Here is a 144,179-nt window from a genome sequence, read left to right as displayed (position 1 = left end):
TGGGAGTTCTCACAAATGGGAGTAGACCCCAGCAATGTATATTATATGTCATGAATAAGTGATAATTATGTTTTAATTATGTTTGATTTTTTGGTTGCATGTGACCTTTAACCTTAACTCACATTCTTTAACATTGCACTAAGGTTACCTTAGTGCTTTGTGAAAGGAGGCCCAGGTGTGTGTCACCAGTTTGAAGCTGCAAATCGGTTACCTCAGCAAAGGCATGTTCTTGTTTTAAAAAGTCCACCACCTTGTACAGGGGCTGGTTCTTGCAATCTGTAGACTCGGCTTCCTAGACAGCCTTCCACGTGGTTTGTGGTGTGAGGTCCAACGGAGGGCGCACTGACCACCAACTGAGCTGAAACTGATCACTATAACCGGCCTGATTATATCTCATTACCTGACCGGATAGGTGGGACTACCCCGATACGGGTACAGACTGGCGGCTTGTCACAATGCCATAACACGTTGTCCCCTAATTCTTTTACGAACTGCCGGAGCGGAACGAATGCCTTTGACGAGCCAGTATACACCTACGCTTTGGTGCATTGATGATCTCATGGTCAGTGTCAGTACACCTTATGGGAACCTACCGTGGCTTGAGGATCACAACAAACAAAATTCGCAAAACACCCATAAGGTAAGGCTACTTGCTTTACATAAACGTCAAACAAACATTTCATGTTAATTAATATCTAAGGTGTACTGAAGTGGATTTCGCTTTCGGATTGACTTCAACACTGACTGACTAAGCCGGACCATGGTGTCAAGTTGTGCAGTGCTTTTCTGAATGATTGTTTACAGGCGTTGGTCGTTTGTCAGGCAGGTCAGTGGTTTGACAATTATTTACAGGGTGTCAGGATAAAGTATTGTTTGGGTCTTTAAACAGCATATCTAGTTTTGTTGCATTAATCACTATGGCTACTGGCGAAACTGACCAATCAGAAATCAGGGATAGTATTTGGCCCGGCCCGCCAGCGTCTCTAACAGCATTTACTGATGTGTGTTCAAGAAGACTTTGTGAATATATGGCGAGGCAAAAGGTAAGTAAATTCGATAATATGCCGGCGTTGCTATCAGCGATTCATTGATAAGGACTCTGGAACTCCCAGTTCTCTGGGAACTACTGATGTATTTCCATTTGCTATTTCACCTTCTCCTAATATATAGAAGTTAAGTTCACCAGTTCAATAAGGTCAGTACATTTTGTCACAGAAGTGTTGTTGTTTGGTGAACGAAATATGTCCCTATAAATGTACTCGCGAGTGAGGTGAAATGGGGTTTTTAACGTCGCACTTAAGATTATCGCCTATATAACGTGTGTATGTACGTGTGGCTGCTTGTACTAGCCCAGACGTAAGCTGGTTTCATAGTGCTAGCTCACTGAGATACCATGCCGCAGTTAAGCATCAATACCCCCCGCCCAGACACAGTATACTGACTCCGAGCCGACCAGTCCTTGTTTGTATTAACGAGTGAGTGAGTGAGTAAGTATGGTTTTACGCCGCTTTTAGCAATATTCCAGCAATATCACGGCGGGGGACACCAGAGATGGGCTTCACACATTATGCCCCTGTGGGGACTCGAACCCAGGTCTTCGTCGTGACGAGCGAACACTTTAACCACTAAGCTACTCCACCGCCCCTTGTACCCATTAATGCCGAGCGCCAGGCATGGACCAACAAGTACCATATTTTAACGTCTTTTGGCATTACTCGCAAGCGGAAATTAGGACGAACTACAAGATGAAAGAATGCTACAAACATATATGCAAGATCGATTTCCAAGCCTCTGATTGGCTACACCATGGTGATGACCTAGGGTCAGGTTATAACGGACAACTTTCCTGATTAAAATTCAATGATAAGTTACTCGAGCTTCAATCGAACAGAAACCTTTTCCTCGTGCCAAACACCTTTACACCTTTACTTTGCACAATCATTGATACCTGTGCAAACACTTATGTGAATTTCGCCTTTAGAGATACAGGCCCGGGATTCAAAACGTACAACATTGATACTTTTATTTCTTATTTGTTTGTGTCAATAGATATATATAAAAAATAAAATGTTTCTGTCATTTAACAAAACCTCAAATTCTATCATTTTTATCATTAACTAAGCCATTTCCGAGTATGGCCGTTCAGGAAAAATCATGGCGAAAAGTTTGTGTCTCATTCTGCCGAAGATTGAATGTTGGTTTTTAAAGATAAGCTAAATAAAGAGATCTCAATGGAGATATATTCGTCACACGGTGTTTGAAAGGGTGTACGGGACAGTAAGACCCTTGTAAATGCCATATTTCCCGAGGAGCAGAATTTACAAGGGTCTTACAGTCCCGTACACAATTCAAAACACCGTGTAACTAATATTATGCCTATATTGTATAAAGCATACTCAATACTGTATGCTAGTGCTGTATGCTCTTCATTGATGAAGTTAACGTGTGTAACTTACAGCACAAGACACATACAGTTTGGTATGAGAGTAAGTGAGTTTAGTTTTAAACCGCTTGTAGTAATATTCCAGCATTATCACGACTGGGGACACCATAAATGAGCTTCACACATCCCCCCCCCCGTGGGGAATCAAACCCGGGTCTTCGTCGTCACAAGCCAACACTTTAACCACAAGGCTACCCACCCCACCGCCCCTGTAATGAGAAGGCCACAGAGGTACAGATAAGCTCATATCTGCGTAAATTACGCAAATATTTCTGTCATAAGTCCATTGCGTACAAGTACGCTTGAAGTTTTGTAAATACTCAATAAATGTGATCTTACTTGCGTACAACAAAAATGTCAATCGTAGCTTGCGTAGCGGTGGATAGATAAAATGACTGAAGTATATTGAGAAGTTCTATTTTAGGACATGAACTTGACACCTTGCACTCTTTCTTATCGTTTCTTATTAGAGATCAAATGTAAATGACAAACCCTAGCATTTCAACTTTATTATACTTTTAAAATTAATGGAAAATGGCAAAATACCTTGAGTGAGATGAGTACAATATATACTAAGCAGCAAAAGAAACGTCAGTTTGGACTTTTCCTTCGCAGAAACGGATAACTGTAAACTCATTTAATGTTTTGATTGTATATTTTTGACAACATCTCCAACTCTACCAGAGCAAAGACATTCTTCTCAAACTGGAATGAAAATCCAGGAAATGGTCTCAAAAACGCAACCTGATCTCGGAGATGGTACGGTGTTCTCCATGTTTTTCATGCAACTCATGCCGCACGTGCTGTTCACAAGAACCAGTCCCGTAAAATGCGCCCCCAAACCTGGTTGAAACATTCACATTACAACGTCAGCAGGATGCCGCGACTCACGACAGCTCAGAGGAACCAGGTGCTAGGAATGACTTGAAGCTGGCCACACTGCACAAATCGTTGCCAATCACTTCCAGGTCAACGTTCGGACCATCTACAGGCTGCAGCAAAGTTTCCTGGCCACCAACACTACAAATTATCGCCCCCGTACTGGCAGACCAAGGGTGACCACAAGACGACAAGACCGCCATGTTGTGCGACATCATGTACAGAAGCCCTTCATGCAGGCACCCGAAACAGCACACCAGACAGTAGGAACACACGGAAGACCAATCAGTACTGATACAGTACGCCGTCGTCTTAACAGCGGGAACCTCCATTGCCGTAGACCTTACCTTGGACCTATCCTCACCCCTCGTCATCGACGTGAACGTCTACAGTTTGCCCTGAACACCCAAAACTGGCGATACAGGCAATGGAGAACTGTTCTGTTCACAGCTGAGAATTGGTACTGCGTATCAACTGCAGATGGCAGAACAAGAATATGGCGACGACGTGGCCAGCATTACTCAGACCAATGTGTTATGGAAAGAGACTCATGGGGAGGTGCACGCATCATGGTATGGGGTGGAATAGGCCTGAACCAGAGAGTGGGTCCTCTGGTGTTCCAGAACCTTGGTCCAGGGAGAGGAGCCGGCATCACATCGGTGCGCTACATCGACCAAGCTCTCAGACCCTACGTCATACCACATTTCGCACGTCACATTTTCTAGCATGATAACGCCCGGGCCCATACTGCCAGCGCTACACGGGACTTCCTATTGCGCCATGTCTTTCTCAGAGCGTGGTTGGGTCCAGATGCCAATGACCTTCATCAATCGATTGGTGCACTCCATGAATAGACACTGTACTGCAGTTATTGCCGCTCGTGGTGGTCACACTAGATACTGAAGTCAAGGGTCTGAAACCAAATATTCACGATGTGTCAGGATATTGTACACAAAACATGTTTTTGATCCGCTTATTATGTCCATTTCTGTTATGATTTGATTACAGTGCCTATCTAATTCTGAATTCGTACTCACGGTTTTTTTGCTGCTGAGTATATTTGGTTACTCAAAGGAAACTTAGAATGCCCAATTGAGATGAAGACAGGCGAGTTCATAACTCAATGACCCATAACATTACCTGTATCTCTGGAAGGCGATGTTGTATTAAAAGTAACAACGACAAATACATCATATGTCTATAGAAAAGAGAGAAGTGACAAGTTTAATAGAGGAACATATGCTCTCGTGAAAGAATAGTGTACATATGTAGCCATGTTGCGTTGCACACTTCGAGGTTCATACCGTTTGATCTTCACTTTGTGTACTGGGTACAATGTGTGTCCCCCGCCATGATATTGCTGGAATATTGCTAAAAGAGATGGAAAATTAAACTCACTCACTCACACTATACAAGGAGTACATGTGTAGTGGATTATCAATACAAGGGGCACCGGTGTAGTGCATTATCAATACAAGGGGTACCAGTGTAGTGTATTATCAATACAAGGAGTACTTGTGTAGTGTATTATCAATACAAGGGGTACCAGTGTAGTGTATTATCAATACAAGGAGTACTTGTGTAGTGTATTATCAATACAAGGAGCGCCAGTGTAGTGCATTATCAATACAAGGAGTACATGTGTAGTGTACTATCAATACAAGTACCTGTGTAGTGTCTTATCAATACAAGGAACGCCTGTGTAGTGCATTATCAATACAATGAGCGCCAGTGTAGTGCATTATAAATACAAGGAGCGCTAGTGTAGTGCATTATCAATACAGGCAGCGAGTGTAGTGCATTATCAATACAAGGAGCACCGACCAGTGTAGTGCATTATAAATACAAAGAGCACCGGCCAGTGTAGTGCATTATCAATACAAGGAGCACCTGTGTAGTTCATTATCAGTACAAAGAGCACCCGTGTAGTGTACTATCAATACAAGGAGGACCTGAGTAATGTATTATCAATACAAAGATTATATTAGTATTCTGACAACATTTCCTTATCAAGAATTGCTGGGGTCGTGTTTTCAATCAAACACACCCTTTTCTAAATACATTTCACATTTCCAGAATTTAAAAAACAAATTAGCCTATGTTTTAAGAAACAAAGATAAACGTTTGCCTCACCTGCTGTGTTATAATAAGCATTCTTGTCCATCACCTGTCGTACCTTAAACATACAACGTTGACAAACGGTATTTCTTTTTAATCCCGGTTTAGGACCATTCACCTGAATGTGGTGTGCATGCGGCAACTCAGAAATTTGCACAAATACCCTACGTTCTCATCAACACTCTAGCGGCGTCCCTGCATTCCAGATGCCTTACGTGCTTGCTGTACAATTTTAGGAATTTGTTTTTGTTAAAAATTTCGCCTGTCATATCTGCAGCGTCGTGTTGTTACACACAAGCCCACTCTTAGGATTTGAGCTGGACGGGAGTTTTCAGGCACGCTTACGTAGAATGAATAACAGTTATTGTAATAATAATAAAATAGTTTATTTTGGTGTCATGTATACAGATAGATAAAATACATATATATATTTATCTTTAACACCCCTGGCCATCACTGGCCCAGAAGACACCTAGGCGTAAGATTACAAACATTTACAAACATTCTTTTAAAAGAGCACATTCATAAAACTTAACTCATACAAACATCTCCACACACACCCCACACAGCATCAGAACACAGACAAACTCTGACACCCGACCTAACCACGCTTCCATACCTTCACATCACCATTATCCTCCTCCCCCCAACACCCTCCACCAGAGTACAATCCCAGACATCCCACCTGATACGCTTAACCACCCCTCTCCCCACACCACACCCACCCACTCACCAACTCCCTCATGCACTCGCAGTCGCACTCTCACTCTCTCTCTCTCTCTCACTCTGTCTCACTCTCTCTCTCACTCCCTCCTCTCTCACACACACACACACATACACTTGCACGCTCTGACACACTTTGCACTTCAGCTCGTCACCTTACACACCAGCTGCTACTGAGCCACTCTCTGCATTGATTCTCAAACGACATTTTTCCAGTCAAGGCCGTCTGTACCTATTGAGTTTCCCAAATCAATCAAACTCATACTCGCAAACATACACATATCTAATCCAGTCAATCCCACCCACTCACTCAGCCTACATCCAGTCATTCTTTCTTTACACCTACACAGCAGTTCCATACACAGGCTTCACACACTCTAGTCTGTCATAATCTCATCATCCTCTCACTATCACACTTACTTTCCATAACATATATCACCAATCATTGTCAAACACTTAACTTTAGCAAACTGTAAAACGACTGAGTGAACGAGTGGAGTTTTACGCCGCATTCAGCAATATTACAGCTATATGGCGGCGGTCTGTAAATACTCGAGTCTGGACCAGACAATCCAGTGATCAACAGCATGAGCATCAATCTGCGCAACTGGAAACCGATGACGTGTCAACCATGTCAGCACCCGATCCCGTTAGTCGCCTCTTACGACAAGAATGGGTCACTGAAGATCAATATTCTAACCCGGACCTTCACGGGTACTTTAGGGAAAGATTAAAGAAGATAGTTAGTATGGGTGTGAAGGTATTAGCCGTTATTTTCAGAATTTTGTTACCGATTCCATCTGGACCAGTAGCTTTAGAACTATCAACCGATTCAAGGATGTCCTCAACTTCCCCCTGGTTTAGGAATATATCTCACAGTGAGTCCCTTTGAACTCGTTGTTCAATGTCGGGTGGACTAATATTAGGATTAGGCACTGTTACACGTTCGGTGAAATATTCGTTAAAAGCCTCAGTTATTTCAGTCGTGTCATCAGTAATTTGGTTTTTGTATGACACAGATGGGAAAGTAGAGATTTTAAGTGTTTCAGTCCTCATATAGTTTTTGACTAGGCTCCACCATATCTTGGTGCCTAGACTAAGGCTTAGTCTCTGAATATATATAATTTGGATAGTAACAAACAAGCCCATTTATATTGAAAAGGAGCCCTAGGGAGACCAGAGATTCAGAACCAGAGGAAATCTAGACTTGCTTTATTTAGGGCTTTAGCACTGCAAAGAGGGCTTGGCAGTTGGGAAATTAATGTGGTTCAGGGACTGTGAGACAGACTACTTGGTGCCACGAGAGCTATTTATTCTTTCCTCTATATTAAGGGCACGTTTCTTATTTGCAGATCTAACAGCTGCTATTACTTGATTTCTAATTGATCTGAATTTCTCCCAATTACTCACTAAATTTCTCCTTTTCGCAAGTTCATGTTGTCCTTTACGCTTCCTTATTAATGATCTTACATTATCATTCAACCACAGAGCATTCGAGGGACGAATTGTGGCTATTTTGTTTGAATAAATGTACTACATATGTTCCAAAGATGTAGCTAAAATGAAATAAGTTAGTACAAATGGGGACAAGAACCGCCAATCATGTATTGCGTTTGTTTCAGTGGTGTAAAACACGGTTTTGGGGCCGTGAACACAGTGATGCAAAACATTATTTCTTATATTTATAAATCAATGCTTCGAGACTCCTTCCACTGAGAGTGCAAAACATTGATGCTCCATATACAGATTTCGCAATGTTTTTGTACTCCTTATATTGAAAATGCAATAGACTGATTCTCTTAATGTTGATAATGTACCATGGAATGTAATACGTTTTATAATGATTATGTAATACTTTTAAACCATGGGTCGATAATATGATACACTGTTCCGCCATGTTGCCGTAATATACATTTATAGTTCAAGCTAGATGAATTACACAGAACCCTCCCTTTCGAATTCTGCTTTCATTTTGAAAACATATGTTTAATAGACGGGGCTCGTAACGCAATTTCAATGTGGCGCAGATTACTGCACAATGGACCCATTTAAGTTGTGTGCGTGGCATGTTCCGAACCGGAAGTATATCTACGCTGAAATGACTCAGTCTTGAAACATTTCCGGTTTGGGCAGATGTTACGCAACCAGCCTGAGACCTCTCGAGGTGCATGTGGTGGATAAGGAAGTCCTTACCATAGAAACACTGTCGGTTCAGGCAAATGTACGCAACTCAAAATTCGGGGTCATCTCAAAAGTTTACAGCGATGTTTAAAGAGTCTTATTACATGAAGCGAGTTATTTCAACTCAAGGGCTGAGGTTATCATATATGTTTACATGTTCGTAAAGCAGGTCCGCCTTGTGGGTTTTTTGGGGGGGTCGATCAGGGCAGAATTTCTATTCCGTGTTTGTTGGTTGACTAGTGTGTGCTAAACTTAGCGTTATTTCAGCTTTACGGCGGCCTGTAAATAATCACGTATGGCCAAGCAAATCCAGTGATCGATAGTGAGAGCAACTTGATACGTCGTCGGGATCGAGGACTTGGTTCAATGCCTGTCCTCGAACCTGTCCACCCCAACAATTAGTGTTCCCTTATGAGTTCGTATTTAGCAATATTGCAGCAATATCACGGTGGTGGACACCACAAAAGGGGTCCACACACTGTTCCCATGTGGAGAATCGAACCCGGGTTTTCGGCGCCGCGAACGAACGGTTTAACTACTAGGCTACCTCACCACCCGGTCCCTTATAACCAACATAGGTCAGATAGGACCTATTCTAATTAGGGATTCCCAAATCACGTGACCTGGGTGACTGTTTATCACTGATACCACCACCCTTCTGAATTGGAGCGGTTAGTTGTTCAAGCTGTGAAACACTGGTTTACGGAATCCAATTCTACCAGTTTCATATCACGGTGAACATGGTGACGAAAACATTAGCCCGAACGCAACCGATAAACGCGATGGAACGCCTCAATTGTTGAGGCTAAGTATTTACCTGTGATTTGTAGGGATATTTGTGGTTGTTCCGTCATGCCGCACACAACCCAGAGCAAACAGATCGATTCTCTTTCACTAGCTTGGGAGGTTTATTTATTTCAAACGTTTCCTCCAAGGCCAAAGGGCTGCAGCAAACGTGACACACTTTAATGCCCCAACATGTGACATGGGTCGTATGTGTCAAAGGACGTTCTTACATGGAGAGAGTCCTATCTACGGCCACGGTCTCGGTAAGTATTTAAATGCATGGGCCCCAAAACTGTTGCCGTTGGAATGAGCGAGTGTTTCATTGATACTATTGATACAGACAGTTGAGTGAATCAGTTTTTGAAAAACAATTATATGTTTCGTTAAATTAAAAATCTAAGTTTTCCATACTGGTTGAAGTATTATAGTTTTCATGCGATGCTTTCTTTTTAGATGTTTAATATTTGGTTGTTCAAATGTGTAATATTTATAGTAATTAATAGTAATAATAAATAGTTGCGAGTCTACAATGCCAGAGGAGTAGGGGGGGTGTGTGTGTGTGTGTGTGTGTGTGTGTGTGTGTGTGTGTGTGTGTGTGTGTGTGTGTGTGTGTGTGTGTGTGTGTGTGTGTGTGTGTGTGCGTGTGCACACCCCCTTATGTGCTGAAAGTTTGTTAATGACCATTGAAACTCAGGTGAAAATGGAATGTGCACCCCTCCTTTTCTCAATAGTGTGCACCCCCCCTTTCTCAAAAAGCTGTATCCGCCCCTGCGTAGTTACCTCTATGTTAGCATTGGAGTAATTGAACACTGTCGTACCACATGTTATAAATAGCATAGTAAACACAAATTGGTTTCGTTGCTTCACCGGTCGAGTCAGGTCATGCAAGTGTTGTCAATGATTTTATTGTGTTGCATTATAATAACGCTTCAGGCGCACATCTGGCATGAATAGGACAAAGACACTCTATCACCACGTATCTTATCAGGATACTGTATTTTCGTTCAATAATGCTAAATGGGAATATCTGCCTGATACCACACATTTGTACTACACGCAGGTTGACATATCCCTACACTGTATTAGGTAGCGACTTCAGGGAAACAGCCTATTGTTTTGTGGCTATATTCAGTGACAATACAGCGTTTGGTTGTATTGTTACTTGGGGATTGTTCGAGATCATATGACATGCATCTTGAAATAGGTAGAGCCTTTATTTAACATACACGGGACAGGCGTCGACCAACCGTGTGACTCTTCCACTCCGGCCAACTTCTCTTTCCTGACTACAAGTACAAGCATTCAGTTTTTTATTACTCACCCGTTGAAGATCTATAGAATACTAAACGATGTCCCGTGTAATACCATATTTATGAAACAAGTGAATGGTTTGGTATCTAACGAGGGAAAGCACTGAAAAGAGTCTGCGATCTGATGGGACATATTATATTGATAGCCAATGACCCCGTCAGTGATTGTACATATCGTGGTGGCAGTTTTTAGCGTTACAAGCCCCTGTGCACAATGTATTTTTGCCACTGCGCCATTCTAATCTGCCTCCCTCGTAAGGCTCGCTGACTTGGTTGATACGTGTCATCGTATCCCAACTGCGTAGATCGATGCTCATACTATTGATCACTGGATTGTCTGGTCCAGACTCTATTATTTACAGACCGCCGCCATATAGCTGGAATATTGCTGAGTTCGGCATTAAACAACAATCCGACCAACCAACCAACCAACCAGCCAAGTGTAGTTGTGCAGGTACAGTGCAGGTACAGTCCGTCTCCAACCAACCAACCAACCACAGACCGCCGCCATATAGCTGGAATATTGCCGAGTTCGGCATTAAACAACAATCCAACCAACCAACCAACCAGCCAAGTGTAGTTGTGCAGGTACAGTCCGTCTTACAGACCGCCGCCATATAGCTGGAATATTGCCGAGTTCGGCATTAAACAACAATCCGACCAACCAACCAACCAACCAGCCAAGTGTAGTTGTGCAGGTACAGTCCGTCTTACAGACCGCCGCCATATAGCTGGAATATTGCCGAGTTCGGCATTAAACAACAATCCAACCAACCAACCAACCAAGTGTAGTTGTGCAGGTACAGTCCGTCTTACAGACCGCCGCCATATAGCTGGAATATTGCCGAGTTCGGCATTAAACAACAATCCGACCAACCAACCAACCAACCAAGTGTAGTTGTGCAGGTACAGTCCGTCTCACAGTCCCTGCCATATAGCTGGAATATTGCCGAGTTCGGCATTAAACAACAATCCAACCAACCAACCAACCAACCAAGCCAAGTGTAGTTGTGCAGGTACAGTCCGTCTTACAGTCCCTGCCATATAGCTGGAATATTGCCGAGTTCGGCATTAAACAACAATCCAACCAACCAACCAACCAAGTGTAGTTGTGCCGGTACAGTCCGTCTCACAGTCCCTGCCATATAGCTGGAATATTGCCGAGTTCGGCATTAAATATTGCCGAGTTCGGCATTAAACAACAATCCAACCAACCAACCAACCAAGTGTAGTTGTGCAGGTACAGTCCGCCTTACAGCCCCTGGTGCATGCCCAGCCCTCAATGGAGCAAGTTTGGATTTTACTCGGGTTCTGAATCTCCCAATGTCCGCGGCTCCTTTCCAATATAAACAGAGTTATGTGTTTCTGCCAACATCTAATTTGTCAGAGACTTGGCGTAAGTCTACATGAAACCAAGAACAAACATATATCTGTACAATCGCTGCTTTGTCTGTATGGGGTATGTCATATACCATAGTTGTATTGTTCAAGGTGTAATTTCACCCACTGAAGTAGGTTTAGGTCTTGAGTGAACTGTCATATTTATCACAGCCACTTCATGGAGGTCATGTTTGGTTACAGTAACGCACATACATGTATATGTCAACAAGTGGAGTTAGGCAAAGGTTAATTGCACCGATAACACGAATACGATAGAGGCTGTTATCGTGTGTTGCTGTGTGACAGAGGTTGAAGGTGAGGTGAGGTGAGGTGAGTTGAGGTGAAATGCTTGAGAATATTTCGCTCATATGACGACGTGCATGCGTGTGTATGTGTATGTGCGGCTGCTTGTACTAGCCCAGACTTAAGCTGGTTTTATAGTGCTAGCCCACTGAGATACCATGCCGCAGTGAAGCATGAATACCCCACTCGGACACATTATACTGACTCCGAGCCGACCAGTCCTTAATGTACCCATTAATGCCGAGCGCCAGGCAGGGACCAACAAGTACCATATTTTAACGTCTTTTGGTATGACGCGGTCGGGGATCGAACCCGCGACCTTCCGCTCTCCGGGTGGAGAATGTTAGTGCTGCTGGGTCAAGATGGATGTGATGTGATTGTATGGCGTCGACTGTGAGTATATGTGTCTCAGTGTTTGTATCTTCTTGTTTCTTCACATATCTGTGTTCATGTTAGAGGCTTGCATTTTCTTTTTGTATTCACGTGTCTCTGTGGCCATCTAAAAATGTAAATGTGTCGATCTAACAGGAGTGTAAATGTGTGCAGCTAAGAGTGTAAATGTGTGCAGCTAAGAGTGTAAATGTGTACACCTGAGTGTAAATGTGACCAGCTAAGAATGTAAATGTGACCAGATAAGAGCGTAAATGTGACCAGCTAAGAGTGTAAATGTGACCAGCTAAGAGTGTAAATGTGTGCAGCTAAGTAGAGTGTAAAATGTAAATGTGTGCAGCTAAGAAAGTAAGTAAATGTGACCAGCTAAGAGTGTAAATGTGTACCAGTGTAAGAAAGAGTGTAAATGTGTACACCTAAGAGTGTAAATGTGACCAGCTAAGAGTGTAAATATGTACACCTGAGTGTAAATGTGTACACCTAATAGGTGTAAATGTGACCACCTAAGAGTGTAAATGTGACCAGCTAAGAGTGTAAATGTGTACACCTCAGAGTGTAAATGTGTACACCTGAGTGTAAATGTGTACACCTAAGAGTGTAAATGTGACCAGCTAAGAGTGTAAAAGTGTGCAGCTAAGAGTGTAAATGTGTGCACCTAAGCTAAGAGTGTAAATGTGTACACCTGAGAGTGTAAATGTGTACACCTGAGGTGTAAATGTGACTAGCTAAGAGTGTAAATGTGTACACCTAAGAGTGTAAATGTGACCAGCTAAGAGTGTAAATGTGTGCACCTAAGAGTGTAAATGTGTACACCAGCTAAGAGTGTAAATGTGACCAGCTAAGAGTGTAAATGTGTGCAGCTAAGAGTGTAAATGTGTGCAGCTAAGAGTGTAAATGTGACCAGCTAAGAGTGTAAATGTGACCAGCTAAGAGTGTAAATGTGTACACCTAAGAGTGTAAATGTGACCAGCTAAGAGTGTAAATGTGTACACCTAAGAGTGTAAATGTGTACACCTGAGTGTAAATGTGTACACCTGAGTGTAAATGTGACCAGCTAAGAGTGTAAATGTGCCTAGTTTCAGGAGTTTAAATGTGTCTTGTGTAAACGTGTAAATGTGTCTGAAATCTGTAAATATGTCCCATATCTAAATGTGTCGTTCTGAGCATATGAATGTGTCCATATTGCATTACAACCGTGTAAATGTGTTCGTCTCAGCGTGTAAATATTTCTAACCGTGAGTCCTTAACATGTGTGTCCGTCTGAGCATAACATGTGTCCAATAGACAGTTTTATTAAAACATTATTCACAAGCATATATGTTATTTCATTTCTGTTGATGAAGCTGAAATGTAGATTAGTTTCACTTTCAAGACAAGATGGCCGTTATTTTTCTTGTGTTTATTTTAAGTAACTGTTTCTAACATTAAACCCAAATTTATTCCCAAATCATTTATGTAGAATTACATATTACCTGTGAAACACGAGGAACACCTTGGTTTGGCTGGTTTTGTATTTGTTAACTGTCCTGAACTGATCACTGGAAAACCGTAACATTCTCTTGTTACGTTTTCTTTGAGAGGCATTTTAGAAGTTGTAAAGTTTAAGGAAAACCAAGTTCTATGGATAGTCAATTTCTTTATTGCAATGAGTGAGACGTTTCGCTGTAGGTTCTAACGTCGTGTAGATGATAACGGTGTTAGTACCTTGTGTCAAGATCACAATTAGTGTAATATGTTTTATTCTATGTCTGAGGTGTGAGAAATTGGGAGTGAAAAGAGGCTAGCTGGAGCAGTGATGTAAGCGGTGAGCGAGTGTTGGGGTGTGCAGCATGAGAGCCATTGCATGTATCTGGGTAGTAAGCTTGGGGTCAATCAAGTAGCTTGGAGGGTATATAAGGACTGATTTGAACGTTGTGAGGGATGTCTCTAAGTAAGTATACTGGCGTAATGCTGATATTCATTCAGCAGGTCACGTGTAATGTATAGTGGTAGTGTTGTGTATCAAGTGACTGTAAAACAGCCCTGTAAACATATCCCGTGTATGTGATCTCTATATATGCCTATATATAGAAATATAGATAGTGTACATGTAAAGTCACCATGTACATGGTGTGCTTTTGTATCCAGTGTCCGGGTTAGCGTTACACCCCGTAAGGCTGTCCCGCCGATCGTTAGGGATCGACCTTGACATGCCCCCAGTGGATGTGAAGTAATATCTGTGTATCTGGGAAGAGTGACGTGCCCCGTCAGTAAGGCTGTACCAACTGATCAACAGGAATCATATGGACATGCCCCCAAAGTGTGTAGAGATTTACATGCAGGGGAAGGACCCTTAACCTACCACCAAAGACCGGAACTGTCTGGAAACCCCACATGTGGTGACAATAACATCGTCAGTGATTTATACAGCATGCACCTGATTTGTGCTTTTAATGAATTGTTTACTTATTCCATCTTCCATGTACATGGCATAATCATATGAATTGTTGTGTGTTTCTTTAAAAAGACACTTGTGGTTGTTACGACGTAAATTGTAATAAAAACGCAAATTGTAATACTTGCAATTTACGTCGTTACAGTGGTGTTGTGATATTTTGAGTATTGATGTGAGTGTATGTGAGTATATGTGAATGGTGAGGTATGATGTTCTTGTTTGGGTGTGTAGGAGAAAGAGTGTGAGGGTGTTTGGTAATGCGAGAATGAAGTTGTGATGCAAGCCTATATTAACTATTGTAAATAGGGCAAATTAAATAAATAAATTATATTAGCTTTTAATTTGGGACTTGTGTTTACTCTAGTATGTGACACCTAGTACTAGTGTTGAGAATTGGTTGAAATCTAATAATTGATGATTGGTCCATTACAACCGATCATTCATCGAAAATAATTGGTTAGCGTCATTTATTAAATGTCCCTGTTATTTATGTTAATGCACACACAAAAATAAAGAAAAAACATGTAGTAATTTGGTTTTTTTTTGCAAATTGCTTAAAGTCCATTTGCAAATTTTGCATATTTAAATGATGATTAGTATGTTAGGAACACATATTTCCTGGATTCTTTAAGATAAATTTAATCATGACTTGGAACGAGCTTGTAGTGCTTATGAAATGTAAATTTAATGACACAGACAAAACCAGCCTTGTGAAAAATAAATGATAAATGCAAACAAGTGTTCCAAGATTGGTCGTGTTCTATTACGAGAAAACATGTTCGATTGCTTGGTCGCTTAGTCACTGCGACCAATTATTTCAATTAATCGGACCACCACTAGTACCTACACCGAAACGTCGCACTCATTGCAATAAAGAAGTTGACTATCCATAGAACTTGGTTTTCCTTCACAATATAAGTTGTAGCATTATTATGAGGGGTATAGTGGGTTTTATGGGTCCTGCGGATCGGTGAATGAAACGCACAGGACGCATAAAATCCCGCATACTCCAAATCGTCATGCTACAACGAATTTATCTTACCGAATGTTAAATCTCTCATTATGTAAATCTAACATTAAAACACTGAAATTCAAACATATATTTGACTAGCATGATACTGATCAGTCGATCCGAACCACTGTGGATGCATGCTGTTTCCATGGGGCGGGGTATAAATTATGTATTCTCCCTCGTACGGCCCAATCAGGCATGCATGGTAATTTGTTCATGGTCACGTGAACCAATCAGAGATGAATCTTACATGAGATAGGATAATGATTATTGTTAGGTTAGGTATGAGAAACGCAGTCGTGATAGAATACAGTAGACCGAATGGATATGAGAAATCTTTGCAGAAAGTACCGCCAAGGTAGGTAGTGTATAGCAGTGTCGTTTCACTTCACACCGTGTGCTTGTATCAATCGATGATGCGAGACGATATGCGTCGTGTATATTCGTTTAGACAGGGAATGCTCTCTTCGGCACTTTTCAGCTATAGAAAGTAGCAGCCTGGCCGTGTAAGGGATAACTTTGGTTAATACACAGTAATTCCATTTATTAGCTAAACATCAAAGTTTTGTGAAGATCGGTGCATGGCCTCTGCATACAATGTGGGTCTTGCATAAGAAAGGGGCACTGGTTTATGGAGTCGGGCCGGGGCGCGCCGGGGCGGGTCGGGCCGCAGAGTAGCCTACTGCTAAACATGGATTGCAGAATAACCTTAACTAAGATGTCAACTGGATATCTTCCAAGTTCCCCAAAGATATAAAAACTTGGTGCCCATTGCTTTACGTTTAAGATATATTTACAGACTTTCAAATAATCCCGTCCCAGCTTCACAGTATTTTCATATCCACAAATTTCTGACCAACTGAGTACTATTCCTTGCATTAGCTAATCACATATTTTGGATTCATAGTCAATAGGTATATCTAATTGTCTGATAATTTTAAATACAGAAAGCATTGCTCTATTAGCTTGATCTGCACTTCTCTTAATTGCTTTACAAAAAGTTAAATATCATAAATACTTGTTAATCAGCTTACAATGCAAACTTAATACAATTTTAACCATAGTTAAATGAAGTGAATATGATTTTGGTGTGTGACATTTCACCAATAACGAAAGCAATTTGTAGGATAACGGGATACCTTTTTCATTTTGCTCATTAAAATTGGAAACCATTATTTCTGCGGAACAGCAGTCTCTAATAGATGCCACTCCTTAGAAATAAGGATGTTGAATTTATACAGAACAAACATAAAATATGTTATAATTCCATATAACGCTGCCACACAACAATGATAGAATATGAGTAAACGCGAATATTTTAAAATCTATCTGGAGCACTTTCCTCCCATTCTTTCACTGACATATGTCTAAAGAACAGGCAAACAATTATTGAGGTGAGTGAGTGAGTGAGTTGGGTTTTACGCCGCTTTTAGCAATAATCCAGCAATACCATGGCGGGGGACACCAGTAATGGGCCTTCGGCGTGACGAACGAACGCATTACCCACCAGGCTACCCCACCGCTCCGACTGAACTAGTGACCTATTGGAAAGGTGTCACCTACCATAGCACTGTTTTATACTACGTAGGACTATAAAAATGCTAGAATTCAAGGCGTCCCTATAAATATGTTCATAAATTTAACATCTCACGTTAAACCATTCGATAAAACATACAGTGAACAAATAACATATATTTCCTACGTTCAAACATATTCTTTTCTAAAGACTAGTCGTTTCACAGAATTATTCACTGGATTATTTTAGAGGATATATTATGTAGTCGCAACGCTGTATCGCTGTGAGGAGCTAAGGTTGGTAAAAGGGAGGTTACTCTCATTTTCAACCTAAAATTGAACGTTGCGTGCACAGCGTTTGATTATGGGGGTTTGCAATCACGTTCACTCTTGTGGAGTAAGAAAGCACTGTATTTTGAACAATATCTACTAGCAGGTTCTGCAGCTCAAATTGTACCGGCATCAGCTGACTCACAGCCGTAAGTCACCTGAACAAATTATGCTCGCTTTTAGGTGCACTTTTAGATTGCATCCTGCCGGTCGAGTTTTGCCAACATAGAACAAAATTCGTTTCTCTGCCTCCATCCAAAAGGGAACTATAGACTACGATAAACAAATATTGGTTTATGATACCAAAATTAAAGTTTATGAAATCTAAATATGTTGGTACAATGAACTTTTCAAAAAAGAAATATAATATGTTCATGGAATATAACATTGAATAGATGCGATTCTGATCATTTGCATTTTGTTACGTTTTTTCCCCTGTTAAACCTTGAAAATTGCATTAATTGCTTAAAAAGCGAGGTATCAAATGTTCAATGTGATCCATTTGCCTTATTTGATTTCCCACGTACATGGGTACAAAGTGTAAGCCCATTTCTGGTGTCCCCCGCCGTGATGTTGCTGGAATATTGCTAAAAGCGGCGTAAAACCATATTCACCCACAACTGTAATCTCAGTAGTGTACTTTATTCAGAATGCGGGGCGCTGGAGTAGCCTAGTGCTTAAAGCGTTAACCCGTCACACTGAAGGCCTAGTGGTTAAAGCATTAACCCGTCACACTGAAGGCCTAGTGGTTAAAGCGTTAACCCGTCACACTGAAGGCCTAGTGGTTAAAGCGTTAACCCGTCACACTGAAGGCCTAGTTCTAAAGCGTTAACCCGTCACACTGAAGGCCTAGTGCTTAAAGCGTTAACCCGTCACACTGAAGGCCTAGTGGTTCAAACGTTAACCCGTCACACTGAAGGCCTAGTGGTTAAAGCGTTAACCCGTCACACTGAAGGCCTAGTGGTTAAAGCGTTAACCCGTCACACTGAAGGCCTAGTTCTTAAAGCGTTAACCCGTCACACTGAAGGCCTAGTGGTTAAAGCGTTAACCCATCACACTGAAGGCCTAGTGGTTAAAACGTTAACCCGTCACACTGAAGGCCTAGTGGTTAAAGCGTTAACCCGTCACACTGAAGGCCTAGTTCTTAAAGCGTTAACCCGTCACACTGAAGGCCTAGTGGTTAAAACGTTGGCTTGTCACGTCGAAGACCCGGGTTCGATTACCCACGTGGGTACAATTTGTGAAGCCCATTTCTGGTGAAATTACAGGAATATTGCTGAAAGCGGCGCAAAACCATACTCAACCACTATTCAGAATGCATGTTGTCCCTTTAATTACGTAGAGTTAATGAAGTGCGGTCATTCTGGCATCCTCGATTTCTCGCGCATTATACATCAAAACTGCTATATGACCGGTAGCAAGGACGTATACGTCTTTGCCCGTAGCTTCTTTTCGGAAACGGCGCAATCACCTTCATAGATCCTATCACGTAGATCTATTTTCTAGTGCTCAAGGATCCCTTCCACTCAGCCACCATCATGCTGAGCCAATCGTAACTCATACTTCAATAGAGGCTTACAATCATCTTAGCGGTAAGGTGGCTCAGTGGAACGGGTACAAGGCCAATGGGGAACATTTCTCAGCTATCTCCCTCTACCACTTCTTTTGGCATTATTTTTCGGCCAGACAAGCTTGTTCTTGGTGCTTTGAGCACAGTTTTCAGTCAGGGCAACTTTAGATTCCTTTATTCGTGATGTAAGACTTATTGGGAATAAAATAGGTTTAATGTCGATTTAAGTGTAGGCTTGGCCAATAGGCCCGTATTACAGTATCAGCCTGTGACCTAATGTTGGTCAGTAGTTCAGTCAGAGGGTGAGGTAGCCAAGTGGTTAAAGCGTTCGTTCGTCACGCTGAAGGACCGGGTTCGATTCCCCACATGGGTGCAACGTGTGAAGCCCATTCCTGGTGTTCCCGGCAGTGACATTGCTGGAATATTGCTAAAAGCGGCGTAAAACCTCACTCACTCATTCTGTCACCTCCATAATTGTTTGCCTGTTCTTTAGACATATGTCAATAGAAGAATGGGATGAGAGTGCTCCAGATAGCTATAAGATATTGTGCGTTTACTCATACTCAATCATTTTTGTGTGGCAGCGTTATTCATTGTGGATCAGGGTTGTGTTTGCATTATTCTGACATTCAGTTTCTACGATTCCTTGCTTCCTGGGTGGGATTTTTTGTTTTGAAGATTCGAGGATGTGTTTGTGTTTAAACCGTAACACCAGAAATTCACGACAGAATAGTTACCAGGCAGGCCACGAGGGGGCACAAAGAATTGCTGGCCCAAAATGTTTATTACAGCAAGCTCCAGGACCACAAGTTCGTTTGTGTTGCTGCGCATTACTCTTCTTGAACACGTGGCTGTCAGGCGTACTGCCTGGCCATCTCTCCACTAAGTTTGTACACAACGAGGCAAAACGGTTAATTTTAGTACAATAACATGGCGTTGTGGTGTCATGTGGTGTCAGGATAATGAGTCGGTTAATCGTTTCAGATGTGTGAGTTTTTTCTTCCATTATTTATATTGAAAGGAAGTCCTTACCATATATTGAGTTGCCCCATTCTTAACCAAGAGCTGGCTGCCATTTGCAACAGCTGCATGATTATTTTTCGACACAAATGCAATCATAACGGCATGTTTTCCTCACATATGGCGTCATATACATTGTATTTGGTATATTGTTGGATGCTTTCACATCGTGCCTTTGACAATCAGAATTTGAGAAAATTGACATTCTCGCTGGCATTGAAACACTTTTGATTGGGGCAATGTTGGGAATGTAGAGGGAAGAGGGTTTCACTTTAACAGACCAGTTATCTTTACATGTGACATTTTGTAACAATACAAAGTGATATTTAGGTAGATGTTATGCCATTCTATAGATATGAATAATTGTGAGGTTTAAGGTGCTTTTGAGAGCCCTGGCCAAGCCGGACATGTGGTATAGTATCATGTTGAGAATACAGAAAAGAGGGCTTCACTTTCAGCAACGTGTTTGCATCAAAATACTACGCAATAAGACTCTATGACGTGGTAGATATAATACCATTTTGTCTTTCATGCGTAACTCTAGAAAATTAACAAAGTTGTAAGAGCTTTAACCTATTTTTGTCACAGTTGGTTTGTTTGAAATTATTGTATTCAGTGTTGAAATGGATTGGGCACAAGTTAGGTAACTTATTACCGCCCGCTCCCATCAGAAACATGAACAATAATGAACAGTAATGATTGGACGTAATGGATGGACATAATAATACTGAGACATATTATTGATTAATTGAAGCGCTTACTTCGTACAATGTATTTATGCACATGTCTAAAGATATTTTCATTGATAGTATTTGGCAGAGAAGGGTTGCCGTAAAGAATGGTATCAATGTCTAACTGAACTTTTGATAGTTCAAAGTCTTTCTTCAGATCAAAACGGCAACTGACAAATTTTGGACATTTTAAGAAGAAATGGTTAGCATCTTCCACCGGAACACCACAATTGCAAGCTCTACTCTCTGATAGATTAACACGAAACAGATCTGCTTGTAATGAACTACACGAATGTCTTAACTTCGTGTGTAGTATATTTGTCTTTATTTCACCAAATAGAAAAAATTTTGGAACCTTGTCATTATTTCCAGATAACTTTGATTTAAACGATGATAATGAATTTGTACATTTTGTTGTAGAGGAGAGAGCATTCCATAAACTTGCAGAATCATAAATAAATGACCTTTAGAGAATTGAGGTGCGAAATTTAGGAACAGCCAAATCTGATTTGTTACGCAAGTTGTCCGGAAATGGTTTCACTAAAAGGTGGAAGTAAATCTATCAGGTAATCAGGAGCTTGCATGTTGACAATTTTGTAGAATGTACAGAGTTTCCTTTGTGTTCGTCTAACTTTCAATGGTAACCAACCAGTTTCACTGTATAAACTATATCTTGAAGCGAATTTAGGCGATCCGGTTACAATTCTTGCTGCTTCAAGTTGTAACATTTCAAGTTTATCACAAATATAGCTAGGGCAATTATCCCAGACCTCAGATGCATATTCTAAAATAGGCCTAATATACATTTCGTACATACTAGAAAGGATATTTCTAGATAATACGTACTTTAGCGTCCGTAATGAGGAAACAATTTTTGAGGCCTTTTCTATTACAGCAGATACATGATGAGACCATTTTGTATTATCTGAAAAGATGACACCGAGGTGTTTATGTTGATGTATACGTTCCAAATGTTCATTATTGAAAATCAAGTCAGGAACTTGTGGACAATTTGCATTTTTAAAAAGCATGAATCTGGTCTTGTTCGGGTTAAACTTAACTAACCATTTGTCAGCCCATTCATTCAATTTTGCTAAATCATAGTTAAGAGTAGCTTCTATGTTTTTTACATCTTTTCCTGCAATACCAATTGAAATGTCGTCGGCAAACAGTCTTGTGACATTTGTTAGAGTTTCAGGTAAATCATTGATGTACACAAGGAACAAAAATAGACCAAGGACAGATCCTTGAGGAACTCCTGCAGTAACATTTACTTCTTTTGATAATGTACCATTGATGGAAACACTCTGTCGTCTATCAGATAAATAGTTTGTTAACCAACTAAGTAAATGCCCACGAACACCATACTTTTCTAATTTGAGCAATAGCCCTTTATGCCACACCCTGTCAAAGGCCTTTGAAATGTCACAAAAAATCATACAATAAAGGTGATGAGTATCTAGAGCTGAACATATACTGAGTCAAAAAAGAAACTTCACATTCTTTCTTCAGGGCACTATAAAAGAACAAGAGATGGTAAGATGGTTAAATTGTTATTATTTCATTGCTGATATCTGTGTGATGTACTCGATACACAGACAGTGCCATAATCAGTTCCATTAGGCTACACCGCCGTTCCAAAACATGGGTATACAGAAAGTCACAAGAATAAAAATGCGAAATTTCTCAGTTCAATATCGTGTATGGCCGCTCCGCGCATTCACCACTGCCAAACACCGTCTCCACATCGACTGCCTGATGCTTGTGAACACGTGGTTGGGGATTCTGCGCCATTGCTCTTGCAAGGCAGCGGCAAGTTCCTGCAAATTCTGAGGCTGGTTCCTAAGACCACGAAGCCTTCTCCCAAGTGCATCCCAAACGTGCTCTATTGGATTAAGGTCAATGGACCTCGATGGCCAGTCCATGACGTTGATTCCAGCGTTTTGAAGGAAATTTCGTGTCAACATCGTGGTATGCGGCCGAGCATTATCATGCTGGAACTGTAGACCTGGGCCATGAGCCGCCATGAAAGGAACGAGTTCAGGGGTGAGCACCTGGTCGCGGTAAGCAGCAGCTGTGAGGTTTCCACTGATGACCAGAAGTCGGGAACGGTTGTTCCCACAGAAAGCACCCCACACCATGCAACTTCCGCCCCCGAATCTGTCGACTTCCTGTACACATCATCGGACATACCGTTCACGACGTCGTCTCCAGACTCTATGCCTGCCGTCCGCGAATCTGGGGGTAAACCTGGATTCATCGCTAAAGACGACCCGATTCCAGTCTCTCTGGGTCCATCGGAGGTGACGTTGGGCCCACAGCAGACGTTGACGTTGATGAAACGGCGTCAATATTGGCCCACGATATGGACGCCGAGAATGGAGATTGGCAGCCCTCAACCGATTTCGAATGGTCTGTGCGGACAGTCGACCTCTAAACATCTCAGCCCTGGTTCGTGTAGCCGGCAGAAATCTGTCACGTAGGTGACGTAGGACGATTTGACGGTCTCGTGGTCGTGACGTCACACGTGGACGACCTGACCTTGGGCGATCAGAAGTGGTGCCAGTTTGTTGTAGACGACCTCGCAAGTCATACACAGTACGACGGCTGCATCCCATTGCTCTTGCGACGTCAATAACTGATCATCCCGCTTGCAACATGCCAACGGCACGTTCACGTTGCACATTTGACAATCGTGGCATTTCAAGTACCGTTAGAACTGTGGTTTAAAAGTGTTTTTTCAAGTCTTGAGGCCAATGCAAACACGTGCATATGAAGAAAACTTCGATGCGAAGATCACGTGATCGACTGCACGTGCAAAACCTGATTTGGCACTAACATCATTTGCACGACGAATGGATGGGTTTGAGTGGGTTTTGCTAACGTTTTTCTAGAGTCGAAAGATAGGGATCCCATTTCGGATACATACATTCATTATTTTTCAAATTACATTTTGTGAAGTTTCTTTTTTGACTCAGTATATATTGTGATAGATTTCAATGAGTTGAGATGTGGTAGAGTGGTTTGTAGTAAAACCTGATTGAAATTTACTTAAAATGCTATGTTTATTGAAATGGTTATGTAAATGCTTTAACATTATTTTGTCAAAGATTTTCCCGAGGATAGATAATAAACTTATGGGTCTGTAATTAGTAGGGAGGGATTTATCTCCTTTTTTGAAAATAGGGATAATATTGCCTGTTTTCCAAGCTGAAGGGAAAACACACTGACTCAGAGAAATAGAAATTGGGCTTTGTCAATGTCTGTGCTGAGGGTATTCCGGAATCATCAGTTACGAGATGGGGAATGGGTCCATATGAAGTAGAACCTTTCAACAAATAATTAAAAACCTTCCAATAATCTGCTGATTGAGTAGAGTGAGAAGATAAAAAACTACCCAAATTCGAATAAAAATTTTCCTTGGCTAATTTTTTAAGATTGTTTACAGTTGGTGATATCCCATTGTCAGACACCCCAGTTGTGAGACACTTGAGTGAGGGTGGAGATGGCTCACCCCTACTGTAATAATAGATCAGCCCGAGCAGTCCTAAGTAGCCAAAACTCTGGGCCCTCATTCTCGAAACGTACGTAGCCCTAAGAATTCTTAACTTTGATCGTAGCCAATGTGTTAAGAATGGGCTTAAGAAGTTCGTAGGTCTACGAAGGTTTCGAGAACAGCTAGCCTGGTCACTGCTCCCCTAGTTAGATAACCCCCCTGTTCTTTAGTATAGTTTATTCGTTTTTAGGCCATCGGTCCATTTACATTATTGAACATAAATATAACGATACAATGAAAGTGACAATGATTATACATTGCGGAGAGACGAGCAATATTTAACATATTTTGTTACATTTAGAATAATTCCATGATCTTCACTGCATACTCGTAAGTTAGTAACTTATCAGAATAAAAAAAGGGTTATCAGATAAAAAGTAGGGATATCAGATAAACTGCATTGGGCAGACAAACAAAAAGTGTATAACATCTTCAAAATTCTTACAGAAACACAAACATTTATCTATACCCTGCCTTCGACTAATGGTTGTTTGAATAGGTAACTCGTATAATCTAAGCAAACATAAATATCTCCTAAACTCCCTATTTCTAATATTTCATCGCCCGAAACGGGGTGATTGGTGGCAAACCGTCAATGACTAACAAACTCCAGATTCAGTAATAACAAATCAAGTTTTGTTTTGTCAATGCATCAATCACCAATCATTAACTGATAAGTGGAAAACATATATCAAATAAGTTTAAAAAAGCTTGGTTCACATTTGAAAATTCCACCGTAGACCCTTTCCCCATCAGAATAATGGCAGCAACCTCATGGCCTTGACCTTTTCTCGGAAGTCATTGTTTACATTTACGTGCGAATTTGGAAAGATGCGAGGTTTGCGAAAGGTTAACCTGATTGTATGACTGAGATAGTCTTTGATATCTAATTACTGGTACTTATGCAAAATTTAAGAGTAGAGGCGCTTTTGCTGTAACGGGAAGTCCGTGTTGTACCAAATTTAGATACTGTTGAATTTTGCGCCCTGTCAACTTGACGATTTCTGACCTCTACCAGGATGCCGTTCTGAAGTACGGCCAAGACGATTCAGCCACTCTTCCCTCCTACACGACCTGTACATACAGTCTGTCTGTCTGTCTGTCTGTCTGTCTGTACAGACACAAGAGTCATACCATTCCCAGAATTCCGCTGACACTTACCGGTGTTCAGTTGGAAGGGGATTTGGACGGAAACCCTGGACTCTGACAGATTCCTGCTGTTTGTTGATGGGGATATTTTGAAGCGATTGACCAGATAGACTAGGGTGCTGTTCCTCCAGCATGGAAGAGAGTGTATAGAGAAATAAACAACCGACTGGGCAGGTTGCAGGAACAGTTAGAGGAAGGGATGACCATTTTGCCACCCATTTTGTTATGTACATAAAAATATATAAACATTGTGGGTGCATTGATTTTGTACAAACAGTGGGGGTCACTTACTGTGTACATAAATCTTATGACACTCCATAAAAAATCTTCTTCATCATCATCATCATCATCATCATCATCATCATCATCATCATCACAAGCACACACACGACACACCTAGCCATAAATTATGAACGGTCCCTTACATGTCATAGATGTGAAGTTTTGCCAGAACGCAATAGGGCTATTGTAGTGGAATGCATTCTCTAGTGTAGCTAATTTGATTATTTACAAGAAGTATGTGACTGAATGTTTAATACATTATTCATTTTAGATCACGTTAAATATTTTCTAGAGAAATCAGTACTCATGCTCATATCACAGGTGATTCCGGAAAAAAGTACATTTGAAAGATTCTAATTTGGGACAAAAATTAAATTCCTAATAAGCAAGCCAATCTGGTTTAAACATATCTTTTTCGTAAGCGAAAAGTACTGGCAAACAAGCCTAAACGGCTTGTATACTGGAAAAAAATAGTTAGGGATATATGTAAATTTTGAAATTATGAATAATGATCTATTTATTCATTGTCACACTGATAACATATCAATCATAAAAATACCAATAACCCTAACTTATTTTGTCCAGTATATTAATGCCGCTCCATAATACATATATCGGTTTACATATATACATGATGTTGTACAAACTAATTTTAACAAGTTGTGAAAATATGAACAGGTTATCTCTGCTTGATAACAATCCTGGATAATACCAAACTACCTTAGTTTTGTTTCGTGGCCAGTTGATACAAACAGGAAAATGATAGAAACTGCAAGACTTTTATGAATCAAATCGTTTTGATGAAATAATGAATTGATGCACTGACTGTAGAATATCCATATTTCTCTGATATGATACTGAGTTATTACCATTTAGCACATCCCGGACGGAGAAACCTTCTCATATAAATATGATTCATATCGAATGCTATCATATTTAGGACACATGAAGAAGTAGCGGCAAACATCCTCATAATCATGCGAGCAGGAACAAAAAGCATTATCAGAAATGAAACGGTTATATTTATCACTGTTTAAGTCACTGCATCCCAGTCTACGACGATCGATAATGCCCAGAAGGTATTACCATTTCCTGAAACTGTGGTAATCTAGACTTACCTATATTGTGTATTGCGATATGTATGACACACTAATGCCACTATGGCGGGGCAATCATTTACACACCAGTTTTCTCACTTTGTGAATATTTACAAAATTGTAAATGTTTGTAAATCTCATCTTTACAAAGGGGCGGTGGGGTAGCCTTGTGGTTAAAGCGTTGGTTCGTCACGCCAAAGACCCGGGTTCGAATCCTCATATGGGTACAATGTGTGTCCCCTGCCGTGATGTTGCTGGAATATTGCTAAAAGCGGCGTAAAACCAAATTCAGTCAGTCAGTCATTGTTACAAAATGTAGAGGGCTTTTTTTTGCAATGTTCAATGCCATACGCAATATAGGTGAAAGACTGCTCCTGCGGCGTAAAATATCATGCCACTCAGTCTCCCACCAGCCTATTTTCAAATAACAATGTGAAAATAGACACAGGGTCGTTGATAACAGTATCTGTAAAATGCTTTTCTCTTTTGTTTCAGATACAATGAGGCGAAAGATTTACACGGTGCTCTTCTTGCTTGTGAGCAGTATTCTCGTAAGGATCTACATTTCCGGTTTACCGGGAGCCGTGGACACAACACCCCTTTATGACCATGTCAACCACCCACGTGTTAAACCCGATGACAACCACCCACGTGTTGAACTCCATGACAACCATACACGTGTTAGGAGCGATGATAACCAGCCACCTGTTCGACAAAACACATAACACTTGACTTCATGGGGCGACTCGGAAACCTTATGTTTGAGTACGCTTCTCTTTATGGTATTAGCCGAAAAAATAACCTCATACCAGTTGTGCCTCGTACATTGTCATTATTGAATTACTTTAACATCAGCGCAGAAAAGTCTGATCAGAGGTTTTCAAAACATACGTCGAAAAGAAAGGATGTACATTTGAACCGGAAGCGATGCAGCTTGGAAACGGACGTGACGTCAGACTTGTAGGATACTTCCAGAGCTGGAAATATTTCCAATTTGTGGAGAAGGAAATTCGTCAGAACTTTAGATGGAAAGAATCTATCTTTAAGCAAGCGAATGACTTGTTAGGCAATTTAGTTCAATACAGACAAGATGCCATCCGCATAGGGGTTCATGTTCGACGAGGGGATATGGTGCACAGTGCTCATATGGTAAATTATGGATATATAGCGGCCGACAAGGATTATTTAGACAAAGCATTGACTTATTTCAGATCTAAATTAAAAAACGCCAGTTTTATTATCGTTTCTGACGACATAAAATGGTGCGAAGAAAACATCAAGGGTGAAGATGTCCACATATTGAGAAAACCTAATCCTCCTGAAGTGGACATGGCCATTTTGACACTTTGTAACCATACAATTATTACTTCCGGCTCCTTTGGATGGTGGTCAGGGTGGCTGGCCGGAGGGGAGGTTGTTTACTTCAAAGGCTACCCACGTCCAGGATCACAGCTGTTTGAACTGATAACGCTTGCTGACTACCGGCCGCCATCTTGGATTGGGATGTAATGCCCTCTCGGTATTTTGTTGGAACTCAAGATCTGTTTGTGGTTAAATGTTTAGCTGTCAACATTAGTATTTATGTTTGGGTGTCTTCCACTTGACTTTCAGGAAAAGACCCGTGAAGATCCGGGTTCGAATTGATCTTCAGTAACCCATGCTTGTCGTAAGAGGCGACTAACGGGATCGGGTGGTCAGACTCAGACTTGGTTGACACATGTCATCGTATCCCAGTTGCGTAGATCGATGTTCATGCTGTTGATCACTGGATTGTCTGGTCCAGACTCGATTATTTACAGACCACCGCCATATAGCTGGAATATTGCTGAGTGCGGCGTAAAACTAAACTCACTCACTCACTACTTAATGCTGAAGGAGTCGCTGGGGGTACACGACAACCAGTTGTCAGACTTCCAGTTTTTGTGGAAGCCGCGGTGGCTGAACGGGTCAGATCGGTGACTTTGTGTGCTGCCTCAATCAGACAGTGGGGGTCGAATCCCGGATGTTACTCAACCCAGTAAAAGTATTAGAATCTGTACTTTACTAAGAACGTGTAATCCCAATGATAACACGTGTTACATATTAATGGTATAATTTGAATCTATTCATAGTAACCCAACAACGAAAGATGTTCCTTTGGAGCAAGTTGAGCATACACTCGCTACTGTAACCTCTCCTTTTGAAAAAAATAAATTTTGTTCCGCGTTGTAGTTGGTGGTTGTTACACGTGAGAAATGAATACATACTCCAATTAAGAGATGAAGTAGTGTTAGAAAGTCAGTTCTCACATGAAGGTATGTTTCGCGGTCATGTGACCGACTTCTCCATATCGTGTAAACTTAACGTCAAAAAGGATATCTAATGCCACCGGTAGCTTCGATATTAAACGTTGCAGCGAAACCTCCTCTGCTAAGTCTGCCAGTCAACGTAAACGAGTAGATAACGAAAATGGTCCACATTTCTGAGAAATCGAAAGGTCCGGTCAGTTGCTGGTCATTCTAGGCTGCTGTCTTAATACCAAGTGATGGCTGATCGAATGTCTATATGCCTTCATCCAAAGTCAAATTCAGTAGATGTATTATTGAGTGTAATACTTTCTTATCTCTATAGGACAACAGGCCCTCTTTCTTCTAGGTTGAAAATAGATGTCAAAAAGAAAATGAAAACCAAAATAATATAAACATAATGGACAAAAGGATTGTCCACACAAATGTATTGTTATTCATTGTACTTATTTATTGTTCTGTTTCCGAACAAGTTCTAAGGTTTTAGTTGGTGTACATGCGAACCGTTTGCGAAAACACACCTTACTACAACTTACTTCGCGGAAACGTTCTCGAGAAAAATAAAAAACGTGCGTTTTCGCCTTGTACGGGGATTGATGTGATTGTCAGTTCGATTCGATACGTTGATTAGGCAGCACGCCAAGAGATTAATAGGTAGTGGTACCCATTTGTCTGTTAGATTTTGTAAGATAAGCCTAGTAAAATAGAAATTTAGGAATTTAAGACATTGTAAAAGTAATCAAAGATAAATTTAAACAAATATTAGATTATGATTTAGTGGTTTCGTTTTATATCATAACTTGTACAATTCCTGCTGACCACATAACAATAGATGCAATTTATTTATTTCCATCCTAGTTCTCGTGAGACTAGAGGTGATTTTGCCTTTGTGAAAGTCCCAGTTCTCAGTTCTTGATATGTCTGATAACAAAACGTTACCTTGCACAACTCACTGCTCATGTTGGCAGTTACACCAGTCTGCAAAGCAGTTAGTGAAATGTAGTACAATAAAGCTTCTACTTGGTTTGCTCTTTCTCCTCTCTCCCTCTCTCGGATGATTTGTCTGATTTGTATTTTGGACAGCCGAATAAAACAGGTGTTTAACAAATGATCATTATTTTTGTTGTCACTTTTCGCTATTTCTTTAGGGGAGGGGGGAACAACACCCTGGTGTGGGAGTTCCACGTGTGAAGTTGAAATTCCACTGCACACGCTTGTTGATTACCTGGCTGTACTACCAGCAAGTGGTCTCCCTCGTAAGAAATAGCGGGAAGTGACAACAAAGTAATGATCGTTTGTTAAACAACTTTTTTATTAAAGTCTATTTCATCAGAGTTGGTTTGTCGATTTCATGTGACTGTGCAAAATTTGGTTTTGATGAAATTATTAGATTTTGTGGTAGTGATCAATTCATCGGTCTCAAATATAAATCAAACGGACTGTAGGATAGTTGAAGTGGCGTGTAAAGGGGTTTAACATCGCCTTCATGATTACTATACTTATATAGCGAGGTGCGTGCATGCATGTGTAAGCGTGTACTAGTGCAGACTAATGCCCGTTGTGCAGATCCCTAGACAGATCCAACCACAAGCTTTCTGCTCATCGCTCACACGTTTCACCATACATCAGAAAGATCGATGCTCATGTTGTTGATCACTGGATTGTCTGGTCCAGATTAGATTATTTACAGACCGCCGCCATATAGCTGGAATATTGCTGAGTGTGGCGTAACACTAAACTCATTCACTCATACATCAGAAAGACACAAGACATGGCAGACTGGCTGAGTTAGAAACAAGTCACCAAGCGAAACGGGGATGTTTTCCGTTGCTAACCGCTCCCATGTATATGTACTAAGATGACCAGAAGCTTATCGAACCTGACACATGCAAACCACAAAATAAGATGTATGGTCAGGAGATACAGTGTCAGTCTCAGATTCTACAGGACATAATTCGGTCTGTACACGGATGCAAACTGGGAAACTCCTCCTTGGTAAACTCCGCCGAATTCGCCTGAGTTTCCTGAAAGGTAGGTAAATACTGTCTTGGCACAGGTTCTTTATCGGAGCGATTCGGGGTTAGGAACACGAGCGGAACCTGGAAACTAAGTGTGAATGGGTTAAACGGCAGCTGAAGAAAAACAGCAGCCACTCGGATCTTTGATGTTAGAACCTTGATAAAGCCCATGGTCTAGAAGCCAGACCCCCAAAATGGTGAAAATGTGGTGCAGTTCTGGCGACAAAACGAGATGTGATTTTTCACAATCAGGAATGATTTAGCTTTGATTTAAAGCCGGTTGTCATCAGCTACCGTCTCCAACCAACAAGTCAACGCCCTTGCCAAAGGCCTCAAATTCGCTCTCACACCACCACGAATTAACTCGGACTTGTTCATCGCTAACATTGAGAAAGGCCTCCAACAACTAGCACCCGGTGGGAAGGTTGACTACCTCCGGCACCAGATCAGCAATATCCTTTACAAGGCCCAACCACAGAAGCCCAATATCACCCCATCAGAGAAACAAGCCATCAAACAATTGAAACAAGATCCGGACATCGTCATCGCCCCAGCTGACAAGGGTAAGGCCACCGTTGTTCTAGACAAAGACCATTTCAACACCATGGTAGACAACCTGCTAGATGACACCGCCACGTACAAGAAGATCAATAAGGATCCTACTACTAAGTTGAATCGTCAGCACAAGTCCACCCTAAAACTACTGCATGATAAATTTGAACTCTCTACAGATCTCTATCGCAAGCTATCAGTATCCCATCCTCAACCACCCTATGCCCGAGCAACTGTCAAGATCCATAAGAATCCTGTGAAAACCCGTCTACTAGTCTGCTCCCGTGATACAGTGTTTTACAATACTGCCCAGCACCTTACCAAAGTACTCGCTCCTTTAGGTAAATCTGCCAACTCCTTCATCAACGACTCAACAGACTTCTGCAGCAAGATCCGTGACATCTCCAATCCAGGTCCCATCATCAGCTACGATGTTGTGGACCTATTTACTAATGTACCAAGAGAAGAAGCGCTCCAAGCCTTACGCCACAGAATTGATAAACTTCAACAACCCCTCAACACCAGCCTCTCAACCGACTCCATCATCAGTCTCACCTCAACCTGCATCAACTCCACCTACTTCACCTGGGGGGACGAGATCTATGAACAAATCCATGGACTTCCCATGGGCTCCCCTTATCCCCATCCTAACCGAAATTTACATGACGGACCTGGAAGATAAAGCACTGGATACTGCACCCTTCAAACCCACATGTTGGTATCGCAAAGTGGATGACACCTTCGTCATCCTCCAACCTCAGCAAGATCCCACTCAGCTTCTCACCCATCTCAACAACCAACATCCCCGCATCAAGTTCACCATGGAAACCGAGCAGAACCAGCAACTACCTTTCCTTGACGTCCTTGTGTCCCGCACCTCCAGCAACCAACTCCAGACCACTGTATACAGAAAACCCACCCATACGGATCAGTATATCCACTACAACTCCAATCATCCACCTAAAGTTAAGACCGGCATCATCTCCACACTAACCAGAAGGGCCAAGAACATCTGCTCAACTAAACTACAAGATGAAATCGAACACCTCAAGAAAGTCTTCGTAGAACGCAACCACTTTCCATCCCAAATAGTCAACAGAACCATCGCTGCCACCCTGTCACCCCCTACCAAAAGACCCAAACAAGATTTAGCCCCCATCAAGATATCCATCCCCTACATTGGCAAACCGTCACATCAAATCAGCCGCCTCCTGAAAGATCAAGCTGGCATAGATACCACCTTCTCCGCGTCCTCCAACCTTAACAACATTCTCCATGCCAATGGAAGAAAACCCACCACCATAAAGAACAACAACCCAAAATGTGTCATCTACAAAATAAACTGTGATTGTGGGCAGAGCTACATAGGCGAAACTTCCCGACCCATCAACACCCGAGTGAAAGAACATCAGACCTCTGTTACCAATTCCGACAGCAAATCAGCCATTTCCGACCACATCAAAGCAAGCCCCAATCATCAAATAGAGTGGTCTGACATCACCATTCTCTCTAACAAACAAACAGACTTCACTAAACGCAAGCTCACCGAAGCCATCCACATCAAACGCCAAAAGCCCACCATCAACCGAGACCAAGGATACTTCATTCCATCCGCTTATGATGCACTCATCCACCAAGCCCAATCCACTGTATAAACTCACTGCTGTATAAACATGTCATTATCATTTGTACATCATTGGCTTCTACGCCTGTCCTTTGTCTACTCTCTGGCTTCATCAGCCTTCTGCCTAGCCAATTATGTTAATTATGTTGTTTTCTTTGTCACATTGTCACATCCAGTATATATACACTTCCCCCCTCTTCATGTCCCATTATGCTTGACAACGGTACAAGAATCTGTATCGAAACGTCGCACTCACGAATAAAAAGAAGTTGTTATCCATAAAGTTTGTTCTATATTGAACATATCTGTGCATGTAAACGTCAATGTACAGGAAGGTGTAGCTGCAAGAGGTTGAACCTGATGTGTACTTCGGCATGTGGATGTGGACTTGAAACATGTTCCTGTGATCTTGACAATGTTGATATTGACTAACATGTCAACTGGGAATCCACTATGACTATTAAGAACAATAAATACGAATTGATATGAAGGTAATGTTGCTTGCGTTATGATGACATGACTGTGTGTATATTTGGTAGTAAGATACCATAACGCCTTTCTGATCAGTGTGTCAAATCTTTTACAATGTATTAATGATTGCCGGTGTAAAATAAATCAAGAAAACCAAAGTCGTAATATTTCACATTGTAAACAGAACAAATGGCACACCATAATGTCACTTGCAAACCTTCCATTAGGATGTCATATTATTATCCATCAGCTTTAAGGGTTTCACGGCATGTCAGTGCAATACTGACACTTATCAAAACATATCTCCTTCTGACATCAGTTCAATTGTTGTTTCTGCCAGAATGTCAATAAACACAAATTTATATGATAGTTCAACAGTATCTTCGACATATTTAGTATTGTTGATACTTTGTAAAGCATGGAGATGAAATTCTCTTATATTTTGCTGATCTAAACCAACCTTGCTTTGTTTCCTTGTAATGTTTTTTCATGAATACAGTGCCAACCAAAGGTATATATGATCTTCTTTGACCTTACCAAATGTATTGCTATGAGCATATATGTAATATTATTGTCTACAATTTTAAATCATGATCTGAGCATTCCAAAACTACCATTATGATGAAAAATCGGTCAATCCAAACCAGAGTTATTAAATCAAACGATCCATTTATCGGTTAAAATATTGCCATAACTGACATGACATGTTGCACCTTAAAAGGGCCCCTACACGGTAGTCACGCACGGTAGCTGATGACAACCGGCTTTAAGTCAAAGCTAAATCATTCCTAATTCCTGTTGTTTCTGCCAGAATGTCAATAAACGCAAATTTATATGATAGTTCAACAGTATCTTCGACATATTTAGTATTGTTGATACTTTGTAAAGCATGGAGATGAAATTCTCTTATATTTTGCTGATCTAAACCAACCTTGCTTTGTTTCCTTGTAATGTTTTTTCATGACTACAGTGCCAACCAAAGGTATATATGATCTTCTTTGACCTTACCAAATGTATTGCTATGAGCATATATGTAATATTATTGTCTACAATTTTAAATCATGATCTGAGCATTCCAAAACTACCATTATGATGAAAAATCGGTCAATCCAAACCAGAGTTATTAAATCAAACGATCCATTTATCGGTTAAAATATTGCCATAACTGACATGACATGTTGCACCTTAAAGGGGCCCTACACGGTAGTCACGCACGGTAGCTGATGACAACCGGCTTTAAGTCAAAGCTAAATCATTCCTAATTCCTGTTGTTTCTGCCAGAATGTCAATAAACGCAAATTTATATGATAGTTCAACAGTATCTTCGACATATTTAGTATTGTTGATACTTTGTAAAGCATGGAGATGAAATTCTCTTATATTTTGCTGATCTAAACCAACCTTGCTTTGTTTCCTTGTAATGTTTTTTCATGACTACAGTGCCAACCAAAGGTATATATGATCTTCTTTGACCTTACCAAATGTATTGCTATGAGCATATATGTAATATTATTGTCCACAATTTTAAATCATGATCAGAGCATTCCAAAACTACCATTATGATGAAAAATCGGCCAATCCAAACCGGAGTTATTAAATCAAACAATCCATTTATCGGTTAAAATATTGCCATAACTGACATGTTGCACCTTAAAAGGGCCCCTACACGGTAGTCACGCACAGTTGATGATGACAACCGGCTTTAAGTCAAAGCTAAATCATTCCTGATTGTGAAATAACACATCCCGTTTGGTCGCCAGAACTGCACCACATTTTCACCATTTTGGGGGTCTGGCTTCTAGACCACCAGGAACACTGGGGTCGATGTCCCACATGGGTACCATGTGTGAAACCAGGGAGACTATATAAGAGACTATGTTGTAGAGTATCCCTGGTGAAACACATTCCTGTTGCCCTCCTCCGTCGTATTGATAGAATAATGCTAAAACCGGCGTAAAACTACAATTAATCACTTCCACAATCAGGAACACTGGCTAGGGTAGTCAGGCTCGGTGACTTGCATCAGGGAGACTATATATGTTGTAGAGTATCCCTGCTTGCATGCAGTGATCTTCGTAACATCAGTCTCTCGGCTGTCTTACCCACATTCGATTATTTAGTAGTCACCATCATTGAACCTGGAATGCTGCATTGTGCGGCGTTAAGCAACAAATGAACAAAACAAATCGTATTTTTGAATGGTAGGAGATGGTCGATAATTATTTATATTACCGACACGGGCACAAACATAGTAACCACAACGAGGAAATCAAAGTGCGTTATACCAGGGATACTCTACAACTACTACAAGAATATGATTTGTTTTGTTCATTTGTTGCTTAACGCCGCACAATGCAGCATTCCAGGTTCATGATGGCAACTAGTAAATAATCGAATGTGGGTAAGACAGTCGAGATATTCGGGGACATGCTAAAAGTATATACATAGATTATGGAATATTTACCTCAAATTTTATCTTCAGCAAAGTATATCAACTATGGCACGAAATGGTTGCACGTGATATGAATTTAGATACAGTCGATTGTGGTAGTTGCAAGGCACTACTTCTTTTCATAATCATTAGTTATACCTTTGAATCGGGAAAAAAATGCAGATCCTTCGTGGACTCTTTCCGGATTGTGTTCTGATTAGTGGTGGTCCGATTAATTGAAATAATCGAAGATTGGTAGCAATGACAAAACGACCAATCAATCGATCATGTTTTCTCATAATCGAACACAAACAATTTTGGAACACTTGTTTGCAATAACGATATTTTTCACAAGGTTGGTTTTGTCTGTTACATTTCATTAGCACTACAAGCTCTTCCAATTCCTGATTGAATTTATTTTAAAGACTCCATGAAGTTCATGTTCCTAACATACTAGTCATCCTTTAAAGATGTGAAATTTGCAAATGCTTTCCGTTGCCCCCACAAAAGAACAGCAGTGAAAACAAATCAAACGCTTTTAGTACATATACTGTCAAAATTAATCCTAAGGAGCTGTAGTCGCCTATACTCATAACAAAAGTTTAGACTCACTTACAGCACTCACTATATGGTGTGTGTGTGTGTGGTTACATTGAAGATGAATTTCTCCACTAACTTGGGGGAACCGACTGCAAACCTTATGCAGATGAATTGCACGAGGATCATGCATCAAATTGCTGAAAAGCGTCTGCAAGTATCGTGCATGTGAACAGCTGCGTTTTGGTGTGAAGTTTTGTTAAGAAATCGCCAATTTTCACTGAGTTTCATCATCTTTTTTAACTCATGACAATTATCTTTTCAACGTTACGAATTTGTTTTACAATACATACTTTATGTGTAAACAGTACCTTTAAACAGTATGGAATATTTTGCAAAATGTTGTTTAGAACAGGATGACTGAAGTAAGTGGCTTCATTAATTTTACACTAGTGAGTCTAAACTTTTGAAGGGAAGTATAGTATGGTAATGATTGTACTTTTAGTCGACGCACTGTGGCATTCCTGACCCACTCGTGTTGTCTCTTCTTGAAGGTTACACCCGCCGCCATATAGCTGGAATATTACTGAGTGCGGCGTAAAACTAAACTCACTCACGCTCTTGAAGGTTACGGAAAGGGGCGAGTGGTGACAAATGGCACTGCGGTGGAGCTTTGATCGTGTTTCCGAGTTATCTCCCTTTCCCGAGCAGACGACGATTTATGTTGCAGCTTGTGCAATCAATAGGTTGGTTTGTGACTGAGAGAAAAGTCCTTACATTCATCACTTCCTTCGCATAGGAAGTGTTTGGACGTTTTCTATGTCTTTCCCCTTTGTAAGATGTTAAATTTTGCGTATGGCAATTTGGGTCATGCGACAGGGATGTAACAGTACGCTCAACTCGAGTGAACGCAGATCTTCAGTTCAGATCGGTACATTTTCTAAGATATTGACTAGTGATTGTCATCCAGAATGGGACCCTGTCGGATCCAGAAAAAGGGGGTTGGGGGTAGGGGGCTGCGCATCCTGGATCCCCTGATTGGTAATGGATGGGTAGTATGTCTAATCACAATGTAATGTAATAATGAAAATGTCCAAGTGTCATTTTGTCCCTAGCAATTGTGCTTCTGTGTGGGGCTTAGGGGGTTTCCCCGCTTTCCCACAACAATGTTGGATACCAAGGGGATTTGCGAAGTAAAGGGCTGGGTAAACGTGTCTCCCATCTCTTCTGCTAAGACCGCTAGGGTGACTTCAAACAGGTATGGGTTAGACATTGTGTTTGTTGTGGACAGCCTGCTGTTAGCTGAAGTCACATTTGAATTTGGATTTCAGAAAAGACAAGTGATTCCTCGAAAGACCCTAAAGGTGAGCTTGAGGTGAAGGAAAATGGGCAGAGGTAATGTTTACGTGCAGTCTTTAAACATTGCAGACTCATTGTAGCTAAATCAGACATTGTTCTGTTGACAGGTGGTTGAATTCATTGAAAACATTGGCTATCTGAAAGGTAATTGGAGCTTAAATATAGAGGCAACAATGGGACAATGAAACAGTAAATTGTTATGTGAATAATTTTGAGTTTGAGTTTTTCTTTACCCTGTTGGAAATATTTACAGAACACTATTAGTGTTAGAAAATATTTGTTTGCATAATCATTGTTTGATTAGAACTGTATCCTTAAAAGAATTTTGATAATCATGTGTTTTCAAACTTACAGAGCCATACCACAGAAAATGCACAGCAAATCAATTACTGAGCCAGTGGTTCTTTTTGCAAACCCCCCTCCTCTTGAAGAGTTGTGTGCAATCACAGTGACTCTAACCAGTGGGATATCCTTCTCTCAGGTGGCCTCTACCTGGCAACCACAGATACTAAAATGCAGGTGGGAGGAAAACTAGATTGTCCTCAGAAAAAAAAATATAATGAGTTATCAGTAGTAACACAATACAGTCATTTTTAACATTCATGTTAAACATGGAAAATATGAATAAATTTACTTGTGTTAGGAATGTTTTAGAATGTTTCAGAAAGGTTCTTTTCTAAGAAAATATATCATTCATTATATTTAATTGTAATTGTAGTCTTTTGAAGGCTGTAAGCATCACAAATAGCTCCAAAGTATTGATTAATAATGGCAGACATTCCCAACACAGGGATTTAGACAGACAGACAGTAATTATTCAGTAAAGAGGCCCTCGCCCATAATACAATCAGACTGACATGGTGTTTAGTGAGTGCGCAAAACAACTTTGCAGCTCTATGTCCTGGAGTTTATCAATTTCATTACATTTTGTACATGGTATAATTACATTGTATGAAACAGCATCATTTTGGCTTTGCAAAAGATTTACGAAAGAGTAATGAATAAGTGGTTCTTTAGTGAACTTTGTTATATATTTCGTTCTAAGTATATCATAGGCATTACAAATAATTAGTACATGATATTCATATTCTATATAATGCTGGCGTCTGGTTTTACAAAAAGGGCATAGTCTTTCATTATATTCAATTCCATTATACCTGCCACATTCAACCGCTGTATTAAAATTACTGCAACTAAACCTTGATATAGCAATTCTTAAATGCATAGGGATATCACAATACAAATATCTTTCAACATTTAACAAAGTTTTGAACTTATAACTTATAAAATATTCATTTAGAAGATTCACTAATTGATGAGAACCAAGACTGTTTTAAGTTATCACCTAGCCTTAGCTTGAATAGATACACAAAATATTTCACATTTCCAATTTCTTGGCTTAGCCAAGCATAACCAAATCCATATTGAAACAGTATGTGTCTAACTTTTGTTACCCAGGTATTGTAGCCTAAGCTATCTAATGATCTTAACATTAAATAACATTGATGTTGGAGTCTATTTTGTGGTATATGTATAAGTCTACACCAATTTGATCACTCTTGACAAGTACAAATGCTGTAAAGGGAGTCCGCCACACTCCACAAGAACCATACCATTTAATGTAGTTTTTTTCACCCTTAAGTATTGTTTACAAGATTTAATTTGCACAGCCTCTATTATTTTGGAATGACATGTTCCCCGAATTTCAGAGCCATAACAAAGAATAGGCACAACCATTGAATAAGAAATATTAAGTAGATCAGTGCAAGCCATGTTACCAATTTTGTTCTGGAAACCATTTAAAGACATTATAGTGTTAGAGGCCTGAGATGCAAGACATGTCTGGGCTTTACTCCAGACAAGCTTGGGTGTGAAAATCCAAGGTACCTATAATAGAAAGAAACCGTTTCAACATTATAGAACCATTTCTCATAATGACGAAGAGGCCCCCATTTCTGAAGACAATAATTATTTACATGGAGTGTTCATGGAGTCCTGTATTTGAGAGTCCCTGGGACTCCTACTCTTAATTTTCAGGGGTCCTGGACAACAAAATGGGGGTCGCAGACACTTAAATATTATTATTAATACTGTTATTGTATTGTGTATCATGATCATCACATTGTTACAGTAATTAAATTGCAAATAATACCATAACCCAGCTAGTAGCAAACTCAGGGATAACTTATTGTCACTTGATTGGAATTTTTACAAAAAGTATTTGGACTTTTTCTGAGTCCCTGTGGATGCGCGAATAAATTTGGTTGCGTCTGTTGTCAATTTTTATGAGTATAGGATGCAGGAATTTACGTCCTGTAAACCCCTGCCAACAGAGCAAGAACCTGGCCTGGTTAATAAAATAGGTAAAAGGCAAGCTTACATCACATATGATAGTCAATGTTTTAGCCTGAAAACTGTCATTTTACGGCAGTATGCTAGTTCAACCTAGTAGAACACTGCATCTGCAGATCTTCAAGGCATTGTTTAAAATTAAGGTAGGTAAAGGGGGGGTCTTGTGATTACCAAAACATTAAAAGTTGAACGAATTGGGGGGATCCTAGGTACCAAATCCCATAATCAAAGACATTACACAGCCCAGGATCTCATTAATATCTAACATAATGACTATTGGTTTTACTGTTGGTTTAATTAGATCATGTAGTTTATGAACAAAATTGTTGCCAGGGGTTTTAATGTATAAATGCTTTAAACTTGGTGTTAGAAATTTAAAGGTCACATGCAACGAAAAACACAACTTTGCAGATTCTGATACCTTCGGTATGGACTTACCAAAACAAAGCGTCAAAATGCAAATTCAACTTATAAAGTTGAAAAATAACGCTGATGAAAAAACGCGCTAAATCGGAGTTCAAACGCTTTCACTAATTTTCCCCAGACTTTCTGGGGAATACGGTTTCAACAGCTGGGCTGCGCTTCATAGCATGTGCGCAGTGAAATAGGTTCGCGAACTTGGAAGCCGGCTGTCTGGTGAATACTCGGTGAAGGCTTTGGTCTTATTTTCATAATGTTTTGTTGATATCTCACAGGCTGAGCTTTTATATGTTATGACAGTAAATAAACTGTTTATATAATTTCATTTGTCTATTTCACCACACACGCTCTTCTTACCGAATCACTTTCTCAGTTCGATACTTAAAAGCAATGTCATTATTTAGCGCTGACAGAATTTCTAACTGTGATATAGATATGTCGCTGTCACAGACAAAACTCAATGTCTTGTTTTATTGACACCTGTGTGTCTGCCTGCCTGTCTGCTAATGACAATATTCAATACACAACTGCGATCACTGACCACATGCAATTTGAACTTAACACCAATCAGGCTATACACCATAAACAAAACGCATTGATTTATGGCCCGAAGTTCGGTCTCTGTCACATTATGTAATTACACAGACAGGCAGGTGTGATACTTGAACACATGACATGTTATGATGTCTGTTGATTGCAAAATGTTATACACAAAAATGAGCATGTATTTACAAAACCCAACATCTCTATATATACACACACAATGATCCGTGAAGGCGGCATCTGCTAATGAACCAGCTGTTACACTTGAGTGCACACCCACCCGCTCTGACTGGGTTCGGTATCCTGGCTGCTTCTGCTTCGAGGGAGGTAAACCCAAGTACAAAATATTGCACTTTTGATTTGCGCATTATACGCTTATAATTTTGTTTATTTGTTTTTTCATAATCAGCAATGCATATTATATGTCATGAAGAAGTGATAATTGTGTTTTTAATTATGTTTGATTTTTTGGTTGCATGTTAGAAATTTAAGTGATCTTAGTTTTAGATGTCTGAATCTAAGCAGGAGTAAACACCATTTCTCATAGCCAACTTGCCCAATATTTTAGGACAAGTCCCTCTAGAATTTTGCTTGTCTTAGACAAGCAGACAAGTGGCCATGTCTAATCTTGCTAGAGATTTCATAATATTCTTTCTATATTATTTCTAGATCATTTCTATATTCTGTAAAAGGTTACTTAGGGAAGGTTATGAAAGGACCCCATGACATGTTTTTGTTTTTTGTTTTAAATTTGGAACACTGATACTGACATGTAACTTAATTATTGTTGCCTGTTTCAGAGAAATTATTTTCACAGAGCCAGATATTCTAGCTACCCCTGCATTTGACGTAGAAAATTGTTTCTATGTTGTACTGCAGGTATGTAGGTTTATTCAAACTTGGAGTAACTTTAGTTTTTCTAAGATTATAGAATATTTTTATTTGTATTCTTTTTTTCAGTTGCTTGACATAAACAAACTTTGTTGCCTAAACAGTTCTTGTTAAGCCAGAAAGGCTATATAATCTCACGCTCACATGCATGATAAGCAACGAGTCATCATGCAATGTGCAGCTTGTATGTGTTTTTTCGGAAAGCAGATAAGAGTTAACGGCTCTTTGTTACAAAATAAAAAAATGATGTCTGATGCAGGTAGCTGGAAATGACAAGGGCAGGGCCTAGAAACAAAATACTTTCTTTTCTTGGTCTTTGAAGGTATTTTAAAGAATACATCTCATGCTCAAAACTGCTTCCCTGATACTCTACTTTGACGTCAAATACAAAAACTGATGTTTAACTATTTTCATGATAGATATAAATGTTTTCAGCTCCTCCTGTTTCCATATAACTTCTATTTTTCAGCAATCCTTGTTTAAAACAGGAAGATTACAAAGCAGATTTCAGAAGATAGGATTAGAGGTGATTTCTTTTTTAACAATAACTATAAACAAAGGCATATTGTTATAAATGGAACAAATATATTTGGGATTCAACTTTCATAGTAAAGTACAAAATCTAATACTTTTGGGGGCTGAGTCACAAATCAGCATTCTAACCCACTCTGTGAGCCACCGAGGCTGAAACTTTACTAAGAAACTGTAATCGCAAATAGGCATTAGTTACATTTGACCACTTTCATTGCTTAATAATGTAATAAATGGGTTATTGGATGACATACTGTGATAATTGCAATGCAGCTTTTAAGGATTCCATGGTTTTGTTTTCAAGTTGTTATGACCAAATCAATACAAAATTATGTACTTCTGTACAAAATGCATTCTAAAATCATCTAGGGTTGAATAACTTATCAAAGACTTCAAAACTTCAGTGAGAAAAAAATATATATTACCCATTAATGCATCTGCCCAAAAGTTGTTTCTGATGATAATAAGCCTAGAATTCATTCTGAAACTTTTAACTGTTAGAGAGGACTGGCTTGACAACCAGCTGAATAAGTCAGCCTTGTGGTTAGAGGTCTTGTTGGCATGTCTGATCGAAATATAGCTTCATGTCAACAATATTAGCCAATAATTGGTCATAGTTAATGAGTCAGAGGTCATATGCTGTCTGATGCTATTGCTGGCCTTTGATTTATTTGTTGATGATAACTTCAATAAACACTGATGTATTCAGAACAGATTCAGTTCAAGCAGGTACTTAGTCTTCTTTTTGTGCACAGAGAACCTGTGTCACAGAGGTGAACATTGGAATATGTTCACCTCAGCTTCAAGTATAAATTGTATGGTCTTTATCTGAAAGCATACCTGTCATGTCTGCTTTCAACATGATATTGACCTAATTTTGAAGTTCATCAAGAGATTTTTCATGAGAAAAGTATGATGCTTGATCCCTTTGATGCATACCTTCATGTTGTTTCCCTTAATCCCTGCTTGATGTGTATAAGTGTGTTTGTGTATAAGAACCTATACGGAAACATTAAATCATACTATAATAAAGAAGTTGTCATCCATAAAGCATCATACTTTTCTTATTATTCATTAACTTCTTAAATGTCAATCAAACAGATCAGGAAATTCATGGGTTAATTATGTAAAAGACACACAATTCACATTATACTGGTAATTAGCTATATTAAAGTGCAGATGTATTTGAACAATGGCCTCACACACCATGATGTATTATTGTTGTAATTGAAAAAAATCTACGTTCCTTCATTATAGACAAGCAAGCCCTACCATGTGACCCCTGCCCTTTACCAGTCCTGCCTCAGGTATACCATCATGGCCAAGATTGCCCCCAGTTGGAACAAAGCTGGAGAGTGGATGGTGCAGGGTAAGGAAATTGTATCTCACTTTTCCATATCAAAGTTAAAAAAGAAACCTCTAAATTCAAAGGGTCTTGTCAAATACCTTGGTGTTTATAGTGAAAGATTTAGGGTTACTCCCGATTCAGACTTAAAGAAGAACTTTCAGATCTCTCTCAATTTAGAACACTGCATATAATGATCCTAAGATTAGTAATCCAATGAACCATGACTTATGAGATTATAAGCTGTCTGAGAAGTCGGGTGCCTGACAAAAGGGGATACCCCAGCTATGAATCACAATGCCTTTCAGAAAGTGGTCAAATGTAACATGGAATTTTTGAGGTTACACTTTCTTGGTACAGTACAGATTGTTGTACTTAAGTTGAGACCCGCCAGGATTTGTACCCACACTTTCAGAGTGAAGTACCTAATGGAGAGCACTGCGGCTTCCACAATGGAAATCTGACAACTGGTAACCAGATCATGTACTTTGTGTACCTCACACCAGACACCAGCAAATGTTACAAGACCAGGGCCCCATTTCACCAAGCTCTTGTAAACCTAAGATCTTGCTGCATTCATACCTCCTATACTGTAACATTGGAGTTATGAATGCTACGAGAAAAGTTACGAGATCTTAGGCTTACGAGAGCTTTGTGAAACAGGGCCCAGAAGAAGATTTGCTAAATTCAGTCTTTGAACATGTGGCAAAAACTGAACCATGGATAACAATCTTGTGTTGGCACCAGAGAAACAATGACTTTAAATATTGTGTTGACACCAGAGAAACAATGACTTTAAATATTGTGTTGGCACCTTTACTGTTATGACAACATTCTGGCACACTCTTTGTTAAAAGCACACTGATATTGCTGATTACAGACGAGAATTGTGGATTTCTCTCTCCTTAATGGGGATTTGAATCTCAGAGAAAATAAAGATAAATATCATATGTTTAGTGTTATGGCTCCCACATGGGTACAATGTGTGAAGCCCATTTCTGGTGTCCCCTGCTAATATTGCTAAAAGCGGCATAAAACTATACTCACTCACTCACTGTTATTGCTCAATTATCTTACAGGTCGTGACTTTCTCACCCATACTGGATACACAAATGCAGTGAGTAAGTATACTTATGTTTACCTTCATGTTCAAGTGTTGTAAGGCACAAGCAGCCATAAATATGAAATAATAAATGACTTTGAAGTTTCTTTTAAGGACTTGGCAGACTCAGCTTCATGCATTGTATTCACTTTTCTGCAGTTGTAGAAAGACGTTTTACTGTATTCATTTTGAAGTGTTAAAACTGTTAACATCCAAAATGATTTCTCCAGCTGACCAATTTTTACAGGTGATGTTAACAGTCCTAAGAGCTTGTTTATCTTATATTCAATATTGATTTTTCCAGAAATGAATTTGACAGTAAACAGGGATGAATTATTTGTATCTCTTTTGGCCACTTCAATCAAGTTTCCACCTTTACAGGTAAATGAACAATGTGTGATTGTGTTAGGCCCATTGCTCTTGCATCTGTTCCTTTTTATCCTGATTAAATAGTCCTATATTTAACTTGGAGTCTGCCACATACTTGAGCCCAAGAAAAGCACACCCATGATTAAGTCAAACAGTGCAAGCAAACTGTTAAATGGAAGTTTCACTGTCCATTTAAATGCACAGCCAGACACAGTGTAAATCTTGTGGGACATGCAACTAGAGTAGCACTATTGTATTATGTGTATTGGTGAGATTATTGAGTGAGTGAGTTCAGTTTTACACTGCTGTTAACAATATTCGAGCAATATCACGGCAGGGGACACCAGAAATGGGCTTCACACATTGTACCAAATCAAACTCAGGTCTTCAGCATGACATAAGAACAATTTAACCACAAGGCTTTCCCACGCTCGCGATTATTGAGTTATAATTGTATTACATGTGACGTGAATGATGAACACTCATTTGATCTAAGCTTTAAGTTGTGCTATAATAACATGCTCATTTAAGGATAGCTAATTGGTCTTTGTTTCAATAGGTGATTGATCTTGATGTTGACCAGAACTTCCTGAATGCATTGCGGATGAATCAACATGACTCAGTAAAAGATATGTTTCTTTACAACTGCTGGTGTCATGTGTTGCCAAGGTAGGTCATTCATATTCACTGTTAATTACCTCATTAAATGGTTATTATTTGATTGTCTGTAACCTGTTTAATATGAAAATGAGAACGCTGTAACCCATGCTTGTCATCCATGGACTTTAAGTAACTGGATGTGTCATTTTTTTAATGGCTTGATGTATTTGCAATGTCATCCAAAGCTCAGTCAAGTCCCGACTTGATTACTTTCATGCCATCAGAACTGTCACAAGGCTAGGTTCTATAGATGATACATTTTTTTCCAAGTGATTATAAAAGTGAAGTGAAACTGTTAGTACCATATAGGGAATGGCAGTGATAAACATCAGGGATGAACGTCAAATGGTACTTGAACAAGCCTTAATCAGTGTATAAAACTGCTTGCAAGACCAATGGTCTTTATCATAACCATAGTGATAAAAATAAAACCCCAAGATTCAAATACTGCAAAAGTAAACCCCAAGTTTCCTCAAGATTTAGGAGATCCCTAATTTAAAATATCACAACAGCAAACAGGGACATATCAGGATCTACCAAGAGACTCATATTTTTGCCCCCAGGTCGGATTCAGATTCCAGTACTCTTTCTAAGTTGGAATCTACACACACATACACACACATAGTTTGAGACCGTGGCAAACATAAAGACATGATTCTCTGAGCAAGTCTCGCAGATCCTAGGAACCTCCTTATGTTTTTTCCACAACTTTCGATGACTACATTGTCTCTGAAACATTCCTAATAATACAATATATATATTTACATTGCAGCTTGAAGAGAGGGCGTATCTGTGGTGTGAGTCGAAATGTGCCAGATGACGGGCCTTTTAAGTCTTATAGAGATCTGAAGAGACATTGGAAGAATACTGTAAGTACAAAGTTTAGTGGTTGACTGAAAGCTGCTGCATGTATTCAAAATTCAGATTATTCATTACACATATTTTTATTTTCATAGGCACTTTGCCAGTTACCATCGTTTGAAGTACAATATGTAATTGATTGAGTTAGATTTAACACCACTTTGAACAGTATTTATATATCACAGAATGTCAAGAAAACCTGAAATGATTTCAGGTCATAGACGAGGAAGGGAGGTCCTATAGTCAAGCCCCAAGACCAGACCAAATTTCATTACCTGTTTGACAGATTTTTTATCCTGCAACCCTGATATGAGGAAAAAAGATATGAAAATGAAAATATATTTTTAACAAGCTAAAACAGAAACTAAATTGAGAACTACATAGTAGTATTGGCAGTTGGTTGAAATCTCACAATTGATGATTGGTTCGTTAACAACGAGCAATCATAAAAAAAATTGGTTTTCAGATTTTCCTGTTCAGGTTGTTATTGCAGATAAGTATAACATGGTATGTTGTTTTTTGGTTTATTTTGAAACTGCAAACATTTCATATACAATGTAAAATGATGCAGCTTGTTACTCTATAGTGATGACTAATATATCATGAACATAAACTTCCCAGAATCTTCAAGAAATATTCAAACATACTTTTGAGTAAGTGAAGTGAGTTTTCTAAGAATTAAGATGTTTTCAGGCCCTTTCAACTTTTGAGATATGTTCCATTGTCAAGTGTTTCAAACACTAAAACGGTAGTTACAAAATGGTTTGAGTTTGATCATGAGAAAATGTGATTGATTGCTTTGTTGTTTGGTCACTGCGACCAATCTTCGATTATTTCAACTAATTAGAACACTACTACTGCATTGTGACTATTACCATATTTTATTTGTGTATCATACACAAACACCATTTGGAGCATTCAGCTGTTTTTGGTTTCTGTGACTAAATCCTGAATTATTTATAAATGTATTTGCAAATGTCAGGATACTACTAACTCTCCCTCTGTTTTTAGTATGGATACCGACTACCAGACACAGAAGATGACATGATGTTCTATCAGATCTCATTTAGACAGAATGGAGGAAAACTTTTCACATATCCTTCTATGTATTAGTTAGATATGGTTTATGTGGTCATTCACTCACTCACTCTTCCTGAAACTTACTTCTAAAGAATAATGATGTTAAATTTCTTGGTTTAAAACAATTTCCAACCTGAGTCGAACATGCTGACCCTTAACAATTGTCACTTACCCCAGTGTATGTCTGAGAGCGGCAGATATGCAGCAAATCCCTCGCATTGACCCCAAGCCAATTCTCATCGCCTTCATTCAAGACCTGCACAGCAAACTACCATCAATCTGTGGCCATCCTCTGAAGTTCCTCCCTAAAGTCAGATACACCATTCCAGAACTCTATGACAGTAGTCAGGTATTATTCAACAATACTGAAACTGTTTTCATCCTTCATTTACTCCTTTTGTGATTCAGGGGGTTCACTTGTCCTCCCAATATTTGTCCCAATAATTGACAAACATGGAGCTGAGTTATCCTGTTGGTTCTGGGGCTTAGCTGATTGTGTGTAATCCTGCCCTGATGGATAGTTGCTCATGTTTCTGTCACTGTTTTGTCTGGTCAAGATTAATTACAGACTGCCATTTTATAGCTGGAATATTGTTGACTGGAGCTGTAAACAACAAACTGATAATTCAGTATTGATCAGTCCTGTCTGACCATAGAAAAGTTTTTCTTTCATGTACCAATCTGTAGAGAAATTATCTGAAAATTATCAAAGGAAGCTGGTATGCTTTTAAAATCTTTACACTTTGTGTGAAAACAACATATTTAAAATGAAGCGATGCATTTGAATATCATAGACAAATCATCTAATCATTAAGCATACTTTGTATATCAAACACAAAAAGACCAGCAGACAAATTCCTGTCATTGTTCTAGATGAACCACTATAGGTGATATATATCTGGCTGTTCAGGATGTAATTATTCAATAACTAAAACCAACTATCACAAAACGTACTTGGACTAGTGACATATTGAACATAACCATTTGGGGAGAAGACATTTAATCCAACTTCTCATAGAGCGACAATTAATGTTTAATCCTTCCACAATTTCACTGATCATATGCCCAGCAGACTAATAACCTTGCTGAACACTCCAAGTGACCTTGTTAATTTTTATGTTTCGTCTTGTACACATTTGGTCTATCACTAGGGCTCTGCTCAGTCCTATGACTAACATAACTCCAATATACAAACATGTACAAATAGTACAGTGGTACTATGATAGCTTGTGGAAAAAGACACTGAAATACTATCTACGGGTCACTGGCAAAATACATGATTTCTCCATGTGACATCTTGTTGCAGGTCCAAAATGGTGCTCATCCAAACCTGTCCAAGAGGAACCCTCACCTCTCATCTGTCCCTCTCCGCAGCAGTAAGGACCTATCACACATGTATGTTCACAAACCTTATGCCCCGATCACTGCACAAGCAAACATTCAGCGTTCTCCAGCCGAGGGAGCTCCATGCCCCAATACGTTCCCACAGGTCACACCAAGTGATGACACACATTCTTCATCTGTTTCAAGCGAAAGAACAACCTATGATACCAGCAAGGCTGGTAGCTCAATGGCTTCAATACTAGCAAGCCATGTTGCCACCACTCACTGCATACATGACTCCATCAGAAATCGACAACAGCCAACAGTATTTCCTGATCGGTGCCCACTAAGAGTGAACACATCAAATGCAGATTCATACATTGCAACACAGAGTTCCTCCAGCAGTTCCAATAAAATTGTTCCAGTTTTCAGACCAAAGGCTTTTAGAAGTTCATCAGTGTACAAGGAAGCTGCTACACTTAGACAAGTGCCCAGGTTCAAACCAAAACCAAAGCCAGGTTCCTCAGACTGCCAAACATCCCACAGTGATACAATACAGGTAGCTGTTGAAAAACCTGGGTCTCATAATGTCTTTTCTAAACACATCACCTCGATGACTGCTGGAGGCACTACTCCATCATTTGCAAGGAAAACATTGTCAACAGCTTATCAGACAACTGAATCCTCTCCCATCAAACCAAATGCAACCCTGCAAAGACCAAAGAAAAGTCTAAGCCAGATACAACCCCAGAAAAATCCAAGATCTGAACGTACAAACCCCAATGCTCCAGGTTGCCAGACTAAGTGTAACATCAGTGAATCAAACTAATATGAAGTCCACAAGTGTGACCAACTCTACAGACTTGGTGCAGGTCGTCACTAGTCATGGCAGTATTCAGAATGCTGAATGTCTCAAGAGGAAGGCCAGTATTGTAAGTTTCAGGGACCATTTTTGCTGTGCCCATATAAAACTAATTATGTACAGGCAGGTACAGTAATTTTTTTACATTTTTTTTTTAGGCTTAAAGGGGCACTGATCCAGAGCAGTCCCTCAGGACCGTTTCTTGTTTTTCTTATTGTTTTTCCCCTGGGTACCTGGATGATATCCCAGAATTCTTGACTGGTTTGTGACTCTCCTGCACAACTCAGCTGATAGTGGGCCAAAAAAGAGTGTCCTCTCAGTGGTCAACAAAGATGAAATACACTTTTGTCTTGGAATTAATTGGGGAATGAAGTCATATTTGTAACCCCTGATTATTTAATAAAATAAAATATGCCCATCTAGTTTATACTTACGACAATTCCAAACATGTTTGATTTCAGTTAAGTTTCATTTCATCTCCCACTGACTAAAAGTGTTAGGGTTAAAGGAAGACAAGTCTATTCAAGCAGACAGTATTCTGTTCAGAGCTACAACAAATGAATGAGAACAAAATCATAAATTTACAACCGACAAAAGTTGCGTAAAAAATATCAGGCAGTAACCTTGTTCAAGGAATGCATCTATCAATCTTCACATAAAGAAACAATATCCCATCCAGCTAACAAAGAAATGTCACTTGTCTTGTAAGAATTTCATATTGTAAAATGTATATAAAGTTTTGGATATTATAACTCATCATAGTTTCTCAACTGTTCATGTAACTTGTTTTAGGTTTTTCACAATTTTCATAAAGTCGCATTTGTCAGCTGAGATCACACACATGAATGCTTGCACGGCTGGGATACATTATTAAAATCAGAACCACCTGGGATATTTCCAAATAACGACATCTGGTGGGCATCCCCCATTCTTTTGTGTGTTTAGTTTGAAAATTTATTAACACGAGCTCTTTGGTATGCGTAAACATAAAACTTGCCTCAAAGTTTATGTTTGCTGTCCTTACAGACAGTAGCCAATTCGCTGGCAAATTTTCTGAAGTCTGTATGTAGACCTAGGTGGAAGTGTTGAAGCCATAGATCATTGCCCCTTTAAAGTAACCAAAAAACATTTCTGCTGCAGTTACTTCACAACATACACAGTATGAATAAAGTGTGCCAAACACTTTTGAGTTGATTTGTCTGAACTTGTCATTAACACCATTTTCAGTAGATTTTCAGTTATCATATGGACTGTTTTCAGCTGAGCTTACTAGACTAGGGTCGGACAAGTTCCAAATTCACATTCTTGGATATTATTGATCTGATGTGATGTGATCAGGATTCATTAAAGATGCAACTCAAGTTTGACTAGGATTTTCTTGATGTCGTCACAATGCTATGACATCGCTGCACTGCAAGTCTAATGGCAGTACTGTGTTCAGAGATGTACATTTTTCATTGACAAAACTAATGAAGAGTGATTTTTGATGATAAATAGAATCTCACCCTCGTGTCTACTGATATCAATTATATCAACACTTGTTGATAAAAGTAAAAAATGTCCTCGGCAAGCCTTAGATATTTGTAACTTTATCAACTCGTGTTGATATATAATTGATATCATTAGACATTTGGGAGAGATTCTCTATTTCAAAATTTTAATCATGGCGTTGGGTCTTTAATAGGATGAGGTTGAGAGTTCCATGAAGAAGCCACGAACCAAAGCCCAGGTACAGGATGTTGATGTCGAGATGCTGGCCAGAGCTAACCAGGTACTGTTGGTCAAGGCACGGGTCTTAGGAACACTCTATCACTACCTACATATGCCTCTTCCAACAAGAATGTTAAGACACCTTTGTATAATACCAAAATTTGAAATGCATAGTTTTAAGCAAGTCAGAAAACCCAGAACCTGTCATAACTTAGTTATTTACAGCAAACCTAAGAAGTGAGTGATTTTCTTTCGTTAAATTTCTTTATAAACCTATCAATGTAATTTCATCCTGCCAGTTTTCACCAATAAGCTTTTCTAAATAACTATTTGATGAGGTAGTGTAATAATTTACGTATTATACTCGGAATACTGTAGTCACATCAAATGGGGCTAAAATGTTACAACTAACAAATTCAACTAGGTCTGTCTTAAAAAACTTATCACAAATCTATGAGGTATGTAGAAGTAGCCTAGTTGTTAAAGCTTTTGCTCTTCATGTTCAAGACCTGATTTCTGTTTTCTAAAGGAGTTAAAAAGTATGAAACCCATTTTTGATGTCTCCCACATTGATATTACACACATATCGCTCAACTAGTCATAAATCATACTCACGGAAAGAGTTCCTTCCGTTCCACCATTTCTTTCTTCCGCAGATTAACAGAGGTAACGCAACGTGGTTCGGCCCTATATATTGTAATTATTTTTTGGGCTTTTAGTTATTTTTGTGAGTTCTCTAGTAATTGCTGTGTTAGGTTTTGTTAATAATCTTAGTATATATTAATTACTAAATATTATTTGGAATGGGGGAACGGCAGGACCTCCTACCTCACTCACTTCCAAATTTGGTAAAAACAATACATAAATTGATTAAACATTCAGTAGCAGAGAACTATGATGCTTTCAAAACATTTCCATTTTGACTGATAGAGACTTCTATCATGTAGTTGTATGTATTAATTACCTGTAATGGTGATATGTTTTAGCTGAACAAAGTAAATAGCGTCACTCTATTGGCCTGGCTTAAAATGCAAGGAGTCCCATGCAAGACAAAAGACAAGAAATCTGACCTCATCAACCATGTGAATCATATCATTCAACTTGAGAAGACAGAAGAAGAATAATGAGAAGAGGAGGTATACTGAGATACACTGCTTGTACATAGCAGCAAGATTAAGAAAGGAAAGGTATCTCTTATCAAATTATGCATTCAGTATGGAATTAATAGATAATAGCTTAGGACATCAAAAATCATTACAGCAGCACATAATCTTATTGTTATAGTATCTACAGGCAAAAGAAATCAGCTTATGTTTTTTTCTTTATGTGATGACGTAGTCTTGTAGAGATTTTACAAAACTAGAAATGCAAAAGTGGTTTCCAGATTTTGATTATATATAATAATACTCAACAGATCATAATAAATTGTTCATATTTGACACATCATTGTCACTGAAGTTAATCATGGCACACATGAAAATGAATATCAAGGTGAAGGTCATCTGTTCTAAATAGCTTGTAAGGCATCCATGAGAGTCTAGAACTGCCTGGGATCATCGTCTCATGAAATCACTCAGATCATGAATTGTGACCAGGGGAATGTTCACCCACTCTTCCTTCAGTGTTTCTCTGGTTTAGATCTGGACACCTTGAGGGCAGTGGCAGTACTTGGATGTTGTGGTTCTCAAAAAGGCATTGTCAGTTAAGGACACTGTCAGTCTTGCTGTGAGGTTGGGCATTGTTGGGATGAGGAATGACCATGGGTTTTTGTAGAATGGGGAGGGACATGTGGCTGAAGATTTTTTTCTGTCACATTGTGCCGTTAAATTGCCCTGGACATGTACCAAGTTTGTAATACAGGAATGGCAGATGGCTGCCCACATCATTACACTCTTGCTTACAAAGCTGTCCACCCTATATACAGTTTCAAGTACCGGTATAATGTTCACCACTTTGTAAACACATCTTCCATCGGTACAGAGAAGCAAAATCTTTAATTGTCACTAAACCAAACTCCTTTCTACTGCTGTTGTGGCCATACTCTGTTTCCTTGACACCACTGATGTTGCAGTCAACGATGCTGATCGACGGTGCATAATAACACCTTGAACTGGTCATATTGGGTGAATACCTGCAGTCGGGCAGTGGCGTTGTTACGTTGGGCTTCTGTCAGTCGTGGCATATGTTCACTTAGCTGTATAGTTGTCATGACAGACAAATGAATATTGTTTTCATAGCCCAACAAATTATATTGCAAATTCATTTTATGTCGGTGTGTTTGGCAGCCACATTTCCATGTGTTGCATTTTTGCATTTCCCCTACTTTTCTGGTATTTTTTAGTCACACTATTCTACTCACACAAATCACTCCTGGTGATTGCAGACATGAGAAATTCATTTTGTACAAACATGTATTAGCAAAACTCTAATATTTCCAATTTTTCTACTTTCACCATTCTTTTTTGGCAGAGTATACATTTCTTTTTTTAGTAGACATTCATGCTCTAAATAAAGACTCAACAGTTAATGTCTGTAAATGCCTTAGTAGTTTTGTAAAAATAATTTATAAAAAAATTAAGGCCTCCTGTCTCCGCTTTTGAAAGAATATCTAATATGCAGTTTTATTGTGGCCTTCACCGTGAAATTATATGTAAATAAGTTATTTATCAGATTGCCACAGTCTAAATGCAGTCTCAATTCTTGAACTGACTGACTGACTGAGTTTGGTTTTACGCCGCTTTTAGCAATATTCCAGCAACATCCCGGCGGCTCAATTCTTGAAGGTGTACTAAGCATTGAATGCTAACTTCTAATTGAGATATTCATACACTTGGAAATCTTTATGTTTTTGTTTATTGTTTGACGTCGCACTCATCAATAATCCATCTGTATGACGTTAGTCTGTAAATAACAACTTCTGGATCAGACAGTCCAGTCATTGACAGCACAAGCATCGATCTACACAATTGTCATACAATGACATGCATCAACCAAGTCAGCGAGCATGACCATCCAGTCCCGCCAGTCACCTCTTACGATAAGCATGGGTTGCTGAAGACCAATTTTAACCAAGACCTTTAAATCTTTACATGGAAGTACTGAGAACAAAACAGATTCATATTAAGAAGAATAATTTTATTGCATTAACAAACAATCATAGCACTATCTGTACCATACACTAACATGAATGCCAGGTCTTGTCCAAAATCTCAGTAAAGTAAATTTCCAATTTAGATTGTAAACTGTAATGTGGTGAAAGAACATTTGAACCTACTTTGGATTTGATGGAAAACTAGCTCATAGACATTCCAGTAATCAATTGAAAACATTTACATTCACAGACAGCAATTCACCATCTTGTTTAATAAATTTCATACATCACACATCGATACATTACCATCTGTGGGGTAACAGACACAACCAATACGACTGGCCTCATTTCAGAATGAGCAGATAATTGCATAAGACACATGTACTTTTCAACATTATCTACAGTGTTTCAGATATACTGATAAATGCCAAATTACATTAAACCATGTATGTGTAATACTAGTATACATATTTTGAGAATAAATACAATGTGTCATATCCATATTTAAATCTGTAACTAATTTTCTGTACCTATTTCAATCAGGGTTGTAATTACAAGCTACAAGCTGTTACAAGGCCCCTTTGACTTTCAGTCCTAATTTTAACGACTACGGTCATACATCAGTGTATTGATATCACTGTATTAATATACAAAAGTGCATGTATCTTCTGTGGTATATCATGTTTACTTCATGAGACAATACAGTGCAATAATAAATATAGTTTGTCTGTACAGAACAAACATAAAAATGTCTATTTACACAACAACATATGTCAACAATGTACATTTTCTGTATCAGGTCTCATTGTGTACACTATGGAGGAGTATTCGTCTTGTTTTGTTCAGCATGATTGTACACATAAAGGTTCTTAGCACTAGCTAAAGGTCTCTACATTAGCACCTTTTTTAATGAATTGGGGTTTGACGGGATCTGAGCAAAAGTCTTCATTTGCACCATGGAAGCCCCATAATAACAGTTTTACGATGGTTGAAAAAGTATGCAGTAAAATATTCATGTCAAGCACTATTAAAGTTCATTCTAATGTCTTTCATAACTTCTTTTTGTTATATTAAAGACTACCACTCACATACTGGATACCTCATCTCAAAGTATGATCATGACCAAAATTCAAATCTCGCTCAACCATTGGGTACACACAATCATGGTACAATGAAAATTACTCTCCCTCTTAATTCATTTCCAAAATCTAAGTGTTTTAAATTTGTACCGGAAATGAGTCAATCATGCAAAATCATTTGTGACAAAAACACAACCTAAATGATTCTATCTTGTACAAGAAACTTGTAAATTAACAAAATCATCTGTGCAATCTTTAATAATAATAATAATACATATGTCAAATGATATTGCAAGCAGTCACTGGTGTATAAATGGGTATATCCCCCATTCCTGTGACACTGTGATAATGAATGATGCCAACCAGCAGGAATTTCTACACACGAAGCACTCCTGGACTATGTCTTTCATTTGTTAGTGAGACAAATGTACAGTTGCAACTGTATTAAAAGCAGTGACTTTCTTACACATTTCCTCAAACGTTTAAATTTACTCACTTCATAAACATTTCCAGTTGTAATAAATTACACACAACTGTTATCCACGCAACCACAATGACTAGGGTTCTTTTCAGTATGTTTATGATATGAAAACAGATGGATTCTTTAGAGAAGCATACATGGTTGAACCTTAATACTATCACATCGCTTACTTTGAGTTCATACTTCTTAGCTCTGAGAGTGAGGGATTCGAATCCTAGTTGGGATTCAACCCAACAAAAGTACTAGAAACTGTAGTTAACTGAGAAAGTGTAATCCCAATTATAACGTGTTACTTACTTTCCTCAGATCTGATAAAACCTTCATTGGTCACTTTCTCTGCTAATACCCAGACAGTTCATAAAAATACGTATGTGAAGGAGTAATAGATCTAATTCAAATAAGAGTGACACATGACTTCATGTAATGTTACGGGGACAAAGTTATCTTATTCATTTTACTACCTATCTACTTTAGACTAAATTAACTATGTAATGTAGGATTCCTCAAGTTTAAGAAGGTGCTCACAAATAGCTGAAGTTCACAAATGGGAATGTGGAAAATGAAAGACATAAGTGGATACTAGGGAGAACTTAGTCAATAAGTCCATCGGCTTTCAGATTGTTTGACATACAGACACCTGGTCTTGGTAGTGGTACAACAGCTCAATGACGCTGGGTTTTGTACATGCTTATAAGAACTGTGGGGACCTCAGTCAGTGCAGCAAGATATCGGGACATCAATAATCATACAACAAGCTCATGGCTTCTGCTGCCTTGCATCTCACTTGTGGGGATATATCCTTCAGCAGCAAAACAAGAGCTGAAATCACAACAAATGTAAAGACATTTATACTTCTTTCTGGACAGATGACCTATCTCTTACACACTCTTTATTATAGCTGGAGCTCATTAACACATGTAAAAATCAAAGCGAGATTCAGCCTGAAATGATACAGGGAATTGGGTTAATCAGTACTTTGAATAGTATTTCAATACTATATGACCACTTAGTGTGGTAGGAAATCCCAGTTATACAAGTATGCAGGTGAAGATATGAATACAGGTATGATGCTGACAAAGGATTCTAATTGAAGCAAATAATGGATTCAGACCCATAACAAGTGAATTCTGGTATGTGTTAGGCATCCAAAGACACTGTTCTTATGATCACTGTATGCTCTAACATACGACAATCATACTGCTTTGATCACTTTGTAGAACAGGGCTCTGATGTGATACAACAAAGTCTAATACTTTACTGAAATCTTCACAATAAATTCAAGACAGTGCAAGAAATGTGACAGTTTTTCCCCATTTAATTACACCAACTGTTTAAACATATTACCACTCCTGCTGCAGGCTCTGAACTAACATCATTGTCAGTTATCAACAGTGACTGTATCAGAAGAACAGTACCTGAACACACATGTTCCTTTGTGATGTTTCCTTGCTTCTCTTTTGGTAGATTACCCAGCATGAACCCTGGTGAGGAAGGGACAACCGTAACAATACCATACAGTCTGTCAATGCATGACAATGTGACTGAACATGTGAATACTGCTCACAGACAAGAGTTCATAGTTTGGGTGCATGTTGGATTTTAAATCATGACCACTGCATCCTGGTAGCAAAGAAAATAACACTGTGGAGATTTATGCCACATCAATGCATTAAAGTGTCTTATTTACTGAGTGACAGTAATGCCAGTAAAGCCTGTTCACTGAAATGACAGATGAGAATTACTAGTAGAACAAAATAAAGACATGAATAAGTGAGGGAATGATTTTACAATGCAGACATCACTGCAGCTTGTAAATAATCATCTGTGCTGTGGAAACTAATGCTTTTGCCACAACCAAAACTCAAAACTTTTGAGTAACAATGGCACAAAATTGGCCAGATCAGAGTTTTACCTCCTCATCACCCTCATTCAGCTTTTGTAAGAAGCAGTGGGCACTGTGACCCTTGTCTGCCTTGAATCTAAACCTACATAGCAGAAACTTCTCATATGGACAAATGTCAGTATATGTATACCTGCAAACATTGCAGCATTGCTTTTGATTTCATCCCAGTGGCTTTTGAAGAATGCAACGCAGCCCATCACATAGAAGTTGGTCTTTTCCGAAAAATCTTGAATCTATGTTAAAGAATCATCAAATCATAGTTAAAAACTTTGTCTTCATCAACAACCTAAACCCGCCTATGGAAAACTATTTATACATGGAAATGTATGTATATCCAGCATGGAAAGTCACATAACTTGGGCATGTACACAATTATCATCGTGGACAGGATTTTTGATTATCACATGGGGTCACATTTATTAAAAACAACTTTATCTTGGACACAAGCCATCATCCCAGTGCGTGTGACACAACCTGCCCTGTCATAGCCAGAGTAAGCGCTGCTGTCCAAAAACGATACAAAAGAACAGAATATTTAAGACTTGTATGTCATGACTGTTAAAAGACAATAATAACAGAAAAACCAAGAATATTAAAGGAGAGCAATAACTGTTTCATTTTTAAATGTATAATAGTGTTACCTGTAAATCTGGAAGGTGATATTAGTGAAAAAGTTGTGACTACCACTGGTACTACTTACAATAAGTTTGGACAAGTCATTCATGAATTCCCCATAGAAAAGATTTGCCTCCTCCAGAAGATGTTTCTGAAATTTGTCATTGACAGCCTCTGATCCTATCAGTGGCCCCAGCATCCGTAGGGCATACTTGCAAGCCTGGGAACACAGGGAAGTTCAAACAGTTTACAGGGTGTATCATATCATAATGATATGTTTTCTTACACAACACTACATATGAATACAGTGTGTACCAAGAATTTAGAATACAAATAAGGTACACAAAGGGAATTTGACAGAGTCACTACAAAACGTAGATACACAATGTATGCAATTTAATACAAAGTAAGAGTGATTGAGTTTAGTTTTACGCTGCTTTTAGCAATATTCCAGCAATATCACAGCTGAGGATACCAGAAATGGGCTTCACACATTGTACCCATGTGGGGAATAGAACCTTGGGCCTGCGGTGGGATGAGCGAACGCTTTAAACACTAGGCTACCCCACTGCTCAACAAAGACAGAATTTAGATCTTGTGATTAAGATTATCTCAAGCCCACAAACAAGATATGTCATGTAAAAGCCATTATCAAAATCTTGATTTATCATAGGTGCCTGTACCATTTGTTCCACAACCCTCCAAAATGTCGAAGGTAGAAAATTGTCTTTAAGTTCTTGAAAGGCATTTAGAAGTTGGACGAACATGAAAACATAACACGTTTTATGTATTACAACTTTTAATTCTTTATACAATGTTTCAGAGCTAATTCTTCCTCCTTCATCAGTTGAATGATGAAACTCCAGAATTAGCTCTGAAACATTGTATAAAGAATAAAAATAAGTTGTTATCCATAAAACATGTCACGTACTGAAACTTTCAGTTGTCTATGGCAAGACATAGCAGTCTGAACCATCTTAGATCTAAAAAGATGGTTCAGACTGCAATGTCTATGTGTGATCTCCCACTTTCAAATTTGAATTACACATGCTCACTGAACTTTTTTGTCACTTTCAATTCAACTGATAAAGACGACTTATACCAGAGCATCTTAACGTTGTGTTATTACTTGTGCTGCAATGAATACACTATGAGACAAATACAATGAGTTTTACGAATATATAGCAATAACAATGAATATTTAATAATATAATAATAATAATAATTTATGAATACTTTATGTTAAATAACAAGAAATTAAAATAACAAACTGGTCATTAATTACTTAAGTCAAAGGCGTAAAAACAATATATATGCATGTATATATATATACGTCTTTGATTAAGTTGAAACACTAAGATTTTCTATAAATCGAAAAAAGTAAAACATTGCAAGCATAGCTGTGTTTAGCCTAATGACAGTGACGTAAAGGGCCTTAGCAAAATAACACAAGTTCCGCTACTGTGTGGATTGGGTATATTCCACTTTGCATATATCACTAAGATGAACAACAAACTTGTTCCAAGTAAAAACACTGTCTTAAATATATTCTAAAATTCGATTCTAGTGACCAATAATGAATTGAATTCATGAAGGGATACGGTTTGATTCACGAATATTAGAGTGAATCATAACAACACTAGATGTTAAGTTATAAGTTTGGAGAGGTTGGTTTGGCCATTTTTTTATTCATTAATCTTAATTTGAGTGGGATGAAGGTAAAAGGGGTGATCATGATGTAGATTTGACATGGCTTCATATTGTAATGTGTACATCATTCTTGCTGCGCCACTACTTTAATGTTACTTGACAATTGCTATAAAAATCTCTCAACAATACTGACTCACTTGAGTATTTTTTAACACTGACAGCTGTACATGGGAATTAATTAAGCGATGATTTTTCTGTTTTATACAACACCTAATCAATCAAATTACAGACCACCTGTTACCAATTGATGTTGACTTTACAACTGCATGGAATACTCGGTATCCTCTCACAATTAGTAAGTGAGTGAGCGAGTTTAGTTTTACACCGGTTTTTGCAATATCTCAGCAAGATCATGGCTGGGGACACCAGAAATTCCCTTCACACATTGTACCCATGTTGATAATCAAACCCAGGTCTTCAGCATGACGAGCGAACCATTAGGCTACCCTTCTCACAATTAACCTCATAGGGGAATATACTCAACCTTTGTACTGAATGCAGATGCTCGAGTCTCACCTTCTTCACATCCGGTTCTGGATCATTCAGATGTAAGAGAAGACTGATGAAGTTACTGTGTATTTGTTCAAGGAAGGGTGCTCGAGACGGACCGTCTCCGAACCGGGACAGATTGCCAAACAGTATGAACGCCTGAGCACGTACTGCTGGTTTCTCCTGCAATAACAAACAAAAGACACAAAACTCATTTGAAATACCTACACAAGTCTTACAATAATGATGCCATGAAGTTGAAATTTCTTTCAATGTCTATAGTGAAAGACTGAAAACAGTATGTTCTCATTTTCAGAGAATATTAGTCTACTGTCAACATACACTTGTGATAATTTATATTTCTAACAACATAATGCAGCCAAATGAAGAAATACTAATAGTCAAAATTTCTGTCCAAACATGAAGGTCTCTTGGTATCACCAACATCTTTATCAGAATAATTGCAATACTGCCTAATCTGAAATAAAGCTCCCGAACATATTTAATGCAAAACAGTATATACAGTAGAACATGGTTATAGCGAACACGGATATAGCGTACAAACGGATATAGCGAACAAATTTAAAAGTCCCGTCAACAGTCCTTTATAATATCATTAAAATGATACGTGAATAACGAACTTGTGAGTAGCGAATTAACGGCTATAGCGAACTGATTTACTACCCCCAAGACCCAATTAACGACGTGATTAGCGAACTCACGCAGTGTCAGCTCAGCCACTTAGCGGTACAGTATACATCAATCTTGTTGGCGGTGAATCAACATTGTTTGATGGTCATTAATTAATTAACAAAACAAACATCGTGTTTAACCCATTCAACAACCGTTTTCGTTGACGAGGACGGTATCCATTGCCGTAGTATGATTGGCTGCCTTAGGTCACGTGTCTGATTTTGACCAATCACGATCCTTATAGCAGACTGTGGCGAAAAAGCGTCATTAGAAACCAATCTTCATCAATAAAATAGCTTTTTTTACAACTGTGAAAATACTCTCAGCGAGGGTACAGTGATATTGTTGATGTTCCAGAGCTGTCGAGCGATACCAGACACCACCGCGATTAAGCCTGCATGTTATTCATACGAAGCTTGAAAGCGGAGGTATTTCCGTTGTTGTGTCATGTTAGCGAGCGGAAAGCCTGATTACATAAAAATGAAAATATGAAAGAAAAAAAACGGGCATGTTATGACATGTCACAAATGGAAAAAAAATCGCTACAGTTTTAGCTTCTTTCGTGGTTTATCTGGACATTAAAAATGTAAGCTTGCATTTTCATTAAAAAATAAATTTATTTAAGTTGTAGTTGTATTATTTCAATTTTATTATAAAAATAACCTTCATATTTATCAACATGATATAGGTAATGTCTGTGAATGTCTACATCTCTACAATCCAAGATGGCGGTCAAATGTGAATAACGAACAACGGATATAGCGAACTAAATTTCTTGGTCCCTTGGAGTTCGTTATATCCGTGTTCTACTATAATATATTCTCCTAACATACCTTTTCAAAGCAAGGCCTAATTTTGAGTGCAACATTGATGAGAATGGCTCGGATATGGCTCTCGTCAATTTCGGACATGATGCGTGACAGACCGCTCATTGCTTCAATTGTGATGTCATCATTGGGATCTTCCTTATCATCCATCCCAGCCATCATGGCCGACAGGATCGTTGTTGAGTACTTTTGAACCTGGTGAAAGTAGAACCAAGCGACAAGAGGATTGAGCTTCATGATTCTGAGATGTGTTTTACATTTAATTAGGACTATCATCACGAAAAATTGACTGAAGACATGTAAAAGGGTGAGTGAGTATGGTTTTATGCCACTTTCAGCAATATTCCAGCAATATCATGGCAAGGGACACCAGAAATGGGATTCACACATTGTACCCTTGTCTGGAATCGACCCGTGTTTTCAGCATGACGAGCAGACGACTTTAACTACTTGGCTACACCATCACCCCACGTGTAATAAGAGGCAAAACAAGTGAGGGTGAATGTAGACATCCATAAATCTTGGTTTTCTCAAATTATGTGGCTTTTGATAATGTTAGTTCACTGTCACACCGAATTCACTGTGGAGCCATGTAGAAAGGCTCTTTTTATTATATAATTGTTCTTTGATAATCAAAACCGTCCAAGGTGTATTTTCTTCCCATTCTCTGGTGAGTTCCAAATGCATGAACATCTCTGGTCATGTTTTATATCATGCTAAAACAACATTTCAGCTGTGCATAAGTGAGTGTGTGCGTGGTAGAACTTTTCATGACACAATATTTACATGTTGCCATAAATGCCTAAAATGCTCCAGTTTAGGTACCTTGTTGATGATAAAGTATGTGAGAAAGTAACTGAGGTAAGTGTTAATACCCAGCAATATTCCAGTTATATTTTAGCGTGTCACCTTAATGAGGGAGGAAATCCCGAAGTGAGACATATTAAAAGACATATTGTATTCATAGCCTTGGCGATGAGAGCTGTGCTGATATACAATCTTCAGAGTGGTACACAAAAAACGTGATCTGAACTACCAGTTGTCAGACTTCCATTTTGTGGAAGTCACAGTGGCTGTGTGGGTTAAATTGATAATTTTGTGTGCTAGCATTAGGTGCCTGACTCTGAGAGCATGGGTTCTAATCCCAGATGGTACTCAACCAAAAATAAAGCAGTAGAATCTCTACTTTACTGAGAAAGTGTAATCCCAAATATATCAAATGTTAAATGATTATTATGCCACAGCTGTTTAGCTTCAGCAATCTTCATGAGATTACTGACTGAATATTTGTGGAGGTAACGAAGGTGATGAGACATTGTCTAACCTGGTCCTTGCCCACACTAGCCACATTACTGAGTCCACGTATACACAACATTCTGACGACGTGTGACGAGTCCACGAGGCGTCCCAGCAAGCTGTTCATGATCAGTTCCACCAGCGTGTCATCACCAGCACACTTCTGGTTGATCAGCTGAAACACGGAGACAGGGATAACTAAAACTACATAAAACAACATGCAGTCTGGACCTGACAATCCAGGGATTAACATAATGAGCATCAATTCACACAATTGGGATATGAAGACATGTCAACCAAGCCTGACCACCCGAGTAAGTCTGACCACCTGATCCTGTTAGTCGCCTCTTAAGACAAGCATGGGTTGCTGAAGACCAATTCTAGCCCTGACCTTCACGTGTCAGTTGTACTTGTAACTGCACTGTAACTTACACGTCTGTTATTGATACCACAGTCAATGTGTGAATCGACAAATAAAAGCCCAAGAATGACAAGCCACTTTAACAGGTCTCAAATCACTGAATACCTGATAAATACTCCACAAAGTTATAATGTTATTTTCTTATAAGCTAACTTGGAAGACGATTCTTTTTCCAAATTCAAACCAGCTGAAAAACTTGTAAAAAAAAGAAAAGAGGTCGAATCTAATTTATATGCCTTATCCGCAAACTGAAAATATGTCCATACAGATATGCTTGTTTGAATAATTCTCAGAATATAACCTATCTCTGCCCTGGTAAAGATTATTTGCATGTGTTTCAAAGGGCATGAAAAAGAGACAAATACATAGTCATTACATCCTCAAGGAGGTCATCTTACTTCAGCAAAGAAAGCAGCCACGACAACCCTCTGTGGATCGAAAAGACTGGACAAAACTGACGTGAGATTGGCCACAATCTTGGATGTGTAGGCTGCTTCTGCCGTACTTGCTACCAGAACTCTGTCAACACAATTACATGCTTTAAAACACAGATTGCAAGTGATTCTGGGGCACTACAATGAATAACTGAGTATTTATTTTTTAGAGTAAAACTATTTTTTAAACTATTTACTTACCCTGATTCTGTATTTGCTTATCATGATTTGCTTCTCACTCAGTCAACCCAAGATATCGTGGAAAATGTTCTGTATTTTGTTCCCCAAGAACAGTCACAACATCTCACCCAAACACACCCCTTTACGCCCCTATTTCCCCCTGATCTCCCCTAAAGGACATTGATCTCAGTACCTGGCTAGAGTGGTGATGACTTCTAGATGGCCCCTATTTTCCACTGATCTCCTCTAAAGGACAATGTTCTCAGTACCTGGCTAGAGTAGTGATGACTTCTAGATGGCCCCTATTTTCCACTGATCTCCTCTAAATGACATTGATCTCAGTACCTGGCTAGAGTGGTGATGGACTCTGGGTACAGCATCTCATCCTCCATGTTGATAAACACCATCTCCTTCTCCAGACTCTCACACATGTCAAAGCTCTTGGCTCTCTGGAGGAACTTCTGGAAGGCCTCAGTCACTGCACTGGTCAGAGAATGAACAAGTTTAATCTAATAACCTGGGGACGTATTTGCTGATCCAAAATTTGACAGATTACACAGGTATACACAGGTATACACAGGTACACACAGGTACACACAATCCATACACATTTCAATACTGACATATTCACATGAGAAATCAATATAAGACTGAACTGTTCAAATATTGTTACAGTTTCAGGAAATAATCAGAACTTAGTTCTCACCACCTTGAAAGAAAGATCTGAGTAGATCTTGTGATGGGTCATGTCAGAACAACCTTTCATAGGACCAATCACAGCATCATTAAAGTCAGAAGACCATTTCTAATCATGCTTGAAAACATTAACGTGGTGTCCTCCAAACAACACATACAGTCTCTGCAACTGATTCCATCAAAGTCATCATCTGTCTTCAATGGGATAAACATGTGAAACTATAAAAGACCTCTCACATCCCATGAAACATACTGCCTTCTATAAGACATTCAACAATTTTCTCTTGTTCAATATTCAAATTTTGAATCAATATTTTCCCAGCCTAGTCTTGAATGGAAGTTGCTAGTTACTATTTATTAAATTAGTTTCTCAAAGTTCAAAAAAGATTGCTCTGATGCGACCTGTAATGGGATGTCCTCAGATCTTAGTGTAGCTGTAGTAAATGTTGTTCGTTTTGTAACATAAACTATGACCATTGGTATCAGGCATGTCCCAGGGACGCAGGTCTCCCAATCAAACTGCGGGCCTTAGACACTGAGTTGCCTGTGTCCCAGTACAGTCTATCACAATGTATGTCCCAGGGACGCAGGTCTCCCAATCAAACTGCGGGCCTTAGACACTGAGTTGCCTGTGTCCCAGTACAGTCTATCACAATGTATGTCCCAGGGACGCAGGTCTCCCAATCAAACTCCAATCAAACTCTTGGGCCTTAGACACTGAGTTGCCTGTGTCCCAGTACAGTCTATCACAATGTATGTCCCAGGGGCCTTGGGGTCTCCCAATCAAACTGCGGGCCTTAGACATTGAGTTGCCTGTGTCCCAGTACAGTCTATCACAATGTATGTCACAGAAGGCAAACTGAACTGCTTCCTTACTGACTTGGGTTGATGAGTTTATGTTCCACCTTTGCAGCTTTCTTCTTGTCCTTTGGTTTGGGCTCCTCTTTTTCAACCTGTGACAGGAAGACAAGTGAGTGAGTGAGTTTAGTTTTACGCCGCACTCAGCAATATTCCACCTATATGGTGGTGGTCTGTAAATAATCAAATCAGACAATACAGTGATCAACAGCATGAGCATTGTTCTGCGCAATTAGGATACAATGAAATGTGTCAATCAAGTCAGGGAGCCTGACCCCCTGATCCAGTTATTCGTCTCCTTCGACAAGCATGGGGTTACTGAAGACCAATTCTAACCCGATCTTCACGGGTGACAGGCAGGCAAGAAAATAAAAAACAAAGAAAAGCAACACTGCATTTCAGTCATGAAGATGAGGTGAAATGAGGTTTGACATTACATTCACAATCAACACTGAAACAGCGGTATGCAGGTGCTTGTACTTGTCAGGTCTGGTGTGTAGTGCTAGCCTACTGAGATACCATGTCGCAGTTAAACATTGACACCCCACACAGACACAGCACGATAACACAGATTCGGTCCAACCTTCAATCAGCTGATCTATCCAATACCTAACACAAGTGGTCTTCACAACAAAACCCCTCAAAACATTACATAAACATGACTAAATCTTCATACAGTGTTTAAAACTCCCAAAATTCCAAGCCAGACAGGCAGACTGGTAAGTATAAAAATTACCAGTGCGGATACAAACTTGCCTGTCCGGTTTTCAACAATAAAAAAACAAAATACAATCAAGTTTCCAAATACTTTACTGCATGTAGTGTAACGTTAAGGCGAAGGTGCATGGACTGGTTTACAAACTAAAAATCTGTTGCATTTTCTGCCTCACATATCAAGATCAGAGAAATATCTACCAGACCACCGGACAGGCTACTTTTGAAATTTGACCGTCCAAGATGAAAACAGACCATTCTGGACGGTCGGGCAGGTGGGAATTTTAAACGCTGCTTCATATGTAAAATATGAAAGAGAGTGAGCATAGTTATACATCCAAGCTAGCAATACGACAGTTATATCACGGCAGCCTGTCCTGTGTGTGGCCCTGGAAACACCAACAGCAAGGATCCTCTGATGTGGGATAACAATGATCACAGGAAAGAAACAAGAAGACACGGTCATCAATATCCCCCGCCACAGTGTTCTGTTCCTATTTGGTTCCTGTTTTTGAACTCCACCATGATATTCATGTCCTGAAAACACATACCACATTTGGTTTCCCTATCTATAACGGTTTCTGAGAAAATCTGTTACCCATTTGGGATGCCCTGCACTAAGGAAAGAAATGCATGACAAGGGCCATAACTCTGCAACAAACTCATTTTCTGTTTTCGAACTCCATCAAGGCATTCATGTCCTGAAAACACATATCAAATTTGGTTTCCCTATCTCTAACAGTTTCTTCAAAAATCTGTCCCCATCATCTCGGACAGACGAAAAAGACAAATGGAAGGACGGAGGGAGCTCAAACCAATATCCCCCTCCCACTTCATGGCGGGGGATAATAACCTGTACTCGACCACCCAACACAATTTACTGGCAGTTACTTGTGGCCAAAAAGTACCTGATAAAGTTCTGTAATCAAATTTGAACCTACTTCCCTAATGTAGAAGAAGGCCTGGACAGCTGAACATGCTCATTATAACACCAGACGTCACAGTGCCGAATTGTCTTATTACAGCAACGGACAGGGAAGTGATTTGAGTACCCAGAATCCCACATTTACCATTATGGTGATTCTAGGTCTGACAGCACCTGCCCACATTCATGGGTTTCACAAAACTGATACACATCTAAAATCTGCACCACTCTTGCCTTTATTCTCTCAAAGGTCGCGGGTGCGATCCCTGACCACATCATAACAGACGATAAAATATGGTACTTGTTGGTTCCTGTCATACCAGACGTTAAAATATGGTATTTGTAGGTCCCTGCTTGGCTCTCGCAGGGATAGAAATCCATTTTTTTTCTAAGTGTGCCTAAGGGCACCAGACAAATATTTTAGGTGTGCCTTTCAGAAATCGAGTATGCCCACATGTTTTTAGAATAAATGACAATGATGATGATCATTTGAAATTTATTGTTAAATAAAGAAATGGGTTTATGAGCATTCAAATATGTATGGTATTATTCAGTTTGGAAAAAAATAATTGTTTTAGGGATTAAATCATAAATGACTGAATGTGAGTTATGTGTCTAGAAAATTAGGCGTGTCAAAAGGGCACAGAGAACATTTTTCAGCCGTGTCATTTCAATATTTACTGTGCCATGGCACACTAATATATGGGGTATTTCGAACACTGCGCTCGGCATTAATGGGTACAACAACGACTGGTCGGCTCGGAGTCAGTATAATGTGTCTGAGTGGGGTATTCATGCTTCACTGTGGCAGGGTATCTCAGTGGGCTAGCACTATAAAACCAGCTTACGTCTGGGCTAGTACATGCAGCCGCACATACACATACACACGCATGCAAATCGTCATATGAGCGAAATATCCTCAACCATGACGTTAAACCCAATTTCACATCACATCACATCATAAAGCCAACATGTCCTAAAATTCATGTTCAAAGCAATGCAAAACCCAGCCCGATCCCTCCTCTCTCCCTCCTTCCCTCCCTCACTCACACACTGCAAACTATCAACTTCAACAGACCTGAGTTTTGGGAGGCCCAACTCCAACAGCCGAGCCCACCCGCACCATCAATGCTGCAAACAGTCTGTGAAAGCTCTTCAACACTTGTTCTTCAGATTCCTCCACCTCAAATATTTCCTTCAGTGCATAAGTAACCTGGAGCAAAAACATCGTGGATTTATATTTCACTTTGGCACTGACCAGTATATTCTCTTTTTTCTCACCTCCAATTGTTCCAAAACATGTATTTGACTGAATGATGGGGTTTATATTTTGTAGTTATATATTTCTGTAACATGAAAATTATCATTATTGGATATTTATATAGCGCACATATCCACACACTAGTGCATGCTCAAGGCGCTGGTATTTTTCCCTCGATCATTGGATGTCTATCTCAACAAATCATATTATAAATCTCATCTCCCTGGGGAACATACAACTCTTGCTGCCACAAGATGCACCGAGTTATTGCAGCTTCCCCATCCTTACGAGGTACCCATTCACAGCTGGGCGGACTGGGACACATAGCCACAGTACTTTGTCCAAGTTTACTGCACGTTGCTGTACCCACAACTAGGTGTTTGCACGTATTCATGTGGCCACCATCTGGTCATATACCAACGGATTCGTGTGTTCTTTTAAGTGCCCAGGGCTGTGGACTGTACACTTGGGGTTGTGACAACACTGAAAGAGTCTGTACACAAAGTTGACTCCAAGGCGTTTTTCAAGACCCGATCACAGGTGGACTCAATCCCGACACCTCAACCTCGCTGGATCACTAGCCTTGCGCCTTAGCCAGCTCGCCCACCACACCCCAAATATAATGGGATCATTAATAAATTCAGAATCATATTTAAAGAGAGTGAGTGAGTTTAATTTTACGCCACTCAGCAATATTCCAGCTATATGGTGGCCGTCTGTAAATAATCAAGTCTGGACCAGACAATCCAGTGATCAACAGCATGAGCAGCGATCTATGCAATTGGGATACAATGACATGTGTCAAACAAAGTCAGTGAGCCTGAGCACCCGATCCCGTTAGTCGCCTCTTACGACAAACATGGGTTGCTGCAGATCAATTCTAACCCGGATCTTCGTCCATATTCAAAGTATTGAAATATCTGTGAAGTGAAAAAACAGTAACAGTTAGTAATTACTTAAATTTAAAACAGGAACAATTACATGTATTGTTAGTAATTGTTAGTAAACTTACCTCTGGATTATGGTAGCCTTATTCCTGTGGATACACAGAATACATACAGAAAATCAAAAGAAATTTTAATACTAAGTCATAGCTATTCCTAGTGGTATACCTAGTCTACCCCTGAGTTATCTCCCTTGATCCTGACGTCACTGTATTGTTCTCCTAGAACCCATCATAATTTTTCTAAAAACAACACATCTATGACATCTTCTAAGGATAAATTCGCGGGGAGGACACAGGGTGGGAACTACTCCCCATAATCCAGAGGTAAGTTTACTAACAATTACTAACAATACATGTAATTGTTCCTAATTATAACGTAAACATTCCCCCTGGATTATGGTAGCCTGAATCCCAAGTAAGGAAGGAGGGTTACCCTTGGAAGATACTACCCTCTATACCACTAACTGAGAGTTGATTACTCAACCTCCTAAGAATAACTATGACTTAGTCAGAGATAAATAATTTATCTCCAGTTTGGTCAGTAGCAGTGGGGGAATACATTCCCAGAGATGGAGAGTCTTCTAACTTCCTATAGTTATGGTTGATATGATAGATATCATGATAATCCTAATCCGTAATAGTAGGGATTATATAATCCCTGACGCCATAAATCCAGATTACACTAGATTCCTATGAATATATCATGATTCTATTCGAGTCCCGAATTGTGTCATTAAACCTAATAATCCTTAAACTTATGACGTCACTTCCGGTAATTATGACGTCACTTCCTGTTTGATGACATCACTTCCAGTCTAATGACCGCACTTCCGGACCCTAGAGACAATCTCTATGATGCAATACTAACTAACCTAGATGACATCACCTCCGGTTAACTGTTAGACTATAAATGTGCTCAACTCAAACCTTAAGGTAACCACCTTGAGCTCGTAAATCATATTCTAACCTGAAGCCATCAACCATAGCTCAGAAGTTAGAAACTCTGTCCATATTGTGCTCGGTTAGGTGTTACATCTAAACGTAAATTCTCTTAGCATGTCAACTTGTCTTGCTACATGCTGGCCCCTGACCAGTATCCATCCATTATCCTCCGAGTGGTCCCTCAGACAGTCCCAGGCACTATCTCTCACTGCGTCATCCTTCCTGAAGATGTAGATGCCAGGTCAACACCACCCCAACCCCCACCCCCCCCAGGGGCAGTCAGGCGGAGGTAAGGTGCTGAGCCGCTACTAAAGGTCCTAATGAATGTAAACCTTCAATAGAGGGAGCAACATCCCTGAGGTAAAAATGGATAAAGGTATTAGGAGATTTCCATTGACAATTAGACACAACTTGTTCTAACGCAACTGACGACCAAGCTGCTAAGGATTAAGCTAGGGCTCTAATTTCATGGGGGGAGAATTTAAGATCAATTAAGTCTTGATTCTGATCCCTATAAGCAAAAGATATAGTCTTTCTGAGCCATGAAGATATGGTATTCTTGGATATCTCAGAGTCTACATTTGTCTAAAATGAAATAAACAGTCTGCGACGATTACGTCTAAGCGTTGAAGTACGCTGAATGTACCAGTGCAAGGCATGTATGGGACACAAAAGTCTAGTCCTATCCGATCTAGAGGTAGAGGTAGGAAGCTGAGGTATACGATATATCCTATGTCCCAACGGACCACAAGCGGAAGTTTGATTCTTGGCAATGAATTCCGGCTCAGTTCTAAAAGTTATCTGTTTATATCTTTCCGAAAAAGTGATGGATTTAAAGTCAATATGTAATTCCGAAACTCTGGAAGCCGTTGCAAATGCCAAGAGAAATGCCGTACTTTAGAGAAGCGTCCTGCATAGGCTCATAAGGAGATTTTTGAACAGATTGAAGTACAAACGTTAAATCCCACTTAGGAAATATCGTTGGAGACGATATATCCTTAATCTGAAAGGATCTGATCATTTTGTGAAGCGATGTATCAGAGCCCACAGATAAACCTTGAACATCCATGACTGAAGCAATAGCTGATCCATATCCCTCAATAGTATTATGCTTCTGTTTCTGTTCCCTTAGGAACAAGATAAAATCCACTATCATTGGAATGGTGACAGGCACATCCAAGTTTCCACACTCTCGTCTCCACTGGATGAATCGTCGCCACTTAGCGTCATACAAGGCAGCTGTGGAAGCTGCCAACTGTAAATCCCTGTTTCCTGAGTGAGCTTGAAATAGCTTCTATACGTGTAGTGCAAGTTGACTGACATTCTTGTGAAATCTGTTGGACTTGGGTTGACTGATTAGACTGTGCCACAACGGGAGACGTAGAGGTTTGTCCACCAACAGTTGTAGTAGAGTGGGAAACCAAGGTCTGGCAGGCCACGCTGGTGCCACTAGTAAACAAGACAGTCGTGTTGTTGAACTTTTAACAGAACCTCTTGAATTAGTTTGAACGGAGGAAACGCATAGGCTATCATCCCCTCCCACGATATGGATAGGGTGTTGACTGCCCATGCCAATGGATCCGGTACTGGGCTCACAAACGTTGGTATCCGAAAATTGCTGGAAGTCGCAAACAGATCTATGTTTGGAATTTCCCACGTCTGTCCTATCAAATCGAATGCCTCTTCCTTGAGAGTTCAGTCGGTTGAGATCACTCTGTCCTGTCGAGATAATGAGTCCGCTAAGATATTCTTCCGACCTGGAATGTGGCGCACCCTGATTAAACAATTTATATCGTCCAGTGTGATACAGATCCTGAGTGATCCCGAGGAGCTGTTGAGATTTGGTACCTCCCTGTTTGTTGATGTAAGCCACTACCGTAGAATTGTCCGACACTAACATGAGACTCTTCCCGTACAAGCGATTCCCCCAGCAACGGATCGCTTTTAACAGTGCTAACATCTCCCGACAGTTTATATGCAGATTCACCTCTGACGGATTCCACACACCTTGAATCTGCCAGATGTCCATGTGTGCACCCCAACCCATGTTCGAGGCATCCGCATAAAGCGTCAGATCCGGTCAACGAGGACGTAATGAAACTCCTGGCAACACATTCACGTCCACCGTCCACCATAATATCTCCCTTCGGACACTATGAGAAGTTCCAAGTCCTCCATTCGAGACTGGATTGATATCTTGGTTGATATTTCCAACCACCGATCCTGAGGAGTATAAATGTGCCTGCTCTTGAGTCCAAGATTGCTCCCAGAAACTTGATTCTCGTGAAAGGGATCAGTTCTGACTTGGTAGGATGAACTATTAGACCCAGATGCGTAAACACATGGATTATAAAGTTGGTTTGCTTCATGAGAACTGCTGTCACCACATTCCTTGCCAAGAAATCGTCCAGATAACCGTGTATCGCAATCCTTCGTTGATGAAGAAAAGCCAGAATTGGAGAGATTATTTTCGTGAACAACCACGGTGCTAGTGATATTCCGAAACGGCAGCACCCTGAACTGAAACCTGCGGCTGTTCACCGCAAATCTGAGGTATTTGCGAGATCTTGGATGAATAGGGATATGAAGATACGCATCCTTTAGATCTATGCTTATAAACTTGGAAGCCTGACGAATCAAGGTGCAATTGATTCCATCCTGAATATGGCGGTTTCCTCAAAAATAGCTTGTTCAACACTTTCAAGTCTATTATCATGCGCATTTCGTCCGAATCCTTCTTTGGGACTAAGAATCCCGGTGAATAAAACCCGCATGTCTGATCCCCTGGAGGAAGTTCTATGATTGCCCGTTTCTCCAGTAACTGATTTATTGCTAAGTTTGCTCCCGCTAAACGTTGGCCTTGAAGAACAAACCGACGACCCTCTGGAAAGCAAGTCACTGGAGGTTGCTTGTGCCAAGGAAGAATAAACCTCATGCTCACGACAGACAGGACCCACTCGTCTGATGTTATTAGTTTCCAACTGTCTAAGTATTGGGCCAACCTGCCCCCTACTGGAGATTGTGTCACCGGACATACAAAGTCCAATTCCAATATTATGTCGAGGAACATTTCCGATTTGTAAGGAAGAGAACGCTGAACAGTGAGACTTGAGTCAATATTTCTTAGAAGTTGATCTTGATCCACGAAAAGATCTACCTCCCCTACCTCAACCCCTAGATGAGGATGAGCCTCTAGTAAAAGCCACATTTGTTGAAGGTGCTCTTGAATCCGAGGCACGTTCAAATGCAGATCTCTGAAAGTTCTGACTACGACTTGTTGAAGATGGAGCAGAACGAGACGTAACACTGGAACCTCTTCTAGATCTAGTGTCAGCCCTTCCTCTATTTTGGAATAAAAGAGCCGACGCCAAACGTTGATTCAAGTTCCTCGACGTCACAGCATCTCTAGCCTCAATAGCCTGTTGACATTGTCCATTAAAGGTGATATCCGATTCCAAGGGCTGGTGAAACAGAAAATCCCTTGAAACATCCGGTAAATTCCTCACTGAATCTAGCTGCTGTATCCACTCAATAGCTGTAAGTCGGCCCAATATATCACTTGAGTCGACATCACATCGGCTAAGGACTGATACACTACATCCAGAAACGAATGCTCTAACGCCACCTCTTGAGCAGTCATGGAAATCAAAGTGTCTTTCTTAACTCCCGTATAATCTTGAAACACCGGTGGGAGCAAGGCACGAACTCCCACCGAAAATCAGTTTGAATAAGATAGGGCATCAATCGCCGAACGGGCTGCCGTATCCAATTCCCTACAATCCTTGAAAGTACACAACGGTGCATAGTCACGAGAGCCTCTAGCATCCTGTAACTGTTTAAAGTCCTTGTCTAAACTTGGTTGATTGGCTGGGATAACACGATCATGAATGGAATATATGAGAAACCCTAGGCAAAGAACTCAAGTTCGTAGCCTTAGAAAGGCCTAAGTTGTAATTCTCCAACACTTTCTTAAGTGATGATGAATGTGGTAATGACAGCCTGGGCATCCGTTCCGGGGGAAGGCAACCTGATAATCCGAGTTCCACGGGAATATCTATCTCCTGCTCGTCCGACGGCGGTGGTAGAGTATTAGGATAAAGTCCGTGCAAAAGTTCCAGCTTTTCCTTAAATGACCAGCCCGGCGTAAAATCCATGGAAAACTCTGGTTGTGAAAAAGGATAAACCGATAAATCCTCCTGATCCGTCACATCAGACACTAACAGGATTAAGGGCGGATTGTCTGTGTCAAAATAACCTTGCGGGTCCGTAGCCGAGTCCTCTGAACTGCTAGGCCCGTGCAAATCAGACTGCTGGGTTGATATCCATAGCAGCCGACCCAGTGGCCTGGCTAAAGCTGGGGCGGGAATCATGTGCCGTCTGGACTGAGTCGGACCCGTGAAACGCTTGCAGCCCGTTCACCCCGTGGGAGAAGGTAGCAGGCTGTATGCGACAGGGAGCAGCCACAGATGACTGGCTCCCGGGGACAAAGGACGCGGGGGGTGTAGCCTGAGCCACGGTCACCCCGGATCCATCCCTGTCGCTTGAAACCCTAGGCTTCTCCTCCCCCGAGGGGACCAGCCTCCTACGTACACCAGGGCATGGTAACCGGCTTTCCCGGTCATTGCACCCCTGGTTTCCGTAGGAAGTGACTTTGGCCCCTGGCTCTTGCCATCGACCACCAAGCCACTGTGGCTATCTGCCGTCTTGCCGGATAAAACAGGATCCTCCAAATGTTTTGACAGGCAATTAACTTTTTCGTCATTCCTCATCTCCATATCACGTACAGATTTATCCATGGCCGCCTGGATATCGGACTTTAATAGATAAAGGCGGAGATCCCTGAACTTTCTTCTAATTAGAACATTCTGATGACGATGAATGATTATCCACAGGAATAAGGCTACCATAATCCAGAGGGAATGTTTACGTTATAATTACTCCCTTTACACAATTTCATTCTAAATCTCCACTTGATAATACTTACAGCAAGGGGGGATAATTGTTGCTGTCTTGATCAGCTGGGTCTTGTCTCGTGGGTCTGGTTTCTCCTCGTAAGGCAGACTCTTCTGTAGCAGGTCCAGGAAGTGGTCGATCATGCTGGCTGTCAACTGGGACTCCTGGGCAATGATGTGCCACACCTCAACTATGTGTCTGGAAGATGAGACAGTAGGGTCGTACATTGAACATGTGGATGACACGGAGATCAAGCTGAGAGAACTGCATAAACATACTTACAGTATACAATCAGCAGTGAGTAGTCCGTGCTTAACCCATCGTAGTGGCAGTGAGTATGTCACTATACAGATTACATCTTACTCATCATAAAGCAGTGTTAACTCACTAAACTGACATACCTTACCGGTAGTTATTGTGAGTATCCTACAATACAGATATAATTTACTTATCATAAGGCAGTATCACACAATGTAAATCTCAACTTACTCATCATAAATCAGTATCTCACTATAACTTACTGATAGTGAGGCATCTTAGTATAACTCCCATACATCTACATACAGATATAACTTCTACTTATCATAGTATCTTAACTTACTCATCATAAATCAGTATATCACTATACTTAGATATAAGGCAGTATCTCACTATACAGATATAACTTACTTATCATAAGGCAGTATCTCACTATACAGATATAACTTACTTATCATAAGGCAGTATCTCACTATACAGATATAACTTACTTATCATAAGGCAGTATCTCACTATACAGATATAACTTACTTATCATAAGGCAGTATCTCACTATACAGATATAACTTACTTATCATAAGGCAGTATCTCACTATACAGATATAACTTACTTATCATAAGGCAGTGATATCATCACTATACAGATATAACTTACTTATCATAAGGCAGTATCTCACTATACAGATATACTTACTATCAGAAGGCAGTATCTCACTATACAGATATAACTTACTTATCATAAGGCATAGTCAGTGATACAGATATAATTACTTATCTCATACAAGGCGCGTATCTCACTATACAGATATAACTTACTCATCATAAGGCAGTGGGTATCTCACTATACAGATATAACTTACTCATCATAAGGCAGTGATTATCTCACTATACAGATATAACTTACTCATCGTAAGGCAGTAAGTATCTCACTATACAGATATAACTTATAACTTACTCATCGTGAGGCAGTATATCTCACTATACAGATGCAACTTACTCATCAGATGCCAGCTTACTCACTATACAGATAACTTACTTATCATAAGGCAGTGGGTATCTCACTATACAGATATAACTTACTCATCGTAAGGCAGTGGGTATCTCACTATACAGATATAACTTACTCATCATAAGGCAGTGGGTATCTTACTATACAGATATAACTTACTTATCGTAAGGCAGTGGGTATCTCCCATACAGATATAACTTACTCATCGTAAGGCAGTGGGTATCCCAGCAGGGTCGTGACGACTGGGATGAGGTGGTGAGATGCCATTGTTCGTATTGTACGCAGTGTTCCTGTTCTAGTCTGCGGACACTGGATGAATCGAAGCTTTTCGTACAGGTTGTCGAGGATCTTGCTCACCTGGGAAAACCACTCTTGTGATATTAGATCATCCAGGCATTGGGCACATGAATCTCACATATTATTGACCGAGGAAACTTACTGAATCAACACTTCACCTTATAAGGCTTACTACAAATATTGTCTCATATATCTGACTCACTGAGTTACACCAGAAATGGGCTTCACATTGTACCCATGTGGGGATTCAAACCGGGTCTTCGGTGAGCGAGCAACGCTTTAACCACTAGGCTACCCACAGATCCCTCATATATCTGAGTGTCGTAGTCATGAAACGCCCAACTAGTAATTGTTGGCATGGCAGGAGGATCAAGATTTAAAAACTTGTGTAAACTGATTACATAGACACAGTTAATATCACTTCTTCACATCATTTTGCTAAACCATAATATTTCTTAACTATCATATCCTCTAAAATTCCTCATGAAGGTGATAAAACATAGTATCGGTTGATATCAGATTTATGTACTTTCCCTCGCTATGTCTTCATCAGATGACAGAGGACAAGTCATGCCCCAGATTTGGTTGAGAGACAGCGCGGTAGTACAATACCCCACCTCAACACCATCACCTCTTTGGGTGGTTCCCTTCCCTGCAACTTCATCAGACCATTGAGAGCACTTTGCAACTACAGAAGAGCTGTCAGACTACAGTACCCCTCCTCTACACCCTCACATGTCCCAGAAGACCTGTCAGACTACAGTACCCCTCCTCTACACCCTCACACGTCCCAGAAGAGCTGTCAGACTACAGTACCCCTCCTCAACACCCTCACACGTCCCAGAAGAACTGTCAGACCACAGTACCCCTCCTCAACACCCTCACATGTCCCAGAAGAGCTGTCAGACTACAGTACCCCTCCTCAACACCCTCACACGTCCCAGAAGAGCTGTCAGACTACAGTACCCCTCCTCTACACCCTCACATGTCCTAGAAGAACTGTCAGACTACAGTACCCCTCCTCAACACCCTCACACGTCCCAGAAGAACTGTCAGACCACAGTACCCCTCCTCTACACCCTCACCTCTTTATGCAGCTCGCTTCCACGGGTCTTCATGAGACCATTGAGAACCACACATGCCCCGGAAGAGCTGTGAGACTGGGCATCCAGCAGACCCTCTTGAAGCACCTCCATGAACGGCTGCAGGTGATCAGCTGGGAGCTTCTTGGACACAACCTGAGAGACAGATTGAAGTGTGGTTGTTTTTGATTTAAACTGCCTCACTAACACCAACAGATAACTTTGTCCAAATGATTTGTGAATGTCAACAGTAATTCAGGAATTTCAACAGCTTGGATCTGACAGACCACTTGTCAAGAAATACCCAGTATTCTTTTTAGAAACTTTTTAAACAAAAATGATATTTTTTTATGACAGCATTTGTTTCGAGTCATTTGGAAGGAAGCACACCCAAACTCCTGTCTGGTAGATGAGGTGGCTAAAAAAATGGGCAGCTTCAAAATGGGAAACAATGACAAAGGAAACAGCTTCTGCATGTTCCTTACTAATATGGCATCAGGTTTTTGTTATTCTGTACTCAAGACCATTTCCAATTGGGTAAAACACACATGCCCAGATGTGGTGCTTATGTACCAATGTTCATAATCACGGGCAATGTTGGGATAGAATCAACAGCCAGTGGCACCTTAGACCACTAGACAAACAAATACCATTCTGGAATCTCTGATTATAATGTATGTTATATTTGGCATGACCCTTCTCAGTAAAGTACAGTAGCCTTAGAACAGCACATTTTGGGGTTGACTCAAGGGTTTTACGTGACACACAAACGTACATGTGCACAAATGTAGAGAATGGACACAGAAAAACCTAAATTCTGCGTCTGGACAGATGCACAAAACATAGTTATTTGTCTGTTATTTCACCCATCGGTCATGACCATTGTCTAAATGATCACTCTGGCTCCAGGCTCTGAAGTAATTATTTGAACCCACGCTACAGTACACTGTTCCAATACTTTACAGCACCCTCACATTACCAGCAAGGACCCATAAAATATATTGACAAGGATCCCCTGGACCCTACTTTTGCGAGTCAAGGCAAAATCCTGTGGCTCCCATTTGAAACCCAACTCGCCAGCACAAAGTCTAACCCACACAACCACTCAGCTTCTACAAAAATGGAAGCCTGACAACTGATAGTTTAGATTACATGTTTTATATTGGAGAAAGTGTAAACCCAAATATAACATATGTTACATTTGACCAGTTTCTAATTAACATTGTGTATTCATAGTGGTGGGAACCATGACAATTCACTCTTATCAGGGGGATACACAAAGTCTGTGGTCTAGACTACCAGTTGTCTGATTTCCATTTTTTGTGGAAGTGCCTAACTCTGAGGGTGTGGGTTCGAATCCCGGATGGGACTCAACCCAACAAATGTATTAGAATCTGTACTTTACTGAGAAAGTATAATCCCTTGATATAACATATATTACATTTGACCACTTTCTAAATGGCACTGTGTATTCATATATTACATATTCTCTGTACCCGGCAGGCGAGTATTTTGGCATTGCTCCCACATGGGGGTTTGATTCTTTGATGACCTCAACCCAAAAAGAGAGTCAAATCTGTCCAGAGATAGAGATATGATACTTTCTCAATTGAGTTGTGTTGTCATAATATCTGACTGTGTCTCTCCCTGCTTACCTTTGACAGGTCGTTGATGACACTGAACAGGATGTTGGGGTCTCCTTTCTTCAACCTCTCCTTCAGGGTGGCAAGAGCTTCTACCATCTGGTCCTTGTGATCTGCATCGTTACCTTTGCAACAATAGGATAGTCTGATTACATTGAATTATCATTGGTACAAAGACAAAAAGCTGTAATGTGACAAAAGTCACTGTCCTGTCACAAATACACAAGTTAACAGGCTGATCGTTCGTTCGTGCAGTGAGTGAGTGAAGTTTTAGCAATATTCCAGCAATATCAACGCCCAGGGACACCGAACATTGTCTTCAAACCCTTGTCTTCGGCATAATGAGTGACCACGTTACCCACTGAGCTACCCCAGTCCCCACACTGCACAATGAAGAAACCTGTGAATGTGAACTTCACATTGTGATCCAAAACTGCACAGTCACAATTAAAGTGTTGAGAATTGGTTAAAATCTCATAATTAATGATTGGTTCATTACTACCAATCAATCATCGAAAATAATTGGTTAGCATCATTTATGAAATTTGTTAATGCACATAAAATAAGGTAAAAAACAAGTAGTTCTTTGGGGGTTTTTGGCAAAATTTCACATCTTTAAAGGATGACTAGTATGTTAGGAACATAAATTTCTTGGAATCTTTAAGATAAATTCAATCATGACTTGAAACGAGCTTGTAGTGCTTACGAAATGTAACAGACAAAACCAACCTTGTGAAAAATATTGTAAATGAAAACAAGTGTTCCAGAATTGTTTGTGTTCGATTATGAGAAATTGTGATCGATTGCTTGGTCGTTTAGTCACTACGACCAATCTTTGATTATTTCAATTAATCGGACACCACTACAACTTAATGCATAGAAAAATCCATCAACACATAAACACATGGACTGTTATATCTGAAGCCACCTCAGCTGGTGGTATAGCGTACCCTCATATCGGAGTCCAATCTTGAGAGTGAGCTGTACGCAGTCAATGGCGTGGAGACGGATGTTGATGCTGGGGTCGGTACATCGAGGAATCATCCTGGCCAGAAATATTCCCTCATTGCTGAACCTTTCTGCAGACTGAAAAAGCATGAAGCAAGATGTAAATTTCAACCATCTGAAAGATTTGTTTCTACAATTCATTTTGATTGTACCTAAATTGAATATCACAACATCCAGAATAAATCCTCCAGACACACATGACAACTTCTCCCATAACCCACAACAATCTCCTCCAACTCTCATGATAACCCCTCATCACATGAAAAACAAACCCTCCCCTCCCCACCCCCAACACTTCGCCACATACTCACCAATGCCCTCCCCTGCCCACAACCCCTCCTCACACCCTCTACAAAACCTCCCCTCCCAACATCCTCAACAAACCCTCCTATCCCCACACCCACAACCATCCCTCCCCTGCCCACAATAACTCCTCCTGCCCACAACAATCTCTCACTACACCCTCAACAAAACCTCCCCTCTCTACACCCTCAACAAAACCTCTTGACACCCACAACAGCTCCTACCAATACCTTTAACAACCCTCTCCTCCTGACACCCACAACAACACCTCCCTCCTGACACCCACCCTCCCTCCCCATAACCCTCAACAACCCCCCACCTCACACACACCCCTCCTCCCGACACTCACACACACAACCTCCCCTCCTGACACCCACAGCCTCCCTTCCCTCCTGACACCCACAAACTCCCCCTCCTGACACCCACAGCCTCCTCCTCCTGACACCCACAAACTCCCTCCTGACACCCTCAACACCCCTCCCATCCCTCACACCCCTCCCAACACCCACAGCCCTCCCCGACACCCACAACCCTCCCCACCAACCACCCACAACCTCCCATAACCTCAACAACCCTCCCTGCCGCACACCCACAACACCTCCCTCCTGACACCCACACAACCCTCCCTCCCAACACACACAACCTCCCCATACCCTCAACAACCCTCCCCACCCACACCAACTCCTCTCCTCCTGACACCCACAACAACCTCTCCCCTCCTGACACCCACATCCCTCCCCCACCCCTACACCCACAACAACCCCTCCCCAGCCCTACACCCACAACTCCTCCCCACCCCATACCCACAACAACTCCTCCCTCCTGACTCCCACAAACTCCCCCTCCTGACACCCACAACCCCTCCCTCCACACCCCACCCTCCCCTCCCTGACACCCACAATCCCTCCCCACCAACCACCCACAACCTCCCATCTCTCCAACACCCCCTCCCTGCACACACCCACAACCCTCCCCTCCTGACACCCACAGCCCTCCCCACCTCCCCATACCCTCAACAACCCTCCCACCCCACACCACTCCTCTCCTCCTGACACCCACACAACCCTCCCCTCCTGACACCCACAACCCTCTCCTCCTCCTGACACCCACATCCCCTCCCCACACCCACAACCTCTCCCACCCAACACCCACACACCCCTCCCACACCCACACACCCACACCTCCCACCACCCACACCCACAACCCCCCAACACCCACACCCACAACAATCCCTCCCATACCCACACCCATCCCTCCCATACCCACACCCACCCCTCCCAACACCCACAACAATCCCTCCCAACACCCACACCCACCCCTCCCAACACAACCCTCCCACACCAATCCCATCCCACACCCACCCTCCCACCCTCCTGACACCCACACCCACCCCTCCCAACACCCACAACCCCTCCCATCCCCACACCCACCCCTCCTGACACCCACAACAACCCCTCCCCTCCCCACAACAATACCCTCAGTAACAACCCTCCCTCCTGACACCCACAACAACCCCTCCCATCCCCACACCCTCAGTAACCCCTCCCCTCCCCTGGTGTCCTACTAACTGTGATGTCTGCCTGCTCCAGGTAGAAGGTAAGGACATTCTGCCATGTCTTCAGAGCCCTCTCCCGTTTGTGTTCCTCGGGATCCAGGATCCATGGCACCAGGTGCTGTTGGAAAATAAAACATACAGCAGGGATTCTGTTAAAGGAGCACTAGATTTCTGGTCAACTCATTAAAACATTCCATTTATTCCTCTGCAGTTCTACAGTGTATTGTATTTTAACGACATTCTTTCAGGATGTCCCACATCCACAATTGTGTGCATAATCTTACTGCAAAACAATTGGTTCCTCTGTAAAACCTTTTGAACTCTGGGCACATGGTGGCATCAGCTCATTTACATGGGCCACACAGTAAAACCTCTTTTACATAAGGCATACAGTAAACATTTGTACGGGACACACAGTAAAACCAGTTGATATAGGGCACTCAGTAAAACCAGTTGATATAGGGCACTCAGTAAAACCAGTTAATATAGGGGCACTCAGTAAAACCAGTTGATATAGGGCACACAGTAAAACCAGTTGATATAGGGCACTCAGTAAAACCAGTTGATATAGGGCACTCAGTAAAACCAGTTGATATAGGGGACTCAGTAAAACCAGTTGATATAGGGCACACAGTAATACCAGTTGATATAGGGCACTCAGTAAAACCAGTTGATATAGGGCACTCAGTAAAACCAGTTGATATAGGGCACTCAGTAAAACCAGTTGATATAGGGCACACAGTAAAAACTCCTACATGACAGAACAAAAACAGTGAAAAGCATGGTACCTTGAATATTGTCTCGAGGCCCTCTGGCGTGAGGTTCTTGGTGAGCATGCAGGTGAGCATATCATACAGCGCCTGGAACGTGGCGTCCATCAACACCTCCATCTCCAGCATCTCGTCATATGTCTCCTCCTTCCCCTTCTTCAAGGGGAACCCAGTCAGGGACAGCCCTAGTGTGCAGTCCAACCCTGTCTTGATCAGGTCAAATATCTCTGCCTCCGACAGGCGTGGGTCAAGCTTACTGCAGGGTGCTAAGGAAACATTCTTCGAAATATGGAAGAGGCTATTTTGTGTGTGTGTGTGCCTGTGTGTGTGCCTGTGTGTGTCTTTGTCTGTTGCTAAATGCTGCTCTTGTATACAATCAAGTCTGCATCATCTGTGTACAGTGACATTAACCAAGTCTCCAAGCCTGAGCACCAGATCCACTAAGTTGGCTGTTGCACACGTGTCTGACTGTCTGACCATCTGTGTCTGTGTATGTGCGCTTGTACATGCTTAATAGAGAAAATCTTACAGTTAAACAATAGGTTTAGTCATATACGGAGACAAAATCTCGGTAAAAATATGTTCTTTGTATTTCAAAACGGATACATGAGTGTCGCACAGGCATTCATGGCCAGTGCTCTCGTCTCATTGGACAGGTGGCCGACTGGCTCCGCCTTCATATAATTCTGCAAACAATAGAGGAAAGTGAGTGAGTGAGTTGAGTTTAACGCTGCTTTCAGAAGTAATATCATGAAATGTCAGCTTGTATGGGGGTAAACCTAAAGTGATGCAGGTGTTTCCTGGGTTACCACTAATCAGTGGGAATCTTGTATATAAACCCACAATCATAGGTTTGTGTACACCTAAGGGATGGATATCTGCACTTCCAATTTCAGCACTTAAAACAACAATGACCCGACAAAATATTTTGCTGAAGGCCTGTACGTGTCTCGAGGTTGGTGAACACTGACAGAGGATGAGATTACTTGGCTACAGTTTTGAGCACTTTAAGGAGAGCTGACACATGTCCTGAGCTACAATCCTGTCCTGACTAGTGAGTGAGTGAGTTTAGTTTTATACTGCTTTAAGCAACATTCATGCAATATCACGTGGGGGACACCAGAAATGGGCTTCACACATTGTTCCCATGTGGGGAATCGACCCTGGACCTTCGGCATGATGAGCAAACGCTTTAACCACTAGGCTACCCCACCCACCCTTATGTCAGACTAGTAATGGCAGGATCACCATGACAAAATATTTCCTACTTTACACCTCAGTCTGCACTATTTCAATTATCAAGGCAGCAGTGAATAACAAAGTCAAGGGAGGAAAACAAGTGGTCGAAAACAAGAATCCACATGGTTGTCAAGGACACTGATGGTATGACCAATCAATCCACATCATTGTCAAGGACACTGACAAATTGTCCGATTTTAGTGTCCACCATTATGTCATCTTAGACACAGTGGATATCCTGAAATCTGTGACATCACATGCTGATGTCCTGATGTCCCACTGGGGACACACAGCATCGTCAATGTACAGACTGCTACTACACATGCAGTGACATCAACGACAACAACTCTGGGTGACGTTGTACAGTGTCTTCTTAGCACTAAGGTGATCGTAACTCCCACAACGTAACACAGACGTACGACTGTCTTAGCGCTAAGGTTGGTTTTGTACAACAGCCCCCCTGGTCTACTGCTACACACCTCTACCACTATTATGCTTTTCAACAAACTTCATGCAATTTGTGTTTGAAAAGAAACTGTGAGTGCAAAACGTACACATCCCAAGGGCACATCTATAGTGAAACATCTATACGCAAGTTTGAAACACACACACCTATATATATATATATATATTTGTGCATTTACCAAGATCACTAATCAGTCCTGAGAAGAGAGTAAAACAACACAGATTTATCTAGACCTAGTCAGAGGCTGTTGTCTGCCACCCATTTGCTGGAAATGACTGTCAAAAGTCCTAAGAGAATTCCCAAATTCCCAATTTAGAAGATATTATGTAAAAATGGACAAAATCAACTTAACATGACACTTACCCTTCAAATCAACCAAAACAGGAGCTTTAATCATCAAATATCAACTAAATAAATCAACACTGTCAGTATTATTGTTAAAACAAGAAGAATTTCAAGACATTCTGTGAAAGTAAACAACCTCCTTGGCTGTGAGTTTGGTGTTGCTTTACAACTTTTGCTGGTTGATAAAATTTCACCAATGGTTCTGTGATTTCTGAAAATATCTCGGCAAATAGTAAGAATTTTATTCTGAAGTGTGTGCTGGAGTATGTGTCAAAAATCTTATTACTTACTATCTACATTTTGAATACTTTCAATTGCTTCCCTGTCTGTTAGCAATTTGAACCACTGATTTATTCAACTAAAAAATGAGTAGCATTTTCTACATTATAACATGAATATTTACTACAGTGCAAAGACTACCTAGACACAGGCAGTACCTGTAAGTGAGCTATGAAATTCCCGTGTGCTGAAGTTATACGTCTGCTCAAGATGGTCGGGATGCAAGGCCTTGCCGATCAAATCCACCGTGCGAATCAGATTTTGTTTGACACTTGTGTCCTGAATAAATGACAAGATACATGCATGATATACACCTCTCCCCACACACTACCTGTAGGCTGGAGAGCATGTCTCCCCGTAAGGCGCACATGCCTACAGATTGCATGCAGTCCTGAGTGTAACACTGCCCGAGTAGGCTGATGCAGTGGATCAGGTTACGACGCAGGTCCACGCTGATGATGATGCTTGACTGCAACAGTAACCTAGCAACTAGAATATTTCAATGCAATTAAATAGTTATGAAATCTTCATTTTTTAAGTATCACGTTTCCCCAAAATGACCTGGCATGTTTCATGCTTCTGTAATAAATGATTATAATGATCTTCCATCTGCACCAAGAGAGGATGGTGGTATCCCTATGTTAAAGGACAGGCCAAACTGGTATCAGGATCGGGCATCGTCTCAGACTTCGAACCAATGACCAGCAAAAATTGGCAGCTCAGAGACGTAGGTCTGTACGGTCACTGGCAGAACATAGGATTACGGTGTCATCAATGTCTCCCAGTCCATGTTGTTTTATGGCAGTCAGCTGCATAACTGCAACATCACGACTGCCTTTCACATGGTCCACGCTTTGTGTTGTTCATATTAATGAGCTGTCTAGCAATACGCAGGTATATGACAGCATGTTCAGCAACAGAGATTGAACTGACAATTGAGAGATGGATATTATAAGCAAAGATTCAGGCAATTTGGGTACGATGACACACAGTCTACTGGCCAGTCAAGTCCAACAGCCTGACCACTTGATCCACTGTGGCATCTCCACGACAAGCATGGGTTGCTCAAGACCAATTCTAACCCAGATCTTCACGGGTCTGGAATCATTGACTGCTTGATAACACCACACTCAGCAATGAGTGAGTGAGTGAGTGAGTGAGTATAGTCTTACGCCGCTTGTAGCAATATTTCAGCACTATCACGGTGTGGTACACCAGAAATGGGCTTCACATATTGTTCCCATGTGGGGAATCGAACCCGAGTCTTCGGTGCTTTAACCACTTGGCTACCCCACTGCCCCACTTATCAATGAAACCATGAACAAAAATCTATGCAATTGGACCATGATGACATTCATCAACCCAGTTGAACATGTACACAGCAATTCTGTTAGTCGCCTGTTCAACATGCATATTCACCTCTTACGACAAGCATGGGTTGCTGAAGACCAATTCTAACCCGGATGTACCCAACATTGGGGAACCAGCATGGAGAACTGGGGACCAAATCTTACCTGTGTGGACCTACCGTGGACACTGCTTGTGACTCACCTTGACGTTCTGGAAGTATGGAGCGATGGTACGGAGGATGGTAGCCTCCATCCTTGACACAATGAGTGTGGGTGGAGAGTAGAGAGCCACAAAGCCATAACACAGCATGATTGTCGACTTGACCTTCTCCGGCACTCCCTCCGACTTGTCCTGGAGTGGGTGAGTGAGTTTTAACAGTTTAATGCTGCCTTTGACAGTACCTTACCATCTCTCAGTGTGTCAACTAAAGTATTTAATATTGGGTTGGTTGACGTGATATTTTCAGCGTTACATGCTCACAGTAATGACTCTGGATTGGAAAAAAATATAAAAATATTATGATTTGTTTTTATGAATTCTTTTGTTGCTTGTCTTTGTTGGTACGTGTGATGTTTTAGGAAATATAATATCTGTGTAGACAGCGGAGCACATAATACACAACATTGTATAATTGTTAATTATTACATTAGCTGGTAAGTGATTCTACAACTATTAGCGGTACTCACAGAGCCCTTGAACACACTGAGAATCCCAGTCGACTTCTTGGCGGTGTCGTTTTTGGCCACAGTCTCCAGTTTGGTGAGAACAGCATCTAAGTGCGAGGCAGCAGAGAAGCCAACAGCTATAGCACAGCCCTGAGGAAACAAGGGCAAGGATTACTTCTTTGAGTGGCATTTAGAACAGGGGTGGAAATAACCCATTGCCCGACGCCCGAGTCCAGTGGTTTTTTCTGTCGGGCAAGCAAATTTGTATATCACACTGTACCGGTGTCCAGTTGACTTTCCAATATTAATTATGTTGTTTATCTAAAAAATCAACAAGAAAACGGCCGGTATAGTGGAAAAATTATCAGGGCAAGTGATTTTACATGTGCCACTGTACCGGAGTACACTAGCAATTTTTAAAGTTATTTCCACCCCTGTAGAAGCTGGTATGATCAACAGGAACTATATTATGGATACACAACTTCTTTATTGCAATAGATGCAACGTTTCAGTGTAGATGCTAACACCGTTATGACTTGGTTGATAACAGTGTCAGCATCAACACTGAAACATCGCATCCATTGCAAAAAAGAAGTTGTCTATGCATACAAAATTGTTCCAGTTCAAGGGTATGGATGTTCGGCTGTCAGTACATTTTTCTCAGTTCCTCATCTCCCACCTGCCCTGAATTTACTTCATGACGAGGAAAACAAAAAGTATATAATCTGAATTTCCCCGATCAGTATGGAAAATCATGCCTTATGTCATATAACAATACTTATTCATCTGCATACTCTTTATAAGCTCAGGTTAGCTTAATCCTTCATAAACCATGAAAAAAAAAATTCATTTCCAAAGCAAAGTGACTCTGTCTATGTCATAAATTTAAATGTTTTTGATCTTAAAATGTCAACAACAAAATGTAAACAATTAGTAAGAACTAGTTTTTAAATTTTTCTATTATTTTTATCCTGTTTTGCATTTGCTCCCTTGCTGGTTAACCAGGAGCCGAGAAACACAGAAAAATATAGAGATGGCCCTTAGCCATTATCAGGGATATTCCTTCTGTATCACGGCTTTGTGTAAATGATCGATCAGACAATCCAATGGATCAAGCATACTGTGTATAACACTTGGTCTGTGCACAACCTACCTCTTTCTCCGTCTGGTCAGTGTGTTTGACCGTGCTGAAGAGCAGGTCCAGATGTTTGGTGACGAAGTCCTTCTTTGTGGATTTCCTCATGATGATGCCCAGACATTTGTACAGGAAGTTCTAGAAGACAAACAACAAGTCACACATCAGTGACAGACCTCATCATCCGTCATACACTAGAGTCCCGATCAACAAGGCTTTCATAATGTTATGACCTGTCAAAACTCGATACAAAATCACTGGTTTACGAATTACGTAATGCTGCAAACGCTTTGTGGATAGGGTCCCTAAACATCTAGCTACCTTAATAAGAAAGTAATAAGCACATCCTGTTTTGATGAGACTCTGAACTGCAGTTTGAGCTGATCAGATGGACAATATTTCTTACTGTTAACTTAAAACATTTATGATGGTGGTGTAATAATGAAATGTTACAGCATTGTATTCCCATAGTAGACACATGATACAATACATTTACATACAACCCATGTATCACATGAGAAAATATATTTAACACATTTTCATTGAGGTGTACCAGTCTGTTGATTTTCCAAGCACCCACGGCACAACTACAACAATTATTAAATATAAAGGTCTGTGATTGTATTACTATTATTAATATTTCCACATTATTAATATTTTTCAATGTAATCTCGCAAATCTATATCCAAATTCTATGTATGTTGTATGGATGGGCCTGAGGCCTTAAAAATTGAATAAATTCTGTCTGTCTGTCTGTCTGTCTGTCTGATTGTATTACAGCAGACATGAGCCCTCGCTCCACCCACCTTCTCCTCAGATGCGTTGTGGTACATGATCACGTGTTGACCCATCAGTTCCCCAAAATCCGCGATCCATTCCTCGCTGTCAATCACGTCGAGGCTCTTGGCCAGCATCTGTTTATAAAGTTAGACAATAGTTTCAACAGCAGTTTAATTTGTCTTCACATTTCTCACCATCAGATCCTACTCTTGACATGAAGAACTCAATGCCTGCTTGCGAAACATTCTAAAGATTATTTTATTTGTAAGCTACTACAATAGCATCGCAGCTCACAGAGCTAAAAACGGATCGCGATTAGGCAGTCTGCCAGGTAAAAATTGAAAGCAATGTATCCATACACGAAATAGAGAGAGTGAGTTAATTTTTACGCCGCTCTTAATAATATTCCAGCAATATCAAGGTGGGGGACACCAGAAATGGGCTCCATAGAACCCATGTGGGGAATCGAACCAGGGTCTTTGGCATGATGAGCAAACACTACACAAATATAAGTATTGCCATGTACAAGAATATTACTTGGCCTTCATTCCATGTATAACGGGTGTTGTATAACTCAGGTGGTCATGAATGCACCCCAAGACCCGGGTTATACCAAGGGATGACTGCATAAACTTAATCTTATTTGTGTGGATTGTGTGGACCTTGTTTGTCTGGAAGTCCTATACTCACAGAAATATCATACACATACAAAGGATATTACTCATGGTGCTCGGGGCTCATCAATCCATATTTCTTTTATGTAGACAAAAGCTTTCAGAAACATTTAGATGTATATAATGGACATAACTCTATACTAATGGTGCTGTGCACTGGTCAGTCCAATGTCTTGTTTGGAGATGACTACTCTTAAAAATATTCCATATTCTCAACAATAACACAGGACATCTTGATAAACTGTGTTTGCAAGAGTTGTATTTGTTTGTTTATTGTTTAACACCGCACTCAACAATATTCCAGCTCTATGGCGGCGGTCTGTAAATAATCGAGTCTGGACCAGACAATCCAGTGATCAACAGCATGAGCATCGATCTATGTATTTGGGATACGATGACATGTGTCAACAAAGTCAGCAAGCATGACCACACGATCAAATTAGTCGCCTCTTGGGACAAGCATGGGTTGCTGAAGACCAATTCTACCCTGAATCTTCACGGGTCAGTTGTACTTGTAACTGCACCATATATCATTCTCAGCTCCTTGAGGAGTATACAACCTATCAATCCGACACTGTGACATACAAATCTGCTATGTAATTGCTAGAAGAGTCACCTTCAGGAGCAAGTCTTCCCAGTTCTTCTGCGACCATTTCCCCTCGTCCTCCAGATGATCTGACAAACAAACAACCAATTACTTAACATACTACAGAAAATGTATTTCACATGTAACAATTAACTGAAATATGTTCTGCTTCTACATTTTGATTTGGCAGATCTTGAACCATTTGGCCAGAATAAATTTATACCCACCATCCCCACCACTAACTACTCCACCTCACATCAAGTACACACTCAGTAAGATCACTGCTACAGTGTATGTAGTCTAACCAAACACTCCTGAAAAGTTATGAATGCAGAATGCCATTTAGAAAGTGGTCAAATGTAACATATGTTATATTTAGGATTACACTTTCTCAGTAAAGCACAGATTCTAGTACTTTTGTTGGGTTGAGTCCCATCCGGGATTCGAACCCACACCCTCAGAGGGAGGCACCTAATGTGTGCTGGCGATTAGGTCCCTGACTCTTAGGGTGTGGGTTCAAATCCCGGATGATACTCAACCCAACAAAAGTACTAGAATCTGTACTTTACTGAGAAAGTGTAATCCCAAATATAACATATGTTCCTGATAAATTCTTTAAAAAACTGAAATCTGAAGAATAACATGCCTCCCACATATCAACATGAAAACTATTCCTGAAGATCTTGTAACTAATTTTAGTCTATTAAATGCTTCAATGTTCTCATGAAAACACTGACAAAGAAAACTGTGACTACAAATACACAATCACACCACCGATAGACAAGCTTAAGTACTGTCGGAAATACAAAACTGTTTTTAGGCTGTTACTCTGTATACCTAAAATTTACACAATTGCAAATAGCATATGTCGAAATAACCCACATTGGCCTAACCGGGCGTTCAGTGTGATACATAATAGGATATCCAGAAAAGCATGTTTACTCGTAAAATCGGGCAAAAAATTTGAATTTTTTTTTTATAGCTGCTGAAAACAATAGATCAGGCTATAGATGGCAATTAGGTTATTCAGCCAGGTATGACGATAGACCGTCAACCTATCGACGACCTAACAAGGGGTTATCTCAAAGATATATCTGTGCGTTTTCTTGTGTGCTGAATATGTCTCATCTATTGATTAACATTCTAACGTGTCTTCCTTCCATAAAACTTATGTTGAGATATGTAAAAGAGTACCCATAGAAAAGCTTAATTCAGCCATCGTATCAAATGTCTTTAAATATATACATGAAGGTGGTATGACCACCCGAACATCAACAGGACAGGACATTTTTATTTGTAAATTGTTATGACATGCCGTTTGCTTCCCCAGTTTAATTCCCCTAAAGGATTATCTTATCTCAGCTGATATCTCTATCCCCAGCGCGACCCCAACCAAAGTCTGCACACCCCTCTTGGTTTTGCTTTTGAGACGACCCCTCCTACCTGTTTCTTTTGATAGTGATAGTGAGACCTCATGGTAGCTACATCCTTAATAGTTTCAGTATTAAAGTTATTATTTTTTACATCAGCTATCATTTGTAATGAAGCTAAGTTTCATTTCAAAATGAGTGTTTAAAAGTGTCCTTTGTAATACAATATCATAGCTCACTAATTTGCATAAAGCCATGGTCTGTTTCAAATAAATCTTTTTGGACATAGAAAACCAACGCATTGTTCATTTCTGCACTAATCTCTCCTCAGTAAAGTCCTTTTTCTACATTTCCTATTCCCTACCACTGAGACTGTAGTTAGGCCAAACTTAGTGTAACAGATATTTCACACTATCACATATTAACTACATAAATTGTAGATATAAATGCAAAAAACACAGGGTTTTTTCTATTTCTGACAGTACTTTAGCAGTGTAGGAAAGATGTAGAAAATCTAGCCTGTCCACAGGACTGGCAGGTCAAATGTTTTACCAGTCCTGCCAAAATCTAGCCTGTCCTCCAAATATATATAAAACACCTTCGACAGTAAATATTCAAAAAGGTTATAATCATTATATATATGTCATTGGTTTGCTAAAATTGACCCGACATGAGGACGGACTAGATATTTTTTAACCCGTCCTCCACAAAATTCACCCGTCTCGGACGTTGGGACGGGCTATCTTTCCTACACTGACTTTGGTACATGTGGAAGATCCATTCTGTCTCAGATTCCACCTATTCTGACTGAAATCTCCATAAAGGACACTTGGGAGGAGTGACGTTATTGACAAGACATACACCACAGTTGTCACACTTATACACCATATACCAAGATTAGTTGGAGATACAGTGTTAAGCAGTAATTTTTCACTTCCATGCAAGCTCAATCACAATACTTCATCAGGTGCAATCAGTCAAATCCAGCACAAGATCCTTCACAGAGATAACTATCATGCCATCAGACTTACCATAAGATACCCTTGGAGAAACTATCAAAGAAAATCATGATGAATTTCTTTTTTCTTTTTTCAAAAACAAAAAGAGAGAGTGGGTAAACCAATAAAGGAGAAATTGAGTACGATATCACACAATCAGCCATACTACAAGGCCTGTGATGTCAGTTCCCAGTTGAGTAAGCTCTTACAGACATGCTCTACAGGAGACCCCTACTCAAGCTGAAGGGGTCGTTGTCGGCACAGGTACTACAGATATGTACCCCAGGTACGTTTCTGTATACAGACATGTACCCTAAACAAAGACAAACTACAGAAACGTATCCGGTACCCTAAACGACGGACGAGTCCATATTCCGCAACCCAAAACCGAAACCGTATGTAGTTGTTCCCATTCAGCTGATTGCGAGTGGTGGACGTTGTGCACCGTGACATATTCGTTACTGTGTATGCTCTTATATAACGATATCAAATGCATCTAATACAACAGTATGACCGTTCCGATGAAGAAAACTCCACAATGCAGAATGGATCGTCTAAGGGTACGTTTCTGTATTCTGATTTTGGCTAGGGTACATTTCTGTATACAGAAACGTACCTGGGGTACACATCTGTATTACTCGTGCCGACAACGACCCCTTCAGCGTAACATATTTGTTACTGTGCAGCCCTACTCAACTGGAAAGTGCACTGTAGTGCCATTAGTGAGTTAGCACCATTTTAAGCAACTTCTAGCAATAGTACAACAGTGAACATCAGAAACTACCTTTACACATTGGCTAAAACACAGCACCAAGGTGGAGAGTGATTGACTGATGAGTTCGGCTCAATGCTGCTTTGACTAGAGAGTGAGAGTGGCTTTAAGACACTATTGTCAATATTCCATGAATATCATGGTAGGGGAAACTAGAAATGGGCTTCACACTTTGTGCCAATGTGGGATATCAAACCAATGTCTTCAGCATGACAAGCAAATGCATGAAGACATGGCACAACCACCCTTTAGAACAATGATGCTTGAGGAATGGATTAGAGTGAGTTTAGTTTTATGCCGCTTTTAGCAATATTCCAGCAATATCATGGCAGGGGACACCAGAAATGGGCTTCACGCATTGTATCCATGTGGGAAATCGAACCCGGGTCCTCGCCAAGGCTAAATAAAGCAAATAACTAACTACTAACCTTGATATATCAGCATGGCTGGGTTACGCAAAGTCGAAAATATCATATTGCAGAGAGGCACTCAACAAATACTTAATAAATTTTGTATTATGCAGTAATGTAAATGAAATGCACCTACAAATTCCTTTAAATGACACCAAGACTATTGCCCGAGTCACACACTCATATTGAGTGAAGTGTCAACATAATTTTTTAGGGGTATAGTCTGGGCTGGAGGGGTATACTTTGGCCTGGTCCAGAATATACCCCTGGGGTATAAACTGGGCTAGCCTATAGTTTACCCCGGGGTATAATCTGGTGGGGGGGTTTCTGGGCTGCTACACCGGGTCTTCATGACGAGCAGATGTTTTAACCACTAGGCTACCCCAATGCCCAGAATGGATTAGAATTCAAAGAACAAACAAGTAAGATGTTGTGGTCTAACTCAAGTTTTGAATAGCTGAATCCAGTTATCAGTGTACTCATGTTAGCCAAACTCTCCCTCAACAGATAGTAGGACTTGTGTACTGTAGGAAGATCTATCCAGGGATGTAACTTGTAACATACCAATATTGCATGGACACGATTAATCATACACCACCCTCCATGACTAGGCCTTAAGATCCCATTAACATTCAGTTTCCAAAAGCTTGGGAACTGTCTGTTACCAAAGGTGTCTCACTTATTTTTGACATGTATAAAGTAACTTTTGACACCATGAAAATTGAAGAAAGAAGTTCAGCAACTAAAAAGATGATGTGCACATGCACAGGTTCCAGTAAACATTTTTTAAATTTTTCAAGTGTCAGCACCTACCTTCCAAGTACTGGACAAGTTTCGGGATGACGGTATCCCACAGCTCCACCAGGTTTTCGTGGATGTTTGTAGAGATCCCTTTCATCATCTGCAGGACGTGCACTCCTCGTTCTCGGCCATTCAGTGGACGACCCGCCAGAACCTGCACCACAACATTTGGTATGACAAAAAACACAGCTGAACCAATTATATTTTCCATGAATTTTTTTAAAAAAGCAATACCACAGGAGTGTGACTTATTCCTGAGTTGGGTTTAATGCCACTTTGACTAGAAAGTGGGTCTTTAATATTCTAATGACAAAGTAAAGATATAATATTAAAAGACAAGAAATGAAATTTTTCCATTTTCAATGACAGTGATGAAACTCAGAGCGGGTGAGCGGTCGAGCAAGTGAGCAAGTTTCACACAGCTTTTAGTAATATTCCAGCTAATCCAGCATTTTCATGGCTGGGGACACAAGAAATGAGCTTCACAACATAAAACTTCTAAAAGCCTGCACACTCTTACCACAAACTGAAGTACTTACAACAAGTTTGGCAGCAAGAGATGGAGGCTTGGGAATGTTTGCTGAAAAAGAAATTGGAACAAATTAGATTACACATGCTATTATGAAAACCCTGCACAACCAGGCTGATTCATCTCCCTGCTGTTGATAAATGATGGGAAACAAACATGGGACACATGCCTCCAATGAACATCTACTGAGCCACCCTACACAGCCTGTAAACCTAGACCTAGTGAGGTTCATGTCAGCACTATTTCAGCTATACCCTGACCTTCAACCATTGGAGAACAGAACCACAGCTGTCCACAGGTGGAGCCTTGACTGTCACAGTGAGTGAGTGAGTGAGTCAATATTATGGTTCAGCAATATTTCAGCCATACCCTGACCTTCAACCATTGGAGAACAAAACCACAGCTGTCCACAGGTGGAGCCTTGACTGTCACAGTGAGTGAGTGAGTCAATATTATGGTTCAGCAATATTTTTGCCATGTGGCTATGAGGACAAGGTTTAAAAGCAGAACAGTTCTGAAAGACGAGGATGAACAGCAATGTATAGCAAATAAACAAAAAAATGAGTCATTGACAGGTTGAGTGTCTAAAATGGCAGTCCGGCACATTCCCTCTAGCCTCCTATTGGGTTCACTTGCCTTCTCAATTCATGAATTCCCAAAATTGACATCTACCTTGAGTTTCATAGTCGATTTCATAATCGTCAGCATTCTCCTCCCTCTTCTTGGTGGACAGGTAGGCCAGACTTCGACAGAGGGCACCTGCTGCCTCCGTGTATTGCTCGGGGACAATCAGCTCCAGCAGGTACGGCCACAGCACAATCTCCATTCTCTCTATTGTCGTGGTAACCAGCTGCAGGATGTTCTCGCACATGCTGCGTAATGCCTTGTTGGACACCCATTCTGGGTCTGCAGGCCTCTTACCCTGAAATATAAACCATCGTCAGTAATTCCATTGTCTGCTCAGGGTCTACAACTCGTTTTGTCTTGTTAGTTTGTTGTTTAACGCCGCACTCAGCAATATTCCAGCTATATTTCACGGTCTATAAATAATCGAATTGGGATACGATGACATGTGTCAACCAAGTCAGTGAGCCTGACCACCTGATCCCGTTAGTCGCCTCTTACAACAAGCATGGGTTGCTGAAGGCCAATTCTAATCGGATCTTCACGGGTTTACTGAAAGTGGGACCACCAATTCAATGTCAGTGAGAGACAATGGCAAAAGGGAGTAGTACATTTATTTGTTGTGGTTGTCAGTAGCAGCAAAATACTCAAACACTCTCAAGATATTGATTGCTGTAGAAGTCAGAAAAAACAAAGTGTGATTTAGCACTATTTCCATACTTTCTAGAAAAACACAAGGCAGTCTGGACGCTTCAACACTGACCCCGGCAAAGGCTACTGAATGGCGGCCTTCACTACGTATACTGGGCGACATGCCATATATTTACTATTAAAAAATCCGAGAATGGGCGGTTAGAATTTTTTCACAGTGTTTTCATCAATACCATGGCAAAGTATACTTCACCAGAACAACTCCAATCATTACTTTTAGTGCACGAACACGTTATTCAAGCAGTTTCAATACACGAGTCGTCGTTACATGGGTGAAATGGAAACAGTGACGTACACCCCATTTTCAACACCAACATGTGTGTTGATATTATGTGTCAGCTCTCTATTATTAGGAAATTGTACACATAAAACATCGATCTGAACGACCACATTGAACATTCTAACAGTATTTTCTGAAAGTAAAACCAAAACATTAGACCAAAAAAGTAGACATACTCACCGGTGGGTCGTCAGGAAGAGCACACTGTCTGACAATAAATTCCACCATGAGTTGTCCCCCTTCCAACTCCAGGTAACCATGGTGAGCCATTGCTATGACAACCTGGGCAAACACTTTCTTCACCTGAAATATTTAAGTGCATATTACACACAGAACCTGCAATCATCTTAAAGCAATTTATGATCTGAAAGTTATGATCAGTTTAACAATTTCAAAGTGCTTATTGAGTGAGTCACATTAGGCTCTGCCCCGCTATGTTGACAATCAGAACCACTGACCAGGAGTATTTAAATATCATGAAGGGTCAAGGTCAGCAAGCTTCCACAGACCATGGAAAACACTGATATGGTCTCACTTATCCATCTGTTTGTCATTGGATTCCAATAAGTAAAGGGGCGGTGGGGTAGCCTAGTGGTTAAAGCGTCCGCTCGTTACGCCGAAGACCCGAGTTCGATTCCCCACATGGGTACAATGTGTGAAGCCCATTTCTGGTGTCCCCCGCAGTGATATTGCTGGAATATTGCTAAAAGCGGTAAAACCAAACCAAACTCACTCACTCCAATAAGTAAACACAGGAATGGGTTCGGGGAGCTACTCAGTCCTTCACTTACCATGTGAAGACAAACATTGGTTCCATGAGAATAGTTGTGCACCAAAATTAACATGAAGAGACAAGCTGGTACTGGTACCAGATCCATATAGCTGTTTAAGCATATTTTTACTATATAGTTTGCATTGTCATTGGATTATGAATGTCATAGCACCATGTATTGTTTATGGATCAGAGCCTGGAATCTTATCTGGTTCAGAAGCCACTTGCATACACAACCAGGAAAAACAAGTATGGAGTCAAGGGGCAGGGTTTTACATGATGCGTGATTCCTGCGTATTCGACGCAACAATTTTGTAAACGACTCTCAAAATATTATCATACCAGTCAAGCTTGACGCAAGTTTTATGGGTGACCCTCACAACTCGGTTCAATAAAATTGATTTGATAAGCAAAAAATGATATTGTCAGATTGTTCCAGAGAACTCAGAGGAGACAGTATTCCTGGTTGTTTGAATTGAACAATGCTGTAGTTTCATTTGGTGGTGTGACATACAGTTACACACTGAGAATGATTAACACAAAGAAATATTAAACTTTTCATGACTCCCAAATATTGAAAATCACTCCCAAAAATAAATATTGTGAGTCACCATGGCTCCCATTTTAAAAGTCTGTGTAAAATCCTGAGGCGGGATTCAGACAGTTTGCAGGTAAATCAGACAAAACAATCTACACTTTGTTGAAAGTTGGAACTTTCATCAGAATTGATTATTTTCTACAAATTGAGAGTTTACATAGAATTGAGTAACATTAAACAAGCTTCTTATTCTTATTGGACCAAGTATCCGAGTAGTACAACTCACCTCTACAAAGATGTAACATTGTTTATGGCCATAAGAAAAGATTGATTGATTCAAATAAAAGCAAATATTTTACTGTTATTTGCAGCATACACTGGAATTAATTAAACTAATAAGATCACCATGACTTTCTCAGCCCGAGCAGGTCCACATGAAGCCCAGGGAAGAGCTTACCTTGTTGTTGGTGTCCTGGCAGAGGTTCTTCAGTCCAGACACAACAACCTCCTTCTTGTCTTCCATGGAGGGGCCTGCAACACACGAGTCAGTACAGGTAACACACAGAACCTGTCGACTTATCCTAAACTGCATACCTGTCAACTCTCACGCATTTGGTGTGAGTCTCACGCTTTATTGACAAATGTCACGCTCTCACGCCTCCAAATAATAATCTCACGCATATCTGGTAGCCAAAAATAATTTCAAAATTAATACGCATTTTCGTTCGTTTTTGCATAAGGTTGAACATTGAAAGAACGCCTGAATGAACGAAGTACTAAAACGATGTTTATGCGAATGATTCGGCTTATTATTATTTATTAGCATGCATCTTTTAGTGTCAAAATAATGCCACCAGAAGGCTCCAAATGCTCCTGAAAATCACTAAACTTCATTTTCGGGGGCGGGGGGGCTAACCGAGACCCCCACCAGGACCCCGGCTTATTTTTTTTCAGTCTCACACCAAACCATCTTTAGGGGTTGACAGCTCTGTAAACTGTAGGGTAACTGTTGGTTAGCTCCACATATACAGATACTAGTTTACATTCAACTACAACAGGAAGATGCTGTCCATTGCCCCTTCCAGTCTATATCCAGGTGTGTCCTGAGTGAAATCAAAGCATTTTCTCTGTGTATTAGAATAATCCAATGGGCACTGTCTGTCTGTCTGTGTCTGTCTGTCTGTCTAGAAATCTTTATCCTCAGTGTTGTCAAAATGTTGGTTGGTTGGTTGGTTGGTTGGTTGGTTGGTTGGTTGCAGCAGCACTCAGCAATATCCCAATTATGTGGAGGCTGTCTGTAACTAATCAAGTCTGGACCAGACAATCCAGTGATCAACAGCATGAGCAATGTCGGAGGAGAGCCAAAGTGAACCAGGTGCTAACAAACCTACAAACATAATCAGCGTGAACAGGGATCAAACCCACGATCATTGTGTTTTGGCATGTCCAAGGGAAGCAACTCTGCACAGCAAATGGTAGTGCCTCAGACTACAGAGCCCCTATGCCTCCTGCTAACATCTTTATCTTACCTTCATGTAACTTGTAAGATACTTTAATTTCATTGGTCAATGACACTTTTACATGTTTCCATGTCACCCCTCCCTGGAGGGTGACAACTGGAAAAAATATTACCCACTGCCACGGTTAATAATTAACCATTTTTATAGAAGTTTTAAGCTTGTCAGAATATGTTTCACTGATCTTAAAATCCATTTGAGAGGCAGACACCATTTTGTTTACATGTCATATAGTCGGTAGCGAGCTTATTGATCTTCAAAATAAAATAAAATAATTTTGTACATTCAACATGGCGGTAAGATAATACATTCTAAACTTCTCCCTTGGGTAATACGGTCTGATGTACGCCTTTTTGTAGCAGTGTTATCCCTCGCCTACTGGGACACTGGATACATCAGACCGTACTTACCATCAAGAGTAGCATACAACTTATATAGTGATGTATCAAGATCACCACTACCAATGTTCTGTTGCTTTTCTTTCTGACAAGGCATTCATGGCTGTGTATTGCAAGCTAGGGGGTTTACTCCAGCCTTACAATGGCAATGGACTACCACAGAGCTATCTTCAACAGAAGGGGCCAATCACGTTAAGAGTGATGGAAACTGCCTGGTTGATAAACATGATAAACAAAAGAGACTACTGCATCAGCAGACTGGTGTTTACACAAAGTGGTGTTTAAACCAAACAATCAGAGGCTGCTCACCAGACCAGGCCAAATACCCCCTTAAGGCCTAAAAAAATTTGTTTGTGGTTCTGATTGCCCGAACAACCCTTGAATTCTGGTGCTGACCCTAGTTTTTTTCAGAGGTATGAATAAAATAAGCTTTCGGATACCATTGTTTTTTCCCGGCATCCATGGACATCGGTCAATCTGACAGAGAAAATCGAAATGATGGCCGCAAGCTTGACTGAATAAACAATAACACATTGATAAATGTGTTATTAGTTCATACTTTACTTCTAAAATAAAAATGTAAAGAAAAAAAAATCCTACCTACCTAACCTAAATTTTAAAGAGGTGTAATCGGAACCACCACTTTTTTTTTATTTGGCCTAACACAGTGACTGTAGATTCTCTTGCACAAAATGCAACATCAGGGAGATAACTCTCAGTTCCTACCTGCAGAGTTAATGATGTGTTTGAAGATGGTGAGGACACCAATCCTTGTCTTCTCATTGGTCGTCTCCAACTTCTGAAGCAGCAGCCCAACAAGTCGCCCCGAAAATGACCGGGCTGAGGAGCAATATTAACATTTGGTTCAAAATTCACTCATCACATTAAACAGTGTGCATAACATTTTGTCTTGCGAATCAACAAGTAAGTTTTCTTGGTCAAAATGAAAAACTAGATGAGGCAAATGAAGACATGATCTGACTGTTACAGCTTGGGACACAAAAGCGATCTGTCAACTCAGTGACTGTATTGATATCTAATCTATCTGTCCTTATACAAGAGCAGTTATTGAGCTATCAAAACATTTCCATGGAATAGGGATTCAGGGTTTTGTAATTTTATTTCACGATATTTGGGCAAAGAAATGTTTAAGGAAGCACTCTAAACACAATCTAAACAGCAAAAGGCACTGGCTCACTACTTTCTTTGGTTTTGTGTGAGTGCAAAGTTTTACGACAAAAACAAAGAAGTTTCCGAGATATTGTCCAGAAAAACAGCCATGAACAGTCAATGTGCACAGAGCGCAGGTCACGAATCAGTTGAAGTTAAGCAACGGCAAGCTCGGACAGTCCTTGGATGGGTGACCATGTTTGAAAACTTGACTCCTGAGAGTTTCTAGGACTTTCCGTCCTGCCCCACAACGAAGAGCACATGTGATACATGTGGTCTCACCTTAGGCAAGTGAGTTTGTTCAAAATTGCCTCTGTTCACCCAACAGAAAATGGGTACCCGGTTGGATAGAGTCATGTGACTATAACCTTCTAGCGCCTAACAGGCAGCTTGGGTTATCCGGGGTAATAATAATCAGGGTGTTAGCACTTTGAGCATGCTTTGTTGTGCAGATGATTTGTTGTCTCATTATTATTATTATTAATGTGAAATTTTTTTAAAACAGAAATTGTAAAGGTATAACACTAAAGCATTAGTTGACAACCTATGTGTGATTTCAAGATTAATACATATTGTTTTAGAGATATGGTTTGAATAAAACCATTTTAGAGATGGGACAGAGGATTGCCACTTTCCCTTAACAAATAAACATTACTCAAAAAGAGGTTTTAACAAAATGTTAAGCAAAAATATGCTAAATAAACATGGCATCATTGACATAATTCTTACACTACTGCAGTATATCATGTCTTACACTGCTGCAGTATATCATGTCTTACACTGCTGCAGTATATCATGTCTTACACTGCTGCAGTATATCATGTCTTACACTGCTGCAGTATATCATATCTTACACTGCTGCAGTATATCATGTCTTACACTGCTGCAGTATATCATGTCTTACACTGCTGCAGTATATCATATCTTACACTGCTGCAGTATCATGTCTTACACTGCTGCAGTATCATCTTACACTGCTGCTATACACTTACTGCTGCAGTATATCATATCTTACACTGCTGCAGTATATCATATCTTACACTGCTGCAGTATATCATCATCTTACACTGCTGCAGTATATCATGTCTTACACTGCTGCAGTATATCATGTCTTACACTGCTGCAGTATATCATGTCTTACACTGCTGCAGTATATCATGTCTTACACTGCTGCAGTATATCATGTCTTACACTGCTGCAGTATATCATGTCTTACACTGCCGCAGTATATCATCGAGATGTTAAATATAAGCAACTGAATTATGCCGAACAGAAGATTTATGAGTGCCAACTGACCGATGATGGTAAACGATCTGAGAAGCTCGTTGTGGTTCTTGATACTCAGTGGGTTTGTGTAGTCGGGAACCTGCAGTACCTGGAACAGATAGGTTCAGTCTTCTATACAACATTACAGACTTAACAAATGCTTTGTTTGTTGTGTAACGCTGCACTTAACTACATTTGGCAATCAGTGATTTGACAGCGATCTGCAAATATTAAAAGTCTGGACCAGACAATCATGTAATCATGAACATAAATTTACACAATGACATGCATAAAGGAAGTCAATGAGCCTAAGCATGTGACCCTGTTAGTTGCTTCTAACAACAAGCATGGGTTGATGAAGATCAATTGTAACCCTGATCTTCATGGATTTACACATACCACAGAGTTAGTGACGACATTCAATCTCAAACAATTTTTCAAAATTGTGAACTCCATAGACAAAAGCACAAAATGTCTTAAATAGTGTTGAGGATGCTAATATCCATTCTAGTGTTAAATCTATAGACAAATGTATAACAAGTTTAAGGATGATAGCGCATATACCATTTCTGGTGTAAAATCCATTCACATTTGTGATCTGACATTCATTTCCCATTCACCTGTGGACAAACATAACGAGTTGTCTTACCTGTGCAAAGAGAATATTGAAGAGGTTGTCAAAGTGTGGCTCCAGAATGGGGCTCTCTTCCTTACACACTGCATCGAGGACCATGCACAGACCCTGAAGACAAAATGAAAACATAGATGGGGAGAAAAATACTTAAATGAATTCAATTGAGTAAGATTTAACAACGATTAGATGGTATTCTTCTTAAAAGACAACAGTGTTTATAATTTTCATACTGCTTAATCTTTCTGATCATGTAGCCAAGTAAATATGTGAGTGTTGTTGTCTTATACTGCTGTCAGCATCACGTCACTGATATATCAGAGCAACATGTTGATGAGAGAGTTTGGAGCAAGCCAGCCTTGGCAACAACCCACACTGTCTGGTCATGATGACAATCAACCAGGTCATTCATTCAAGAAACCATTCAATCCTCTTTTCAATGACTCACAATCAACCAGGTCAAACATTCCAGAAACCATTCAATCCTCTTTTAAATGACACACAGTCAACCAGGTCAAACATTCCAGAAACCACTCACAATCAACCAGGTCATTCATTCCAGAAACCATTTCAATCTCTTTTCAATGACACAATCAACCAGGTCACACATTCCAATGACCTCTTTTCCAGAAACCATCAATGACACACAATCAACCAGGTCATTCATTCCAGAAACCATTCAATCCTCTTTTCAATGACACACAATCAACCAGGTCACACATTCCAGAAACCATTCAATCCTCTTTTCAATGACACACAATCAACCAGGTCACACATTCCAGAAACCACTCAATGCAACAATCAACCAGGTCACACATTCCAGAAACCACTCAATCCTCTTTTCAATGACTCACAAACAACCAGGTCACACATTCCAGACACACAATGTCAAACATAATGATGCAACCTTTCTGGGGACTGTGCCTTGTTTGTTATTTGTGTGGCCATTTCAATTTAAAGTGTGTACTACGTCATTCTTCAGCTCCTTGCCAAATGACAAGCAACTTAATGCCATTATGTGACCATTACCTGAGTGATGTGGTACGGCTCCGGATGGCGCCGGTACAATCCCAGCATGCCCTGCAGTATCTTGGGGAACTGTTCCTCCAGCTTGTCCTGGTCCATGACGTGTGTCATGTGACCCACCGCCTCAACTATTGCCAGACGGAGCTGTCAAAATTATCAAGATTATTAACATCTGATCACCACTGACACCTACAGATATATTTCTTATGCAGAATATATTGGTCAGTCTACCATAACAGTGATGGATGCCTGATTTTGATTGGTCAAAACAACTCCAAATTAAAGTAAGAGGTATCTAATCAACAGTTAGGCTACCTACTTTTTCAAAACACGCACTGATTTTCTCCAACAAAAACATTTTTCAGCAATCACTTAACACTGTTTGAAACCATCTTTATATGTCATATCAAGTTTCTGCCATTTATGAATATTTTAGGAAAATTATTATTGTCCAGCTGGGATATTATCATGAATAAGATTTTTAGTGGTGTTCCGATGATAATTTTTTTTCGAAAATCGATCGAAAGAAGGATTAAAAATGATTATCGATTGTAAAAAAAACATTTTTGATTAATCAGAATATTTGTTGTTTTTGTAGAACACCCTTGAACTAAGTATACTAAGCATTTAATTTGATGAATAGTCACAAACAAACGTGCTCAACAGCGTAAAGCTATGCGCATTGTAAAATTTTAACCACTTTTATTGTTTAAATACAATTGCAGTGTCTTACTTGCATGCGTGCATTTCAATGCATGACAGTATTAGTTATAAAAAAAAAATAATTAGAAAAAACCTGGGGAAAAACCCTTAAACTTGGTGATTACATTAAAAATGTATATATTTCGTTTATAATCGATAATCGTTCACCACAAGTCATCCGACAATCGATAGTGGATTTGGTTTCCAATTCCCAACACTAATGATTTTCATGATTATGATTTATGTTGACAGTAAATGGTGGAAGACATTTTGCTTTTGTTATATTTTCATGGCCTGCGATCTCAAGCAACTGATAACAAAACACTGTAGGGACAGTATGTCCCCAAAACAAGTGGACTTTTTAACATATTAAATCAAAACAATTGTTTTCCTACTTTACTCCAAGTAGTATTTCATAGTCCTTTTAGTTTAAACAGTACAATTTAGCATTTTTCAGTTGTTTTATGCAAATGAGGAAACACAGATAAGAACCTCTCATTACATGAACAGATTTCCAATATTCAACATGCACGTCATTCCACATTGTAATCACCACACACAATACCTTCGCCTCCTTGGACTGCAGCCAGATGTTGAAGATGATGTCGTAGGCCGAGAATATCTCCCCTGAGAACTTCTCCTTGGTGATGGAGGAGTCCGGGGCCTTGTCAAGGTTGGCGATGTACTCCAGGATTGCTTCACTGAACCTGGACAAGGCTGGAATATACACCGGGACATGTGATGGTATACACCAACACTGATATCTCCCTACCACTGAACCTGGACAAGGCTGGAATATACACCGGGACATGTGATGGTATACACCAACACTGATATCTTCCTACCACTGAACCTGGACAAGGCTGGAATATACACCAGGACATGTGATGGTATACACCAACACTGATATCTCCCTACCATTGAAAACTGTGCAACAAACCAGTGGCGGTTAGAATCTGTTTTCAACCTGAATTCCCAAGGGTGCATACCCGTGAAGATCTGGCCTAGAACTGATCTACAGCAACTCATGTTTGTTATAAGAGGCGACTAACGGGATTGGATGGTCAGGCTCACCGACTTGGTTGAACATGTCATCGTATCCCATTTGTGTAGATCGATACTCATGATGTCAATCACTGGATTGTCTGCTCCAGACTCAATTTTTTACAGATTGCTGGAATATTGCTGAGATTTAAACAACAAACAAACAAAATATCTTTATTCCAGTTACATCATGGCAGCCATTTGGAGCAAGTGACATTGCCTCACCAACAAGCAGAATTTTTTGGAGACCAAACCAAAGTCAGCGATTCAAGTACAGCTCATAATCAGTAGCCATTTTGTCCTGGTGATATTACTTTTAGTGACTTTTCACATGCTCTACCAACCAATTCTTCCTCATCAACAGGGATTTCAGGATAAGATAACATTCATAACACTTACTAATATATAACACAGGCTCACAGGGAGCCTTATGATCAAAGGCAGCACAACTCAACATACACACCTGAACCCACTGGTTTTTGCTGATTCAATGTATTTTACTCAAAAGAAAGTAAAGACCACCCAACTGTTTCACATTTATGACAGTTGTTATGGTTAATTTTCCTTAGCTATAACCTGTGAAGATCAGGGTTATAATTGATCTTCAATAACCATGCTTGTCGTAAGAGGCGACTAACGGGATCGGGTGGTCAGGCTCGCTGACTTGGTTGACACATGTCATCGTATCCCATTTGCATAGATCAACACTAATGCTGTTGATCACTAGATGGTCTAGTTCAGACTTGATTATTTACAGACCGCCGCCATATAGCTGGAATATTGCTGAGTGCGGCAATCTGAACAACATACAAAGAAACAAACAAACAAAGTTATGGTAGTATGAAAGAATTAGGAGGTCCCTAACATCTACTGAGTAGTATATAACAACACTTTACCCATGTGAACAGGATCCCACCAAAGTTGCAGGCTCCTGCTGCTAAACTAACTTCAGAGATAAAGCATGAGTGCGTGAGTTTAGTTTTACACCACTTTTAGCAATATTCCAGCAATAGTTTGTCAGGGGACATCAGAAACGGGCTTCACATATTGTACCCATTCGGTGTGATGAGCGAACACTTTAACACCCGGTTACCCCACTACCCTTTTTAACCACTGTCAGTTACCCCACTCAGCGCCCGTTTATAAGCATTGACCATCAGGTTAATGTTACAATGGGCAGGTCCTCATGCGTGACAGAAGAATCAAGGTGTCCGTGACATGGTCAAGGGATGCAGGTGGAGTGTGACATGGTGCAGGTGGTGTGCAAGTGAAGGGTGACATGGTGCCAGTTCACTCCATGTGTACTTGCAAGCACAAACCTTTTGCACCACTTTGGATTTTCCACTGTCCAGGGTAACAAAAAACCTAGCTCTCTCATGTTACAAGCAGCACTGAACCCAACTCCCTCACTCACTCCAGAACAGGGCAACACTAACCTGAAGTGAAGACCCATCTCATGTTGTCGAACTTGATCATCCCCAGCATGGGCAGCATGGTGCCCAGCACGGCCGTCAGATGTGGCACCATGGCATACACTGGGCATCAAACAAATCACCATTACAACATAACCTCAAGGGACCAGTCATTAATATAAAAGTTAGTTAGCGAGTGCTAAAACAAACAATTGTTTTGTTGAACGTGTCCAGCAAGTTGGTAGAATCCGTCACCATGTCATACACTGGACATTAAATAGTCACCACTGTTACAACATCACCTCAAGGGACCAGTCATTATTATTAGTTAGGGAGGGCTAAAACAAACAATTGTTTTGTGGAAGGTCTCCAGCAAGGTGGTAGAATCCGTCACCATGTCATACACTTGACATTAAATAGTCACCACTGTTACAACATCACCTCAAGGGACCAGTCATTATTATTAGTTAGAGAAGGCTAAAACAAACAATGCTGTTTTGTGGAGGGTCCCCATCAAGTTAGTCAGATCTTGCATCTTGGCATATATGAGGTATCAAACAAAACACCATTGTAACTAAATCCTCTCAAGGGACCAGTCATTATCATAACGGAAAGTTGGTGTAGGGTCAGCAGGGCCAATCATTTGGGATTACACGTGACAATTTTCTCATGAGAATAGATAATGTTTTAGGCCAGAACAGCTGTATTGTTTATAGTTGTGGCTGGTTATTACATTGACAAACAAGTGTAGAAGTGAGCACAGCTCACATACCCCCGCTTCCCACTTTGGGACATGGAAATGACTGATATTGATATATATAATGTGACAAGGATCAGCAGCTCTCAAGACTTTCTCCTGGATTCCACTTTATATACATGTTAGATAATAGTTTTGCCATTAGCTGATTACATTAATAATTCATGGGAGGGGGGGGAGGGGGGAAAGAAATCAATTTTGTACACATGTATTAGGGGATCATCATTGATTTTGTACATGACATGCACTGACTGACTGACTGAGTTTAGTTTTACTTTATTCCAGTTATCCATGGTACATGACATGCAAGGGGGGTCACTTTTTTTAGTTACCATGGTTACATACACTATCATCATAACCATAATAAATGCTAATGATAACAACCACAGACACATAAGTCCAATATTACCAAGACTATGTGGACCGCCTCCGTGGTGTAGTGGTTAGAGCATCTGCCCGCGGAGAGCGGAAGGCTGCGGGTTCGATCCTCGACTGCATCATACCCAAAGCCTTTAAAATATGGTACTTGTAGGTCCCTGCCTCGCGCTCTGCATTAATGGGTACAACAAGGACTGGTCGGCTTGGAGTCAATGTGTCTGTGTGGGGTATTCATGCTTCACTGCGGCATGGTATCTCAGTGGGATAGCACCATAAAACCAGCTTAAGTCTGTGCTAGTACAAGCAGCCGTACATTCACATACACACGCATGCACGTCGTCATATGAGCGAAATAGTCTCAAGCACGATGTGACGTTAAACCCGATTTCACCTCACCTCACCAAGTCTTATGTATCATTTTCCCCTGTGGTAAGTTAAACAAATGTGCCGTAAACATACCATTAGCAGACGCCAAGTTGCCAATGGTCTGTACAACGAAAAAGTGTGGAATGACACCAGGCTGGAATCGGTCCAGAAGTTCCCCCCATCACCTCATCACAATATTTGGTTCCCAAAGCAACCAGAACGCCACTGGCTGCCGTCTGCCACTCAGGCTCTACTTCCTGTTAATAAGGGGACACAACAATCAAGAAAATGTAAACTGTAGCATCACAGGGGCTTGTAAGACCTTGGCCTTAACCTGCCCTGCACTTAAAAGAGCAAGGGAGCTCATTGGCTAAAAATAAAATATGTCCAATCAAATCGCAGACTCTTTTCAGTGCGGGGCAGGTTAAGGCCAAGGCGTCAATGGCGAACGGGCAAGGCACAATTCTGTTTGTGATGAATAAATGTACGCAAACTCATTATGACAGTGAGATGTCAGTGTCTCCGAAAGAATGGCGATGAGCGCGCTGACAGGCGCCATCAGTTCAGCATGTTTTGGTGAATGTCGTATGTGTATACTGTGAAATAAACAAGAAAATGGGTGAGTTACCGCTACAAATTCTGAGTAGGGATTTTGGCTCGGAATCGACCCTAGCTCCCAAGTACTGCTTCGATTTTTGTGCTATATGTCTCATTTTGTAGGTAAATCTATTGGCTTGAAATTGTGCTTACTTTAAATGTGATAAATACAGTGAGCAGTGTTGAATTCGCACTGAAACGAACTCGGTGTGTTGACCTCGTTACATCCCTTTCCGTAGTACTAAGACACCGTCAATGACAGTATATACCTTGAGGGCAGTTTTTAGCATTACAAGCCCCTGTGTAGCATGTTAACTTCTTTTACAGAGACACATTTTTTTTAATTTCCCTCCATCTTCACACAGTCCCTACTGTATTCTAGGATTTTGCATTAATGAAAATTTTGAAGAAACGTCTACTAGGTGCAGAAATTGGAAATGTGAACTATATAACCATGGAGTCAACTTTGAGTGCAGACTCTTTCAGTGTTGTCACAACCCCTAGTGTACAGTACACAACCCTGTGCACTTAAAAGAACCCACGAATCCATTGGTAAATGACCAGATGGTGGTCACATGAATACGTGCAAACACCTAGTTGCTGGTACAGCAACGTAATAAACTTGGACAAAGTACTGTGACTATGTGACCCAGTCCACTCAGCTGTGATTGGGTACCTCGTAAGGATGGGAAAGTCACATTAACTTGGTGCCTCTAGTGGCTGCAAGAGTTGTATGATCCCCAGGGAGTTGAGATTGTTAATACAATGTGCCGTTGAGAATGACATCCAATGATCGAGGAGAAAAAAACAGAGCCTTGAGCATGCACTAGTTGCGTGTATATATGCGCTATACAGTGAGACCCCAGATACCCAGACACATTCGTTTTTGTGTAAATCGTCCGGAAAACCAAATATCCGGATGTCTGGATTTCTGTCATCCAGGCTTTGGTGTTGAATCGGTAGCGAGCATACACTTCTGGTTTAAAATCACTTCCAAAACAGCATGGTCATTTTGATTTGCCAATTACAATTCACTCAGTGTCAGATAGGCCAACTAATCACCACCAATACTCTGCTGATTGGTCATTAATCCAGATTAGTAGACCTTGTCTCGTGTCAAGACACGTGGGACTCTTCACGCTTCTCTTCACAAGATCAAAGCTTAGTGCGGATAAGTGAGTAAATATTGTGTTGACTTAGCCAGGTTGGTTTGTAAAATTTACCGTTCAGAAACAGAAACCACATATCCATTATAGACAGTCACTTTTATAGCGTAAAGTGACCTTCACACGGCAAACTAAAGTTTAACAACACATGTCGAGTTTGAGTGTGAGAACATTCCAACAACTTGCCACCAACACCAATTTCATAGTTGTCAAACTGTTGTCGAGAAATAGGATCGGTCTCACCAACTTTTCCATCAAACTTTCGGCGTTGTCAAACTCAAGTTTGACATGTGAAGTTTTGTCAAACTCGTGTTGTTCAGAAACAACCAATCGCAGTCAACAAACTATTCATGTGATGTTTTGGTCTTCTAGTCAACACGACCTACAAAATGGCATCGCTCAAATGACATGAAAGTTTGACAACATGTGTTTGACGTGTGAAAACGCAAGTTTGACAACTTTTACAATTCTAATAACATGACTTGTCAAACTTTAGTTTGCTGTGTGAAGGCTGCTTAAGAGATCGGTTTTATATGAAAATTTACCGAGAGGCAAGGTTTCTTGATATCTAGAGTCCGGATACCAGGGGTCTCACTGTGTATATATATATAAATATCCTATAATAATAAAGAAAAGGTCCCTACCTTAGACTGTGTGAGTTCATCTGCAGCCTGGTGGATCAGGTCAACAGCCAGGTTGACATCAATGTTATCTAGGACCTCCTTCAGGATACGCTCCAGAGCGTTGAGTATCACAATACGGTGATCTGTTGACAGCTGAAATAGTAGAATCAGGGAAAGTACTTTTATGACATATCTTAGAGCTTAGATGCAACCAACAAAATAAACATAATTAAAACACAATTATCATTTATTCATGGCATATAACATACACTGCTGATTATGAAAAAACAAATAAACAAAATTATAAGCGTACAATTGAAAATCAAAAGTGCAATATTTTGTACTTGGGTTTACTACCCTCAAACGAAGCATCCGGGATACCGAACCCAGTCAGAGCGAGTGGGCGTGTACTTAAGTGTAACGAAGGCCGGGTCACTGGCTGGTTTATTTGCCGATCATTTCTGGTGTCCCCTGCCGTGATGTTGCTGGAATATTGCTAAAGCCATGTAAAAACCAAACTCAGCTCACTGCACATGCACTATGTATAGCATCTCGCTCACCACGAACCTATTGACTGCACCACTATTCACCCAGCACAGCAGTTGAAACCACTTTTAGTGGATTGTTTGAACTCTGATATCGCAGGATTTTTTTCATCGCATTATTTTTCAACTTTATAAGTTGATTTGCATGTTTGATAATTAGTTACGGTAAGTCCATACCGAAAGGTATCAGAATCTGCAAAGTTGTGTTTTGCGTTGCATGTAACCTTTAATGTGGGTTGTATGCTATACTACATCTGATATGCTTACAAGGTTTCATAAAATATTATCAAAACTTCCTGAGTATATCAGCGAAAATCCAACTCATTACTACATCAGGAAAGTAACAGTGAAAATATAAAAAAAATTCATCCGAATAGAAAAAGGTTCATCATTGGACTCATATGTTAACAAAACACAAAGAGAATCAGTTTGTGTGCTTTGCTCTGGAAAAAAAACCTACCTCATTTGAAACTTGTTGCTTTGGAAACACAAAAATAAATAATAACGATATTTGCTTGTTGCTTAACACAACACAAAGCTTGACAACACAAAGCTTAACACAACACAAAGCTTAACAACAACAAAGCTTAAAAGCAAAAACAACAAAGCAACACAACACAAAGCTTAACACACAAAGCTTAACAAACACAAGCTTAACAGCTCAGTCACATTCAGCAGTACTGAAGCTGTCTGGTTGCAGTCTGCCGCAAAGCCTGGACCAGACAATCCAGTGACTAATGCTATAAGCAAGGATGCACACTGTCGAGATATGCTGACAAGCTAACACTCAAGTCACTGAGCCTGACCATCCCATCCCAAGGTGCATGGGTTGCTGGGGACCAATTCGAACCCAGAAATCCTTGGGAAATAGCTATAATAAATCTGCTCCTTGAGCTATTGCTTGTGTTGGGATGCTACTAACAGGATTGGGTGGTAGGGCTCACTGACTTAGTTAAAGCAAGTGTCATATGGTGCTATCTTAGAGCGAGGTTCAATCACTGGACTGTCTGGTCTTGATTAGTGCATTTACAGACCACCAACGTATAGACTGAATACTGAGGGGTGTGACAGTAGACAACACACAACCACAAACAATCAAATGAACATTATAACGCAAACAGGACTTCCTCAGTCAAGAATGTATGTCTTTGCTTGTTTGCTTATTGTCTAACACCACACACATATTTCAGCTCTATGATGTGGTTTGTAAATAATCGAGTCTGGACCAGAAAATCCAGTGATTTACACCATGAGGATCGATTTATGCAATTGGGATGTGAAAACATGTGTCAACAAAGTTCCGTTAGTATCCTCATAGGACAAGCATGGGTTACTGAAGATCAGCTCTAACCCGGATCGTCACGGGATCAAAAAAGAATGCCAGGTTACTGAAGCCTTACCTTATTGTGTTTTTTAAGATATGTATAACATGAGCTCAGAACCAGAGACGGTTTCTTCTTGCCGAGGTCATACAGCGAGTTGGAGATGATCTCTCGAGCCTCCTCATTCCGGTCATGTGCAGCATCAATCAGTGCCATTGTAATCTCTACCAAAATAGTGGAACACAAGGAGTCATTAAGGATTAAGGAGTTTTAGATACATGGACATAAGTCAGAGTAATAAAGCCAAGACTCTGGAGGTCATTTTCTGATTTCTGATTTTCTCCATAAAACACAAAGGTTTTACCGGGGAAAATCAGAACAGATGTAAGAGGAACAGAATTTTAAAGTTGATTCATGCAAAACCAGCTGTGTGTAGAGAGCACAACCTTCTTCAGAGCATCAGGCTTATAAACATCCTCACACCAAGTTTGTGATATGTCATTATCAAATCAAATTATTAACCAGTGATTATATAATTAAATTACTGACACGTCACTATCAAAGAATGTCACTGGAACTTCATTATCAAACCAAGTTAGTGGCATGTGGTATTTTGAAACCAGGAAACACATGTCACTATCAAACCAAGTTAGTGATGTGTCATTTTAAAACTAAGATAACACATATTATCAAACCAAGTAAGTGACATGTGTCATTTTGAAACCAAGATAACACATATCATTATCAAACCAAGTTAGTGGCATGTGTCATTTTGAAACCAAGAAACACATGTCACTATCAAACCCAGTTAGTGATGTGTCATTTTAAAACCAAGATAACACATATTATCAAACCAAGTTAGTGACATGTGTCATTTGGAAACCAAGATAACACATATCATTATCAAACCAAGTTAGTGGCATGTGTCATTTTGAAACCAAGAAACACATGTCACTATCAAACTATCAAGTTAGTGATGTGTCATTTTAAAACCAAGATAACACATATCATTATCAAAACCAAGTTGACATGTGTCATTTTTTGAAACCAAGATAACACATATCATTATCAAACCAAGTTAGTGGCATGTGTCATTTTGAAACCAAGAAACACATGTCACTATCAAACCAAGTTAGTGATGTGTCATTTTGAAACCAAGATAACACATATCATTATCAAACCAAGTTAGTGACATGTGTCATTTTGAAACCAAGATAACACATATCATTATCAAACCAAGTTAGTGGCATGTGTCATTTTGAAACCAAGAAACACATGTCACTATCAAACCAAGTTAGTGATGTGTCATTTTAAAACCAAGATAACACATATCATTATCAAACCAAGTTAGTGGCATGTGTCATTTGGAAACCAAGATAACACATATCATTATCAAACCAAGTTAGTGGCATGTGTCATTTTGAAACCAAGAAACACATGTCACTATCAAACCAAGTTAGTGATGTGTCATTTTAAAACCAAGATAACACATATCATTATCAAACCAAGTTAGTCATGTGTCATTTTGAAACCAAGATAACACATATCATTATCAAACCAAGTTAGTGGCATGTGTCATTTTGAAACCAAGAAACACATGTCACTATCAAACCAAGTTAGTGGCATGTGTCATTTGGAAACCAAGATAACACATATCATTATCAAACCAAGTTAGTGGCATGTGTCATTTGGAAACCAAGATAACACATATCATTATCAAACCAAGTTAGTGGCATGTGTCATTTGGAAACCAACATAAAAACATGCCATTATCAAACCAAGTTGTTGATGTGTCAATTTGAAACCATGTTAATGACATGTGTCATTATCAAACCAAATATGTGACATGTCATTATCAAACCAAATATGTGACATGTGCCATTATCACACCATGTTTTCAGTGACGTCTTTATCAACCAAATATGTGACATGTGTCATAATCAAACCAAGTTTGTGATATGTCATTGAGAAACCAAGATAGTGACACATCATATTTAATCTACAGACAAATTTCTTACATATTCTTTGACCCTTACTCATTGTAAAATCGATATATGCACACTGTTTCAATTTATAGCCTTTGACCAGATCAGTGGAAATGAAACATCCAAATTCAGTTAGCTTACTTCTATTTTTCATTTACAATAATTAAAAACAAGCAGCCCTGAAGCTGAAGCAATGAAATGTAATCTGAGAAAGATAAAGTACTCAGTTCCTCAAACCAGATAGTGTGAGTGGTTAAAAACAACTTCCTTATGATAAGGTCATATCAAGATATTGTGTGTCATTCACTGGAGTCATTAGCTCAGTATCAGTAGACTCATGGTTACCTTCATAAAACGAGTGACAATCGTAACCATGGTAACTAATGAGAGATGGATGCAAAATTTGTCACAATTTTCAAATTGAAAATATTGCATCTGTGCCATGGCATGCAAATTAAAGGCACAATGTCACACATTTGACAATATTTTGGTCGCATGCGGTGATGTCAGTGTTTGCCGAACTGGTTTCAATCACAAGTTGTGCATAGGGACATAACTCTATGGGGTTCGCTTGAAATAATGCTCAGCAAGTGGAGTGAGTGAGTGAGTTTACTTTTACACCACACTCAGCAATATTCCAGCTATATGGCGCCAGTCTGTAAATAATCCAGTCTGGAACAGACAATTCAGTGATCAACAGCAAGAGCATCGATCTACACAATTTGGAACCGATGACATGTTCCAACCAAGTCAGCAAGCCTGACCACCTGATCCCGTTAGTCGCCTCTTACGACAAGCATGGGTTACTGAAGATTCATTCTAACCCAGACCTTCACTGGTCCTCAGCTAGTGGAGGGTGTGAGAGTCGATTTAATGCAACGTTGCATTAATTCATTCATATTTTTTAATTTAATATTGTAATCTATATACATAATTTGGGGGGAATAAATTATATGGTAGCTTCCCTGAGAGCTGATAGTCATGGGTGGGTTACACCAAACTGCGACTTGTCTGAGACCACACGAGACCTCACTGCGATTATCAATCGCAACGGTCGCATAGTTTTTGGCTACCAATTTTAACTTTCCGTTTACACCGAATACGGTGTGCGACCTGTCTACGACCAAAACATTCTTTATTTTCATTTTTATGGCGACTTCACTGAGACTGATGCGATCAGTCTTATAGATCGCAACTGGGTCGCAGTGGTCGTCCCCCCTAGCGCGAGCATACTGGCGACCTTTCGGGAGAGCTTGTGCCGAGTGACGCCGACCTGGTTGAGACCACAGAGACAACATCTGCGACTGACTTGCGACTGGAGTACGAGCATTAAGACAATGTCTGCAATCAAGTGCAATCGAGTTGCGATCAGTGTGACTCCATGCGACTTCATTGTGACTCAAGTAGGACAATGAGGACCTTTTTCAGGATCTATGCGACTCACAAAGTCCCCATTGGAGAGTGGGCTGCAAAACTCATATAAAAAGGCGACCGCGAACGGCACTCATCCGGCAGCGATCTCGTCATTCTTTGCCTGACCAGCACAGTGACAACATACATAGATGATGGACATTGAAATGGTATTGGCCCTTGCCCTGCAAGCTGAAGCAGAAGCACAATTGAACGACTACACCTTGGCATTAATCAGAGAACATAATAATAAAAGAGGAAGAAGGCGAAGATGTGAGTTTTGTGTCCGAAACTGGCTCAGAGAGAATAGGGCCCAACATCACAGAAGAAGGAACCAATTACAGACCCTCTTTGCAAGCAGGGTTGAAACTCTCACTGACATTGAGACACTTAGCCACTGGTGGCCTAAAGCTACAGGGTCATCAAGTCATCCATACAACATATGGTATCCCAAGTTTGTTGGGCTATCGTGGAGGCCTACAGAGACAAGGTATTCAAGACTCGTTCTATGCCAGAAGAGTGGTAGGAAATAGCCAGACAATTCGAACTTCGATGGCAAGTGCCTCATGCCATAGGGACCCAAGATGGAAAGCACATCAAAATCCGGGCACCTACACAGAGTGGAAGCGACTCCTGGTGTGTCTATACAACTTGCTACTCCATTGTTCTCCTGGCGCTTGTGGACCACAACTACAAATTCTTGTGGGTGGATACTGGAGGTCTTGGACACTAGTCAGATGCCCAAATCTTTAATGCATCTGATCTGAAACATCACTTGGACACTTGTACACTTTGTATCACCCCTTCTGAGCCTATTGAGCAAGAATTTAGCCTTAAGAACATATCTAATGACACCATGGGCCAAGAGGAACATGACATAGGAAGAATTGATATACAACTACTGCATATCCAGAGGAGGACAAGTGGTCGAGAATGCTTTCAGTATCCTGGCTAACAGATGACTGTGTTGCATCAAGGCCCGAAAAATTGCTGTACAGTACTTCACAACCTCTTGAGGTCCAGGTACCCAGACATAATGAACGCAGAGGGTGACCATGAGGGTGAAAATCAAAGACTCATCTTAGGTGGATGGAGACAAAGGGTACAACTGGATGAAGACAAAACATTCCTCCTGAGCCTCCAAACCGTGACCATAAAGCTGCGAGGTCTCAGAGGCTTTACCTTCAAGAATACTTCAACGATGAAGCCCGAGGAGCAGTTCATTGGCAGGACAGAATGGTGACCCTCAAACCCACACCTCAGGACCAGTATTTGTGAATAACTTTTGGGACGAGCAGTGTGCTAGATGGACATCTATATGTGTACATGTCTATGTTTGTGTGGGGTGTGAGACACGTACATTTATGTACTGTTATAACATTCATTATTACTTTCATTGTTATTAATAAACAGACCGCCTCCACGGGGTAGTGGTTAGAGCGTCTGCCCGGAGCGCGGAAGGTCGTGGGTTCGATCCCCGACCGCATCATACCAAAAGACGTTAAAATATGGTACTTGTTGGTCCCTGCCTGGCACTCGGCATTAATGGGTACAACAAGGACTGGTCGGCTCGGAGTCAGTATAATGTGTCTGAGTGGGGTATTCATGCTTCACTGCGGCATGGTATCTCAGTGGGCTAGCACCATAAAACCAGCTTCAGTCTGGGCTAGTACAAGCAGCCGCACATACACATACACATGCATGCACGTCATTATATGAGCGAAATATTCTCAAGCACGACGTTAAACCCAATTTCACCTCACCTCATTAATAAACATGTCAGACTGTATATGTTTGTTATTCTTTTGTTTATGCCGCTCTGAGTGTGTCAAGTTGGGTTTAGCAACATGGTTTGGGGTTCCTAACCCCAAGTAATCTACTAAGAGAAAGAAGTAAAGGAACATAATTGTTGTATATACTATCCCAATCTGAAGTACAGTAACAATACCACACTCGTAAAGAAGGGGGGATTGTTTCCCTACTTGTTTCTCTCAGTATATCAATGTTATAGGGTATATGGTGTTAGGGGTTTCTTCAACCACGTATAAACAACGTCTCAACAACACATGGTTAGGGCTCGCTTACCTCAAGTAATATACTGAGAGAAAGAAATAAAGGAACGCAAAAACAATGCGATCTCATTGCGAGGGAAAGCAAGTTCATGACGACTGACATACGACCAAATTACGAGTCCATTGAGACATTTGCGATCAGGTTACGACTGATTTTGCGATTTTGAATGGAAGGTACGTGAAGTCCGAAAATATACATAATCAACGAAAATATATGTTTTAGTCTATATATCCGAATTTTAATTAACTTTCTTCAAATTTCGTAGAATTTCTAGTACAATCATATTGGCATAGTTTGAGGCTAAAATTCGTAGTGACTACGACAAAATCGTAGAGGTTGGCATCTCTGCTTTAACCACTTGCCCCTAAACAGACACAAATACTTTAATATTACCAGTAAGCGTACGATGCTTGTACACAATTATTTCCAATATTTGCACATGCCCATTTTAGGAATTCTAAACGCTGATTGGTGAATTTAAGCTACTACATCACAGTGCTTCATTGTTAGGGAAAGTATGATATCTATTATTCATGACATCAGAAATTGATTACGTTGCATCCTCTAAACAATATGCTGCAATCAACAGTCAAAGGCATAACATGTACACGAGATGGCCTATTCTTGGCCACCATATAGCTGGAATATTGCTGAGTGCGGCGTAAAACTCAACTCACTCACTCACCTATTGTTGCATGTGAGACGGTAGCACACTCAGTGCAGATAATCTGTAAGGTTGACAATTCATATGTGTTTTCTTCACTTTCTCTCTTAAAATGTTAATGTGTACTACATAAAATAATCTTCACAAAAGTCGAAATTATGGATTATCCGTCCCTAGTGAATGAATGTGATTACTGCTCTCGTGATTAACATGAGGCTACATGTACATGTCCAATTTATCCAATGTGCAGATGTTCTGTGGGGTGTTACCATGGTTACTGATAAGGAAACTGGAGACATCAGTTTCTCAGTTTATTTCATAAACAATACCAGCTTGTTTAGGTGCTAAAGTTTGTAGTTCAACTCATCGTTGGAAAGTGAAACCAGCGTTACTAAGCAACAAGACAGGGTAGGTATGAAATCCTGCATAACATAATTTCCAAAATATATATGTGCATATCTGTCGAATTTAGTTTACGTATATTAAAGATTACTAATTGAAGTGGGAAAATACGTAAAATAGCAGCTTCAGGTAGTTTTACATGAAACATCTCTGTATTACTGATTTTGATTTCAAACAAGTTACTACTAGAAAAACTTAAGAGTACATTTAGAGTACTGAATGGAATTTAATGGAGTGTGGCTACGACAAGACAAACAAGTGATACTAGTAAGCAGTTCATTCACTATTCGTACAATTTGAATACTGGACCGTTTACAAGTTGTTGAAGCACAGTCTTGTGTCTGAAACAAACTTGTAATTTGTTTCTGTGCCGCCATGTTTACATACACATGCACAATTTTGATCAATCAAATCTAACCGAGATGATTGGGTGTGGTATGCGGTTTCCTTAGCAATCAGGATTCCCAAAACACAATGTTTGCTACGTGTCGCTATCACGTAAATGAAATACAGGACACTGCTTGAAATCAGATTGACATGTTTTATATAAATATGTCTGCAAATGATTCTAAGACCGTACACCATTGCTGTGGTGCGTATCTCCTACGTTTTCTAAATTATTTCCTACCGTATCTTGCATATTTTTTATCCGTACATACGCCGATAAGGTCCTTATCTGGGGCCCTTACAATGAACCATTTGACCCTCTCCATTCATTTCCATAATCTCTTAGTCATGACTATTTGGCAGGGAGTGGAGTCATCCCACAGATGACATCCTTACCATGTCAGTTTGTGATGGGGTTAACCTCTTTGGTCATATGGACAAGGCATCCAACTTCGGATCAAAAGTCCATGGTTTGAATCCCAGTACGGGACTCAGCAATTTCATGGTCGCTACTATTAGACAAATTTAATTACACATAATGGCAGTGTTTGTGTAGCTCATTTGAATAACAGTTAACTGTCAGTCTAACAATCCCAAGGTTGCATGTTCATGTCCAAGAGATTCTCATAAAACTGGTTGCTTGTCTTAGTATGAGGTGAGCTACAGCAAATATCACCCTCAGGTTCAGGAGAGATTGTTTTGATTGATTCTAAAAGTGCACCCAACAAAATCAGCAAGATTAGGAAATAAAATCTGGGATTTTATTTTGGCTGATAGATATATACCCCAGTGGAGTAAACGTGCTTCTAACCACTTTAGGTGAACGACGTGCAATGACAGTAGCCATAAGACAATCCTACATGTATCAGTGTTGGATGTTTCTCTGCAAGTGCCCGCACCTCGCTACCACTTACCGTCCACCTGGCCCCCGGTCCCCCTGACAGCGTCTCCCTCCGGCCCAGGCATGATCATCTAATTGACACCCACCAAACTGTGCAAATGTCTCTCCGCTCCTATAATAATTGTAGCTGTAACTTAAAGTCTTGTGCCTCCTACAAACTGAAATCATGTGACATGACGGTAAGCGGAAGTGAGAGGCTGTTTATGGAAGGGAGCTAACTCTAATGACGTTATCGATTCTGCAGAATTCGAGTTTTAAGCTTAACACGCGTACGCTGAGTTCAAATCTCGCTTGGTGAATCAATTTTGATAGTTTGCGACTATCAAGAGATATATTCGTATCTTTGCACACAAAATAACAAACAGGAGAAATAATCGAATACTTTGATAAATTTGAGAGGCCTAAATGAACAAATTTGCCCGTCATCTCCACGATAGGTGAGGTGAGGTGAAATTAGGTTTAACGTCGAGCTTGAGAATACTTCGTTCATATGACGACGTGCATGCGTGTGTATGTGTATGTGCGGCTGCTTGTACTAGCCCAGACTGAAGCTGGTTTTATAGTGCTAGCTAGCCCACTGAGATACCATGCCGCAGTGAAGCATGAATACCCCACTCAGACACATTATACTGACTCCGAGCCGACCAGTCCTTGTTGTACCCATTCATGCCGAGCGCCAGGCAGGGACCAACAAGTACCATATTTTAACGTCTTTTGGTATGACGCGGTCGGGGATCGAAACAGCGACCTTCCGCACTTCCACGATAGATATTAAGGGAAGGATTCTACGGACCGGGCCAAGAAGGGCCAAACTATTATTGCCTAATAACTCAGTTCCGATGTAGTTCTCATAAAGTAAATATAGAAAATAAATTACAAGAAAAAAGGCAGGTAAGAATTTGTATAGTATGTATTTATGGACATATGTAGAAAACGAGTAGCACCTACTCTATATGCCATATGCTCCAAGCTTGCAGAAGACGTCCTGTATAGCTCTATAATATCCCACCTAGACTCTCATGATATATTATCTGATACACAGCATGGTTTTAGGAGCCGTCGCTCTTGTGAAACCCAGTTGGTCCAGACCATCCATCAGTTCGTTCAGAGTGTAGACCATGGGCAGCAGTTGGACATGATACTGCTTGACTTCTCAAAAGCCTTCGATAAAGTTCCGCATCAACGCCTACTTCTTAAGCTACACCACTACGGCATACGTGGCAACATATTATTAATATAATATAATAATAATAATATGGAAATTTATATAGCGCTAAATCCAACCACTAAGTGGGTGCTCAAAGCGCTTCAAATAATAATAATGTTTGAATAGAGTTAATAGTGCAATAGAAAGAGTTGCGTTTTAAGATGTGATTTGAACGCAGCAAAAGATTGGGACAGTTTTAAGGCGAGGGGCAGTTCATTCCACAGCGATGGAGCACAAACACTGAAAGAACGCTTTCCATAAGAGGCCAGTCTATAAGAAGGAGTTTTCAAAAAGAATCTGCTTTCAGATCGCAGGTGTCTGGATGGTTTGTAGGGGGTTAGCAGTTCACTTAGATATTCTGGTGACATGCCTTTTAGACTCTTGTATGTGATACAGGTACTTTAAACACTATCATCGCCTCAACCGGAAGTCCAGTGTAATGAATTCAGTATCGGGGTAATGTGAGAGTACTTTGGGGCACGTGTAACGATTCTTGCCGCTACATTTTGGACCTTTTGAAGTCTCCTCAGAGATTCTTTACTGATGCCTAGAAGTAAACTGTTCGCATAGTCCAACCTCGAGAGTACCAAACACTGTACTAATGTCTTGGCTGCATCAAGTGATATCAGATGATGAATCAGACTGATACATCTGAGATGATAAAAACAGGTCTTGCACAAATTGTCAACTTGATAATCCATGGACAACTCGGAGTCAAAATAGACACCAAGGTTTTTTTACCCGGGGTGAGAAGTCTACAACAGAGTTGCCAATCACAAGTTTTAAGTTCTTGTCAGTTGACATCTGAAGCTGTTTCTTAGAGCCTACCAACATAGCCTCAGTTTTTCCATCATTAAGTTTCAGTTTGCTACATGTCATCCAAGATTTTATCTCTGATGCACATACACTTGTTTTCTGAAGAGATTCAGCAACTTGTGAAACTTCAAAACTATCCAGGACCTGAGTATCATCAACATATGATTGGTGACCGAGATCATGCCGTTTTATGATTTCACCAAGTTGGTTCGTATATATCACAAAGAGTAACGGACCCAGAACCGATCCCTGTGGTACTCCACATGTAAGATTGGCACAGCAAGATTGTTTGTCTCCTATGATAACATGCTGACTTCGGCCGTCAAGATAAGATTGGATCCAGGTAAGAGGAACACCAAGAATGTTCATCTCATCCTTCACTCGTTGGAGAAGCTGTTGATGATCCACTGTGTCAAACGCCGCTGAGAGATCCAATAATGTAAGAGACGTCATTATGGCCCTTGTCAACCTTGGTCCTCAGTTCATTCAGTACCCACAATAATGCTGTCTCGGTACTGTGATTGGTGCGATAAGCAGATTGAAAGTCATTCAGCAGTTTATTGTTCACCAGATGTTCTCTCAACCTTACATGTGCTGCCTTCTCCAAAACCTTTGAAAGAAAAGTAAGATTAGATACAGGTCTATAATTACTTAATGAATTAATGATCCAGGTTGTTCGTCTTTATAAGAGGTCTGATAACTGCCTTCTTGAGGACGTCCGGGAAAACACCTGAAGACAAGCTAGGATTTATTATGTTAGTAATGGCCGGCAGCAAGATGTCAAAATGATCGAAAGGCAGTTTGTAGGAAGTGGGTCCAACAGGCATGTGGTCCTCTTTGAACACTTAAGCAGCTTCTCAACTTCCTCTTGGGTGAATGCTTGAAATTGTACAAGATGCTCAATTTCACGAGAGCTATCACTTGATGTCTTGGGAGGCAGATCATCATGTTTGAAACCATCCTTGACCTTTGCGATTTTATCCTCAAAATAGCCTGAGAAAGAGTCAGCAAGAGTCTTCTTGCAAGTATGATCCGTTAACTTAGAATCCTCTTCTCTACCAAGAAGTTGCTTCATATTGCGATGGACCGAAGACTTCTTGAAGAACAGGAAATAAACAGTTGTTCTTGATGGGATGTCATCCTCTGAAGCTGACGTAATATCTGGTGTACCACAGGGTACGGTCATTGGCCCTCTACTCTTTCTAATCTATATCAACGATCTATCTAACTTAGTTGACTCCTAAGTACTGCTTTTCTCCGACGATTGCATTATATTCAGAAATATACACAACTCCTCAGACAGTCTCGAACTGCAGAGGGACTTGGATAACCTTCAGTCGTGGGAACAAACATGGCAAATGGCATTTAATCCATCAAAATGCGTAACCATGCACATCTCCAAGAAAAGGAAAACACTACGTCACTCTTACAACTTTTATGGATTGGACTTACTGTGTCACTTCTATGTTGCAACATCTTGGATGGGAAACCCTACAACTTAAGAGAGCTCGGGCCAGAGCCATCTTCTTTTATAAGGTTATAAACAACACCATTGCTGCCGATCTTCACAAATGTAGCCATGGAGTTGACTATCGCACAAGAGGATCATCTAATAACAACATTGCACAATTAAGGGGGGATATTAGAGCTCTTCCTACAAAGCTTCCTCCCTAGGACAATCATTATGTGGAACAGCATACCACCAACTATCAGACTATCACCAACCTTATCTTCGCTCCAGACATCGTTCAGGGCTGAACACGTCTCAGACACATTATGCTGACTCCGAGCCGACCAGTCTTGTTGTAGCCATTAATGCCGAGCGCCAGGCAGGGACCAACAAGTATCATATTTTAACGTCTTTTGGTATGACACGGTCGGGGATCGAACCCGCGACCTTCCGCTCTCCGGAGAGGCAAAATGACAGTCACGGGAGTGCACAAGATATCATCGAAATACTCGGGACAGTTGTATCTCTCCCAATTTAGCACTTGGGGCATGGGGTATATATTCACATGTATTGCCTTTCGTTTGTTTTCTTCTTACTACAGGGGCGGTGGGGTAGCCTAGTGGTTAAAGCGTTGGCTCGTCACGCCGAAGACCCGGGTTCGAATCCCCAGATGGGTACAATGTGTTAAGCCCATTTCTGGTGTCCCCCCGCCGTGATGTTGCTGGAATATTGCTAAAAGCGGCATAAAACCAAACTCAGTCAGTCAGTCAGTCAGTCTTCTTATTACAATTAAGAAGAAGGACCATGAGCTGTGTATAAGCCGATGTGCTGGTGCTGGCATCAATTAAATAATTAAATGTTGGCGAATTATAAATGAATCATGTTTTTGGTTTACACAAATATGCATTTATTGTAAACAGTGTATGAAATTAGCCAAAAATTCAGCCAGACATCAGGGCTGGTAACTTCAAAATGTTACCAGCCCAAAATGGATTTAACCAGACCAAATATGGTGAATTTACTCCGATGTATGGAACATCTACAAATTTCACCAGACCATCGGGCTGGCAAGCTGTAAATTTAGACCGTCCATCATAAATCTAGACCGTCTTGGGCGGCCGGCCCATCGGGCCTTATTTCATACACTGCATTGTAAATATGTAAAATAGATATGTGTAGTTTTCATTTTGACCAAAGACGATTGATGTAAATGTCCTCTTCAACACTCACATGAAAGTCAATATATACCACACACACAAATACACTTCACAATTTCGAGTTCTGTGGGAAAGTTCCTGCTTTATTATCCCACCCACTATCATGTTAGGCAATTTGCCAAAGCAAAAGTGCTGAAAATGATCTTTCAAACTTGGCTAAATCGTAAATGTGGCCCATTAATGACATGTTACGCCATTCACAGCGCGTTATTTAGTGTATGTTTTAAATGTAAAAATCGGATAATTGATCGGACGACGTCCCCTCTGACCAGCCGCCCGCAGCCTCCTTCTGATGGTGCTCCCACTCTCCATTGTAGCTCAGTGATCAACAGCATGAGCATCAAACTAATCAGTTGGGATACGGCATAAGCAGTTGGGATACGGCATAAGCAGTTGGGATACGACATAAGCAGTTGGGAGACGACATAAGCAGTTGGGAGACGACATAAGCAGTTGGGAGACGACATAAGCAGTTGGGATACGACATAAGCAGTTGGGAGACGACATAAGCAGTTGGGATACGACATAAGCAGTTGGGAGACGACATAAGCAGTTGGGATACGACATAAGCAGTTGGGAGACGACATAAGCAGTTGGGAAACGACATAAGCAGTTGGGATACGACATAAGCAGTTGGGATACATGTGTCAACAAGGTCAACGAACATGAACATCCGTTATTCCTCTCTTACAACAAGCACGGGTTGCTGAGGACTAAATCTACCCGAATCTTCACAGGTAGGGATTAGTGCTATAAACGTGCATTGGTGTATGCTTGGGTATATCGCCTGTTTGGACCAAAATGTTAAAAATTACCCCTTGGATTCAGGTGGTGCTTAACTGATGGTCATGTCTATAAATCTCTTCCAATCTTGCATTAAAATAATTTATATTTTAATATCGAGTATATATTTTTATTTCACATACATTTTCAGCTCATTGAAACTTTGAAAGTGAAATATAGGGGCAGTGGGGTAGCCTAGTGGTTAAAGTGTTCGCTCATCATAGTGGAGACCTGGGTTTGATTCCCCACATGGGTACAATGTGTGAAGCCCAAATCTGGTGTCCCCCTGTGATATTGCAGGAATATTCACTCACTCACTGAAACTGAAATATGTCCTCAAGGAACACTTTGTCCTAATGGCCTGTAATGGCATTATTGTGTGGTTGGATGGTCCTTGAATCATCTTAACCCAACACCATGGGAAGTTCCTCATGCTATTAACCATTAATGTGTATGGTGTATATTCAGTTATTACCACTTGACTGTGGTATATGCAATAAAGGTATTTCTGATTGTGGAGTTCAACAACATTTACGCATCTTAAGAAATATATTCATCCAAGTAACTGCTACATTAAACATTCATGCCAGAGATTAGACTTTTGAATATTTTGATTGAGAGTAAATGAGTGAGTGAGTGAGTTTAGTTTTACACTGCACTCAGCAATATTCCAGCTATATGGTGGCACAGTGAATAATTGAGTCTGGACCAGACAATCCAATGATCAACAGCATGAGCATCGATCTACGCAATTGGGATACAATGACGTGTGAACAAAGTCAGCATGCCTGACCACCCGATCCCAGTTAGTCACCTCTTACCACAAGGATGGGTTACTGAATACCAATTCTAACCTGGATCTTCATGGGTTTGAGAGTAAATGAAATTCAAGACATTTTCATCTGAAATGAAAAATACTTCCTCTCCATTTTCTGAAAATAAAACTTCCTGGTTTCTCTTTACACTTTGTATTTTATTACATTCCAATCAGAACATGGACGGAGAAGGTACAAACAGGATACAGACCGGATACAAACAAGCAGTTCAAACATAACAAATGATACAGTAATACAAACTCAACTTTATTTTATCACAGAATGCTTTGGTTAGGTGAATAAATGGCTGTAAGATACACCATGTCATGATTAAAGGGGTTGGTCAAAGCCCTGTTTCAGTTTGAAATATTACAATTGTTAAAAAACTATGCCATACTATTGCAATACACACAAACACAACAACCCAAAATATATGTGTGATAGTATGTGATAAAATATTGGGGAGTGTGGTAAAGATTGGGTTGCAGGGTAGGATCAGTGACATATTAACAGTGAGTTACTAACATGTTCCCCAAGCTGATGTGACAAAACACAATATCTGACTTGACCAAGAACATAACTCGCTCCCTGGCCCTGATGATGTTTTTGAAAATTAACTGTGGCTGATAAACAGTTGTTTGAATCTCCTTTCAGAGAAGTGTTGAGTGAAACATATTGTCTAAAACAAACATCACAGGAATCCACAGGCTCACATTCTCCATTGCTGTTGATCAACAAGAGCTATAAAGGCAGATTACTCAGACACTGAGATTAAGTCACAAGCCTGGTACAAATATATTGTATTGTACTCATGCACACCTTCAGAAGTATCACGCTGTATTAAATTACATCCTTGTACCCTTACAGCCCTAGTCAAATACTGCCAGTATTGATACTCAATCCACAACTAAAATGTCCCATAGTACAAGCTCCAGTGCCTGTCGGATCACACAGAATTATACACTGTAAAGTCAATACATCTGAAAAATGATGAAGCTATGACTCTCTAAATATTACGATTCTGTCAATATGGATAGGAAAGTAAATGCAAATACATATTTATGATGAATACTGTATAGACAATAACCATTCAAAAATTGGCCTTCTTTGAATACTGGTCAAAACGTTGATACATTTGGCAAATAGGACTATCAAGAGTGACTGTCTTACAAATCTATAAATACAATATTCAGCATTCTATAGATACAGTATTCAGCATTCTATAAATACAACATTCAGCTATACAAACTTTGAGATGATATATACATGTATACAAGACTTCTACCAGCGACCTCCCTGCATGCATTCAAAGCAAAGTGAAAGATATTCATGGTCACTAACCATCCTTAACACAGTTCTCTATCAATTACTAGCCCTTACCATGTATCACAATCTTACTTAAGACCTGGCTATTCTCAAGGTAAATGTGGTCTGTACCATAATGTTAAATGCATCACAATCACTCTCTGGGTGTCGAGATTAAAGATAATAATTGGCTCTGACTGCAGACAAAGAATGGTATTGTATGTAAGTGGTGAATAAAGAAAATATTTAGAATCTATCTAAATATAAATAGACCCACTGATTCCAGTAAATATTAAACAGTGGCCCCTTATAACCATCACAACATGAATCTAATTGTCCAGTAGGCATGTACTATATGTAGGACATTTTCATCAGTCCACATTTAAACATATCAGGCGGTTTTGGCATGTATGTCAGTATTTGTAAAAGTATTTGTCAGTATTTATTTTCTCATGGCAATACAGTACATAATGTACAGTGGTCCTGAAGAGCATTGTTATTTTTCATTCTTCTTTAACAAAATGTACATCTATCAACTAGGAGTTAACCTGAAAATGAAGACATGAAACGTGCCTAGCACAAAGTATATAGCTGGACTCATCTGTTGAACCTTGACACTTTCCTACCCTTCTATTTGGTATATCAGCTGTGGTACTTAATAAAACTGTTCCTAAACAAAACTATTGAATCACCAAACAATAAAAAACATTCATTTTTTGGTATGTAAAAAATACCAGGAAACGACTAGAGTTTTAGACCAGAGATGAGGATCTTCTACATCTGTTCCAATTCAGCAACAATCATATCAAAATTGTCAGTCCACCTAATTCCTTACAACATTTATTTTAAATTGAAATAATGAAAGACAAAGACCTTTGGAAACCCATTATGGAGCTCTCAAAATTGTAGAGGATTTTACAAATATAATCCCAAGACTCAACCAAAACCCTACAAAACCACGGAACCATGACTGCCTTTCACTTTGTCTAAAACGAGAAGAGAGGTTCGCCTGATTTGGCCCTGTCCAGGAGCTCCAGCTCCTTCTTAACCAGCCAGTTCTCGTATGGCTGCCCTGCCCGGTCGTTCCCGAGAGATCGAAGATATAGTCGCAAGGCACCTGCGCTCTTCTGCTTCGCGCTTGTGCCCCTCTTAACTGGACTTGCGCTCTTTGAGGCATCTTTGGGTGAAGGTGAAGCTTTCTTCCTCTCTGCTTCTTTCTACGCCAGCCAGTTCTCGTAGTTGGTGGCCTTGTCTTCCTCTATCTTCCTCCTGCATAACAGTGAGTGAGTGGGGTATTAAGACTTATATCAACAATGTCTGTGGCCATGGAAAATGCATTCAGCACTTGAGCCGGAAACCCTGTGGTTGATAGAGTGAGCACCCGCATCACATGTGACTACTCAGTCTTAAGTGGAGCGTTTCAACCCAGACATGATCAGTAACGACAACACTTATGTCAGTTCTATACATTGTGAAGAAAGACCTCTCCATATTCTATGTAACAGCCTACAGTTGTCGCCCTTGGCATTGTAGTGCTGTATCATTTTGTGCATGTGGATCCTGATCAATTTGATTTATTTTGTTTCTTTTCCATATCCTTGGTCAAGATGTCAGGTGACATTGAATAAAAGGAAAGTTTTTTATATGTCAGAAGTGCACCATTGAGGCAAATTGCCAAAAACAAAACTTCAATTTGACAAAAACAAGACATGAGAAATTCATACTTTTGATGAAAAACATAAAATATAGCTAGACATATACAGAAAAAATGTAGCATATTCTCGCATAAATTTTGAAAAAAGTGATAATTTTGATTTGACAAGGTTTCAGGGTTTTGAGTAAAATATATCTGTGTCTATTTTGTTTACCTGACGCCCAATTTAGTAAACTTATACAATATACCAGTAAATATTCTGTGTCAGAGCACTGTGACGGTCTTCATAGGAGAATAAACCATTGCGCCAAGACCGATTAATATAACTCTTCACTATTCTAGCCATGTGCTGGTGGCTTGTAGATAAGAGTCTTGACCAGACAAACAAGTGGTTGACATAATGAGCAACAAGCAGCAAAGGCTAACCAGATGATCCATTAAGTTGTCCCCCTTGACGAGCATAGGATGCTACAAGTTGTTACTTTGCACATGTTGTATGAGAAATATTGCTAATAATAAATGTATATCTGAGTGCTCGTGGCTTTATTCATTGGTCAAAAAGATCATGTGTAAAGTATAGATGTCTGTGAGGTATGGACGAGGACAAATCGGAGGATATGCCAAATAGGTCTAGTCACAGGTGATACTTATCTTTCTGGATGAAAAATTTAAAGTCACATCTTCTGACAAACATGGGACTGGTGGTATATTTTAACATTCATCACTACTTATAATTAGCATTAAGGCCAGACCAATTTTATTTCTTGTTTTATGGATCTGCCTGTCATATTTTTTCAAGATTAAGACAAAAAATAAAAATTAATTTTCCCTGCTCAAAAAATAAATGCTAATGTTTTTATTGGCCAAAAATGTAAACTTACAAGAAATTGTTTTTCAGATTGTTTTTTGCCCCATTTACACTTCATAAATTGCCAAAAGTAAAATACTTTTAGTATTTAGAACGAATATTACTTTTTTTCCCTCCTGCCTTTAGGTTTTCTGAGGACAAAAATCCATAAAACAAGAACCAAAATTGGTCTGGCCTAAATAGGAAGGAAGATCGAAAGTGATGTTGATGTAATGGTATCAGTTCCCAGTTCCCCACACACATCGGAAATCCAAAGTTCACACTGACAATTACATGGATTAAAGAAGATAATTCTTGGAAACCAGATGAGGAGGCAGATGCATGCGAACATTATACTTTCAGACAATTTTCAAAATATTTCAGCTCTGTCTGATTTTAGGATGTATCTGAAGGGATTAAAGAGCAACAAGAAGGACACAAGAACATTTTTATGTTTCTCATTGTTGGGACAAGGACATGTGAGAGACTTTTTCTCTGCTTTAAAAAGAATCTTGTTTGAATATTGTTGCACGAATGCCAAGTGGCACTAGCAACCTTGCCATGGTTGCCTTTATGTGTTTCCGCCCAGCCTTAACCCTTATCCCACCATGTGGGTCATTTGAGGCCCGAAGTGCACTTTGATGGTGTGCCAAAACTTTATTTCTTTATATAAATGTTCAGTATTCAATGTATTCCTGACAATTGCAATACTGATTGCTGTGAAAAAAATTCAATTTAATTATTTTGAAATAAGTACCATTAATTTTAAAAAGCAAATATTATTGCATTAACTGCTATGCCGGGCCTCTGAGCCCCAATCACCCCCCTCAGCTTCCAGTCAACGCCACTTGATAAAGCTTCCTTATGAATACATTGCATAGTAACTGCCAGTCAAAGAAATGTAATTTTTGAGTAAAATTGATATTTTATACTTATCCTGACTCATGCTCTTTTGCTTGTCTCCTTCCTCTTGCTAACATAGTGGAACACTTGTATCTCCCTAATTGAAGTTCCCTTCAATGTAAAATCACTAATTAGTACACCACGAAGCTACCTCCCTTCCACAAGCTGAACGAGGGCCACCTCTACCCATGTGCCTCACTCTCTCCTCATATACTGAGCCCAACATTTGAATTTACAGGGAAATCCAAAGTGTTATTTGGGGAGGATGGGAGGGTTGACTATGAGTCAGGATAAGTATAAAATATCAATTTTACTCAAAAAAATTACATATTTTCCCTTATCCTGACTCATGCTCTTTTGCTTGTAGAATCCAACAGAGCCGGAGGTGGGAATATATAATACTTTGGATTTTAATAATTAGTGATTTGAATCTGATGATTGTAATAACCCTATGAGAACTTCATAAAGGCATTGAACTGATGAATTCCTGCTGCCAGCTTATCAGCTGCCATATAGAGGTTATTACAATGTACTTATTATGATAAGTATATATAATATTAATACAATGCTTAAGACTAATAGACTTAAGCTTGTTAATATGCTAGTATAAACTCCTTAGAGTTTGTTAGCTAAAATACTTTTAAGATATAAACATAGCACTAAGCTTAAAATATGATTAATTTTAAGCTAATTATATAATAACAAACCCTTTAGGGTTTGTTAGTTAAAATATTTATATGATATAGACAGTGCTGAGCTTAAGATATGAATAAGCTTAGCTATATATATAACAGCAAACTTTGTAGAGTTTGTTAGCTAATACATTTTTACAATATGAGTATAGTATTGTGCTTAAGATATAATTATCTTAAGCTACATATATAATAGCCAAACTTAGTAGAGTTTGTTAGCTAATATATTTTTACAATATGAGTATAATACTGTGCTTAAGATATAATTAACTTAAGCTACATATATAATAGCCAAACTTAGTATAGTTTGTTAGCTAATATATTTTACAATATGAGTATAGTACTGTGCTTAAGATATAATTAACTTAAGCTACATATATAATAGCCAAACTTAGTAAAGTTTGTTAGCTAATATATTTTTACAATATGAGTATAGTACTGTGCTTAAGATATAATTAACTTAAGCTACATATATAATAGCCAAACTTAGTAAAGTTTGTTAGCTAATATATTTTACACAATATGAGTATAGTACTGTGCTTAAGATATAATTAACTTAAGCTACATATACAATAGCCAAAAACTCTGTAGAGCTTATTAGCTAATAGATTTATAATGTAACCATAGTACTAAGCTTAAGATATGATTAGATTCTAAGCTAAATGTATATAGCAAAAACTCCTTAGAGTTTATTAACTAATATACTTTTATGTTATAAACATAGTACTGAGCTTAAGATATTAATTAAACTTAAGCTATATATATATAATAGTAAAACTCCGTGAGTTTGATAGCTAATACATTTTATTATGTTGATTTAGACCTAGTATTGAGCTTAAGATATGAAGTAAACCTTAAGCTAAATATATAATAGCAAAAACCTTTTAGAGTTTTAATAGCTAATATACTTATATGGTATCAACATAGTATTGAGCTTAAGATATGAAGAAACCTTTAAGCTACATATGTATAGCAAAACTCCGTGAGAGTTTGTTAGCTAATACATGATATAATGTAACCATAAAGCTTAAAATATGATGAAAACTTAAGCCCAATATATAATAGCAAAAACTCTTTTAGAGTTTTGATAGCTAATATACCTATATGCTATAAACATAGTACTGCTTTTTAAGATATGAATAAGCTTAAGTTACATATATAATAGCAAAAACTCCATAGAGTTTGTTAGCTAATACATGTTATAATGTAAACCATATTGCTTAAGATATGATGAAACTTAAGCCAAATAGCAAAAGCTCTTTAGAGTTTGTTAGCTAATATAGTTATATGATATAAACATAGTACTGAGCTTAAGATATGAATGAGCTTAAGCTACCTATATAATAGCAAAACCCCAGAGAGTTTGTTAGCTAATGTATTTTTACAATATGAGTATAGTACTATGCTTAAAATATACTTGACTTAAGCTACGATATATATAGCCAAAAAAAAACTCTGTAGAGTTTGTTAGCTAATGCATTTATCATGTAACCACTGTGATGATAAAAAACGAGCTTAAGCAAATTATATATAGCATGAAGCTATTTAGTACTGTTATAAGATAAGTAAAAATCTGTAAGATTGACTTATCTTCTCCGAGGAACTGTCAACTGTTGTGCAAGGACCATGGGATCGAATTGGTGGATACCTGAGATGTCCTCGGTGGTGATATCTCTCAGATAATGGTTGGCAACCACCATATCGGATCTACAGTAATAAACCTCCATTATTTCAAATAACATTTGTGTAGATGAAATTGTAGAAGTTAGGGCTCTAATATCAAGAGTATTAAAGCTCATGGAGGGTCGGATTAGGTCCATCTGTCTTGTATGCACGTAGTATGACAGTTCTGATCCAAACGGAGATATAGTACGTGAGACTACACTCTGCGTAAGTTGATGATAGAGGAAAAAATCTGTTGTATTTTTCTTCCTGTTTGGTTTGGTGGAGATAAATTTACAGTGCTCTTGCTGGCCAGCGTGATAGCATCATCGTATCATGGAGTCCAAGCATGTCATCCAGGCATGTTCATAAACCTCACTTGTGAGGTGTTGTAGCACTATATTCATATCCCCAAGTTGGTAATGCGAAACTTCCGCTTATTCTCCAAACAGAAACTTAGTAGGTTTACTAACCATCTAGTTGTGTTAGTAGCTTGATGATGAAATTCAGGTGTAGTCTGAAACGCTGTGGATTTCGATCCACTTGTATCACGCCGCCTAGGTAAATCGCTATGCATGTCCTTGACGATGTATGTGCACAACCGGGAGTTTGTGTCCTCGATGAACTTTATGTAAAATCGCCTGACTGCTGTGCCCTTGTCTAAACTTGACAGGGGAGGTCTCTAACCTGAAGAAAGCAGCCTAATCATGAAGGTTCAGGTTAACTGGGCTGTAAGGAGGCTTGCTCGCTCATTGATATAAAGTTGTCACTTGCAACCTATGTCTTGAACTGTGAACTATGCTCGACCTCTGTGTAGGGCGCTGTTCATCGGGTCCAATCAGAATAAGGCATTTTGATTCTGTAGAGTACCCGCTGTGATGTCACCGTGTAGCAGGAAAAGGAACCTTGTATAATATAGTGCCGCCGCTGATATTAGAACAATCATCGGTCTTCATCGTAACTTCCCGGGTTACCCGAAAGTGACCACGCAGTTTCGAGGATTAATGGTAAACGCTGAAAGCTTCGCGCAAAATACCTTGCTCTGTAATATTAATGCTGGGTAGGTTATTTTCCTGGCTGTCGTGAAAGTACTTCAGTTTTGAATATAATCTCACTTCTTTATATATAAAGGTACAATAACTTGTAAGTTGTCAGCTTGTAGACTGTATACATGAATGTATCGTCATAATTGTAGAATTAAAGCTGAATTTGTTGTACATATTTCTTCTCAGAAATGTTGACGATTATGAGTTATACTCGCTGTAACAAGGCTGCTGTTCAATTTCGATATTGAATTGTTCGCAGATATGCGTAATGGTCACGCATGTAGATAATCGTGATCGTCGTCCGGGATTGCATATACCAGCAATTTATACGAATAGTTGATTTCTGTGAAGATCTATGAAACGCCGCTGACAAATTAATACAGCGACGCTCTGTGTTGTAAATAGCCTGTGCAATTGTCTTCGCAGAGGGCTTATAGATCGCATCTGGCATACAGTTGATAGACAACTTATGCGCGTCTTGAACGGACTGAGGAGTAGCTATATATGACGAGTGGCTAGTATATGGAGACCTTGAGGAGACTTCCTCGGTGAACGCCGAGACTTCACGGCTCTCGGCATCCCTTCTAGATCTACTGGTGAAGTAGACTTGAGTTACTTAGCCTTCGCGACCTTCGCTGCTGTATCGAAGTCAAAGTCCGATTAGAATATATATATATATATATATATATATATAATAGAGCTTTGCTTCGCTTCGCTTAATGGCCTCTGTGTTTAACAGGATGTGGGTCGGCGAAGCGCTTACTCCTCCGCGACGCCCCTTGTAGCTGGTGAGGCTCTAGCTCTTCGCGAGGCGGCCTGGGACTTGCTGGTTCTGCATAAGTAGGGCCGAGTGGATCATCTTATCATTTTCAGAAGTCGTGGTTACGAAATCTGGTGATAAGTGTCTCAATGATCGCTCTAGATCTATTTAGGCCAACGAACATACGCCTCGGCCATGGATTCAACTGAACCAATTTACGATTGTAGTTCTTATTGTTGATATCGATGATCAACTTGTAGTTTTCATCGATGTCTTAAGCCTTGAAGAAGGGGTCCATGTTGTGCGTGGAAAACTTCTAGGCGGAAAGTTCGGCAATTATGGTGTCTGAACTTTTGTGGCTTTATGGGATGCTATGTCTAGATTCTGTGCTACCGCAGCAATCGGGTCGATCGGAGGTAGGGTGATAGCATCTGCGCCGCCTTCCTTCATCAGGTATGTCTGCGCCGCACTGCCACTCTAGGAAGGTGATGTAGACTTGTGTGCAGACTTGTGTGGTAACCTGTGAGGCGATCGATGTGGTGATGTACGAGGAGATCGGAGACTATTGACAGCTTCGCTAAGCTCTTGAGTAGTCCCTTGACTCTGTTAAATGACGATCTATATTCGGGTGTCCTTCCCGAAGTGCCTTCGCTAATGCCTTCGCTAACGCCTTCACGAACGCCATGACGCCTTCGCTTCGCTTCCTCTCTGGCGCTCGTGCTGGGGAACGGCGATTTGAGCTTCGCTGGCTTTCCGTGAGGTCTGGTGGCTGAGTCTGCATCTAAGGATGAAGCCGAGGAATGTGATGATCTATCCCGCCAAGGGCCTTCGCTTCGGCTGTACATCTGGGTCCTTCGTCAAGGTGGTCTGCGACTTCCTTCGCTGAAGGCTGCATCGCCTTGGCTGCTACGCTGACTGGAGGTGCCTCTAGAGTGTTGTTCTAAGTTGGAGCCTTCGCTGGCTCGTGACTCTGGGCTGGCTGCTTCTCCAGTCTGTAGTGACCTCCATCACGCACCATGATTTGGTCGTAGTAGCTCGCCTGGGATGGTCTGCGACGGCGTAGTCGGTGCCATCTCTGCGCTTGTTAGTGGTGGGGCCCTCAGGTAAGTCGCCTGACATCAGTGTAGAGACATCAGGCTGCATGACGATCTCTGCTGATGTCATTGTAGCTGTCACCGGGTCGCTACTTGTCTCATACGCCGAGGATGATGATCGGCTGATCATCGAGAGGCCAAGTTCAGCGGCTGGAACAATCTCGCTGAGAAAGTCCTAGTAGACTTCGCTGAATTCCCTCAGAGGTCGACGCTGCCCTGGGGTGCGGGTCTGCGCTGAGTGTTGGTAGCGACGGGACCCTCAGGAAGATCATCGAATGTTGATCTGCGCTGACATCACTGTTGCCGACATCAGTCATTCTTTGATGTACATCAGGAATGATGATCGGCTGATCATCATACAGGCCCAAATTGCGATGAGAACAATCTCGGCTGAGAAAGTTCTAGTAGACTTCGCTGAATACCCCTCAGTGCGACGGCGGGATGTCTGGGGAAGCAGGACGCTTTTGAGGCGGCGGACTACGCCCCACGCCTCCACCATTCTAGCGAAACCCAGACGGGAGGGGGTCGACCAACAGCAGTAGACTGGCGAGGGGTTCAGGTGTATCAGTCATGCTAGACTCTGCATACGCGACTCCATCTGCTGCGCGCCTCAAACGCAAAGTAATTATTTATTAAAGGTAGAATTGATAAATTAGTATCGCGAACTGCAACGCGAATCACATGAAACATGGCGCAGTACAGCTAGGGCATATTAAATGCGATCAGCAGCAGAATAAAAACGTAATGTGCAACAGTACAGAATTTTTATCAACGTAATCCACTGCAACAGCACGGCGCCCCGCGCATAAACAGTAGAAACACGACTAAATATCAATATATAATTGTTGAAAGATACTAGCTAAACCTCTATAGATCTCTATACGAGGTAACTAACTAAATATAATCAAAGGATATAGTGTGTCGGAGACACAGGCGCTCTCACGCCCAGCTCACTGGGCTAAGAAGGAGAGAGTGAGGCACATGGGTAGAGGGTGGCTTCTCGCTCCCGCCAGGAAGGGAGGTAACTCGTGGTGTACTAATTAGTGATTTTACATTGAAGGGAACTTCAATTAGGAGATACAAGTGTTCCACTATGTTCGCAAGAGGAAGGAGACAAGCAAAAGAGCATGAGTCAGGATAAGGAAAACTTTAAAGAAAGTGTTAGTGACAGCAGTGACTGTTCTAATAGTGAAGAAGAACCTAATATCCTGTCAGGTAAAATCAACAGAGGTGACCGGCCTCACAGGCCCACTTGGCCGATAAGGGATATGAAGAAAGCTTGGTGGGATAAGGGTTAAAAGGAAAAAACTTCCTTCCCTGAGATATTTAACAACTTCTGATAAAAACATTCAAGTTTTATTGACGGCTATTGATGTAAAGAACTGCTGACACCAGGTTAACTCCCTTGATGCGACATTGTGAGAAAAGAAAGTGGAGGGTGATATTAGTCCACTCATACAAAGCTCTCACTTAATTATTACACAGTACTTCATCGTCAATGTTACAAGCTTGGGGCCCGTTTCACAAAGCTATCATAGCGCTACGACTTGCGTACCTCCTATACTGTAACATACACTTACGACAGTCGAGCTCTCTACGATAGCTTTCGAAACTGGGCCCAGGGCCCTATCCACAAAGTGATCATATCATGAAGGTGATCGTAACTCCCATACTTTAACATAGAGAGTCATCACACTACAATCACTTTGGGAATCGGGGCCTTGGAATTAGTACACACACAAAGCTTTTCACATGTTACCATCTGCTATTTTCACTGTCCGAGTCGGAATGTGCGCTGAAACAAACTGTGCTGGTTAGTGTGCTGTGTGCTGCATTGAGTGCATCGTGTGTGAAGCTGGACAACATGCAGCAGCAGCAGTGGCATTGTGCAGTGAATGGCAGGTGTTTGGGGTGGCCTATCACAATCGTTGCTTAAACATATTCAAACATGAGTACAGTCCATTTCAAGATAGAATAATCTTAGGACAGGGTCCAGATCCTAAGGCCCTATCCTAACTATATAGTTTACTAGTATCATAGGTTTCTGAGAATGTCGTAGTGCTACCCCACTAGGCTACCTCTGTGGATCTGGCCCTTGGTCAGTTATTATACTGGGGGTGTAGAGAGGAGGCTGGGATTGGTCTTAGGACTGTATCATTCTTCACTTTCTCCTTACCCCTCATACCAATGATAAATGACCAGTCCATGAATAATGTTCAAATGCATATCAAAAGCATTTGAATAAGGTTCAAATTTATATAATTGAAGTAATGCTGACTAATGTGTCAACAGATGACTACGGTATATAGATATAACTGATGACAGTGTCACAGACAAGACCATTTCCTCACCTTTCTTCCTCCTCTTGCCTCTTCACCTCTCTCGCCTTCCTCTTTGCCTCAGTGTGCTTTTTCTCTTTATCCTGTATCTTAGTGAGCCACTGGTCAAATGAGGGCGGCTTGTGGCGGTTCTCAAGTCCATGTCCCCCCTGTACAACATACATCCACATACAATAGTGTCATAGCTAGGTCTGGCTATCAGGGCACAGAGATGGAGACACATTTATGCATGGATTACTAACAAAAACAGCTTTCCTAACATAAATTAGAATAAACCATGAATAAAGACTTAACTTTGTATATTGTGTGTGTAAATTGAAACTTTATTTCATCACAATTGTTTGTGCAAGATAGTATGGATGACACGATTTTCATATCAGTAATCATTAATAATTCTCCCAATCAACATTTCCTGTAATTCTTAGCCAGCCCTAGTTTGGGCCCTGCCGCACAAAGCTATTGTAGCTCTATGACGATCATAAGTCTATGTCTGAATATAGAGTGAGTGAGTGAGTTTGCTTTTACGCCACATTTAGCAATATTCCAGCAATATTACGGTGGGGGACACCAGATGAAATCGGCTTCACACATTGTCCCCATGTGGGGAATCGAACCATGGTCTTCGGTGTGGTGTGCGAACGCTTTAACCACTAGGCTACCCCATAGCCTCTTTAAATATGGAAGTTACGATCACAATAGTGCTACAACTACTCTGTGCAAAGTGACCCTGTACATCATGCATCACTTAATGTTTGATCGGTATTTAGAAGCTGGAAGTGCATGACATGAGTCTGTTATGGCTGGCATCTTCCATATTGTTCATAATGATGTGCCAGGGTTACTTTGTGCCCCATCATCACTTTCATCCCAATGATACTAGTATTGGTTCAAACTTACAAAGAGTAAAACGATTAGTTTTTAAAACAACAGACTGCAAGTAAGTAGGTTACAACAAGGATTTAAGGGAGGGTTAGAAACAAAAATAAACAAATGCAAGAAAAGGTGGGAAAAGGCTTGCGGTGTTTTCGACACAGCTAAGATTTCATAATTATTCATCTGCTATGATTATTAGTTGAATGAGCTTACAATACCCTTGTGACATAAACAAAATGTGTGCAAGGGCTGTAAGTGTTCAGAAATAGTACATAATAACGTTATTATTGTGTATTTACTGCATGCATGTGTGTTATGGATTTAATACACTCAACATTTTTCATGCTATTTGTCATTGGAAGCAGTATATAATCAAGTCTGGACCAGACAAGCCAGTGATCAATGTTGTGAGCATAGTTTGCTCCCTTACACACGTTGTTCATACTTTTATCAGATTTTTCTTAGATATTAGCAGAACAGTACAGTACAAATAATAAGCATCCGTATCTAATATACAGCATAATTTGAAATTAAAGGATAATTATTGACTTGATCGAAAAAAGGATGGCAAAACCCAAAAGCATGGCCATGGTGCCCTACAAAAACAGAAACATAATTCATGGCGAACTAGGATTTAAACCCATGATTAGAGGTTTCTGGTACACCCAGGACCCCATCCTTCACAATGAAGTTCATGTGACATGAATTTTAGACAGCTGCACCAGTTGTGTACATTCTGGTGAATACTTCTATTTAATCAGGTAATGAATTGTATTTTATAATATATATTGTCATGAACATTGCAGAAACAGGAACAGTAAATGCATCAATATTGATATTCAACAAGCCTTGGAAGATTCAAGAAATGTTAACTCTGTCACGGAAAATGGCAGAAAATAGGGATGTTAGTTAAAGTGTTAAATACATTTATCTTGAATATATCTACTGTAAAATTATGTTAGAAATTTGATTTGATTTGATGAAGATATGGCCACTTTCCAGATCCAGGCAGATTAGTGATTTATGTCCAACATGAAGCAAAATATGAAACATTGAGGTGAAATATATAAAACAGTCAAGACAAGCATGCAGTGCTTCAGAACCAGAGTAAACAAAGGTTAAAGTTGATGAACAAGGAATAAGAAGAGAATAGTCATGGTAAGAACAGTTGAAATTCTTCATACATACCTTCTATTTTTACTGTAGAAGAAATAGGGTAACAAATTATTATTGATTTACAAATACATGACATTGTTGTACATCCTCCATATCTCCATGGCTCACAAACTTAAAATGACCCAGAGTTCTCTCCCTTGGTTCTTGCGATCTCAAATTATCCATCAGTAATTTTTAAGAACAGTATACTGCAGTAATGATCATTCAAATGCTAAGATTTCAGAAAAGGTGGGACCTGCTGCTGTCAGTTGTATTGAATACAAATACATCCTTTAGATAAAAAATATATTAGTGGGCTTTCTTTTTCGTATCCCGACAGCTTTTCAATGTTGAATTTCTCAGAAACACTTCTGTAATCAATAGAACTAGTCGCCATGTTGTTGACATGGCCAAATCCAACATGGAGACTTGTTTGTAACTTGCATTGTGATTGCTTCGGAAGATTGGGTAGTGCAGCTAATCAACTTGACAAACGGAAATCTCATCCATTAGATACTATG

General features: G+C 40.2%; 3 protein-coding genes across 3 annotated transcripts; 2 read left to right on the top strand and 1 right to left on the bottom strand.

Moving 5' to 3' along the window:
• The first annotated feature begins 31,464 nt into the window (after positions 1-31,464).
• On the top strand, positions 31,465-32,746 carry LOC124267868. The gene is made up of 2 exons (XM_046702857.1): positions 31,465-31,525; positions 31,803-32,746. The coding sequence occupies exons 1-2, from the start codon at positions 31,465-31,467 to the stop codon at positions 32,744-32,746; spliced, it is 1,005 nt and encodes a 334-aa protein (XP_046558813.1).
• Positions 32,747-37,631: 4,885 nt separating this feature from the next.
• Positions 37,632-55,234, top strand: LOC124267867 (uncharacterized protein C18orf63-like). The gene is given in 15 exon segments (XM_046702855.1): positions 37,632-37,873; positions 38,841-39,005; positions 42,602-42,680; positions 43,162-43,218; positions 44,481-44,592; positions 45,648-45,689; positions 45,975-46,051; positions 46,599-46,708; positions 47,472-47,568; positions 48,572-48,654; positions 48,809-48,989; positions 49,947-50,788; positions 50,790-50,895; positions 52,510-52,596; positions 53,522-55,234. Coding segments are annotated over 15 exon segments (2,268 nt in total). The 5' UTR covers positions 37,632-37,781; the 3' UTR covers positions 53,660-55,234.
• Positions 55,235-55,649: 415 nt separating this feature from the next.
• LOC124267866 (maestro heat-like repeat-containing protein family member 1) lies at positions 55,650-123,234 on the bottom strand. Its single transcript, XM_046702854.1, is given in 41 exon segments — positions 55,650-58,005; positions 58,602-58,667; positions 59,220-59,322; positions 59,790-59,924; positions 61,931-62,086; positions 63,430-63,618; positions 64,748-64,894; positions 65,539-65,659; positions 66,100-66,237; positions 67,327-67,403; positions 70,026-70,160; positions 77,067-77,247; positions 78,519-78,673; positions 79,699-79,851; positions 81,351-81,463; positions 82,289-82,424; positions 84,218-84,322; positions 84,993-85,230; positions 85,581-85,660; positions 87,635-87,772; positions 88,855-89,004; positions 89,340-89,468; positions 90,472-90,591; positions 91,260-91,367; positions 92,524-92,582; positions 96,857-96,998; positions 97,384-97,424; positions 98,046-98,295; positions 99,169-99,291; positions 100,756-100,829; positions 102,940-103,053; positions 104,680-104,758; positions 105,299-105,391; positions 106,310-106,450; positions 107,574-107,725; positions 109,489-109,587; positions 111,059-111,143; positions 111,145-111,222; positions 113,373-113,504; positions 115,297-115,442; positions 123,054-123,234. Coding segments are annotated over 41 exon segments (5,022 nt in total). The 5' UTR covers positions 123,112-123,234; the 3' UTR covers positions 55,650-57,922.
• Positions 123,235-144,179: the final 20,945 nt, after the last annotated feature.

Source organism: Haliotis rubra, unplaced genomic scaffold (assembly GCF_003918875.1).
Source record: "Haliotis rubra isolate DU_JTF1 unplaced genomic scaffold, ASM391887v1 Scf1341, whole genome shotgun sequence".
In the NCBI taxonomy this organism is placed as follows: Eukaryota; Metazoa; Mollusca; class Gastropoda; order Lepetellida; family Haliotidae; genus Haliotis; species Haliotis rubra.
The sequence above is the reverse complement of the archived record's forward strand: the minus strand, read 5'-3'. Positions and strand labels throughout refer to the sequence as shown.

What these genes read in the sequence shown, in the direction of transcription:
- LOC124267868 (XM_046702857.1), top strand. Translation starts at nt 31,465, where the DNA reads ATGCAAACTGGGAAACTCCTCCTTGGTAAACTCCGCCGAATTCGCCTG. An exon ending in TCGCCTGAGTTTCCTGAAAG is followed by an intron (nt 31,526 to 31,802) that starts GTAGGTAAATAC and finishes GGTTGTCATCAG; the next exon opens with CTACCGTCTCCAACCAACAA.